At 38.3% G+C, this 108,411-nt stretch overlaps 1 protein-coding gene across 1 annotated transcript; it reads right to left on the bottom strand.

The window, feature by feature from the left end:
- Nucleotides 1-1,443: 1,443 nt before the first annotated feature.
- LOC309819843 (uncharacterized protein) lies at nucleotides 1,444-98,817 on the bottom strand (the record flags this gene model as incomplete). Its single annotated transcript, XM_082650311.1, has 12 exons — nucleotides 1,444-1,543; nucleotides 3,484-3,619; nucleotides 11,567-11,753; nucleotides 13,509-13,551; nucleotides 15,311-15,468; nucleotides 53,338-53,516; nucleotides 62,877-62,987; nucleotides 73,176-73,277; nucleotides 81,461-81,628; nucleotides 91,052-91,243; nucleotides 94,832-97,174; nucleotides 98,760-98,817. 12 exons carry the CDS (start codon nucleotides 98,815-98,817, stop codon nucleotides 1,444-1,446), a joined length of 3,777 nt encoding a protein of 1,258 aa, XP_082506437.1.
- Between the last annotated feature and the right edge of the window lie 9,594 nt (nucleotides 98,818-108,411).

The following is a 108,411-nucleotide window of genomic DNA, read 5'->3' on the forward strand; positions in this document are numbered from 1 at the left end:
CTAAGTTGCACATGCTTACACACTCACAAGCCTCCTTTATCTGAGTTGTGGTGAAGGACAGCTGCAAAGTGTAACCTTCTAGTTAAAGAGTTCAGTCTTTTGGGTGGGGGACGGAGGTGAAGAGTGTAGGAAAAATGGCATGAATTTTTCTATCTTTTTTATAGTTAAGATTCTCTGGAAAAGGCTGATTTGAATTAACATGAAGGCCTTCCATGAGACTGTAGAAATATAAACATGATTTATTGCTGGAATCAATGTTTTTCAGTTCTCAGCGAAAGACTAGAAGTATTCAACAAGTTTGGGGAGTGAGTAGCTGCATTAGCGCTATTAAACCCCACCACATCCTTGGGCACAATGAGGGGCTGTAGGATGAGTGGAAACAATGCTGGATAGAGGGATGAAGATCTGAATTCAGCTCCAGCCTTCAGCTCCACTTCAACCTTTGTGATCTTCAAGAGGCAATTACCTCTCTGAGTCTCAGCCACAAAGAAGAGAGGTTAAGCTGTAAGGTCCTTGTGAGTTCCGAAATATTTTGACAAATTTTCAAGTTTTTATTATTGTCATAAGTTAATCCAGAGCACTTGAATCTGTGCTCTGAAAGCTGTGTTCCATGTTCCATTAGTGACGGCATGGGACTTCTGAGTGCATCACAACGTCTTGGATACACATTGGGATTGTTCCACTGAGAAGTGAAGTCAGTGCTTGGAATTCACTTTTGAATTTCTCTGAATTTTACTTTCAGGATTAAGAACAGAACATTCTTGATTTATTTTGTTTTCCCTTTTCAGTGTGATAGATATTCAGACAATAATTCAGGTAATAATAAGACCCATGCCTCTGAGTTTTCTCCCCTAAATTCAGTCTAATTATTTCCTTATTTTATTTTTATAACAGTAATTGTTATTATTTTCTTTCATCTGGGAAGTTTTATGAGGCACTTGGGCCAGTTGATTTTAAGATGACCTTTGTTTAGCTGAATTATTTACTCATCGTTTAAGCCACTTAATTTCCATGATCTTAAATTTCCCAAATATCAGCTTCCCACATCATGACCTAGAGACATTCTAGGAAACCTACAGCCAAAGAACAGAGTGAAACATTTAGCAAAGAATATAAAAGAAAGAATAAAATAAATTAACTTTTCTTGTATTATATCCTTTCAAAAAGCCAGGGATATGGGGCATACTATATTTTGATGCTAACATGCACAGCCCATGGGGGAAAAAATATAGAGGTCTTAATGATGTTGATATAAGTTATTTGAGTGTCACATGAGATTTTGGTGTTTTGGTTCAGAATCAAAATTATAATCTTATCACAAAATTTTAATATATTGGAGGAACATTCATTTGAAAAGCTATATAGTGATAAATGTTTTTGTTTCTTCCCACAACTAGCTGGTGGTGATTTTGTGGATCCTTTCTCTTAAGATTAGGATTTCAGTCACATTCTGGTCTCTTCTAGAGGTCGATTCATGAAGTCTTGAATAGCCTGATGCAAAGGAAGCCATTTTTTGATAGACATTTTCAGAGCTGTAATCCAGCTGCAGAGATAACAGCACAGGACAGGTCATTAAAAAATTGTTGGACTCTAGGGAGGTGAAATGTTACAAAATCTTTTAATTTATCTTGTAAATGTTTCTCTTTGTTATTTAGTTCAAAATTAATATAGTAAACCATGATCCTTAGGTTTTGGATTGAACAAAAAGGTAAAACACCAAAAGAGAAATATGCAGTGGTAGCTATGATTTAAATCCATGTTAATGTAAATAATAGGGCCAGGAGAGGGTACAATGTTAGTAAATAGTGATTAACGCAGTTATAGGATTTAAAAATTATTACTAGTATTTTCTGTTTCTATTTAAAGTTTAGTTGATCAAATGTATAGTAATCAAATATTGCCATTAGGACCAAATACTTCTTTGTCATGTTCTTGAAACCACAGCAAACACTCCAGTTAACTCTCCTCTCTCTTCCTCTCTGTTCCTTTCATTTTCTTGGATGATGTTTTATAAAAAGTGCCCATATGATGTTTATTCTAAGGGTGGTTAATAGGTGTTATTTTTTTAAAGTAGTTTAGGTCAGATAAGCTTAGGTAGTGGGAGTTAAGGGGAGTTAACCAGGATTCCTTCCAGCAATGTGTCTCAGAAACATTGAGTTAATATACTTTGTGATTCTCTGAGAGGGGAATACGATTTGTATCATTTCCTAAACTTATTTCACTACTTTTGGGGAGTGGGATATCTTGTGGAACCAGAGTTCCATAAACCACAATTTGTGAAACTCTTGCTCTTTTAAATATTTCTCTAATGACTTAATATTGTTTCCTCTTGATAGTATCCACTCATGGATTTGGCAGTGAGATCCAAGTATTCAACTTCCTTTCTTAGAGAAGCCAGTAAATTTTATCTGATAGGAGTTAACTCTCTTTCAGTGATCCCTTTTCTACAATAATAGAAGGCTGGAGCCTCACCTTCAAGGGACCATCTTTATCTGCCACCAGATTATACAGCACAGTCTGAGGAAGAAGATCCTGGCAAGTATCTAGCAATTCTATATTCATTATCCTCCCACTCTAGCCCATGCTTAGGAGTGAGTGGAGCAAGGAAGGTTACATAACGAGGGAAGGCCTAGGAAATCCTTTTCCCTTCTCCAAATGGTCACTTGCTGGAGATTACTGAAATTCTACTTTTGGAGTTTTATTTCTTTGGGTTGAAACAGTGAATTTGATTCATGCAAATGGCCCTGGAAGCTTTACCATGTCCTTTGTTTTAATAAATCACTGTAAATTTCTTTATTAGATCCTTTTTATCCAGATAGTTGGAAGAAAGTGTCTGGATGGTCACCAAGCAGTTGAGGGTAGGAATGGGAGATGTAGGACATTGGATGTCCTGGGGATTGGAGTTAGGTCAGAGAGACTTGAGAGATGAAGGAGGATACTCTAGGTACTTCCTCTGTTTCATGGTTTTGTCTCTGTTAACTTTACTGCTGGGTTTTTCTCAGAATCTTTACGAAACCAATACCCATTTGTACATGCCAAGTTGGATACTAAACATACAATTTAGATGGATGAGTCCTGTGCCCTTCGATGGCTTATAACAAAACCAAACAACTGACCAGATGGACATATCAATAAGAGTTATGTGGAAGGTGGTGAAACAACAAACCTGTGAATTAATAAATTACAATATTTACAGGTTACACTGTTAGTGGATTTTTTATGTTGAAACCTGAGTCAGCCACTACCTTGGGAAGAACTATGGACTCCATTTTCATTTGAAAAAAAATACTTCTAGAAGAGTCATCTTCTATGCATTGAAAGAAAAAAAAATCCTGGGGAATATTAACTACAGGGACTATGCAAAGAAAGGGAGATATTTAATTGAAGATGTGGAGTTGAAGTTGGAAAATAAGGATAAGGGTTTGCTTAGAAGGCTCCTGTCAGGACTGATAAAGAAGAAGAAATACGTAGACCTTGACTTACCGTTGGTTTTCTGTCTTATTTTCTGCACAGAAATAGAAAGTCTTGAATTCTTCAGATGGAGGTTTGAGTTCAATTACTGATTGCTTGAAGCTAAGGGTCTGCTCATTCACCGTATATCCTTGTAGATAAAGGCCACCTACAGAGGGTGAAAGGAAAAAAGCAAGTGAGGAGAATAGGGAAAGAGTAAGATGGAGAAAAAGTCTGAAAAGGTGTCAAGAAAATTTTGTATCTGAAGGAACCTCTAGTCCAGGTGTCTTGTTTTACAGATGAAGAAGTGAGGCTCCAGAAGAATATATATTGATAACTTAGGTCATCCACTAATAATTAATGGCAAGACTGGTAACAAAGTTTGGATTTCCTGTTTTTCATTTCTACAGTGTTCTCATGACATGTTCAATATTTAGCTTTTTGTTACTATGGGCCTAAAGCAGTTTCTTTAGGTTACTTCTTTTCGTGTGTTCCTGGAGGACACATTTTGAAATACATTTTTCAGTATCAAATATTGACACCTACAATATTACATTAGAGGAAAAATTAAATAGTATTTGTTTGGGCAGAACCATTAAGACATCCTGAGGAGTTATGAAGATGGCCAGAGGTTTCTACAACCAACATAGATTCTCACCTTCTTTGTGCATATGCAAAGCACATTTAAAATATGAACCCACAGGGTGATGTGAGGGCACCAACTTGAATTAAAATGAGAATAAATGACTGGTTTTAAAAAATGACATGGTCCTTTGAACCTATGTTAATGGTTATATATTGCTTGGCCAGAATTCTGTTTACATTGTTTAGGGGTTGGAGTGTGGGGAGAAGTCATCAGTCTAGGAGAAGGTGCCGAAAAATCAACACTTGTGTGTTCCTTATGGTAACCTGAGGTAACCTGAATCTCATGCAGATACTCTAGGTAACGTCATTAATAGTGATGATTAGATTTTTAGATCTCTTTCTTGTGCTTGCTAACTCGTATTATTCTCGCTCCCCAACCTCCCACTGTCCCCACCCCAGTAGCCACTTTACTGCACTATACTAGCAAAGAAAATGCCAAAATACGACTGGGATTTTTGCTACTCTATGGGATAAGTATTCTATACTGGTATGGTAGTAAGGGACTGTGAAAGGAAAATTTGGCTCATTTTTGTTTTTCTTTGGCTACACTTGATAACAATATACACTGTCAGGAAGTCATAAATTTTTCTTTTTAGACAGAATGAGTGGCTTTTGGACTTTAAAAATTCTTTATAGAGGGGGTTTAGTTGCACTATTAAATTCTTTAAAATTTTTCATTTAAAAAGAGTCCATTTTAGGGGCTTCCCTGGTGGCGCAGTGGTTGAGAGTCCGCCTGCCGATGCAGGGGACGCGGGTTCATGCCCCGGTCCGGGAAGATCCCACATGCCGCGGAGCGGCTGGGCCCATGAGCCGTGGCCGCTGGGCCTGCGCGTCCGGAGCCTGTGCTCCGCAACGGGAGAGGCCACAACAGTGAGACCGCGTACCGAAAAAAAAAAAAAGAGTCCAGTTTAGAACTAACTTCTAGGAAAGCATTCATTTTAGAAATGGTTAGAATTTTTCCTTTTAGTAGGCTCCAGTAAAATGGTGTTTACCAAAATCAGAGAGTGACTTCTTTCTTTGAGCTAGACAAATATAAAACAACTTTTTTCAGATAATATTTACACAGCATAATATTCATCCATTTAAAGTGTACAATCACTGATTCTTAGTTTGTTTATAAAGTTGTGCAACCACCACCATAATCTACCTTTGGAACATTTCATCATCTCAGAAAGAAACTCCATACCCATTAGCAGTCACTCCCCATCTGCTTCCCCATCCTAAGCCTAGGCAATCCTAACGAACTTTCTGTCTCTATAGATTTTTCCTGGGACACTTAATATAAGTGGAATTATACGATATGTGATCTTTTGTGACTGACTTATTTCACTTAGCATAAAGTTTTCAGGGTTCATTGATGTTGTATCATGTACTAGTACTTCATTTATTTTTATTGCTGAAATTTCATTGTATGGATATAGCATATTTGATTTATCCATTTGTTAGTTTGGACATTTGAGTTTTCTTCAATTTTTTGGCTATTGTGAATAACATTGCGATGTTCGCGCGCAAGTTTTTGCATAGGTGTATGTTTTGGGGGTATATACTAGATGTAGAATAAGCAACGCGTTAGATGTTTCAAGACTATAGGATACCTAAGAACTTATCTGAGGGTTATTTTGCTGTCTTAATTCTCTGCTCCAAACAACAGTATACACCATTTATATTATGTACTGGTTTTTGACTTCTTCCTGCTTGTGAATTTCCTTTTCTCATATGTCTGAACAGATAAGAATACCTTCCTCCATTCCTACCCATTTTGAGAATGGACAGAAAGTTATGCCCAAAAGGTGTCTGCTACAAACAGGAAAGTTTCTGACACCTCTCCTAACTAATTATAGGGTAGAAATGATTAGCAGTAAAGTCATCCAATTATAACCCCATTACCTCATTTCAAGTGACCTCATTGGGCTGGTCTCTGTCTGTCATTAGGTGGCAGCAATAAATAGCAAGCTGGCACAGTGTTTGGACAGAGATTTCTCACAAGAACTATCCATTTGTTGCAATAATGTAAAATATATCTGAGCAGCACATACAGAACTTGATGTGATTTGTTTAAGAATAATAGTTAACAATCATGATTTGTTACTTCCAGCTCTTGCTGGAGAGAGATAAAAGGAAAAAAATTATCAAGTATACTGTGAATGACAAGGGGCTTCAGGCCTATGAAGAGGCACTTTGACTAACAGGCTTCTGGAATAATCACAGTGGCTTTTTAATATTAGCAGGCATAGGCCAGCCAGTAATACATATTGTTAAAGTACTAGCACCTTCCGTAACGGTGAGAAAAGACTTCAGGGACCTAACTGACTGGGGCTATTTCTCCGACTCCCAAAATATATATTTGAGGCATATTTAGCTGAAAGTAAAATGTGGGACTAGCATCTCATAGGGTTTTTACAGGAAATCAGGGCTGTGTTGCTTCTCATGGCTTTTGCTCTTTCCCCTCCTCTCACTGTTATCTTTCCCTGCCTCCTCTTCGCTGCCCTCGCTATTCTCTCAGCATCACAGGTGACTGTCACAAGAGCTAAGTCATGCCCCAAATACTACAGATACCTTCAGAAATAAGAAATATCATATGATGTGTCCCAGGTCTCTAATAAAGAACATAAATCAATGTAGTAAAATGAATAATAAAATAAAATAAATGAAAATAGAACAGTAAAGTAACCGAGATGCTGCAGCCAGGGGACCATGTCTCTGAAGTGGTGAATGTAGAAGGCTGAGTCTTAATAACAAAGCAGAAAATATGACAGGCATATTACAAAGATAATAGAAAGGAAACAACCTTCTTTAAATATTCTGTTTCTAATATTCTGAAAGAAAACTGACTGTGTGAACCAGGATATATGCAGAGATGGGGTTTTTGTACTTTAGTATTTTTCCACCTTTTTTGGCTGTGGTATAAAGATGTAATAAATACAGACCTCTACATGTTTTAATACAATTAAACCAAAAGTTTTGTGAAACATTGTGATGTATCATGATGCTTTTTATTCAATTAAATCCTATGCTATTGTTTTTTAAATACTGGTCACAATTTACTACATTGATTGTATGACACAGTAACAGGGTCAAAACCTGCAGTTTGATAAATACTGCTATAAATGGTAATCAAGGCCTGCTTCAAGGTTATGACCTTCACAGGGGAGAACTAGGAACCAAACCAGGGTGGGATGTGCAAGAGCCAAGCAGAGCTTGAACAATGTAAGTAAAGAACGAACTATAGATCAGACCAGCGCAAAGGTCATTTACTTAGTGTCAACTAGAAGAAAATGAGCATTAGAACCCTGTATAATCTTTATTAATATAATAATGATTCATATTCCATGCATATAAAATGATTAAGTTAAACTAAACATATTCGTGTGTGTAGTGTTCATGGTGCAGCATGGTTTCAGCCATTCAACTCAATTTCTTTGCTGTCCTCACAACTCCTTTGGTTGTTGGACTGAGTGGACCCTGGCTATTGCAGTCAGTGTGCTGATGTCCAGAGCACAGAGACCAGACACACAACATTACTGACCGAGTACTGCTTTTAGAAGACTAATTTCTGTCAGGGAGTGCTACACAGAGCATGGTGGCTAAGAGTTTGGGCATAGGATTTTGATAGCATTTGTTCAGAGTTTGTCTCTGTCACTTAATAGCTGGTTGACCAGTGGTGTGCTAGTTAACTTCTCCAAGCTTTAGTTTCTTACTTGAAATAGGACAATAACTGTGGATGTTTTGCAAATATTAGTTTTAGATAACGAACATGAAGTGCCTATCCAAGTCCTGGACGCATAGGAAGCATTCAATAGCACATGCTAACTTTCCCATTCCAATACACTTGAGCAGTATGATCCAGTCCTCTGGAAAAAAAAATGTGGTTCACCAGGGCAGTGACTTTCTGTGGACAGTGGAGAGGGGCATATTTATTTGGGGAATTTTCCACAGGAAATTTGGATTTGCCTCGATCCTATCTTAAGTTTCATTATGCAGGACCACTGGCTGTGAGCCTCAGGTCGTGATCTGAGTTAAGATGTATAAGAAGATTGAAAAGGACTCTTAGAAAAAGGATGTAAACCTCAATTTAAAATTCAAGTCTAGGGAAGGGTAAAGAACTTCAGAAGAATTCCTGCACAGCCACCTTAATGCTGAAGAAGGATTAGCAGTGGATTAACCCTGGGAGAGCTTCCAGCTGGACCCAACAGCTGTCAGGGTGGCAGTGGGGAGGCGGTGGCAATAAAGTACACCTTCTGGAACAAGGTGCATGCTCAGGCATCTTTTATTCAAGGAAGAGTAGAGTCATGTAAAAACAGAAATCACAGGCCTCTATTTTAGAACCTGGCCTAGATATAAAAATTCTGTTGGAATTTCAGTAAGGAACATGTTCTTTTCATTCATATTGAAATAATTTGGGCTAGAAATTAAGGACCTATGAAGATAGGATATTCAAGAAGTAAGTCTGGGGGCTTCCCTGGTGGTGCAGTGGTTAAGAATCCGCAATGCAGGGGACATGGGTTCGAGCCCTGGTCTGGGAAGATCCCACATGCCGCAGAGCAATCCTGTGCACCACAACTGCTGAGCCTGCGCTCTAGAGCCCGTGAGCCACAACTACTGAGCCTGTGTGCCAAAACTACTGAAGCCTGCGCTCCTAGAGCCCATGCTCTGCAAAAAGAGAAGCCACTGCAATGAGAAGCCTCCGCACCGCAACGAAGAGTAGCCCCCGCTCACCGCAACTAGAGAAAGCCTGTGCACAGCAACAAAGACCCAATGCAGCCAAAAATAAATAAATAAATAAATTAAAAAAAAAAAAAGAAAAGAAGTAAGGGTGGGAAAGAATGAATGGCTTTGAATTTATTTTTATTAGCCACAAAATAATGTATTTTCAGGAGAAAAATTTTAAAATAGATAGAAATTAGATAACTTCTTACAGCTGGAAAGAGTGTAATATGGCCAAAAGCCCAGGTATCTGGTGGCCTGAGTTCTGGTTTTGCCTTTGAATTGGCTTTGTAATCTTCTAATCCTTCTCCATTGTTAAATGAGGATATGACAAACTACAGTACCCACACTTCATGGGAATAGTGGCCAACTGAGTCAATTTGGTTGTTTACTCATTCATTTATTAAACATACAAAATATAGAGTCATCTCTGAGTACATAATCCCTTAGAAGAGAGAAATGGCCAACTAGAGATAAAATACAAAGTAGAGGGTGATAAGTGTCGCAAGATGGGTGAGTGTGGAAGTTCAGAAAAGTGAGATGCTTTGTTTACCTAGGACCATCTGGGATTCCTTTCCAACAGAGATGGCCAACATTTGAATAAGCACTTGAAGGACAGCTAGAATCTGGACAACTTGTGTTGGGGAATCAGTAGGTAGAGAATGTTTCAGGGGAAGGAATTAACATAAGCAAAGACATGGGGTCAGAGAAAAGTCCAAGAGGTGGGCTGTGCTAAGCAAATAGAATGTGACCATGTGTGCATGTGGAGTACAGGGTGCTTTAACACAGGAGTGGAAGAGAAAGCCAGAAAGAAGGGTTTGGGGACAAAGTAGAAGGCCCTAGAGTGCTCTGGATGCAACAAAGGACCATGGAAGTTTCTGGAAAGATGTGTGAAATAATAAGGATGAATATAAAGAAAGCTTTCACATTTTCCCCCTTGTCTATTTTTCCTTTTGGCTAGTGTAACTTAGGCTGCCTAGGTTCAAATTCTATCTTCACCATTTACTAGCTAAGGGAACTTGGGCAAATGAGTTAACCTTGCTAAGCATCAGGTTCCAAACTCGTAGGTGGGCTAATAACCTATTTATAGGATTGTTGTAGAAATTAAACGAAATAATAAGTAAAAACACTTACTAGAGTGACCAGTACAAAATCTTTACCCACTAAAAGATAACTCTGTTATCTGCTTTTACTGTTATTATTTTTAGGCCATTTATTAGTAGCTGTTTCCCAGCTCTCCAACCAGGACTTTTCTAAATAGGGCCTCCTCGGACCTTTCAGAATAAGGGAGGCCACTTAGTGGCTGTCATTACCATTTTAAACTCTTGGAATCAGTAGCGGTCCCTGGGCCCCAGGAGTTTGGAAGCACTTGGTTAATATTTAAGTTTGGAGTAATCTGAGCATTCAATCCTAAACATTCACTTTCTACCTATGGAAACATTCTCTTGAAAATGAACTTCATTGATTTGTTAGTTATAATGGTTCAGACTTTCGCAGTGATATTTTATAATAAAAGCCCCAGTCAATGACTACTTTAGACGTTTGTTTTGTCTATCTTCATTCTCATCCTGGAGTCAGGTGCTTAAAGCTGTGGATTTGGATTGCATAGGAACAGTCTGTTCTGAAAGTGCTTAGAGATGCTGGCTATTTCCTAATAGTTGAATAATATTCTGGGTCATGTTTTAATACTCTCAAAGTGGAAGGGTGAGTAAGTAAAAGAGAGTTATTGTATTGCTCATCCTGAGTGATGAGAAAAGGACCATAGTGTGATGCTCAGTTTGTACCTCTTTCATACCCTTCCATAAAGGTCAAAATGGTCACCAGATACCTCCTTCCCATTTGGCATGGCGATCTAGCTTAATTAAAGAAAGGCATTTATGCTAAAAAAAGGAAATTAAATGACTAAGATTCCAGGATCTTCATTACTGAAAATTATTTAAGGATTATTTGTTTGGGAAAAAGTTCAACTGCAAATAAAACATCTGTAATCTATTTTGTCAAAAATGACAAGAAGGCAAATAATCGTTCTTGTAGAAATCGTGCACAATTATTTTATTACTATATTATATTGTTTACATACTTATTTTTTATATATAGCTTTTAGCATATTAAAATATATATTATGTATAATATTTATATATAATTTAATAAATATATATACATTTTATAGAGAGAAAGCTTTTTGTGTCGAGTACTTTGTATGTAGAACTTAAGAGACTCTAAATGGCAATCACTTCATTCAATCTTCACAATAGTCCTGTGAAATAGATAGCTGTTTCCATTTTATAAATGACGAAACTAAGTTTTAGGAAGTTAAGTAACTTGCCTAAGGAAAATTGACAATTAATGTTCTTTTCATTACTCACTTGTCCAAGATTAGGGATACTACCAGAAAAGGGTAGAGCCACTAGCCAAGAAAACTACTGGCATTGACTCTGAATGTCATCAGTGATAAAAAGATGAAGGGGTTTAGTTTTTGTTTTCCCAGGCAGTAAAATCGCGGGGTTAGGGGTGCAGGCTCTGGAGTTAGGTTGGCTGCATTTAGATCTCGGCTTCATTGCTTACTACACGAGATATTGTCAAGTTGTGTAGACTTTCCAGTCAGTTTTCCTATCTGTAAAATGTGAATAATAATAGTATCCCTTCTCCAGACAATAACTGAACTAATTTACACAGCATAAAGTTTGGTAAAGTCTCTGTAAAGCTAAGATGTCATTACTATTATGACGGCAATTACTATTATTTCAGGTGAAAGTTAAGTCCATACCTGAGGCCTGGGTGGAGCGAATGCTAGCGTAGAAGTACAAGCAGCCATCCTTCAGAATGCAGTAGTGCTGGATCCACATGTCTGTGCTTCTGTCAAGTTGGTGCAGAAGGCCCAGGCACTCTGGGTTCTTGATAGCCAGGGGCGGGAGGCTCCTGTTGTGCAGAGTAACGTCTTCCCAGACATGCTTCTGCAGGTGTGACACAAAGGGATCAGCTGAGTGGCCATCCTGTGCCAATGGTCATTGACTCCCAGAGCCAATGACATCAGCACCAAGACTGACTTCAGAGAAGCTTCTGTCCTAAGTGATTCTATTGCTAAGGCAATCTGAATACTTGAGCAACAAGCCAGACAATCTGAATTTATCCATTGGCCATAGAGAATTTCTCCCTTTTCATGTCCATAGATATCCCTTCTCTTTGGCTTCTTTTCTATTGTGAGGAAGTCAAAAGAATTATCAGTGATGTATAGAAAGGAAATGGAAATGGGCAGCTCAGCAAAGGCTGTTGTTTAAAGGCCCTGTCTATAAGTGCTGGCCCCACTGTGTTATTTTACTCACCATTGGGATTGTCCTTCTAGCCCTGTTCCTGGTATGTCCACTGTGACTAACTGCAGCCCCTGGTTCATGCTTTACTTTATCTAGCACTCCCATTTGTACAAAGGAACGAGTTAAATGCCCCAGGCCAGATCAGGCCTTAGGCTCATATGGTCTGTGTAGTGGAAGGCCCATGATAAATCAAGATCCTCTACCCTGGAGGTCAGCCCTCGATCCATAGTCCTGAGGGAGTGGCAGGCTTTTCCTGGGAACTTGACCTGAGGCAGGGGACATGGTGCTTCATCCCTTTATCAGAATACCTTGCTGGGCACTGGCCAGTTTCTCTTCTTTATTGGTTTCATTTTTGCTCTTTAGTTTTAACACAGCAGTGCAAAAGATTTCAGAATGCAGAGCTGGCTGAATTCTTTGCTGTGTAGTGGGAGCCTGCTGGGAGTTTGGGTATTCATTTTTCACTCTGCTGCAGACACCCTGCGTGCATGAGCAGAATAGATCCCTCTTAAAAATATCGAGGCTCATGACGATGATGCACTGGAGAGACGGATGAGTGTGTTGAGCATTGTGTTCCAGGTAAAGTGAAACACAAGTCCTGCTGTTTATCATATGATAATGCCGGTGATTATTCTGAAAGTACAGTTACAGGGCATGGGGGTAGTACATTTAAGCTCAAGCAACCCAAATTTTCCTGAATGTACAAGAGCCAAAATATGTAGAGAAGATTATTGACAGTAAATACCTTTTTCTTGTAAGCCATTTTGTGAGGAAATGAGCATATTTAAAGGAACTCTATAACCTTATTAGAAATCATATCTATAGCATAAACATGAAACAATTGAATACTGAAGAAGTTTCTTCCCTCTTGACCAGGTCATAGCTCAGAAAGAAGGGTATCAAATGACTTAGGGGCTGAAGCGATGACTCACCTGTTGATCTTACAAAGTTATCTCTCAGTTTATAGGTCAAATCTAAATTAAAAACGATATTACTTCAGGGCTAGGAATCATTTTCTAATAAGCTGCTTGGCCAACAGCACTATCCCAAGATATCCCTGAGCCCTTGTTCTTAGGGAGTGTGAAAAAAACAGTAGCAGTGGTTTAACCTCATGGGGAACCACTGGGCTGTTCTGTGTCAAGGAGAAATTCCACCCCAGTTGGAACTACCCATTGAGCTCACGGAGAGGAATGTCATACAAACCGCTGAAAACAAAAAGAACAGCAGGAATGCAAGCACCTCCATAAAATCTGAGGGGAAAATCCTGTTGACTGCGAATCCCAGCTTTTATCGCAGATATGAGAAGTCCCAGGGTGGACTGCATGACATCTAACTTGATCCTTTCCCCCTCGGAGAAGAAAAGCAGAATGAAGGCACAGATAAACATCAAGGACACCTTACCTGGTGGACAGGATGGGCCGCTCTGTCCATTGCTTCAAGCCACCTGAAAGACAGAAAGATGAGAGGTGCTTTCTTTGGGGAGCTTGATAAGTGTCATTCAGAGGGCCTTGTTTTTCTCCCTGAAACCCATTGTTCAGACAGAAGAGTCCTGAGCCTCAGGTATATCTCATGGCTCTAAATTCATGGTTGAAGAGCAACACATTCTTATAAAATTGGTGTTACTAGGTGGCAAAATCCCACACCCACCAGGGGTATTTAAAATAAATTTATTTTTATTCTTCTCCTTTACTATAGTTTAATTAGTGCCTAAGGGAAAATGTATTCAGCAGGGCTGTATCAGCAGGGCTGATAACTGTAAGGCCCTGGCTATTAATATATGGAAAGACTGGTAAGTAGCCACTGTTCTAAGCCACCTCCCCAAGTGTTCCTTGGACAAGGTGGCCACCTTTAGTGCACTGTTAGTGTACCTACTTGAGGACTGAAATTTGTTAGTCTTGTCTCCTTAGCCAGGTGCCAGCCTATCTACCCCACCCCATCCTGCCAATCTTTCCCAAGTTTCTTTTAAACCCCATAACTTCCAATCAAACCATCCTGCATGCTTTTCTCCCCAAAGCTTGATTTAATCCCTCTGCACTTCTGTGTTCCATTTCTTCTTTTGTATGCATATCTGATGCTATACCACACCCTTCATAAACTCCTCCCTCACCCATACGTCCAGAGACCTTTTCTCCCCACCCTCAATTCCTACGCCACATTGTCTTTTCCTATAGCACGGCTCGATTTCTATTTTGCATTAAAAATCCTACCTTCTTGGTTCAGAGCTGTTTTGAAGGCAAGGATTGGTGCCTAATCACACTAATAGTCCTCAGAGATTTTAAAACAGTGTCTTGGACATATTAGCTATCCAGTAAATATTTTGTCCGTGAATTGAAATACAATTAAGTTGCTATCAGCATGTTTCCTTGTTTGTCCTATAAAGAAACATGCATTTGAATACACAATGTTCCACAAATAGAGACAGTATATTGTTTGCCTAAGAGGTTTCAGACCTAGGGCTCTCTTTAAAATTGGAGTCCAAATTCTCTTAAAGAGATACGGCATTCTTCTAAACGCTGTTGACCCATTTTTTTGTCATTGTCTCCCTCTCCCCCATTCTATCCCACCCATCACCCTAAAGTAGCAGTACTTACACAGCAGTTCTGAGTTGACTCACTGGACTGACCAATGATCTCCATTCCCTCAGGGTGACACACTGAATAATGATCATAAGTTGCTGGATGCTTAGAGTTTGTAGGCTACCCTCTTAGAATGCCTTCACACTTTTACCCTCAGACTGGGTTGTACGCTTACAGACTGTCAACTGCATTAATTCCCCACAAAGCTATATTATTATTATTAATTTTGCTCATTTCACTGTAGTGTGTTAAATTGTAACCCAACTACATTAGTTTTATTCCTCTGACTATCCATCCAATTAGTTTAAAATATATGAATCTGGCAACTTTTGGGGAAGCTAGATGTGAACTGTGGCAGTAGTGAGCTTTTTTAGAAAATATAGAGATCTAAGGTAAATGAGTTAGAAGAAGATGCTTCTGTTCTTTGGAAATTCTGTTAGGAAAAAACTTGGCAGAAACATGAAAATCCAAACTTCTCATACATAAGAAAAAGACAGTTTATTGACTCATGCTGTGAATTTGCTGTTCCCTTCCCTACTTCCAGTCCCAAGAATCTGTCAGATTGCTATTGAAGAAGCATTCCCCCACCCAATGTGAAACTAGTAAGATAAAAGAATAATCGATTACCTTTTCATTTCTTGGTTTGAGGTTGTGCAGAGGTAGAAAGTTCTATTTCCAGACTGAGGCACACAGTTAAACACAAATGGTTTTCCCAAGCTGCTATCAATGCCAATTTCTGCACCTTCTAATTTTATTACGTCTAGAGGTGGGCATTTTCCTTCATCCTGTAATTGATAAGAAGAGGTTCAGGATGGGCACTGCAACTAAGCAGATAAGGAAGAAAATGAGGGAGGAAAGGAGGACTAAAGTTATTTTTCTGAATTGATTGTTTGTTTTGTTCCGAAATGAAACTAAAACCAAAATGAGTTTTTATAGATTATGCTCTCTGTGATATATTACATCAAACTCCAAATTTTCTACATCCCTTTTGAATAGCCTCTATTAATATGCATTTATTTATGTCAACTTGGGAGAGTATCATTAATCATTCATGCCCATTTTTCCCATCAGAGGAAAGAACATCAAAAGAAATTGATGTTACAAAATATATGTTTTTGGTAGTGGCATGAGAGCTCTAGTTAGTGGCTATAATTAACATGATTCCATACTTATTGTGTGTCAGGCCCTCTTCTAATTTCTTTAAATCTATTAATTGATTTATCTTCACAAATGCTTATGAGGTAGTTACTTTTATTATCTTTTTTTTTTTTTTTACAAGTCAGGAAACTGCAGCATAGAGAGAATAAAGAACACTTTTCCATAAATGACAGTAGTTTGAAACATGTATGCAAAACTAAAATCAGTCTGTAGGTAAATTTTTGCTATTTGTAGTTATTTTACAATTATATGTCAAAATATCCTGTCCGTTATTCATGTCTTTTCTAAAAACAGCTGTACTGGGATAAAATTTACATACCGTAAAGTCACTTATTGTACGTGTACAACTTAGTGACCTTTAGTGCATTTACGGAGCTGTGAAACCATTGCTACAATCTAGTTTTAGAACTCTTCCATCAACCTCCAAATTTCCTTTTGAGTCTGTGTGCAATCAGTTGCCACCCTTGCCCCTCCAGTTACAGGCAATCACAGATCTATTTTCTGTCCCTATAAAGTTGCCATTTCTAGACATTTTGTATAAGTAGAATCATACACTATAGGGTCTTCTTTCACTTAGTGTAATGTTCTCAAGTTTCCTCCATGTGGTAGTTCTTATTAGTATGTCATTCCTTTTTATTGCTGAGCTATATTCTACTATATGCATATGCCTCATTTAGTTTATCCATTCACAAGTTGATGGAGAGTTTTCTTTCCAGTTTTGGGCTCTTTCAAATAATGCTGCTATGAAAGTTTGTGCACAGGTCTTTGTGTGGACATATGCTTTCATTCTCTTTGGTAGATTACTAAGAGTGAAATTGCTGGGCCGTATGGTAAGTGTAACTTTGTAAGAAACTGCCAAACTGTTTTCCAAAGTGGCTGTACCATGTTACATTTCCACCAGCAGTGTATAAATGTTCCAGATTTTCCACACCCTCACCAATACTCTGTATTGCTTGCCTTTTTGGTAATAGCCATCCTACTGGGTGTACAGTGGTATCTCCTAGTGTTTTTTTTTTTTTTTGTCGTACGTGGGCCTCTCACCGTTGTGACCTCTCCCATTGCGGAACACAGGCTCCGGACACGCAGGCTCAGCGGCCATGGCTCACGGGCCCAGCCGCTCCGCAGCATGTGGGATCCTCCCGGACCGGGGCACGAACCCGTGTCCCCTGCACTGGCAGGCGGACTGTCAACCACTGCGCCACCAGGGAAGCCCTCTCCTAGTGGTTTTAAGTTGCATATTTCTAATGAGTGTTGATGCGGAACACCAACTAGCCCAGAGGTTCTTAATAAATTTTAGGTGATGACTTCCTTTGAGATGCTGATGAAAACTATGGACATCCCCCCACCAAAATACATAAATGTGTATGTGTGAATTTATACACATATACAAAAAATTTCTTGCAACCCACAGGTGGATATATACAAATACATGCTCCACTAAAAGTAAGATCTCATCGTTGTATGACACTTCAGTTCATAAAACATTTTCGTGGACCCTGTCTTTTTTACTCTTCACAACTACTCTATAAAGCAGGAAGCTAATGTTCTCCCCGTTTTCTAGAGGAAGAAACTGAGTTTCAGTAAGATGCCCCAAGGTTACATAGACAGAAACAGAACTTAAGCACTGGTTTTCTAGCTCTGTCTTCCACACTACATCTCTCACATGCCTGGTTTCTTGGGCAGTTGAAAGCTGTAGTATTTACGTTTTAGGAGACAGAATATTTCCTGAAGCCATGAGCTTTCCTGGAATATAGACAGAGATCTAAAATTTTGCTCTGTTTTAGTAAATATAAAGAAGGCAGCACATCTTATAATAATTGTCTATGGCCAATAATAATGACATTAGAAACCAGAAGAATATATTTTCATTTGCTTTAATAGGGATAAAGAGTTTGCATGCCTATAAGGAGTAACCTATCTTTCAGGAGCATCTTAAACTGCAAAAAGAAATGGGGAAACATAAAGCCTGGAGATTTTATTCTATTAATAAGTGACAGATGTGCTCATTTGCTAAGAGCAAATACTCAGTGGGTCTGCTATCCTTTGGACCCATTAGGCAGATAAGATGCTATAATATGGTTGTCTCTCTGTATCAGCACTATTAGGTAATTCTGAAACTACCAGTATTCTCCTTCATCCTTTCCTGTGGGACAGTGCAAAGAATACACTCCTATGACATATGACACACAACCAAGAATAGTATCTGAAGTCACTTATGAGTCTCTTTGCCTCTGCTCAAGTTTCATCTGTGTGAGGAGAATGAATGGCGAATGGAGTAGATTAAAAATGAGGGCTACTATTTCTTACATGGTCTCCATCATGGCCCATATTCCATTTTTACTAATCTAAGCTGCTGCCTCATTGCCCGTGATTACGAGCCCACTGTGGCCCTGGGAGCAGCTGCAATAAAACCATGGACACAGAGCCTGTGTAGCAGGTGCAGGTGCTCTAGCAGCTGTGCTTACTCATCTTACTCTTTTTCTCTTGGTTTCACCAGCCCAAGCACCTTTAAGCTCCACCGTCATGGAGGTACAACGGTTGGAAAAGGTTCTCCATTCCATCTAATCCTAATGCTGCTTGGACTGTCGTTCTATATTCCCCAATCAAATGTTTTCTAGAGATAAAGGAAAACAAATCTCTTTTCTATCTTATTGCCATGCCCTGGGGTCTTTAACTCATCCCTTAAGCAAAACTCAATCCTTCAGTTTGGCAATAATTCTTAAATAGGTTCTGTCTGATTCCTTCCCTCTAGCTCTGCCAAAAGTCTCACTCAAGCCAGAACTAGAAACAATGAAAATTCCTTTAAGACTTTGGCTTCCCCGCAACTTTATATTCTTCTTTCCAAGGCATAAGAAGGCTCTAGCTCCATTTTTCTATTCCTGAGACAAATCATGAAGCAGAGATCCAGCTGCTTCATGTGTGCAGGATTGATTAAAATAGCAGGGATGCTGAAGGGATTTACCAAGGAATTGTTTAGTGAGGTCCAGAAGCTTTTGACTGAGAATAAAAGAACTTGGGCTGTTTATGCCATATGGCCTTAGATGATGTTGACATTGTCAATCATGGAAATAAGATTTCTACAGCAATAATCCCAAAGGTCAGAGTGCTCAGAAGAGGGAAATAGTAAATAATAATAATGACAAAAACCCAACCCAGAGTGAATTCACTTCTAAATTCAATTATTTCTATAAAGAAAAATACAGACAAGGGCATTTGTGTCTGTCTGCAACTTGGGCTCTCTGGTAGAATAAAATTACCTACAGATATCTCTGGGTTATTTGTGTTGGTCAGAATTTTGGTTTGAACATGTTAGAAATTTTTTATTGTTGTTGCTAGGCCTGTTTGTCTAAGGGAAGAGAAAAGATTGGGACATTATACCAACATGGTTCATTTTATCTGAAGGCACAGCCATGAAAATCCACAAACTAAGGAGGAGGAAAAAGGCATCTTTAGCCATGAAAAAGAGCTGATTCTTGGTCGGGAAAACAGAGCCAAGATAAATTTAGAGGGAAAGAAAGCATGTCCTAAAGCAATGCACCACATGAAAGGGTGCATGAAATACACATCTCAAGTGCTGTATTTAAAGCTAGCAGATTGAAGCAAAATTGAAGATGGAGAGTCTCTCGGAGTCTTATTAATGATTCTGAGAACCCTTTATCTCTAGGCAGCAGTTTGGAGGCATGCCCTGCCCACTGGTAACTGAAAACCATCACTCCTTGGTAGCTATGAGATGACGGCCTCTGTTCACGTGCTACCTGATAGCAGCAAACCCTGCAAAGGCAAGAAGGAAAGATGTAAGAGTGCTTTCACTGTAGCGATCTTTGCTATCTTTGTCCTGGGATTAAATAGAAGTCTTGACTCTATTTAAAGGCTCAAGCCCCTCACTACACAACTCAAGATTATTATATACATACATATATGCATGTGTGTATTTGTTTATTTATTTATGCTTTCCTTTTTCCCTCCGGGCAGGCAAGGAAGGATGGATGAAGAACAGAGCGGAAAGTAAAGCAAGCATGTAGGTCAGGCCCTTGTTTGTAAGTGGTACTGGGTACCTTGTCAAAGCTTTGTGAATTTACTATTTCTCTTTTTGCTTTTATCAAGAACTTGAGATGATGACAATTTCATTGCACCCCACAGTCACAGCAACTCGCTAGTCTGAATAAAAGTATGGTTACTGTTCTTTCCCTGCTTTTATAATGCTGCCTAGCTTATTTGTGACAGAGGTAACTGGCTCCAAACTCAGAATTTTGTGCTTTTCTTTTCAGTTTGCCTGGAGTGGTGAACCATGTTTTCGGAGTGATAAATACATGCTGGCAACACCGTGTTGTTTCCTGGCACTAGGGAGACTGGGCTCCAGGAAACATGGGCGGCTTTGGGGGGCTGAGGGAGTTCATCTCCACCAACACATTATGCTGCACCCAGGCTTCCTGCTGGAAAGCTAGCCAAGTGGAGGGATGCTAATGATGTTGGGGTCCTGGCTACCTGGGCTTGACAGATTTGAATACGCTTCTGGCCTCAATCACATGTCTCATTTGTCAACATTTTACTTGGCTCCTAAACTGTCCCTTAGAATATAACAACTACAGCTCCATAGTTTTATTACAACAGAAAAACTATGAAGTAGTGAATCTAAGTAGTCATGACCCTGTTCAAAATTGTCAAGAAGTTACCAGGTTAACTGTAAAATCAAGACCTTCTACATCTTACGCTCTGCAATTGATTGATTGTCCTACGAGGTTTCTCTCTGAACTCAGTGTGCTGTTTTGTGGATGGATTCTAGAGCCAGACCAGCTGGGTTTGACTCCTCACTGTACCACTTATTAGGTCACTTATGTGACCTTGGTCAAGTTACTTAACCTCTCTGTGCCTCAGTTTCCTCATCTGTAAAATAGGGTTGTTATAAGGATTGTGTTAATATATATGTAGTGTTCAGAACACTGCCAGGCACTTTGTAAGTGAGCTGTACATGTTAGCTTTCATTATTATGTAGAATTTGATGAAAGTGAAGAGTAAGAACCTAAAAAATTAGTCAACCAAGAAGCTTTAAAACGGATGACAGGGGAACTTTATTTAAAGTAAGTTCCTATATATGTCTTTTCTTTCCTCCAAGAATGACATACTGCATGAACAAGGGGAAAGACTTAGTCTCTCAGAATCTGTGAGAATCTGTGTCCTCGTCTGTAAAATGGGGGTAGGAGTACCTTTCTCTGTGAGGTGCATAACAGCTGTTCAGTGAAGGTTCATTCTTTCCCACATCTGGGATCCACTTTCAGTTCAAGTACAAATGAAGCATCACTGTTATATCCCTAGGACTCAAAAGCCTAGGGATAAAGGAAAAGCCCCCGCTCCAGAACCACCGGTGGTATTACTGGGAGGAGGGAGCGGAGAGGGAGAGAGCCTGGGCGGCTTCACTGTCATATCTTGGAAGAGAGTTGTGATGATCTGAGTGGTTGGCTCCTGTGCCTGGATTCTTGTCATTTAGGTGACAAAGTTCATTAAATGTTCTCAGGGATTTGGAGGACTCAGTCCCTGCTTCTGGTTACACTTGGACTGGGGATCTCCCATAGCCCACAGGTAGAGGCTGAGTGCTGCCAAGAGCCAGGCCCTTACTCCTGGCCCTTCCTCCCCCTGGGATCACATCCTGAGAGGCTGCTCTGGGGACCTTTGCCAAACCCTGCCCCTCCTGGATTAAGATTCTACCTTTTAAAGGATTTCTCTCTCTTTACCACCCACGCTCCCTCCCTCCCTTCCACCAATGTTTACTGAGTGTGTCTGTACCTTCTGCCGGACGTTGTGCTAGGCACTAAGGACCTACATGGGCTTTAACCTTAGGTGGATTTCCTAGTCTTCAGCCTCTCTCATTCTTGACAATTCCTTAGCCCCTTTCTGGCCATGTTCTTAGACTCTGGAATTTTCCAAACCCAGCTTGTCCATTATTACTCATGATCCTTTGCCTTCAAAGAATCTTACCCAACCCCTCTATTTCCTTCCTGCTGACATCACTCTGGTCCACGGCCTTGGTATCTCATGCCTGTGTCACTACAGCAGCCTCCTGGCTGAGCTTCTCGGTCGCCAGTACAATCTTGACAGTGTAATCCAAACTGCCTGAAATCACCCCCGAAGGTCTGCTTCCATTGCGCTGCCCATGGTGACAGTTGCCAATTTATTGCCTCTTAGCTCCTAACGTATCCTTCACTGCCTGACTCCTGAAAACGGATCTTGAACCTTTAAATATCTTCCTGTGCCAGCTGGCATGAAGTTCAACTCCGCCGGTACAGAGCACTGGAGAGATACCACAGGAAGAAGGGCTCTTCTTCCTGGTTCCTGTGGATACTTCCAAAGGAACTAGACAGTGCTTTCTTTTTCTCCATTACTCAGCCCTCGAGGTTTCTGCCGGTGCTAAGAGCTTGCAGGATGCAACTTCCCCAGGGGTCCTCCGTGCCCAGTTTGGACAGTAGTGGCATAGTGGGGAGCCCCAGACAATGAAACCTGTGCTTTAGCCCAAGTTTCTGCCTGCACACCTTCTCCTCAGCCCTATGGGGCTGGACATGTAGGGAACTCTGGACCCCTTGGCCTGAGGTACCCAAAAGTACCTTAGGTTCTTACACAGGAAGGCCTCTCCAGACCCCAGTTCCAGCAGCACACACGGTAGCACCCCAGCACTATCTGTGTACCCAGGTCCCTCTGTGTGCCCAGGCGTCAGCTTCCGCTCACCAACAGTATGGACATTTGTTTCTGTGGATATTCCAGTGCAGACACCAGGGAGCAGTACCCTGACTCTGTGATTTCTATCTCCTGAATGGACCCAGATTGATAGACTCATGAACACATCAAAATATCCAATCAGGGTTCTCCTGCTGATTCCCGATCCCCTCTATAAACAGGCCCCACCAATTCTATCTAATTTTGTTAGTAGTCCTGTGTCCCAGGAACATACCACTCATTCTTTCTCTGTCTGCACTCAACTTTCCCTCACCATTCATGCCCTCCCATCTCTTTTCCTCTCATTCATATTCTAGCCGTCCTTCAAGGTCTAGCTCAAATTCCTCTTCCTTTGTGAAGTCATGTTTTTCTTCTTATAGCCATCACCATTCTTTCTCTTCTTACAAAGCATGCCTGTGCCATATAATTGAGTGAGGAATTATATAGTGCCTCTTGTGGTTCTTTTGTTTTGGGCAAATATTTATTGAGATTGAGTTTTTATCACACACCAGGAACTGTGCTGTGCACTTTTAGTCATTTGATCATCTCATCTTGAAGATTCTCCATCAGATACTCCATGTATGGGCCGATGTGCTCCCCTAAGAGTCACGATATAATTTAAAATTTTTCTTCTTTCTCTGGGGAACCAAGTGAAATTAGCAAATTAGGACTATGGTCTATTGTTCTTAAGTAAGATGTCATAAGGTCAGAATAAGGTCCCCCTTTTCAGAAGATAAACAACAAGTTTATAAACAGGGGGAGAGAACATGTAACATGTGCCACATTCCTGTGAGAATTCTCTCTATGCGTCTGGAAATTATGGTGGCCTGCTGGTTTAGTATATCTAGTAAATAATAGACAGGAGCCTTCCCATTGAACCTACCTCCAGTGAGATAACCTATCCTATGATCCACTGTGAAACCCCAGGGAGGTAATAAAAAGGGTCAGAATACCACCTGCTCTTTTCAGTAGTTGCTTTGTTATATCCACAGAGTTGACTGAGAGTTTCTAGCAAACCCTTTTCTGTTCAACCTCAAGAAATCTTCTAGATGGCTTAGACCTTTGAGAAAGGGAAAAGAAATTTCGAGCATATTGCTGAAAAAATAGTGTACGTGATTTCTGAATGCCATTGGGTCTTGCCTGGAGTGAAAATTAAATGGTGGCAAACTGACCCTGACTCTTCACATCTAGAAAGATTTGTCTTAACACTCTTTGTTGAGTTGGGCAAGGTTGTAAAACCATCCCACTATGATGGCTATATTATCTGCATTCTACAAACAAGGAAATGGGGGCAAGTGAGGTTAAGTAATTTGACCAAGGAAATGCAGCTAATAGGTGGTAAAGCCAGGATGTGAACCATGGTTTACATAACCACAACATGGGACTGTCTCCATGAAACAAGATGTATTTCGTAAAGGCCAGATTTCCTACCTGCCGTGTTCACGTTCACCTTGGGAGAACGGGGATGTTATTATCCCCATTTTATAGTTCAGGACTAAGGCTTGGAAAAGCTCGCCGAATTGCCCAGTTCCACTCAGGCAGAAAGTTAGCAGCATTGAGGCCTGAATCCAAAGCTGGTGCTCTTCATCTGTCGTGAGATGAACTGTTTCACTTGGGTGTTATGGACCAAGGTAGATACCAGCTCCATGTGAGCAGACAGTGTGTGTTTTTCACAGATAGTAGGTAAGACAGTGCTGCAGCAAGAGGAAGTTCTCAACTAAATACCAAATGATCCGGTGGACAACTGTTAAGGAGCCCGTGGTCCTGGTATCCAGCACTATCTATAGTTTCTTCTGCAATAAGTTTCTGGTGTTCTGTTGTTTCTTCACCGCTATGACATAACCTCTCCAGAGACAAGTCTTCCTACTTCTGTTTTCAGAAAAATTTCCCTCTCCCTGGAATGTGTGCACTTGTCAGGCAGCTTTGGCCTTCTTTCAGCTCTTGAGGCCCCACCACAGTATAAGCCTGGCTCTGGAGGACATGCTATTCAGGACAGATGACGATGATGACAATGGCCAGATCCACAGGAAAGCTTGTCTTTAGACTGTATGAAGACGGTGCTGGGTGCTCTGAACCCTGGTGCCCTGGTCCTGCTCTGTTGCTTAAACGTCCTTCTTTCATGAGCTATTACCCAGGAGTGGAAGAACATGATAGGCTACTTATGTCCGTTCAGGGAATGATCATGCAGAGTGCCTCTACAGTGTTTGCTTTTAATTCAGAAATCTCACTGATTACTAGTCCTTCCCCCATGATGTGAGCAAAGAAAAATAACATAAGAGAAGAGGTATTCTAATCACTGACTAGAACAAAGCTTTGGAATGGTGTGCAGTTTTAATTTGTTGCTCTGTTCCACATTTGCACAGAAGCAGTAGAATTGACTGGGTATTAATTTTCCCTTCATTGGAAAAACAATTAGAACTTCAATGCTAAATGGTATTTTCGTAGAAACTCTATGAGCTCTACTTTTATTCTGTTCACACTGATTTTTTTTTTTTTTTTTTTTAGAAAAATGGAACTCTCCCAGCTTTGTAGTTTGGAGATCCTTTTCTTTGGGATCAAAGACTGTGATCTATTGGAAATATTACTGAATATAATAGCAATAAGAGTGCCTACCTTTAATTTTCTGCCTGTTTTGTTCCAAGGATTATGCTAGATGGGTTGTATGTGTTAGTTTATTTACTTCCAGCAATATCCCTTTAAAATCTGTGTAGATCTTTTTATGCCAATCTGAACTGTGCAAATTTGGAATAGTATTATGTAAACATCAGGCACAAAGTCAGAAATAAGGTGAATACTCTCAAATTATATAAAAAATAGAGACTTTCAACACACATGGGCCAAGAAAACTCTGTTCACTCTATTGCCATGAGGTAGTACTGCTTTAGCTGGCAACTAGAAGTTCTTTGTCAAGATTAGTCTTGGATTCCATCAACTCTTGGGAATGCATTCCTTGCATAAAATGCACTTGTAATCTCAGAGAGCATAGGGCAGTGCAGTGCATTCCTTGTATCTAGGGAGCAATCAGAAAATGATCATTTAGTGGATTTGAACAGGGGAGTGTGGTCAGAAACAAGCAGATCTGTCCTTCACCTTTGGAATGTGAGCCTGACCACGCTCCTTTTCCATTTCCAGCTGAGGTTGCAAGATAACTTGTGAGGTCCAGCTGAATACCACTAAGTGACTTTAATTTCATCCTCCCAATCTTGCTCTTGGTTTCCTTCCCGGCACCCTCCACCCCTTCCTTTCTTCAGAAAAGTAGCATATGCGTGAGGGTTTTTGGTATATAACCTTTTATTCTCAAATAATTGTAGATTCATAGGAAGTTGAAAAAAATAATAAAGATAGGCCCTATGTACCCTTCCCTCAGTTCCCCCCAATGGTAACGTCTTATAAAACAGTAGTAGCACATGTGGTTTTTTGTTGTTGTTGTTTTTTTTTTTTTTTTTTTGCGGTACGCGGGCCTCTCACTGTTGTGGCCTCTTCCGTTGCGGAGCACAGGCTCTGGACGCGCAGGCTCAGCGGCCATGGCTCACGGGCCCAGCCGCTCCGCGGCATGTGGGATCTTCCCAGACTGGGACATGAACCCATGTCCCCTGCCTCAGCAGGCGGACTCTCAACCACTGCGCCACCAGGGAAGCCCGCACATGTGGTTTTGAAGGACAGTAGCTCAGTGAGTTTAAGTTCCGAGGAAAAACTCTATATTGAGGCCTTCTTCTCAGGTCTCAGCCAGAGCAGGTTTCATGGGTGTCCCACCTGTGCCTTTTGCACAAAGCCCCAAGGCAGAAGGATGCAATCAGCATCTTGACATCCTTAATGATTTTATCTTTGAATTTATGTTTTTTAAGTGAAGTTGAAGAAACAACGGAGCATGCACCAGGGGCTTGGAGCCTTGGCTCATGTGTGAGTCCACCTCCCTGTCTCTGTGGGATGGGGTTTTGGCCTCCTCCTCTCTTGCTCCCACCCAGAGACCACTGCTGCCTTCCCCACTGCGGGGTGCTGGGCGTGGGTGCCGGGGTGTTGGCTCGGGGGAAGACATCTGGTACCTGTGAGGGTCTGTACTTGTCTGGCAAGTATCCTTGTGCTTTAGGAGTTATTTTGTACTAAATAACAAATACAAAGCACCATGACAAGTCACGACAGAGACAGCTGGAGAAAGGAAAAAGCTTTTAAAATTCATTTTGAACAAAGGGCCTGACATTTTCATTTTGCACAGGGCCCCACAAATTATATTGCAAGCCCTACTTAAAACTATTTTATAGCCCAGCCTCTTACAAAAAACCAAGGCATGCATATGTATCAGGAAATAGGAAGCTTTGACTAAAGCACAGAGGACTATTTGCTTGTCAAAGGCAAAAATGGTTTCTGCTAATGCCAGAGAAATCTTCCTAAAGCACATTCTTATCAAGTCAGAGACTGCTCTAAAACCTGCAGTGCTCCATGCTCATAGGATACAATCCACAGCCATAGCCCGGTCCTGGGCTCTCCGTCAATAATCTACCTCATCTTATCTTTTGAATTTCAGGTTTTACTAGACCTTGACTCAAATTCATGCTTGCTTCCAACTCAATGCAGTTCATGCTTTCCCAGTTCAGTGCCTTTTCTTATGCCATTTTATTTTTCAGAAATGTCATTTTCCTCAGTCTTTGAAGTTGAACTATCACACTGTCTCCTAAAGCTCCCATCCTGTGTCTACCTCACAGCCTTTGCACTTGTTTCCTCTGCCCGTATTGTTCTTTTTCTAGGTCTTGTACAGTTACAGCCATCTCATCATTCAGAGAAGTCACCTCTCTAGAGGGGTCTACCTGAATACCTGCTCTAAGTTAACCTTCGCCCCATCCTATTCCTGTTCTGTTAATTGCATTGACCACTTTTAAATTTAACTTTGTATATTTAATTTTTTACTAGTGTAATGATCATCTCTCCCCACAAGAGTGGGTACCTCTTTTGCCTTTTTCACTCTGTATCTTCATGCCTTAAACCTTGCTTAGCATATATTTGTTGAATAAAGGAAGGGTTCTTCTCCCTCTTCCAAGCACTGCAACATACTGTACATTGTACTTTGCTTACATGTTTTCTCTCCTCTTCTATGCTGTTAGCTTCTTGAGGGTAGGGAATGATCCATTCTTATCCCTCACAATGCCTAGGAGAGACCTAGGCTTCAGTAAGTCTTCATTGAATGCATATATAAAAATAAATGGTGCAGAGGCAGAGTGTTTCCTTTCTCTTACGGAACCACTGGACACAGCATTAAGCCAGAGTGATCAAAACTAATTGCTGGAACGAGGAGTACATGCCATTTAGCATTCACTGCATATGTACCAAGGACAGCCTTGGGAAAGTGTGTAATCAACTAACAGCACACAGTATCCAGAGTCACCTCTATGTTCATCATAGTGCTATTCTCTTCAGGCAATTGGTTGCCTCTGTGGCCTTTGGGATGAAAAGCTTCCCAAAATAGAGACCAGGGGTGAGGTCTAGCTGTGATGGGAGGGACTCAGAGCTAGAGGGCACCTTCTTTACCAGCATCCGGACTCTGTGCTATTCTTTTAGCAAAGGACTTTGTTTTCCATTGTCAATAAAAATGGAGGTGCTCACCCACAAATTATTTGGGGGATCTAGGGGGTGTGAAGAAGGTAAGATGCAGCATTAATCTAGAGAGTGACAGGTTTGGGGCAGAAATGGGACCATTAAGTCAAAATGGTGTACATAAAAAAGCAGAAGAGTGATCTGTTCTGATTGTTCTGGGCAAGGAGAACATGAGGCCTGCTGACCAGCTCAGCTAGGTTGAGATGAGGCTTCTTAAGCTCTGTGAGAAAAGTCTGGAGCTGCAGAAGACCACCGGGCACTGGAGAACAGAGCAATTATGCACAAGGCCAAGGGATGTGGAGGCCAGGCAGGAAGAGAGGATGTGCAATGTTCTAAAACTCATTTATACAACTTCCTCTTCCCTTACCCCTCAGAAGAGATTCTCGCTGGTAAATGCTGAGCCTCAGAGCTCCGCATGGGCACTCCCACTGCTAATGGTAAAAGTGAGGATGGCCTCCCTCAACTGTGCAGAACCCCTGTGATGCGGAGCCTCTGTGATGAGAGGACATGTGGTTTCATTCCTGGGGAGAATTAGGAATTCACAGAGGGTTTCTTAGAGGGGAGGGGTAGTGTGTGGCACACAAAGAAAAACATAACTGTGCAAACTGTGGGATAAATGGGAATCATGCTGTAGCCCCAAGACCTGTGTGCTGGGGTCAGATCCCTCCTGAGGAAGCTGAGATTGGCTCTTGGTACTGAGGGAGAAAGGTGTAACTATGTGGGGTGGTGGAGCTGGGGTTGGGGAGGTGATTTTAGGGAAATCCTGCAGGCAAGGTCCTGGAGGGCTTGGTGGAGCGAAGGCTTATTTTAGTCTTCTCCCTGGGAAGGAAATACCTTCTTGTGTGACAGGGCAGCATTGTTGGTCTCCTGTGGGATTTTCCCCTTCTCTGGGTCTTCAGTCCCCAAGTTGGCATTTTAGACAACTCTGCAGTGAGAGGGCTGTGGGCAGAGGCCACAGCCTGAAGTCTTGTCTACTGCATAGGAATGCCTCACTGTAACCAGCCAAGTGGGACCCTGGCCTGCAGGCTGTATGAAGGAGTGGAGGACGGTACTCAGACAGGTCTGACAAATGGTGCTGGGGTGAAAAAGCTATTTCTTTCCTTCTCTTTTCCACTATGGAGAAAATCATTCTTCTTACTTCTTGGAAGGAGGAAATTCTGTGGATCCTGAAATTAGACCACAGGTACACTCATCCCCTCGAAGGCATCCACTTTGGTGCCTGCTCCTATCTTTGACCTTGCTTTTCCATTCTTTATGACAGTATAGAACCAGAGTGTGCTTTTTGACTTGTTCAGTCTGGGCTCTGAGTTGTTTCTGCTTCCATTGGCTAGATGTTTCTGGTTAGTAAGTACATTATTTATTTGTCAAATCAGTCACCCAGGAAAGCAGCACTTGCTTTCTAAGACTGATGACTCTAGTGTGCCAGTAGTACCCAGGGGTTCCAGCTCCTGCCAAAACAAAGAATGGTTTAGGAGCTAAGGGCATTTGGCAAGTCCTATCAGCCCTACCTTCAAAATTTACCTCTAGTATGTTTCCTTATCTCAGGTCTATGCAGCCTCCATTACTTTTGTACAGATCTACTTTGTCTGAATTGCTGTAGTAGCACCTCAACTGGCCTCCCAGTCCTACGCTTGATCCCCTCCAAACCATTTTCCATGCAGAAGCTGTATAGGCATTGCATTAGTATCTCATATCATTGTTATAAGAGTAAATGAAATAAGGTATGCCAAGTATCTAGCACCAATACCTATAAAGAAAGTAAATGCTTAACACATGGGAGATCTAAAATAGTATTATTAGAAATCTTCGACTCTAAATTCTTCTTAGAAGCAGTTTTTCTTCTTTGTTTCCCTCTAGTTTAAAAGAAGCTTGAGTAAGAAACCTGGAAGAAATGCTCCTGGTCAATAGCTATATTTTCATCATCACTTCTTCCTCTCATAAACGTCCTCAAGCGCAAATTCACCGAAACAGGTTTCCCCATCAATAATGAATAGTTTGTAACTCACTCAAAATCTTCAGGAAAGAGTAAAAATTTATCAGTGGTGAAATGCTGTTCTTTGGGGCAATAGCTCATTTAGGACATTGGAAGCTGAAGAATGAAACAATCTTCCAAGTGGGTTAGAGAAAATGTCCTGAGACCCAGCAGCTTTCCTTCCTCCTAAGATTGCCTCCCTAGTGGAATATTTTTGGAAAGCTACACTTTTCCTATCCCACCAGGAGGGTTAATAAAGTATATAACTTAAGCTCTCCTGCTAATAATTTCTTTTCCAGGTAGTGCTTCATGTTGCCATGTTTAAAAGACAAATCTGTTTTAAAAAAATGTTAACATGAGTATGTCATATCCTTGCTTAAAGCCTCCAATGAGTCCTTTCGGAATGAAGCCCAAACATCTTTCACTGTTCAATAAGTCTCTGTACCATCTCATCCCAACCTACCTTTGAAAGCTCCATTTCTTGGCACTATTCCCCATTCCATTTACTACTGCCTCAATACACCCTCCACTTCATGGAGAAGGTGCTGTTAGTCACCCTTCACTCTCATACTGGGAGTTAAGTGCAAGGACATAGGCCCGTTTTTGTTCATAAGAGCACCATAAATGAAATCTGCATACTTTACAGATCAGAAGATAGTTCCTAACGTGGTTTAGATCTCATCAGCCCAAGATTTAGATTTACCACATCTATGGGTAGTAAATATCTTTACAGGCAGCTAGGATTGTGTAGAGAGTGCCAGCAAAAACAAAGAGCTTCAAAACCTGTATTTTAAGTGTCAAGTTACTGATTGATTACCAAATAGCTAGTCTGTCTCCATTTTTCAACAAGAGTCAGCAATGATATCTCAGCTTTCCTGTTTAGAAGATGTCCTAAGAGATATGTCTAAGTCCCAGATATTTATGACTCTTTCCTTTCATTTCAGTTAACTAACATTTGTAGGGCACCTACAATGTGTAGGCAGTTTCTTAAAGACAAGGACATATAGGAGTATATGGAGATGGAATAAATTAATTATGACCTGGAGATACTGAGAGGGTCTTATGAAGGAAGCTATATTTTGACATCTGTAGACACTGGAGGGTAAGAGAGGCAAGCAGAAGAAATGGTGTGAGAAGTGGTCTAGGAGTTGGAGGGAAAGGGTGTTCTGGGGTAGCAGCAAGTGGAAGGGGCTGAATAGTGCCGAGTAAGCATTGAGGAATACTATGGTCTATGGGGGGTAAGTCTGGAAGTTGGATTCCTATTGTAGAGACTCTTAATACCAGGCTGAGGAGTGTGACCTTGCTCTATGGATAATAAGGAATTGTTGAAACTTTTTGAACAGAGAAGTGACAAAATCTCCCATTACTTATAATAAAATATAAAGAAGAGTTAGCTGCATGTTGAAGCTGCAACAAGTGTTTATATACCATCTGTGTTCCTGGAAGAACACATTTCCTAATTTCTTTTTGAGAAATTACTGTAAACTCAAAAGAGTGTGTTCCTGCACAAATATAAGAAAAAAGGACTGTGTTATCTGAAGGGCTACATGATGTTCTTTTATATTCCAGAGTTTATAAGAATGTCAACAGAATATTTGTGCATGGTTAAGATTAATAATTTAGATGAAAAGTTTACAAGAACCTGAACAAAGGAAAAACTGTTTGAAAAATGCAGCTGAGTTCTGGCCAAAAAAGTGACATTATGGTAAATTTATCAATCTATTTCAAAATTAGTGACTAGGATTAAATTTAGGAAGGTCATATTTCATGGAGTTGCAGGAGCGCTCTGATCTTTTGAGTGTACACTGAGTTCTAGCTCAGCCAATTAGCAGCTGAATGAGCTTGGAAAATATGATTTCTCTTCTAAACCTCAGTTTTCTCATCTTTATATGGGCATAATAATATAAACCACCTCAGTGGGTTATTGAAATTAAAACCCTGCTAAGTGCTTAACAAAATCCCATTTTGTTCAAAATAAATTCTTAATAAATATCTGCCATTTTTACTGGAATACTTTCTTCCCATTTTTAATAAAACTTGTCAACAAAAAAAGAATCATCTTTCACTTTCCTATTCTTTTAATTTAGTATTTTAAGTTTTACAAGCAATAGCTGATTCTCATTGTTCATAAATTCTATATGTGAAAATTCACCTACTTACTAAAATTGATTCATTAAGACCCAAATCAATACTCATAGCACTTTCACAATCATTCATGGATGTGCTCAAAGTTGCAAAAAATTTGAGTTGTCTAGGCCATGTCCCCTGCTGAGGCTGAACAAAGCAATGCTCTATCTTCTTGTTTCAGCTCTTATTCTGTAAACAAGTATCCTTTTCATGGTCTATTTAGTGTCATGTTTTTACATTTTTATGGGGTTTCTTTGTTGGTGATTTTGTTCTTTAAATGGCCTCCAATGGCAGTGTTGAATTTCTGGCTAGTGTTCTTAAATGCAGGAAGGCATTCAAGATGTGCCCCATGGAGGTGATGGGGGTGATGTGCCCCATGGAGAAAATATTTGCATATCTCATTTTATTGCATTTCACTTTATTGTGTCTTGCAGATACTGCATTTCTTACAAGTTGAAAGTTTGTGGCAACCCTGCATTGAGTTGCCAAGTCTATCAGCGCCATTTTCCAACAGCATTTCTCACTTCCTGTCTCTGTGTCACATTTTGTTAATTCTCATGATATTTCAAACTTTTTCATTATTACTATGTTTGTTGTGGTGATCTGTGATCAGGGATCTTTGCTATTACTACTGTAATTATTTTGGGACTCCGTGAACTGTGTCCATATAAGACGGCAAACTTACTGGATAAATATTGTGTGTGTTCTGACTGCTTCACCATCAGCTGTTCTCCCCATTCCGCCATCTCTCTCCCTCTCCTTGGGTCTCCCTATTCCTTGAGACACAATAATATTGAAATTAGGTCAATTAACAATCCTACAATGGCTTCTAAGTGCTCAAGTGAAAGGAAGAGTCACACATCTCCCGCTTTAAATCAAAAGCTAGAAATGATTAAGCTTAATGAGGAAGGCATGTTGAAAGCCAAGACAGGCCAAAAGCTAGGCCTCTTGTGCCAAAAAGTTAGCCAAGTTGTGAATGCAAAGGAAAAGTTCTTGAAGGAAAGTGCTACTGCAGTGAATACATGAATGAAAAGAAAGTGAAACAGCCTTATGCTGATAGGGAGAAAGTTTTAGTGGTCTGAATAGAAGATCAAACCAGACACAATATTCCCTTAAGCCAAAGCCTAATCCAGAGCAGGGCCCTACCTTTCTTTAATTCTGTGAAGGCTGAGAGAAGTGAAGAAGCTACAGAAGAAAAGTCTGGAGCTAGCAGAGGTCAGTTCATGAGGTTGGGCTCATGAGGTTGAAGGAAAGAAACCATCTCTATAACATAGAAGTGCAAGGTGAAGTAGCAAGTGCTGTTGTAGAAGGTGCAACAAGTTATCCAGAAGATCTACCTAATATCATTAATGATGGTGGCTACATTAAACAATAGATTTTCAATATAGATGAAACAGCCAGCTTTTGGAAGAAGATGTCATCTAGGGCTTTCATAGCTAGAGAGGAGAACTCAATGTCTGGCTTCCAGCTTCAAAGGACAAGCTGACTCTCTTGTTGGGGGCTAGTAAAGCTGGTGACTTGAAGTCAGTGCTCATTTACCATTGTGAAAATTCTAGGGCCCTTAAGAATTATGCTAAATCTACTCAGCCTGTGCTCTATAAATGGAATAACAAGGCCTGGATGACAGCATATCTGTTGACAACATGGTTTACTGAATATTTTAAGCCCACTGTTGAGACCTACTGCTCAGAAAGAAAGATTCCTTTAAAAATATTTACTGTTCATTGACAATGCACCTGGTTACCCAGGAGTGCTGATGCAGGTGTACAATGAGGCTGATGTTGTTTTCATGCCTGCTAACACAACATCCATTCTGCAACCCATGAATCAAAGAGTAATTTAGACTTTCAAGTCTTATTATTTAAGAAATACATTTCATAAGGCTATAACTAGCATAGATAGTAATTTCTCTGATGGATCTGGGCAAAGTACATTGAAAACCTTCTGGAAAGGATTCTCCATTCTAAATACCATTAAGAACTTTTGTGATTCATGGGAAAAGGTCAAAATATCAACATTAACAGGAGTTTGGAAAAAAGTTGATTCCAGCCCTCACAGATGACCTGAGGGGTTCAAGACTTTAGTAGAGGAAGTAACTGCAGATGTGGTGGAAACAGCAAGAACACTAGAATTAGAAGTGGAGCTTGAAGATGTGACTGAATTGCTGCAATATCACGATAAAACTTACACTGATGAGGAGTTGCTTCTTATGAATGAGCTAAGAAAGTGGTTTCTTGAAGTGGAATCTACTCCTGGTGAAGATGCTGTGAAGATTGTTAACATAACAAAGGATGTAGAATATTACATGAACTTAGTCGATAAAGTAGTGGTGGAGTTTGAGATGACTGATTCCAATTTTGAAAGAAGTTCTACTGTGGGTAGAATGCTATCAAACAGCACTGCAGGCTAGAGAAATCATTCATTAAAGAAGCAGTCAATTGATGGAGCAAACTTCACTGTTGTCTTATTTTAGGAAACTGCCACAGCCACTCAACCTCAGCAACCACCACCCTGATCAGTCAGCAGCCGTCAACATATAGGCAAAACCCTTCAGCGGCAAACAGATTATGACTCACTAAAGGCTCAGATGATGTTTAGCAATTTTTAGCAGTAAAGTATTTTTTAATTAAAGTATGTACATATTTTTAGACATAATGCTATTGCGCACTTAATAGACTACAGGGTAGTGTAAACATAACTTTTATAGGCCCTGGGAAACCAAAAAATTCATGTGACTCTCTTTATTGGGATATTCACTTTATTGCAGTAGTTTGGAACTGAATCCGCGGTATCTGTGAGGCATGCCTGTATCTGTGTCAGTTAAGTTTCTTTCAAGCATAAGTTATAGGGCTGTAGGCCATGAAGTCAATGTTAATGAATCACCTATATATATGGTAAATGAGGTATATTTAAACAGAAACCCACATAAAACAAGGTTATGTATTGAACGACTGATGAAAATGTTGTGACCAGAGACCTGCAGGAACCTAGCCCTGTGTTTCCCTAGGAGCAATGGTTCAGTATTCTCTAATTCAATGTTTGCAGTGAATTCATAGAACATAACTAATGAGACTAATAAGAATTGACTGTATTTTTGAAATTTGTCCTTATAACAATGAATATAATAGGTGATGTGTTAGTTGTTTAATCAGTAAGCACAAACTATAAGAATATGTATCCTTGCAAACATATAAAAATTGTTTAAAATTTCTGGCAACTTGTTATTTCTTGATAGTTTCATACGGCCCAATTGTAGTAATTTCATTTGCTTTTGCTTTTATAGCCCTTTGTTATAGTCTTCTAATTTTATATAACAATTTTGTGAAAAATCAACTAAAACAAAATGTCAAAAACTAGTGTTTTCAGTATTTTATTTCTTAGATGCTCATTTCAGACTATTTATAAGTCTCAGTAGTCTTCAATTACATTTTTGTTTGTATTTAATTTCAATTGGTTGAGCTTTTTGAGTAATGATCACAAGACAACATGATCATTGTGGTATTAATAGAAATCAAATGCATCTTTTAATTGCAGGGAGAATGACATTCTTAGTGAACCAGGAAAGGCTGTGCCTAGGTTCTTCTTGTGAAAACTCAGACATGAAAGTCCAAGGGCTGTGTGTTCATAGATCAGCAGGAAGTCTGGCTCCAATACCATGTTGTAATACAGATTGCCTTTCATCTCAGGTAGTTTAATATTTTAGAAAAGATCTGTAGAGAAAAGTTTTTTTTGTTTTCAGAATTTGTTTTTATTTTAACAATGTTCACTGAAAATAAATTTTTTATTTTAATTTATCCTTAGTTATTTCCTAGGCTTTATGTTCTTTTACTTTTAATTGTTCTTGGAAAATTTAAAGAATTTGTGGACACCACGCTCTATATAATAGCCCACTATGTTCATAAAGACAATTGAAATGTTAAGTAATAAACTTTGCCATTTAAACTATTGGCCGTTCACAGTCAATTAGAAAAATAAAAAACACATTATTCAAATCAATTAAGACCTTAGTATCCATGGTATGTACAGCTCAGAGACTGAGATGCAAGAAGAAAGTACTAGAACTTCTATTTTTAGACTTTTAGCTAAAAATATAATAAATTAAGCTTTATGAATATTGAATACATAGCTTGTCCCTGGCATCGTCATATAGACTGTATTTCAGGTGGTTACAGATTAGGAACCTCTACCCAAGGCTCTACCTCCCCAGGGCAAGAGTGTGAGTTCCACACTCAGAGGAACTGGCTGCACACCGCAGCTGTGTGTTCACTTTCAGGATGCTGCAGTGTTAAGTTAGTATGTGAGTAAGGGGATTCAGAAATTATATTACCTTCTATTTTAAAAGTTCTTACAATACTTTCTAATGATGTGGAGCAGTGAACTTGAAAATCTTTTGCATAACACAGGTTTGCTGGTTATGTTACAGAAAGTTAACATGTCAAATTTAAGATTAATTATACATTGTTTTCTTTATTAAAAGAAAAAACCCCAAAACCCCTCACTTGCCAGGTTTGCTGACCTTTTTTTGTGATGACAAGTAGCTACCAGTAGTGTGTTATCTAGCAGATATTTGAAAAAATAAGCAAACTTGATTTGCTCCTTCAAGGTAAAGGTCACTTTTTAATAATGGATGAGAAAGGAAATGCTTTGGAAAGAAACTCATGTTATGAAAAAAGCATTTCGGGAATGTTTCTCTCATTAATGATTTAGTTGTCATAAACAGTGTGTTTCACCTATAAAAACTCATATCTCCACATTTAAGGAACTTGGAATTTTTAAATGTTCCAAATAAGATCTTCTGAGTCCACTTGTTAAAAATAGTAAACAGCAACACTACCCAGTTAGTTTGCATGGATGAGTCACTGATATCAGGGAAGATGGAAATTTACTGGCCAAATTTAAAGGAAAAATTTTTGCATAATTGGTGGGTGGGATTGAAAAATGAGCCCCATGATTTAGGAAGTATAGCCAATAAGGCACTTCTTCCATTTAGATCTCTTCTATCTTTGTAAAGTGTACATTTAAGTTATGACAGTCACTAAAACTATGAATGAAAATAAACAGAATTCTGAGCTAGGCCTTCGAATTCCTGTCTCACAAAATGTTAAACCAAGATTTTAAAACAATGAGGTATATGAAATAAGGTGGTCTCAATAATATATTTAAGATGAGAGAAGACATAATGGGTCATTTGAATCTTTAACAAGTAAAATAAATGTTAATGTTTATTTTTCATCTCATCCTTTTAAATTTATATTTTGTGTAAGTTTAATAATATCAATATATTATCAGAGCAGCGTAGGAATGTGATTTATAAAATAATCCCATACACTAAGGATGTGTGTTAAAATTTTTCTGAAAGATTTATGTAATAAACAAGTTCAGGATCACTAGTCTGAACTAACTATTCAAAGAGTAGAAAATGAAAATAAATTAGAGAGATTGGATATACTTTTCACCTCTTTTTAAAAAAATTTTTCCCAAAGAGGAGTGTTTAAGAAAAATCTAACATCTATTATTTGTATTAAAAAAAAAGACAATTTGATACTAGAAAATTAGGAGGTATGTATTTGCAGAAGAAAAGATAAACCATTAAATTGGAAAAAAATTTACTTATGAACAACTTAATACATTGTCCTTTAAGGGAGTTCCCTGGTGGCCTAGTGGTTAGGATTCCAGGCTCTCACTGCCATGGCCTGGGTTCAATCCTGGCTGGGGAACTGAGATCTCACAAGTGGCCTGATGCAACCAAAAAAAAATTTTTTTTTTTTTTTTTTTTCCTGTGGGCTCTGAATACCACCATGGAGCAGTACTGGTCTGCACACCCAAACACACTAATTCTCACAATTTTCTTTTTTCCAAATGTAATACGTCATGTCCCTTGTACTTTTTCTAAATTCTTTTTTTTTTCATACTCTATGAATTTTGACCTTTCCTGGGACAGTTATCCTCCTTCTTCATGTCTTCCTGTCACCCCTTGGGCTGTCCTTACTAAAACAGTGACTTCACAGTGGCCAGGGAATGAGCATTTTTGCATTTTCCATTCTAGTTTTGATTTCTGGATGATTATAGCCCACTCTAACCCTGTGACATTTTTAGTGTCACAGAAACATACATTTGGCCCTTCTTCCCTCAGTATATATTTGTCCCTACCCACTAATTACTTCTTCAAATTATAAAAGTCATTTGAATTCTAAGCTTACGTTTTGTGATACTAGACATCCTTGTATCTGTGGCTCCAATTTTATTGATCAAACTTTCTATTCCTGTTTTCTTGATTTTTATTGCAAATGTCAAGTTACAGATTTTCAGAAACAACCCCCGAAACCTCATTATTTACTTCCAATACTGGGAGAAAATATTAAATGAAAATTCTGTGTATAATTTTCCAACTAATTATTTTTTCATTAGTCATTTGATGTGTATGTTAAAAGAAAAAAAGACCCAACAAAACAAAATCGTACTAAGATATCCACAAAGTTCTACAAAACGCATAGTATCTTCTATCACCAGTGCCATCTCTTAATCATAGGAAATGAGGTAAATTGAAAGTTTCATGAAAACAAAATCTGTTAAAATTATTCTAGATTAGTCACAATGTCAACAAAGAAAATATTTATCATGCTTTCATTTTTAGTGTGTGGCCTAAGCGTGTGCCCTTTGAGATGTTACATAACAGAGGTTATCAACTTACTCACATGTGCCAAGACTCTCAACACACAAGGTCATTCAGTGGGAGCAGTCAGGGTCAACCCTGGATGAAATTCATGTTTGGTGCACTCCCTGTCCCTTAAAAATACCCTCTCTCCATTCGTTAGTCAACAGTTTCCTTCCTGTCCTCTCTCCCCACATCACTGTATGGTCCACAGGCTTGTTGAGGTGCCTCACACACAGCATTAATTTCCCAGCAGGAAATTCGTCTCTCACCTCCTGCTCTCTCTTATAAGGAAGTGAATCAATGGAGACTTGGCATTCACCTTTAAAAGTTGTTCGCTTCTGGTATGCAGCAACAACAAACTGACTAGATCCAGCAGAGAACAGCATTTTTATTTAGTATAGAAAGAATTCTCCAGGAAAAAAAGGACAAAATGGAGATTGAAATTACGCTTGGTTACAAAAGCACTGGCATTCTGAAGGTGTACAAAGAAGGCTCATAAAATAGAAGAAAAAGTGAAAACAAAATGGGGGGGAAGAGGTGAAACCAGCAATGAGGTGACAAGTGAGGGAACATCTTTCCTTCCCTCGTCTGTAGGTGATGAGCAGAGACAAGGCTGCCTTTTAAAAGACTGAGAGATGGAATATTTCCTCTGAAGGGTATAGAGCTAGACCTTGGAGATGGTCAGAAAATTATGTCAGGCCACGACCTCAAATGATGACCCAGATCTCTACAAAGCTTCTTGATGTTTGGCAGTCCAGAGAAGCTTGTGTATCTTTTTTTAGAATAACATTTTTGCATGCATAAATCAAAATACTTAGGATTACAAAGAAAACCAAGTATACTGAAATACCATTATCAAAATATTAAAGAAAAATGTGTGATATGGTAGCACCTGCTTTTTAAATAACATGTTAAACAATGGAATCTGGTAATGGGACTAATTGCTACCTTAATTTTGAAATAGTGATGAATACAAACTATATTTTAATATATGAACAATAACTATGACACAAAATACCTGTAACTTCTATCATTAAAAACATTGACAGAACAGTCAATTTTATGGTGGTTTGTTCCCTATTTTATAATTGAGGAAAATTTTAAGTTTCAGTTAGAGGTTAGTGAAAATAAAGATGTAACTATTTTCCCATCCAAGTCCAAGAACCTTTTAATATTATATCCTTGGGAGTCCTTGAACTCCATGTTAAGAACTTCCATAGCTAGGGGCTGGAGAGGCTGGTCAAAGAACAGTAAAGGAGGGTATATAGTGGGATAGAGGGTATAAGACTGGTGAAAACAGTGTAGGGTAACAGGAAAAATTTGGAATAGCAGTCGAATATCTAAGATATTTTTGAAATCCATTTTCTTTCCCTGATTCTTAGTGCCATCAGCCAAATTCAGCCTCCTATCTCTTGCCTTAATTAATGCAAGGCTTCCTAGCTCACCCCACAACCCAACTTCCCAGCACCTCCCCACAGTCCTAAGGAATAGCTTCATTTATCTTTCAGTTATGCTTCTGGGGTTCAGAATCACTCAGTGGTTCTTCATTGCCACCCGCATAGGGGACAGCTCTTTACTGTGAATTTAAGGTTTGTTAGTATATGGCTTTGGTCTATCTTTACAGTCTCAGTCTACACTAGTCTTGTCCATATAACCCATGATGCAATCAAATTGATCCACTATGGTTCCTTGGTTGGATCTCAACATATTCCTATACAGCTTTTCCTGAGGCTGTTGCTTCCACCTCGAATTTTCTTTCCCACATTATATGTGCAGAAATATTACCCATGCTAAAAGCTTAAGTTCAATCACCAACCATTATAAGAGTAGGAACTTTGTCTTATTCAACTTGGTTTCTAGACTAATGATTAGCTATATCCCTTGCATACAAAAAGATGATTAATAAGAGCATTTAAAATTAAAGGACAGGAGACTAAACATGGGATATTGGGGAAGTCCAAGATTATAGATTTTAAAATTTCAGATGGGATTCGAGGTAGAGTGATTCAGGAGCCGGTCTAAAAGAGTGGGAGAAAAAATTCTAATATCTGAGTGTAAGAAATAGGGAATTGATCAGTTATCAATTGAAGGTTTTATCTCACGTTATTTGGATTTATCTGTTTTCATTTTATTGGGCTTTAGTACTTCATCTTGTTTCTGTTATCATCATCTCCCCACCAGTGAAAAAGAGGAAAGGATGGTGCTATGAGATGAGGTCCTGCTTACTGACTGGCAACTATGGTAGAATGAATATCAGCATTGGGGTGGGAAGTCTAGACAGTATCCTTTACAGGCTATTTTTTTAAAGGTTCCTTCTTACATAGTTTTGACCGCAGCTTTCCATTTCTTAAATTTCGCCTGCCTTTAACCTGTATGAGATTCTGGATAGGAATTCTCATGCTAACCAACTCCAGCTTTCCAGCTCCCCTAGCACCCATTACAGAACAAGGCAGTCTCATGGCTGCTGATATCAGATCTGATGAATTCTCTGTTCCCTATAAATTATTCAAAAGCAATTTCAGCTTACCAGAAATGAATTTCCCATTCTATAAAAAAGGCAAGTTTTGGTCATTTTCACCTTAAAATAACATAATGATACTCAAAACTAAATAGATGGATACAGAATATTTCTCAAGTAATTTGTCCTTTGAAGGCTAAACTGACCTAAATTCATATCTCTTTACCAGATTCAAATGCAACTTGATATCTGTTAGATGAAAGAGCTGGGAGAGTATTAATATTAAACTGACCTCGAGTTCTCTCAATTTCTGATGAAAAGTTTCAAGTTGCAAATGTTCCTTCTGTGCTTTCAGAACACATTTTTCATAGCTAGAGCAGGCACTCACATGTAAGCTTTTTATTTTAGAATTCCTTGGGTAGAATTCTACGCAACTGATTCACTGTTACAATTCCTTGCAATGTAACAAATACTTCTGACCACCACTCAAAATGGCAGTGAGTACAAAGAGATTTGGGGACCATAGTCTAGTTTGCTTTGTCATCGTGTTTGGCCCAAGGAAACAGGAGATGGCAGGTCTGTGCCACTATGCAATATTTAGGACAAGCATGATGCAGTTTAAATGGAAACCTTACCTTAGTTTTGAGGTGAAAGGGCAGATCTGTAAGCAAATACCTTCCATGTACATGATGATGACAAATGTATCCCAAAGGGAAAAATACAAATGGCATATGTACTTCATGAATAATTTGTCTTAATTTTCTATTCTTATACCCCCAAAATTCCTTGTGAAGAACAAAAACACCAAATTTGACTGATTCTCCTTTTGCCAATTTAGCACATTTTACTGGAATAAGGAGATTAAGTGTATGTCAAGGAAAAATAATGTATTATGGAGCCATCAAATAATTTCCACCCTGATGAAGCCTCTGACATTTTGGTTAAAACATTTGAAGAGTGTGAATAGTGGTTGAACTGTCTTTAAGCAAGGGTTGTTGTTCCCAAAGGCCCCGCTGCTACAACTACTGCTGCTGCTGCTACTGTTAGGCATTATGGCCTGCTAGAAAAATCTGTGGAAGAGAGAAGTCATGTGCTTTCTCTTCAAATTTTTGATGATGAAAAATAAAAAAGAAATCAAGCATTAAATGTATTGGGCTGAATCAGGCAACCAGATAATCTTGCTTTTTGCTGGTTTATTGGGGTTAGGTCAGTGGAAGGATTAGTAAAAACAAACAAATGAACAAACAAACAAAAAACCTCAATACCTAATGGCAGATGGGAGGTGAGTGGGTAAGAAGTCCAGATTTACTCTTGCTTTTTTGGCCATAGTTTTGTAAATTGAATACAAAGATACCAGTGGACATGAGGAACATATCCATTTCTTCACCATTCCAAATGCACTTGCTGTGTCCTCATTGTTGTGTGCTGCAGGAGTTGAAATCACATCCTTCCAGCCCACAGTTTGACTAAAGGAACTTTCTTCCCACTGTGTCCCTGAGAACAGGATGAGGTGAGAGTTCAATGCTCTTGAGGTTTACAGAGAGCACATTATTGCCCACAAAATTACACCATCCACAGGAAAACTAATACTAAACCCTTGAAGAAAGCTTTTGTTTACTCAAATCCATAAAGAAAAGTGCTCCTTTGTATATTATAGATTTAAAAAATCACGAATTATCAAAGACCTATGTCTTGTTAATAAACGGAACTATTAAAGATCTCTTTAAAACTCCCTAATGTTTCACAGGGTTCTGGGCCATGCATTAATCTTCCCTTTTTGTCTCAGAGGTGTTTTAGTCTCTTCCTACTTTGAAGAACTGAGCCTGTGCTAGGAGAAAGTTGAAGGCCATACTATTTGAAGAGCTGGGAAAATGCAAATTCTCTAGAGCATCAGTTCTCAACTTTAGTGTATGTAACATTTACTCTGTGTGTGTGTGTGTGTGTGTGTGTGTGTGTGTGTGTGTGTGTGTGTGTGTGTGTGTGTGTGTGTGTGTGTGTGTGTGTGTGTGTGTGTGTACTTATTATAAGCCATATTCCTGAGCCCTATCTCATAAATTCAGATTTGGAAGACCAGGTATGATGCCCAGGGGTATCTGATAAATGTGTGAGTGATTCTAACTTGTGGTTCCCAGACCACATTTCGGGAAACACTGAGGTGGAGATAAGCAGGCTATTTTAAAATCTCTTTTAAGTACTTGCAGTTTGGATTTGGTGCCCTCCGTTTATCCCTTTAGTGAGTCTCTTCTCCTTGTGATGCCCGCCTCCTGTCCTGGCACTTCCCCACAGAGCAGGGCCACACTGCTGGACTCAGCTGTCCCCACGACCTCCACACTAGGGAAAGGAGACACGCCTGACATGTTCCAGGATGATCCCTCTCCTTTCCCTCATTTAAACCTCAGTGCCTTCAGTATTTTTCTTTATACCGGGTAGCAAGCACTTAAGAACCCACGGGATAAACTACCTAATGCTTATTGAGATTATAATGATTGAAAACAGCTTGATGCTCCCCCCTCAGGTCCTTTGTAACTAGCTGTTTCCTCTACTGAAATCATTCCCCCAGAACTTTGTTTTATCTTAAATGTCATCTTCCCAGACAAGCATCCTTGATGATTACTTAAAAATAGCCTCCCAACCCTACCCCTCCTCCCAGCCACTCTCAAATCCAGATACTTATTAGTTCCTGAAATTATCTTGTTTATTTTCTGTCTCTTCACACAGTAAAGCAAAACTCCGTGAGAGCTGTTGGCCTGGTTTATTAGTTTTACAACTCTGTCTCTGACATACAGTAAGTTTTCAATAACTATTTTGCCAATAACAGAATGGATATGAACTTCCCCCAGGAATATCTTTTAGAAGTGGACATGGCATGATGGCCTTGTCTGTGTCCCTGGGAATTCCAGATACTCGGGCAGCCTGGGAAGGAAGCTGCTTTGGGAAGCTGGCTTTCTTCTAATTTATAATCTGAACATATACCTGGCAAGTGGGATTTTGCTGTAGGAGAAAGAGCAGAAGGTGGTAGGAGAAGATCAGGAAGGTGAAAGGGAAGGGGTGGATTTCTTCCCATTTTAAATGTCCTTTCGTATTGAGATTTCTTAATACTGGATAAATAGGCCCAACGGGTTATCATCCTAAGACTGTGGTCATATGGCTTACTGCCATTGCATGGCCTTCCTAGGGGACATTACCCAAAGGTTGAGACTGGTAACTAGTATAAATAGGATTCCAGGTAAATATCAACGACCTGGTTTAAATGCTGGGTCTTCTCTTATAAATTATATAATCTTTAATCCTCGTTTTCATATTTTGGAAAAGGAGGAAGTTGGTCTAAATTATTTGTCTCTTCCTGCATTAACAAGAATTTTATGATTCAAATTGCTCTCCCAGGTGGGCTCTGAGAAACCATTTGTGAGTAAGCTACGCCACCTACTGGGAATCACTTAAATTACAAAGTAAGGTTCCAATGAGGTATTGAAATTTGGAGCTGAACTTACTCAAGATTTTATAGGAAACTTGGAAACCCTCTGTTATATTGACCACATATATTGACTCATTCCCTGCTTTCTGAATGCCACAAGCATTCTTCCATTGATGAGGTATTTATTTGTTCCATTCCTGTGAAATCAGAACGACGCTCACGAATCTTAATAGTTCTTATGTTCACCTCTCTTTTAGATTAGCTGGATGAGGTTTGAGGTGTGAACCTGGGAAATGCATCAGGGACTGTGGTTTCCAGGGGGCAGGTAGTTTGCAGTTAGGCACAAAACTGGGGACTGAAGCACTGGGAAGGAAGTTTGGAGTAGTGGAAAGAGAGAAATATGCTTTTTAGCCAAGAAGACACGAGTTTGAATCTGTACTCACGTATGAGCTACATGACCACAGGCAAATTACTTAGATTAAGGTAAAATGGGTCGAGGGGATGGAATCTAGTAGTTGAAACTATGTGCCAGGCCCTGTAATTATTGATTTATATATGATACTTAATTTAATCCACATAAGAGCTTTATCAGGTAGACATTATCATGTCCCATTAAATGTTGGCCCACTGCTTTTCTCATCCTATACTCTCTTCCTGGATAATCTAGATATGATCATAATTTCAATGTCCACATGTATAGCAGAAACAGACACCTGATGGAAGTGAGTTAGGAAAGAAAATGAAGGAAGGTAGGGTTAGATAACTCTTCCCAAGAATTTGCCTTAGAAAAGGTGATGAGAGAAAGTTAGTCACAATAAATGTGTCTTCAGGAAGGTTTTCTCTCCCCTCCCTCAGGATGTAATAGACAAATATGCCTTTAGATTGGGAAAAAGTGAATTCAAAGATAGAGGCAAGGCCAGGCCAGAGAAGGCCACTCTCCCACTTAGAGGCTTGTATCTGGCAGGCAGTTGCTTCACAGCAGCATTTAACTCCACTGACTGCGCCTACCCTTTTGAAACACATTCATGTCTGGGCTCTGGAAACGTGAAACTCCTTTTGGTTTTCTTTTTGCCTTGTTGGCTGTTCCTATTCAGCCTCTAATGCTGGATCATCCTCCCCATGCCAGACTTCTGACTGGCTCTGTCCTCATCCCAATGTCTTTGACCTCAGCTCTCTTCTCTTGTAATCTACATTCTTCCTATGCGACCTCATGACATATAGTGCCAACTCCATATGCAAATGATTTTATAACATAGCCGAATCTCTTGACAGATCTCTCCTCAGAGCTCCACCATTCCGTCTCTTCCATAAGGTCTCCTGGATAGCTGCAGGCAAAGAACCATTTTGGTAATAAGCAAGACCATAAGGTGCCATCAGGAATCAACTGTATTGTTTCCTTCTACTGTCTGTTCGAGCCCATTCTGTGGGCCTGGTTTTCCTCTGCTTCTTAGGTCAATTCTAGGGCAAATCCCTTTTCCGATAACTCTTACTTTACGAAAAGTCATAGTATAAAATTATTCTGAGATTGTGGGCTGTAGAGCCAGACTGACCTTCAAGGCCCGTACTCTGTTTTACTTCACCCCGCCTCTAGCTTTAGAGCTTAACCGCCTTTAAAAGTGCATTGTTAACATCGTGGCAATTTTGGAAGGGAATATCATTCACTCTCCTTTCGTAAAAGGAAATCAAAGATTAACAGGTCTCATTTACAAAAGAAATTCAAGACACATGACACAAATATTTAATCTTATTTCATGCCCCAAATTTTACTCTTTGTTCAAAATGAAGTCTCTCACGCTATTGTGTGCTACTCAGTCCCTTGGACTCCTCCTCCAACATAGCAAAGTAAATACGCTGTGACAATCACAATTCCTGAAATAGAGACAAGTATTTAAAGCATAACACTGCTTTCTTCTTTGAGATCTGTAGAGCCCAGTGTGTGAAGTGTCTCTCAGTCCTTTTCCCCCCACATACACCCACGTTTGGGTTCTTGCATACATAGATCCCCAGAACAGAACAAAAACTGGCTTGTTCTGCTACAATGTACAGAGAATGCTTCCTTTTTCTGAAAAACCTGGTTGAACATTCAGTCTTATCCTTCATAAAGTTCAGTTTCTCTGTTGGTACCTATAAGCTAGATATACCCAATTTTAGCGTAGGTGGATTGTAAGGTAAGTGATTCCACCAGTAATTCCTCTTTTTCTGTATCTTCAGCTTTTTTCTCCTTTTTTCTCCTGACTCTACTCTCAGCAGCATTCACACTTAAACTGGTATCTTACACCTTAAAAGTAATAACAAAAACAACTCTGCCCTCATATATCCTTCCTTTTCAGCTGTCAAGGAAGCTTGACAGCTTGGAATTGTCCTTTTGGTAATGGCAGACTGGTCATTAGTATCAACGCTATTACTGAGAAAACTAGAAGAGCTGAAGTATATATAAATGCCTCTTTGAATACATCAGAGAGCCTATAAGACAGTGAAGAATAATGGGGCTGAAATCCAGCAGAAGATGAGCCCAACATTGGGGTCACTTCCACCTGAAGGGGCTAAGAAGTTGAGCAGAGATTTCAACATACTCATGGAGTTCAGACCCCATCAAGGAGGAGGTCCTTATAAATCATGCTCTGAATTAGAATCTTGAAGAATAACCTTGGGAATTAGAATGAATGACAAAAAGACCAACCTTCTCAATGCCTGAAGGTTGTCTTACAATTATTTTAGTACTGAATAGATTAAGATGACCTAGGATTAGTGCCCTTACCTTTCTAACACAAACAAAATTGCAGAAATGGCAGATGAAAGAAACAGGCACCTACAGAGGATCCTGATAAAGGATGGACTTTAGCATGACTATGATTAATATGATCAAAAAATAAAAGACAAGTTCAAGCATTTCAGCATAAACAGGAGAATATAAACAAATAATCCAATGGACTCTGGAACTGAAAATATAATTGCTGAAATTAAGAACTTAATTTATTTATTTGCTATTAAACTAGACAGAAGAATTTCAGAAGAATATATGCAGAATAAAGCACAAAGAAACAACTTATACTGAGAAGTTATCTAATAGTCTTATTGTTACAGTGAAAGCCAAAAGAAAGTGAAAAGACATATTCAATGATCTGAAAGAAAACAACTACCCAATCTAGAATTCTATATCCAGTAAAAGTATTCTTAAAGTATTAAGGGGGGAATAAAGATATTTGCCCAAGGTAGCCGAAAAATTCACCCCCAGCAGACCTCCAAGTAAATACCATTCTTTTGGAAGATGGAAAATGTTGCAGGTTAACTGTTTAAAGATGCAGGAACAGATGAATACCAATGCAAAAGGTAGATATGGGTAAATACAAAAGAATATTGATTGTATAAAATAATAATATCTCAGAGGATTTGCAATCTGTATAGAATTTAAATATATGACAACACAAACATATTACTTAAGGCATGACTAAATTAGATGCTGTGATGTCCATAAAATAGTATAAGTACTAATTTATGTTTGACTCTAGTAATCTAAATGCATGGTGTAATATTTTTGGTAATCAGTGAAAGAACATTAAAAGACCTAATAACTACAAGTTAAATGGGATCATAAAACTATTAACTTAATTGAAAGGAAGCAAGAAAGGTGAGGAATAGAAACAGAATAGAGAGACAAATTGAAAGCAAAAATAACTATAGAAGATGTAAACCCAATTATATCAGTAATTAAATTAACTGTAAATGGACTAAATACTCTTCAGTTCTCACACTATTTCTCTAGTCTCTTTCATAGGCAAGATTTTCAAAAGACTGCTCTGCAAATGCTGTTTATACTTTTCCAATTCATATAATAAATTGTTTCTTTCTCAACTCACTCTATATAACCCAGACTTTTCTTGCCAAAGTTTCCAAGGACTTTGCATAATGCCAAACCCAGCAGATGCTTCCTAATACTCTTCACAGTATGACCCTTCAGCAATGCCAGGAAACACTATCACCTTCCTTCTTGAAACTTTTTTTTTTTTAATCTTGGCTCCATGACACATGTTTTCCTGGGTTTTGTTTCTATCTCTCTGGCCACCCCTCTCAATCACCCTTCCTATTTCCTCCTACTTTGTCCACTCTCAGGGTTTGAGAGTTCTCTTTTCATCTCACTTTATATTCTCTCCCTTAGCAATCTCATCAATTTCCATGGCTTTAAATACTATATATATATATATATATATATATATATATATATATATTTGCTATACTATAACTATACAGTATATATAATACTTTAAATGTAATTCAAATTGAACTATTGATCTCACCTTACCCTATACCCTAGTAACCTGCTCCTTTTTCAGTAAAAGATATCTTATCCAACCAGTTACTTTGATCAGAAACTTCAGAGTCATCCTTGGCTGTCCTTTATTTCCCCTTTCTCTACTACATTTAATCTATCACCAAATCCTTTTGATTTCGGCTTTTATATATTTCTAGAGATCTGTCCACTTAGCTTCCTTATTCCCACTCTGGTCAAGACTACTTACCTAGGCTCTCCTCTTGCCTAGACTACGGTACTAGCATTCTAACTGTTATTTCCATTCCACTCTTATCCCCCTCCAATTTATTCTCCACATAACAGTCAAAATGATCTTTTGAAATTGCCTTGCCCAAGAGAATTTTGGTGGCTTTCTATTGTAGTTAGAAGAACATTCAGAAATCCTTGTCATTGACTCAGGACCCTGAGTTGACAGCCTCCTGCCTAACCCTTTAGCTGGACCTCCTGCCTTCCCTGTCCTCTTCCTTGCACGCTGGTGTAGCCGCACTGGGATTTCTCAGAATTCCTCAAACTTGCCAAGCTTTTTTTCCAGCTCAGGGACATCATACATGTTGTTTTTCCTGCCTAGAGAACCCTCATCCCAACCATCTGTCCGGCTAGCTTTATTGCAGTCCTCAGGCCTAAGCTAAAATATTACATCCTCAAGAAGGAATTTGTTACATACTCCCATGTCTTCTAATCTATACTAAACCCTCCATTTCACTGTTGTGCCAGTTACAAACTTATTGCTTCTCAGCTCCAAATTCACTCCTCAATCTATGCTCTGCAATAATGGATGGAATTCCTTTCCATAGTTTTTTTTTTTTTTAACAGTAAGCGCATTGTCTTCTCAGTAGAGGGCGCTAGAGGAACATTGCAAGAGGAAGGGGCCCTCCGGCTCTTTCAGCGGCTTAGGGTGGGTATGCAATGTGAGTGTGTGGACATCTGGGGGTGCTCTATCTTAGCTATTCACCCAGAACACACTGTCCCTGGAAACCTTGCAGCCCTAGTGTGACCTGATGATAACCTTCCTGTGACCCTCTCCATATGGACATCTCCTGCCTACCCTGGTGCCCTGATTCCCTCTGCTCACTTCCCCTCTCCTATAGGTTTGTCTCCTGCAGTTCTCCCTGCACTATCTCGCTCCAGACATTCATTGCAACAGGGATATCTCATGCTTCAGGCTTCCTGCCACAGTGGCATCCCCAACTCCTCTCATGCTCCCATGCACCAGCTACCAGCTTCAGTTTACCTGCCCCATCTGTGCTCCAAAGGGTTGCTTCTTGTTTGCCCTCTGACTGCCGAATAACTACCTCTGTCTCAGCGAACTAGTGAGCGGCTCTGATATCCAGTGGATTCAACTACATTTCCCAAGGAGATCTGAATCCCCAGCCTTGGAGAGGGGTACCCTTTCTAAGTTTGTCCTTCCTTGGGTACTTTCCCTTGGTAGCATATAGATTTTTCTTATAGCCTATAGTGATTCTTTTATCATAGTTTAATAATTATTTATATTGAACTTGTTTAAATCACTGTGTGATTGTATCTCTTGTTTGGATTCAGACTGCTACAATTCTCTTCTCCCATCCCATAATTTTTCTTATTGTACCAATCACAATTGCATATTTATTCGTAAGTCTATTTCTTAATATCAGTCTCTTCTATGGAACTATAAGTACAAACAGGGCAGGCACCATGTCTGGTTTTTTTTGTTGTTTGTTTTGTGTTTTTGTTTTGTTTTTTTTTGTTTTCCCAGTGCTTAGCATAATGCCTGGCTCTTAAATATTTGTTGCATGAATGAATACTGTATAGCTGAGTTCACTTTCTGCTAATTTAATCTTTTGTGTTCTTATTATGCCCCCTTAACTCTTCTCAGTCATTGCTGTCTACTCTAAAGATTAGACATAATGTATTCTGGAATTTGTAGCATTACAAGGGATCTGATTTTGGCTCTTTATAAACAAAATAAAGCTGTATTTTTATATTCTACCATCTCCATGTTAGACCTGTTGTGGTGGTGATGCTCACAACAGCAGTTACTCAAGATGTTTTTTTTCTTAGCTGTGTCCAAACTTACTATAAGATGTACATGTCTTTTCCAAAGAGGACTAGAAGCAGTTTTTTTAAAAAATCTATTTTAATTCTAACCTCTCTACCACCACACTTTTAATTTTTCACATAAATTCTACCTCAGGACTCATACACTCAAATCCCTGCAGGGCCTAGTTAGTAATTTAAATGACTGGGCTCAGTGTAAGGAAATGAGGAGTAGTAGGGATTATGGCATATTGGATAGTACCTGCTTCACCTGAATGCATTTCATTAAAAAATTTATGAAAACTTTGTGCAAGCCAAATATAACATCTGCAGGCACCACTAGCCCCATGATTGCCCCCTGGCAAGCCCAGACACTGCTCCAGGAATCATTCTTAATCTCAAGAACCAGGAATCTTAAACTATGGGATGCTCGACATAGGGTTGCTTTATGTGTTTGTTTTGCTGAAGAAGCCATTAAAGAAAAGCTAGCATCTACTGTTGTCACCGTTTCACAAGAGGAAACAAAAATTATCATCACCGAGAGGTAGAAAGAACACAATCTCAGGATAAAGAACCATCTATTCCATGAAAGAAAAATTGGCAAGCTTGCATTATTGTTTTATTTTTGTCTTCTGACTGTAGATGGGAATAAACTTTGCTGTGGGACTTATCCAGGCTACAACTCAGTTCCTTCAGAATGGCCTTGAAAGCTTACAAAAGAATATACAGTTTCCAGGGCCCCACTCAGGAGGGAAGGGGGAAGGAGATAGTTTGCATGTGTACTCTGGAAAACTCTTCAGGGGCTTCTGAAGCATACCCAGGTTGGAACCTTCTGGTCTGTTCCACTTTAATACTCAGAATACAGAAAACAAGTCTAGACCATCATTTCTCATCCTGCTTACAGAGAATCCTATTTTCCTGCACTGGAGGGAGACAAAGTTTTTGCAAAGTAGCTGTACGGCTCGCATTGCCACGAAAGGCAGACACCTCCTGGTCTATGTCACAAATAAATGATTCACAGTCTAGGAATGAGGAGTCTTCACAATGATTCAATATGAAAAGTTGCTACTCATTTTTTTAAATGTACTGATTTCTTTATAGATAGATAGATACATAGATAGATAGACAGATAGATAGACAGACAAATAGATACTCCTTGTTCCAGAAGGGAATTAAGGTCATTTAAAAAATATATAAAATACAAAAAAAGCTTAAAATCAAGAAACTAGGGCAATATAAAATAAAGACAGAAAAAATAAAATTGTGTCATGGATAAGGTAAATAACCCAAGCTCCTGTTTTTCACGCTTATTAGCAGCAGGTCACACAGGTGGTTCAGAGTGAAGCCAGCCGGGCAGAGGACATAGGAAGCAGTGGGCCCTCTATTGAACTGGGCAGCTCTCACCCTCCCTAGAGGAGGAAGTCACTACACAGTTCCCACCAACTGTGACTAGAGAATTTTTCAAGAGAAATTGGAAATTGGAATTTCTGTGTGAAATCTCTAAAATTTATGATGCTTGCTTTTGATTAAAAAAATTAAACATCGTATTGCATAGGGCAAAGAGAACAATTCTGCTGATAAGACCTGACCTGCTGGTTGGTTGTTTGAACGGCAGGCCAGCATCACCTGAGGTGCTTTCCCCACACCCACAAGCCCAGGCCTCATCCCAGACTTGCTGAATGAGAAACAACTGGGTTGAGGACTGGATCTCATATTTTGAGAACATTCCCTAGAAGATTTCAACCCTCACCTATGGTTAGAAATCACTGCTCTAAGGAAATCTGGGAAATGAAACAAAGTATTTCAGGTGGCTTAGTAGGTGCTGTGCTTCAGAAGCCTTACTGACATCAGTCCCTGTAACCTAAGGAACAGTGCCCAGGCACAGCGGTCTAGTAAGATGTTAGCTGTGCTTTGCCTTAGCCCACTTTGATTTCTCTAGGGTACTAGGTATATAGTTTGGTTCTTATTTTATTGGCTTTGATAAGAAAGTTTTCACAGAGGATCTGAAAGTAGGAATAAATCAGATAGAAATGTATGCCAGCCTTGACTTATGCAGCAGCAGAGAAAAGAAATTACAGTTCTCTGAACTTCCGGAGAAGGAAAAGTTCTTTAAAAGTCACTGGAGAGAACACTGTTTCTAGAATCCTACCACATACATGGTACCTTACAAGACAATACTTTGGTAATGGACTTCCTGTACTTCCCAGGGTTTCTTGTTCTTACCCACTCCAACCCTTTCCCTTCCCCTTAGTTTACCTTCTTATGTCTGTAGTAGTGGATGCAGCCATCATGCTTCAGCACGAACCACCGTTTCCTCCAACCGTTCATGAACCCGGACTGAGTCCTCTTATATAGGTAGCCGCGGCAGGTGGGCCAAGGCGTATTGGGACAGCAGCTGATGTCCGATCCCACCACCAGAGTCAAGATGTCTGGACCTAGAGGGATGAATTTGAGATAGTTCAGTGGCTGAAACTCTTACGATCAACTGGAAGGATTGTTGCTTTTCAGAAGGAATGGATGAAAAAGAGGTTTAGTTACCACAAATGGAATCAGTGAAATAGAATTCTACAACTGGAATGAATCAGAGAGTTCTTTAGTAATTCAGCCCCTCGTGTTGAAGAGGAAAATGAAAACTGGGGAGGTAAAGGGACTTCTTTGAGGACCCATAGCTCATAAGGGGTTGAATCAAATGTGAGACCCAGGTTTCCTGATTCTAAGACAGAACTCTTTCTATTCAACCACATGGCCTAGTTGGGTCTGATTATGGAGGACTCAGGTCTGCTCATTCTGTCTATAGTAACAGCAAGCTAAATATTTAACATATTTTGATTTACATCCAAAGAAGGAAGATAGGTGATGTTTGGCTTTTCTATCTCACTTTTATTCAAGATAATTAGTTTCCTTGACCTGTGTTAGCTAAAGGGAGGATCTAAACCACTGCTAGTATATGTTGCCAATATTGTCTCTGATCAAAATCAATTACTAGCCTTTGAACTTGAAGTAGACAGAAATTTTAGGAGACTTTAGGTACAAATGTTTTTTATCTTTTTTTTTTTTTGCCTACCCAACTCATTGCTGAGGATTTGACCCTGAGCTTCCAAGTGCCTATCTTCTCCTTCTGGAGTGCCTGGACTTCAGTGGTACCCCCTTTCCTGTAGAATCAGTGTGGTGAAGAGCTTGAGAAAAATTGTCCCTGTCCCTGATAATATGAGGTCACTGTTTACCAATTGTGCTTTGATGCTGCCAGCATGAACGTAGACTTTCATCATATACCTACCTCTTGATGCCTCAAGAAAATTCTCTGAATGTCGTTCAGACAGACAGCAACCCTGACATGCGTTGAAAACTGCAAATGGGCTGTGACTACATTTACAATTCCTCTGAGATGGAGGCCACATCCCTGAAGGGGGACATTTGGCCTTGGCAGCACTGACTTCATCATGATGTCTGACATTGAGATTACCAATCTGTTTAGAGCTGTCCATGGAAACGGGGGTCAGTGAGGAGACTCCTCTTATATAAGTGACAAGTTCCAACCCAGGGGATCATTTCTGGCTGAGCCACATGGCCCTGAAAATAAAGATTTGTCCCAGAAAGGCTGACACAGTCTTAACTTTAGCAGCACGCAAAGCACCTTGGTAATTAAATGACTCTGCGTGTTGAGATGATGCTTCATTGCCATGTAAATACATTTTAATTTATTGAACTGCCCTTAAGCTCCTGTCAAAAACACATCCAGAATAATTAGAAGAAATGCTCCAGATTGACCGGCAACCCACAAATGTCTTTGTCTTTGGACTTCAGTCCCCAAAGAACTGCACTCCTGGACTAATATGCATAGTTGACACATCTGCCAACTTATTTATGTACTGCTGCAGTGGGCTGCCCCTGGAGGTCATTTTTCTCTCGCTTACAAAGACTGCATATGGGTTTCTCTGATACTGATCAAGCTAAACTTGAGTTTCAGCCGGCCGTAAACATAACTTGGTACACCAAAAAATTCTCTCTGGGACAAGGATACAGACGGTCCTATATTCATATTGAAAGGAAAGTTGGTGCATTCATATTGAAAGGAAAGTTCTTCATGGTCACAGTTAGGACATGATCCTGATGCATGAGGAGTTGCTGAGTTCCAAACAGCTGTTGGGTGGTGGTGGTTTTATATTCTTTGCAGGTCCTATCCGGGGCCAGGAGGACCTGGGCCTGACATTTACAGAGACTTTAGACTTTGGATGTTATCTCCACATTAGATTATTTATATACTCATTGTAGTGTGTGTGTGTGTGTGTGTGTGTGTGTGTGTGTGTGTGTGTTTTAAAAGAACTAAATGTTAAGTACAAACAATTAAACCCTCTGGTTCTGTTATTATTTATCTGTTAATTTACTGGGAGCCTAAAAATATGCCAATGTCCTAGCTCAGTGCTTCTCAAACTAAATGTAGATGCAAATCACCTAGTGGGTTTGTTAAATGCAAATCCTCATTCCGTAGGTCTGGGATGAGGCCTGAGATTCCTTATTTGTAAGGAGCTTTCAGGTGATGTTGGACCACAGTTTAAGTGGCAAGTCCCCAGGCAACTGTCATTTGCTGAGAGGCTCTGCTCATGAGCACGGTCTTTGTCACCAACCACCATGCTGCTTTCTTTCCTTGGCTCTGATTTAGTCTCCCCTGTATGCTTTCATTTTCATCCCCAATATTTTGCAACAACAAAATCATTAGTTCCACGACCTATCCCAGTGCCACCATTACTTCTTTCTCTAGATATCTCCCCACCCTGGAGAAATGGGACACATAATCATTGCCTTCCTCTACTGGACACCCCAGAAATCTTTCCTGCTTTTTGGGTGTGAGTGGGAGGAAGGATGCGGTAGGATGCATGGCCTGATGTGAAAGAGTTAAGAGAACTGTTTGTTTCATGAGATGAAAGAGTTTGAAAATCCATGTCTTTAGCAAATACAGCTCTTTGGTGACGACGTCCTTAAAAAGAAAAGCTCTCCGGCAAACTCTTCTTCCCTAGCGCTTTGGCCTATAGTTTTGGAAGTAAGGAGTTGTGGGTGAGGTTATTTACAGCTACAGGAGAGAGAAAAATGATTTCTTTTTCTAATTCACACTTTCTCCTTGGATCACTGTCTTTTATTATGCCACCAATCTTAAACTGTGTCAGAGTCGCACCTCTGCTGTCAGACAAACTCCACCACCCTCGCAGGCGTGGATGAGCAACGTGCAAGATGAGTGCGGTCCCCGAGGGCTGGCGCAGTGGGCTGGTACTGCGTACAGCTGCGAGGTCCTAGGCTCCAGAGGCACCTCTGTGCTTGTTTTTAGTACAGCCTGCTGTTAGGGAAACAAAGGAGCCCTAATGAATCCAAAGGACTTCCAGGTTGATTAAGCTTCATTGTTTCCCTTTCCTCTCTTTCTTTTCAGCACTTTTCCTTAATGATTAAATCTTCTATTTGACTCTGCAAGTAACCAAGCCCTATAATAGCTCAAACCAGAAAGTATGAGGGACCTAATTAAATAAAAATTCACATGGAGCTATTGTCATTCCCAGTGTGATACTGAACGCTTTCTTAAATCTGTTTTGGTATTTCCATCAGCAAAATTGAGGTAATTTGTCTAGGTGTGTGTGATTAGTATTTTTGAACAGAATTGTTATTTGATTATGTTTTATTTTATATTATTTCCTATTATATAATATATAACATATACTAACATGTTATTCTATTATTATTGAATGGAATTATTATTTCAATAATAATTCCCCTTTCTAATGCTGGTCTAGGAAGATATGATAACACCTGCACTGGAAGCTAACAAAATTGAGTTTTAATCTTATGCCTGTAAGCTTTTGGCCATGCCTCCGAGATGCTGGTCTGTGTACTGATGCTAGGCAGGCTGTGAAAGAACCACCAGGGAGACTTGATTAAAATTACAAATGTGCAGGCCACCACCCACCATGAATTCTGTATTTAAGAGTTTCTCAGGTGATTCTGGCATACAGTTAGATTTAAGATTTAATGTTTTGAGAAAAGTTACTTGATGTTTGTATATCTAAATCAGCAGCGTAGCAATCAGTAATATAATAGGATTTTACCAAAGTTTCACATGCATGGGAGTGAAATTGTGCAGACATATATAGCAGTCAATCAGATGGACTTTTAAGAAGTTTATGCAAACAGACCCAAGAGTCAGGTGGAAACATTCAGATTTTTAAACACGCTCTTAATAGGTACCTGGTAAATATATATTTCAAGACCTCTATGTTTCATATGAATTTAACAAAAAAGCTCTATCCTTTGTTTCACAATTTTTACTTTCTTCAGACAAGTTGGTGACTTCCTCTCCCAAAGAGAACCTCCAAAATCTTGTTTCAGATTCTATATACTCCAGAAATACCTTGACCAATGTATAGGCTTGCTAACAAAATCGAACATGTAAAGCATTCCATAAAAATCAAATTATTCCTATTATTTCTTCCCTTTTCTCCTCTTCTTTTTTTAGTTCCACGGTCATGTATATTCTTCTCATAGACCCACTGCCTCTCAGTAGTGCTGTGCTTTTTGTTTGTTTGTTTGTTTTACCTTCCTTCACGACTACCACCTATACATTTTAGAACTTGGGTGGAGCTAAAATTGTGTATGGGTGGGTCCCCATTCAGGAGGCATTTGTCTGTTACTCTTGAACTCAACTATAGACAACTGAGCCCATCATAACACTGAGGTCATTGCACGCAATTGTGTTTAGAGTACAGCCCCCTTTTGTTTTTTGTTTTACTTTATTTTTTCCTGCCATTCCTGATGCTCCTCAAACATTCTACTCCCCACAATAGGCACTCACAAAACATGTTTGATATAGGACTGTGAATACACTCTTTTGTGCATGTCTTTTTATTTTACACAAATGGTATTTTGCTAACATCTCATTCTATCTTTTTCTTAACTCAAAACCATGTTTTTAAGGATCTGTCCATGGTGCTGGCTAAATGTGCATTTCGTATATTATTTCAAAGAAGGCATAGAAGTCCAGAGTATGCATCCATTATTGGTCTGCTTATCCATTCCTCTAGTGACAGTCACCCAGAGTGCCTCTAACTACTCCCCACCACACAGAACACTGCAATGAACGTCCTTGTATTTGTCTTCTCAGCAGCTTCTTTGGGCTTAAATGCCCAGAAGTGCAATTGGTAGGACAAAGGATCTATAGGTACTTCACTAGATATTGCCAGTGCTCTCTGAGATGCCTAGAGCCCAGCAAGACTGCATGAAGATTCTCACTTCCTCATATCCTTACCAAAGCTGGCTATAATCTAATTTCCACTTTTCCCCCCTAACCTGGTGGATCTAAAATGTCACCTTATTAATTTGCATTTCTCTGATCACTAACAAAGTTATTCTACTATAATTTCTTTTATTAACATTATGCTGTTAACTTAAAAATTGAGGTCATTAATACATCTGAGGTCAACCTTGGTATATGGTATAAAGAATAAGGCATAATACATGAAGGTATGAATCCATCCAAATTATAATTCTCCATAAAAATAATGTACTAAAATGTTTGTCCTTTTCCCATTGTTTTGTGGGGCGTTTATCGTATGTCAAGCTTTAATAATTTTTTAAGTCCATTTATGAACTTTCTAACCCATTCCATTCCACTGGTCTATTTCTGTGACAGTACTACATTTTTAATTTATTATTATTATGGTTTCATAATATATATTAATATCTGATATGAAAAGATCCTCTGCCATTGTTTGCCCTATTCATAAATGATGTAGCTATTTGTGGATATTTATTCTTTACATATATTTGAGGATAAGTTTGACAAACTACTCAAAATAAAATACAATTTTATTGAAAATTTATTGAATTTTTAGATTAATTTTGGGAGAATTAAGATCTTTACAAAGCTTTTCCACCCATAAGGATTCTGTGTATCTCCAATTATATTTAGGTATCCTTTTATGTACTTTGGTCAAGTTGTAAACATTTTTTCATGAAGTCCTTGTACATTCTTTGTTAGATTAATTCTTTTCTACCTTGTAGTTTTGTTTCTATTGTTAATCATATATTAGTTTCCTTTTATTCTCTTTTTGGTTATTCCAGGTGTAGGAGAACACTCCTGATTTTTATAAGGAGATCTTAATTTGGTCAATCTTTCTCTAACTACTTCTAAGCATCAGTCTATTGATTTTGTAATAATCATATAATCTAGAAATAATAATGGTTTTGTCTCTTTTCTTACAGACCATATACCTTTATTTGTCTTTCTTGTGTATTGGACAAGTCAGGACCTTTGATGTTATATAAACAGAGGTTGTTAAAATTGGCATTATTCTTCTCAATCTCAAAAGAATGCGTCCAAAAGTTTCTCTATTAAATGTTTTATTGTTGTTGTGTATACACTTTTATTTTTCTCTTTTCATGGTTAGAATTTTGGTAGATAGACTTTATCAAGTTATGAAAAGAAACTTCTATTCCTACTATTTAGAGAATTATATGTATATATATTATACATATGTGTATATATATATATATATATATAACTTGATACATGATTTTTTCTTCTTTATATAGTCATGTGATATTTTTTCTTTAATTCATTAATGTGATGAATTGTGTTACAATATTTTCTTATAAGCTGTCTTTATTTAGGAATAAACTCTACTTGATTATGATGTATTTTTTCTTAGGATTTGTGCATCTATACACTTATAAGTAAAATTAACATATGATTTAGTTTTTCATACTATACTAACCTGGTTCTGAAATCAAAGTTACAGTAGATTTATAAAATGAGCTGAGAAGTATTCACTCTTTGTTATTTTCTGAAAAAACTCTGTGGAATAGGGATTATTTGTTCTATGAAAGTTGGATGCGTTTTATCTATAAAAGTGACTGTATCCTGGGCTTTTGAGTGAGGAATGGGGGGGGGGGATGGAAATGGAGGAGAGGCAAGGTGGTCTCTTTGTTTATTCTATAAATATTTTATTATAGTCTATACAAATTTTCTAACTATTCTTGCACTAATTTTGGCTCTTTAAATGCTTGTGGAAAATGTTCTTATTTATCTAATTTTTTTTTTTTTGTGTGGTACGCGGGCCACTCACTGTTGTGGCCTCTCCCGTTGCGGAGCACAGGGCTACGGACACGCAGGCTCAGCGGCCATGGCTCATGGGTCCAGCCGCTTTGCGGCATGTGGGATCCTCCCGGACCGGGGTACGAACCCGTGTCCCCTGCATCGGCAGGCGGACTCTCAACCACTGCGCCACCAGGGAAGCCCCCTTATTTATCTAATTTTCAAATTTATTGTTATGCAGTGTTCAAATAATGTTTTATTATTTTTAAAACTTTGTTTTTCCTTTTTTATTATTTCCTTTTTTTACTCTCCATTTTATTTGCATCTTTTAAATTTTTATTATTTCTCAGTTAAAAGCTGGTAGCCTTAGAAATGTGCAGAAGATTAAGCCTGAGGAAGGAATGATCAACTCCCTAATCCAGCTGTGTTTCAAGGGCTACTCTGATGTTTCTCGCTGACTGTCCATAACAGGTGGTGCCATCTGTCCGGCTTTCAGTGGAGTGTGGTGGGGAATTGGCCCCCAGGGCTATAAGGGGGAGAAAAACACTAAGAAACAGTCCCTCAGGGCCTTCCCTGGTGGCTCAGTGGTTGAGAATCTGCCTACCGATGCAGGGGACACGGGTTCGAGCCCTGGTCTGGGAAGATCCCACAGGCCGCGGAGCGACTAAGCCCATGAGTCACAACTACTGAGCCTGTGCGTCTGGAGCCTGTGCTCCGCAACGGGAGAGGCCGTGACAGTGAGAGGCCCACGCACCACGATGAAGAGTGGCCCCCGCTCTCTGCAACTGGAGAGAGCCCTCGCACAGAAACGAAGACCCAACACAGCCAAAAATAAATAAATAATTTATAAAAATAAAAAAAAAAGAAAGAAACAGCCCCTCAGCCATTCCGTATATGAGATGTTCAGCTCTCTTTAGCTATTGGCTGTAGTTCCCACCCCTCCAAACATACACAGGTACCAAATGGCCTTGTTTCCCTAAAAGTCTCTTACTGTCCTTACTTTAACATCTCAGATCTATAATTCACCTTTCTGTTTCTGAGGCATCTCTACTGTTGGGTTTGAGAAGGATTGAGAAAGACATGGGGAGGTTCCCTGAGGGTCAGGGTCTTGGGATAGGAAGTCCACGCTGGCAAACAAGGAGTGGCGGAACTCAGATAATAACAGCATATAAAACCATCCTACAGATAACTGCCAGGGACAGCACAAGCTAGGGTGCGGAATTTAGCTCCTTTCCCAGTATCAGTGTTAGTTCATCATCTTTTAGAAATCCAAAAACCCTCCATTCAAGTTTTAGAGCTGTTTTCTATCTTCCATTAACTGAGGCTGAATGCTTCAATGCTATAAAGAACATTAAGCTTCTTGGGGAAAAATAAAAGAAGTACTAAGTGGAAATATTACTAAAATTAGATTTTATTTAACTCAAAAATTGGAAAATTAATTTGTGAGAAAGAACCTAGGAACAGCTAGATCCAGTAGCAAGGGGTAGTATTCCCTCATTGAATGGGATACTACCAATTCATTAGTATAATCATTACCATATTATCTCGATTTTTAATCTGTACTGCATAAGGATAAATATTTATGTAGGACTTATAAGTAGTTGCTGCACCTGCTGACAGTGTCCTTGGATTCCTGGTGCACCAAGTACATGACAAGCAGCCAAATACTAAGCTAAATTCTACCTCAAAAGCTCCAGAACGCTTATCAGGACACAACATTTGTTAGTGATTTTCTTGTGCTGGTCTGCACTCGAGAAGTCTCTTTCTATTGCTAACCCACAAGCATGACGGCATCCTGAGAAATAGCGAGCGATACATACTGTTCAGCAGGTTATACTTATGGCACATGTGGCCTATCCCAAATGCACACATTTTAATCCCTCATTGCCTGATAATATATTTCAGGGCCGCAGAGGTATGCATGCAGCCTTTGGGAAGCCAGGAATAGGACACCTCACCAAATAATTCCATGATGGAACACAGCAATTACCAGCTGTTTATTTTTAGGTCTTTGGGGAGATGAGGATTTGTAACATGATGCCAAAGAAAGTAACTTTGTTTTGCAGGGAGGACTGTGGTATTAACCTTTCCAATATTTTAATGTGAGTGGATACAAGGGTACAGGGCATGTGTTATCCTTGTTCTCTTGGTGGTCCCACCTGTGTCAATTGCTAGAAGGGCAGGCCTCAAGGGGCCCTAGGAGAAGCTGTAGAAGATTTAGGTTTGTGATTTCTTTTTGTCCTTCTCTCTCTTTTATAACATTAAAACCCTGAGGCTGTTAATTCTAAAAACTGATGGGAAGATAGAAAAGAATAAAGGAAGGAAGAAAGGAAGGGAGGAAGGAAGGAGGATGCAAGAATGAGAGGGAGAGGCAAAGGAAGGGAGGAAGGGGAAAAGAGACATACTAAATGGATTCTTGTAATGCTACTTTCATGGCAAGGAGTTTAAGGAAATATATTGGTAATAAATAGAGCACATTTTGCTTACTGCCACTTTCTGGTTTCACTTTTGCGGCTGGCCATCAATACAGAAGGAACAAGGGGCAGAAATGTGATTTAATTCCTCTGAGAAATCATGTTGATGACAAGGCAGTAATGGTAGCCTCAGGAGAGAAGTGAAGTTATACCCATTCTGTGGTTGCCTCCTCCTCATGTTCGCATTCCCTACTGTATTTCAGCTCTCTGCTTCTTCAGATCAACCCTGGACCCTGTAGACCACCTACCTTTCCTTGCAAGGTGCACAGCTTCTGCATGCTTCACACTGGTGACCTCAGTGCCATTGACAGCCAGCACCACATCTCCAATCTGGAGCCCAGCTTCCTCAGCAGCACTGTCTGTAAGTAGACAGACAACAAGGGTCTCATTGAGGAGGGGTCCCAAATTGATTGCCCTGCTGTTTGTCCCCTTTTTAAAAGCCTCTTTCTGTAAAGGGCCTTTCTTTCAAACTTCAGACAATTGCCGATGTCATTAATAAGAAGGAAAATACTGTCCTTGCAGCCTCCTTTCATTTCCAGGACATGGTTTCTTTGCACATTCATCCAGGCATCTGCATGGCCTCTTTGCAATATAATAGCAAGGCTGCTCAGAAACTCAATCTATTCATCTACCAGAAGGTTGAACTGGTAGTTCTCGTTCCTTCCTTGCTGCTAGGTCTCTTTGTAACCCTGAGAAAATCACTTAACCTCAATATCTTCATCTATAAAAAGGGAGGTGGGGGGCAGAGCTTCTCAGCAGTATTGTTGAGGGAACAAGTAATTGAAATACTTAAGAAGTTTTGGCAAAAACAGATCTTGGAGTAGTCAGAGAAAAAAGAAATAAAGAGCTGCTTTCACTTTTCATTGTATAGGCTCCCTTCTAAGCCATCTCAGAAAGGAAACCAAAAATAGCCTTAGGCCTTAAGATTTAAGTTCTGGAAGGTGGGGAGGACCTCTCCAGAGGCTATTTATTTTATCCCTCGGTTTTGGGGCATCTGCATTTACTGTAACATACCTAATATTCTCTAGGGGTGAAAAAGGATATAATAAATCATTTCAGGGTTAATTCATTTTAAATAAGGTGTCCCATCTATTTGAACAAGATTCTTTCTGCAACAGTTTAAATCTATTTTTTCTTTTTCACTTCAGTTTAAACCCATTTCCTCTTTCTTAGATCTTAGTGCTGGGTGAGTGTTTATGGGCTTGCAGAGTAATTACGCAGCAATATTAGGCTGTCATTATCTAGAATGTCATAAACCTCCTCAAATACTTGTAATCTGAAAGCATGACTCATTTGGTGAGGTAACATGACTTTGAATATTTTTAGTAACGACTGTAGTTTGTCTAAGTCTGTTTATAATAGTAGGGAAGAACTCTGCTTGGATAGGAAATGGTCAATCAATGTAGGAAGGTTAAGTGAAGAGTAATATGTGATATATCCATTCATTTGCATAATATCATCCTTGTGGTGAATTAAAGTCTCATGGTATGGCTGATCATTTGAAAACATTTCCTCCATTGCTTTAAAGACCTTGATTGTGGCAATGCTTTCTGAATCAAATTCCAAAATGATGATATAGATCCAGAAACAACTTATCAATTTTTGTATTCCATATGCTACTAAATATTATATCTTTATACAGTAGTCTTCCAATGAATACATGTTGAACGAATGAATGACCTAAAAATTATACCTTCAAGGAGATTAGAATTCTATTGGAGAAGAAAAGACATGCATAATCAGAAAAAAATAGTGCAATACTCTGAGCAGCAAGTGTAAAAATACAAAGATAATAGGTGTTGTGAAACTTCAGAAAAGGGAATTCTCACTCCCATTTGGAGTGGCTAAGAAAGGCTTTCCAGAGAAGTGGAATTTGGTTTGACCTTGATGAATAAGTGGATTCTCCATAGTGGGGAGTAATGAGGAAGGCAGGGTGAGAAGGACTGCTGGGTGTTCACAAACCAAAGTTCTCCTCTCTCTGGGCTCACATTTGGACAGCTTTTCTCCGACTCTCTTGCAGTTTGGCAACATGATTGAGTTCTAGCCGTTGGAATGGGATAGAAGTGATGTATACCACATTCAGGCCTGGCGCATAAAAACATCCCATGGACCACTCTTCCTATTCTTTACCCATCTGCCTGCCAGATGCAGATGACTTCAAGATCCTATGCCATGACACACTAAAGAAAAAATAAACCTGGATCTCAAACAATTATGTGGGAAGCAGCCATCTTCCGACCAAGAACATCCACATGGGACTATCAGCATGAGTGACTAATGAGCTTTTATTGTCTTAAACCATTAATGTATATTTTGTTACCAAAGTTAGCATAACCTCAAACAATCAGCAAGCAAGCCAAGAAAAAAAATCTTTTGAGCAAAGGTGCACAAGCAGAATGTTTTAAAGACATGCCAAAAGCTAGTGACTCAGATCAATTGGAGCAGAGGTTGTGGTTGGATACAGTGAGCCTGGAGGATAAGGTTTGAAAGACAGCCAGTGTGTAAAGGGTCTTGGATGTGAAGATGATGAATTTGTACTTGATCCTTCAGTAATAGAGAGCCATTAAAAGTTTGTGAGCAGGGCTTCCCTGGTGGCGCAGTGGTTGAGAGTCCGCCTGCCGATGCAGGGGACACGGGTTCATGCCCCGGTCCGGGAAGATCCCACATGCCGCGGAGCAGCTGGGCCCGTGAGCCATGGCCGCTGAGCCTGTGCATCCGGAGCCTTTGCTCCGCAACGGGAGAGGCCACAACAGTGAGAGGCCCGCGTACCGCAAAAAAAAAAAAAAGTTTGTGAGCAGAAAATAGATATACAGTGGTTTTCAGAAGATTAATTTAGAATAGGGAGAGATTAAGTTAAGCATCTCAGCAAAAGATATTATTATCAGAATCAATACAGGCCTGCAATACAGGCTCTGGAAACAGGAACTAGAAATGAATAGAAGGTATAAAATGGTGTCATAGGACCTAAAATACCTCATTGCACTCATTTGCATGAGTAGGGGCAGATGCCTTTCTACTCCTAATAGACTATAAGCATCTCATGAGCAAGTAAAATTTCTTATTTATTTATTTAGGTATTTCCCGTGGCTAGTATAATCTCTGGCACATGGTAGGGGTATTAAAAAGGTTGGCTAAATATACTGAGGTAACCATGGAAGAGAAAAACTGAAAATGTTCATTGGGCCAGGTATAAAAATATCTTTGAAACCTAGGATATGAAGTTGGCCTGAGAAGTGGGTTCAGAATTTATAACCAAAGGGACAAACATAAGGAGAGAAGTACAGAGCACTGAGGACAAAATCTTGAAGAATAATCATAATTCCTTTAAGGACAGAGAGGAAATGGATAGCCAAAGAGGAACATAAAGGAGCAGATAGATCCTAGAGAGCATGGAAGCAAAAGTATAAGATCAGTGAAGGCAAAGGAAGAATTTCAAGATGGAGAAAATGGTCAACAGCTCTACAGTGATACCACAGAAGTAACCATAATAATGGTATTCTAAATCCTTTTCTATTCACAAAGTCAAGAAGAACAAAGATGGAGGGAAAGTGATTAAATCTGGAGTAAGAAAAGTAAATGATAACTAAAGAATTTTAAGGAGTACGACGGAAGTGAAAGACAAACTTCTGAGCTATTTGTGCTGATCTGTATATGCTAAATGATTGAATAGATGAAGTCATAAACTACTATATAATCAAAGGTACGAGTGTTTGATAACAGATCTCCTCTCCCAAGTAAACTTTGCTTTAAACAACAATTTATGACTTAAAGGATCCAGCAATATGGAAATAATTTGTTTTTTAACACCTTTATTGAGTCAAAGCTAACATACCATATAATTTCACCCATTTAAAATGTATAATTAAATGTTTTTTAGTATATTCACAGAGTTCTGCAACCATCATCACAATATAATTTTAGAACATTTTTGTTACCCCAGAAAAAAACTAAGTAACCAAGAGTAGTCACTCTCTCTTTCCCCCAACCTCTCAGCTCTAGGCAACCACTAATCTATTTTATGTCTCTATGGACTTGCCTATTGTGGACATTTTGTATAAGTGAAATAATATAATATGTGGTCTTTTGTGTTCAGTGTCATTCACTCAGCAAAATATTTTCGAGTCATCCACATTGTAGTATGCACTGCATTCTTTTCAATTGCTGAATTAATATTTTATTGTAAAGATATAGCACATTTTGTTTATCCATTCATCAGTGGATGATAATTTGTATTGTTTTCCTTTTTTTTGATGAATAATACTGCTATGAAAATTTGTGTACAAATTTTCTTGTGGACTTATGTTTTCATTTGTCCTAGGTATATACCTAGGAGTGAAATTGTCAGGTCAAATGGTAACTCTATGTTTATTTAACGTTTTGAGGAATGGTCAGACTGTTTTCCAAAGTGGCTATACCGTTTTACATTCTCATCACCATTGTATAAGTGTTCTGAATTTCTCCACTTTCTTGCCAATATTTGTTATTTTTGACTTTTTGATTATAGCCATCCTAGTGGGTATGGAGTGGTTTTCGTTTGCTTTCCTTGATGACTACTGATGTGGAATCATTTTTTATGTGCTTATTGGCTATTTGTTTATCTTCTTTGGAGAAACGTCTATTCACATCCTTTGCTCACTTAAAAACTGTGTTATTTATCTTTGTATTATTGAGTTATGAGTGAAAATTATTCTTGTTTGTCGAGGAATTACTTCTGTGGTGTAATGCTTCTTGATAGTTTATTTGATTGCCTTTAGCTTTAATTATAGAGGGTATTGACTGTGTTCCTCTAATCTGAATGCAACTTACAAATTTTCCCTTTATCTACTAATTATGGTGACAGTTTGTGGCATTAGGATTTCTTAGGGGAGGGAGGTATTTCAAGGTGACTGTAATATACCACATAGACAGTTGCCCTACTTGAGGCTGCTCTTGGGAGCAGATGGAAGTATACATCCTACATTGCAAAGGAATGATCAAGGTGGTAAGAAAACAAAACCATGCTTTTCTAAGTTTGTTTCCCCAGTAGGATACCTGACTACATATTTCTGTATTTATTATAAAGAGTTAAATGCTGAGCTACTTCATCCTTTCATGCATATTTACATATAGTGCAGAATCTGAAAACCTTAAAATTAAAAAGCAGGCTTGTCCTTTTCATTTAAAAAAATTTTACTATAACAGTAGCATTTTAAGTTCTAGAGCTTCCAGAAAGATGGCCCTGTCCATAATTTCCTCTATGGTCTGCCCATCCCTAAATGTATAGTTTTCTTTTCAAGTTTGCTTTGTATCAAAGTTGGAACATCTGTTTCTTTTGTTTATGCCAGATCTCACAAGCATTTAGGCTTTCATAGAAAATGTTCATGCAAATGACAGCTGGGTGTGGACAATTAGTTATGTAAGCTACGAGCAAGCTCCCTCTCTGTATACTTAAGGATAATAATTCTATCGCACCTACAGGTCTTCCTGCTTTATCTTTTGATCGTCAGTGTGTAATTAAGCCTCTCTGGTGCATCCAGAACAATGTTTTGTGGTGTGAATGAGATTCTAAGAAATGCTAAAATACATGTCATTTTAAAGTCCCTCAACCCTTCATTTAGTAGATTTGACTAGACAGTGGATTTCAGGGGTTGCTTTTCAGCATTGAGGAATACGTTTTAAAAAAAGAGAAGTAGACTCAGCATACATGAATCCCTGCCAAGGCAGCACTTTCTGATGTTGAATAAAACCCTAGGTTAACTGTGTATTGTACCTTTTTTGCTACAGTAGAGATGCTTCAGCTTTTCCTATTACAAAACCTCAGGGCCTCCTAAATACAACATCATTTACAATGCATATATTTTGATTTGTTTCACATCTGAATGAATGAGATACAGTTAACTGTCTCAGATGGACTGTATCAGACATTAAAGAAATCATAACATTTTATTAAACTGCATTTAGTTATTTTGTCTAGAAGGCAGGCATGAAAAGTATGTCAAGGTTTTTGATATTTTGCAAAAATTTGCTAAACTTATGTTTGAATTTGAAAGGGTAGTCATTTTTATTTTTCTTATGAATTATTTTATTTCTTTGTTTAAGGCTAATCTTGCAAAGTCAGAGGTATAAAGAGGAGAGTAGGGAGAAGGGAAAGAGGACAGAAGAGAGAGAAAATGGAGCGAGGAGGAAGGGGGAGAGGAGTTAAGTGGAGTGGAAAGCTGAGGAACATCGTGAACACATTCCCCATGAATGAACATTTATTTTCTTAAAGCCAGATGTCCTTTAAAACATTGTAAGAAATCAGAAACCACCTGATGATAAAAAGTTGACTGTTTTTGTCTAATAGAAATAATTAAAGCCGTAATTGGTTTTTGTTCTTGTTATTTTGAAGGGCACTAAGAGACAGAGTAAGGTTGACCCTGGACAAAATTTGTAATATTTATGTTTTTTCGCCTGAGTTCTATTGCCATGTTCCTCTTCTACTCTTTCCTCATTCGTCTGGGGTTCACCCTTACCACCCCGAAGTCCCACCAACATTAGGGTAAACCCCCCCTTCCCCAATCATTAAGAGAATTATCTGCTTAATAGTCACATATATATTTGATTAGCTGATTAAACTTTAATTGAAATTCATTCACATCAGAGTTAATAACTTGGCCCTTTGCTTTTCTATAAATATTTTAGAATCTAATTGAATATTTTTTACCAAGAAAAACAAAAGCGAAAACAAAAACAGCCACTCTACTAGAATTTTAATTGGGATTATATCTATAGGTCAATTTAAGGAAGAAGTGACGTCTTTAAACATTAAGATTTACAAACCATACACACTTTTCCTGCCGTTAATTTAAGTGTTTTTTAATTTCTTTCTGTATTTTTTTTCAAAGTAGTATTTGGCACACCTTTATGGGAATTATTTCTTTCAATTTGCCTTTTTTTTTTTTCCTTCCTGAGGCTTTATATCCCATACTCTACATAGAGTTCTTAGGTCTACACTGCCTAGATATACCTTCAAGAGAAACTACTGTGAGGATTATGATTGAGTGAAAGCCTTCAACTGCTATACTTTCTGGTCATCCTGCCTCACACGAAGGCTACATTCCTCCCACTAAGTCACTACTTCCAGCCAGTGACTGAATTTGGAGGGGGTACTGGAGCAAGGCCGTTTCTGGCCAATGTGGGACTTGTCTAATGAGCACTTTTTACTCTGGAGCTGTCTCAGAATTTCTCAGAGCTACAGTGCAGTTTGAGGTTCTTCCTACACAATCCTGCTTCCTTCTCCCTCTCCTTTCACAGGGGCCAGACCTGCATTGTTGTCTACAGGCTCTTCTGCCTACTTATGCTCTCTTTTGTCTGTCATAGTGATTTCCTCCAATCTTTTGCACATCTGCTTTTGCATTGATGTCTATTTCTCAGACTACAGAAATGGAGAAAAAAGGAATTTCTTTTATTACCTTAAAGAAATTTACATCTGTTCCTAATTTACTAGTATTTTTATAAGTCACGAGAAGATAGAAGTATTGGCTTTCAATTGGAGAAGGAGGAAAGGAGAAAAACGTAAAAATTCAGGTGCATTATAAGGTATAGAGGTGGGATTTCTAATGAACAGAAAATAGAGGCGAGAACTAGGAAAGAAGATAATCCATTCTTGCAAGCCTGAGGCTCAAGCTGGGAGAGGAAACTCAAGATTAGAAAAGAATTCAGAAATTTTGATTATTACATTAGACTTACCTGTAGTTCTTTGATTATTAGACTACACTGAACTTTTAATTACAAAACAATTATGTTCTTATTGTCTGAGACTACAAGAAATTAGAATCCATCCCAGAACTCACCCAGAGCAGGAAAGAATAGGTCTGCAAGGTAAGCTTAATGGAGAGTATTAAGAAAAAGTTATTTTATGTAGTGCACTGACTGAATCCTGCTCATAAATGGTCAGATATTTGGGGCAATGTCAGTTCAACTGTATAGCTAAGAAGAGTTAGTGTGATTTTTAATGTATTGAATATTTTTCTTAACAGCTGAGAATAAAGTAGGTTAACTCAAGTCATGAAAAATTCAAAGGCAATTCTTTGATAAGAATAATAGGATTTTTAAAAAACGGGATAAGATGGAAGTAATATTACATCAGGAAGAGACAAAACACCACCTTTGTGTACACTAGGTGATGTTTCCTTTGTTTGTGTGACTGTTGTTTATCACTCATTGGGTGCACAGTGTCAGTCACTGTGTCAGTATGATTTGAGGCTGAGAGGTGGTAGAGTTCCTTGAGGTCTTCTCATATCTTCTCCATCTATTTTCCATTATTACTGGTACTTTGGGGAATGTGAAGAAGCATTGTTCCACCTGTAGATCCAGGGTGGACCCTGGTTTGCTAGAAACTCAACCAGGACAACGACATTCCCCTTGCATTTGGCTTAAGTGAAACAGCTCACAGTGGTCCCCAGGGACATGGAAATAAGAGAACATTTGAGGATTGAAGCCAGTCCCCTCTCTCTCTATCTCTTTTTTTTTTAATTGGGGTATAGTTGCTTTACAATGTTGTGTTAGTTTCTGTTGTACAATGAAATGAATCAGCTATATGTATACATATATCTCCTCCCCTTGGACCTCGCTTACCCCCTCCATCTCATCCATCTAGGTCACCACAGAGCACCAAGCTGAGTCCCCTCTCTCTTTATGACTCTGATGTGCGATGGGAAAACTAGAACTGCTAAGATTGTTTTGAATCCAGATGAGAGGCTTGTAACACTAAGGAAGTCTGGATCAAGGGGCTGAAAGAAGTGATGCCTTTGATTAAATAACTGAGCCATGAAACAACTCTAACACCTGTGCTATCTCAGAACCTTCAAGTTTTTTGAGTCAATCAATCCCCTTCTATTTTGAGTCAAATTTCTTACTAGTTGAGACAGAGAGTCCTAACTGATATAAGTCATAGGGCAAAAACTCTGGTTCTAAGGGTAGAAATTCTGAGGTATGAATCCTGGAGTGGCCATGATAAAGTTATATAACCTGAGGTGAGTTGTTCAACCAGTTTGAGTCTTAATACGTTCATCTGTTAAATGGAAGTAATAATACCAAGTTTCAAGTTCTGTTGTATAGATTATATGGAAGTACATATATAAAATGCCCTGCTCATACTAGGTGTCCAGTGAATGTGAGTGTCTTTCCTCTCTGCAACATCACATGGCTTTTATATTTAAAGTAAATTTAATTTTTACTTTGATATTATAAATAAGTAAGTAAATTTCTTTCCTTACAAACATCAGTGAGTGTGACAGATATCTAGGTTGCTAAGTACTTAGGTATTCCCCCTATGCTTCATTTAAAGGAGACTAAGCCTCTACATTATACAGAATCTGTGCCATTGATCACCTGGCATAAGTGATAACCTGTGAGAAGTTGTTTCCTTAAGATGGGTCCTAAAACTGTAAAACTTGACTTCCATACTGCACCAAGAATATCTCACATTCTATCTAGATACTCCATTCATATGAAAAATAGGTGGTTGTCTGTGCACACTGTTTCCTACCCACGGATGTCACCTATGACTGTGAAAGGCTGGGCTTGAAGGCAACAGTTTCATCTGCTGCAGCTGTCACCCCTCTGGCCTTTCCCAGAGTTGAGTAGTCATCTACTTCTTTACAGATAGGAGAACATATTCTCAAAGGAATCACAGAGAGTACACAGAGGAAACATCTGAATGCTGATAAGCAAAGAAAAACAAAATGTGACCCTGGGTGATAATGGCACCTGGGTACCAGGGCAAGCCAGAGTGTTGTAATCTTCCTGGACAGTATGCCTCCCTTCCCCTCTATCCACACTGCCCCAGCCTTCAGGTACCTAGGGCTCTCGTAGTCACTCCACAAGCATTTTGGGGGGCATCTGCTTTGTTGCCTTTGGGACACTGCACAAAGTATTGAGGATTAAAATGATGGATAGGATACAGTTTCTGACCTCGGAAAACTCACAGTCCAGATGGGGACTGTGAAACCCCTAGTGGCCTTGGGCATCCCTCTGTGATAACCTTGTTAGGCCTCCCCTAATGCACCATGCTGGGTATGGGTATATTTATCTTATCTTTATATGTAACAGATCAGGGAGCAAAGGATCTATCTTTCATTAGGCATCTACTAATTCCTAATTTGCTTGTTAGGAAATAAATCTGAGAAGCCAGAAAGGAAATAATTTAGGGGGAATGGAACTGCTCCTGGAAACTATTAAATACTAGTAAATAGGCAGCTGCCTACTCATAAGACCCTTCTATCTCCAGAGCTTGAGCCCTGTTTCCGTAGGTACAGGTAGGGCTCTTCTTTAGTGGGGTGGCCTTGTGTACACCAGAGGTGTCTGTTCCGTCAGGAAAACATGGTCTTTTAAAAAATAATTGATCATGATGTGGGCACTTGCCAATCATCATGAGTTTTTATAGACTGAGGGTTAGAAATTGCTTCTATTGCATATATGTGTTTTACAAAACTATAATATTGGAGGCTATTTAGTATAGTATATTGCGCGAGGCTTGACATAGTTGTTCCTGTCCGAATTAAAGTTGCTGTAGTGAGATAACTTACTAGCATCCACTTCAGTTACCACAATTGGTTTGGAGAATTGAATTCGGAATCCCCAGGGATAATCGCCAGTTCCTTTGACCAGTTTCACGGTTCGCTCACGAACTAAAGAGGAAACAAAAAGGGCATTCTTCTGAGTTATTCTTTAGATACTACAGATATGATTATAAATGCAGCTAGTATTTATTGCTTACTTATTACATGCCAGGGGTAATAAAAACATTCTAAGTACTTTACAAGTATCGTCTAATTTAATCTTAACATCGGCCTGTAATTAATATTCCTTTTTTGGAGAGAAGGAAACTGAGGCACAAAATGGTTAACAGCTCATCTGAGTCGCATAATGAGTAAGGGGCAGTGCTTACTACTTGGAGGCAGCACAACTCCCAAAAGGCAGCTGAGCCTTACAGGTCTGAGGCACTCAGATCCATAAACAGTGGAACATTTATTACAAGGTTATAATACACATGGAAACAAGAAAACAGAATACTCAGCCATACGTTTAGCTCTTACAGGATCCCAGGAAATCCTGAACAACTGAGCTTCTCAGAAACAATGGGAACAGCTGGGCCTTGCCGAAATTGTAGCTGTAAGGTTATGCTGCATTGAAAGTGGAGAGTTCCAGAGACTTCACAGTAAAAATTCAAGAATTTTTACGTTAGTCTAATAATCTTTAATTAATGTGGCCCAGCTGTTTCTCAGTCTGCTTTTCCATGTGTCTTCTCCCTTTTCCTTCTGCTACCTTTATGCCGTCTTTTCTGTACGTGTATGGGTGTGTGGTGTGTGTGTATATATGTGTGTGTGTGTGTGTGTATGTGTATTTCTTCCTCAAAGCTTCTGCTTGCTGACAAGTTCATAACTTCGACTAACTCCTGGGCCCTCTTGACTTTTCTCTACCTCAAGACTTTCCAAGAGCATTTTCCCAGGCTGAATTCCTGGAAGAGAGAATCTCACAGGATGAAACTCATAACTCTTTGAGCTGTTGCTCTTCAGAGATGAGGAAAGAGCAGGGTTCCAAGGCAGAAAACATGTCTCTGCAAGACTGTTCCTTTTGTGCAAGGGCAATTTCCATAAAGGGAGATGTGGCCATGGTAGGTGTTTTGTCTTTTACAGTATATTTACACCTTGTTTTTTATTTAGAAAAAAAAAATCATACCTGAATCATGCTAGAGTACAAAACTGAAATAAAACATTTGAAGGGCTTATGTGATCTCAGAAGAATCCTATTTTAAATGCTGACAATGTTATCCAATGAAGAATTACAACAAAAGTCTTCAAAATATTGAGTATTTGGTTGTATTTAAGGAAAACTTCATCAGAGAGAAGTATTAATGCAATACTGGGAGAATTAATCTGCCCCCAACGATTAGATGGGCATATTTTATTAGTCAAGTTTTTCCTATTTGTTAATGAATATCTTAAAATGATAAAGAATAAATCATAATAAAGTATAATGATAAACTTCCTGAGCTGCAGAAGTGAATTATTAGTAATAGGCCTCTGGGAAAAAGGTATTATTAGGTCTCTGGGAAAAAGGTAATTAATTATAAAATAAGAATGCTCATCTATTAATAAGGGCAAGACAAATTCACACCTTAAAATTGTAATTTAATACAATTCCCTTCCATTAATAAATGGCAATACAGGGCTCCCCTGGTGGCGCAGTGGTTGAGAGTCCGTCTGCCGATGCAGGGGACACGGGTTTGTGCTCTGGTCCAGGAGGATCCCACATGCCGCAGAGCGGCTGGGCCTGTGAGCCATGGCCACTGAGCCTGCGCGTCCAGAGCCTGTGCTCCGCAATGGAAGAGGCCACAACAGTGAGAGGCCTGCGTACCGCAAAAAAAAAAAAAAAAGGGAATACATTAAAATTTATGGGTAATATATTTTGTAGCTTCTTTTCAACCATTCTTTTGTATTTTTATACTTCCGTATTTCACTTCTCATTTCTCAGAAATATTTAGATATTCCTCCAGTTTGGAGATCAAGGACATTTCTTCTTTGAAGGGTTGCATCCTCTAGATTCATATTCAAAGGTTCATACTAAAAAAAATGTCTAGTGCAGGCAAAATTTGGATAAAATTAGAAACAATCAAGCGTTCAAAGGAACTCTTAACAACTGCATTTTGAGTGGGAAAGGACCTTAGTCCACTTCCCCTTTGATGAGGAATCTCTTTCTTTGCCATCGCGGACAGATGGTCTGGGTGGCTGAGTCCCTGATCTTTGGAGAGATATTATTATTATAAATGTACCTTATATTTTGCAGAGTTTGTAAAAAGATTTGCCATTATTTTATTAAATTTCCTTCCAGATATTCTGAGGTAAATCTATTTTAAAAAATTAAGTTTCTTATTAAAAAGTGACAAAGATAGTAAAAGGTTAGGTAATCTCCCCAAATGTTCTTGGATGTGATCATCTCCTTGGTCAGCTAGGGAACAAAGAGATCTGATAAAAACAAGGAAACAAGCATCTTTGTCTCTAATAATCCACTGTAGCCTAATATCAGAAGTAATTCATTCACAAACATTTACTAAGTATCTACTTTGTGCCCAGTTGTTTTCCTATGTATTAGGACTGTAGTGGTGAATACAGAGAAGAGACTTTTTCTCACGGAGTTTACATCCTAGACACTGGCTACCAAAATTGGCAAACGTTCAAAGAGAGAAAGAATAAATTCTCTTCATATGGATTCCCGAAGGAAGGGTTGTTATTACAAAATGTCTGAACAAAATACACTGTTTTTCTACTGGAAAAGGAAACCAAAGCTGCTGTGCAGGTATTAGTGTATTCCAGCCCTAAAATGCTGTGCTCTGCTTTATTCTATGCTCCTGGGAAGATCTCTTATCATTTGTTAATATGAATCCCTTTTGGCAATTATTTTACATGACTGTTTGGCCTGCCACTTACTGGATCTCAGCATAATTTAAGGGACAGAACTGGGAAATTCAAGGACACAGAAATGAATATTTTAGCAGTCTGCAACAAGCTGGTAGCTAATCAAGGCAAAAAGAAAATCAGAAATCCTATTTCTGACCTCGGTAGAAATCATTTCTAACTACCCTACTTGTCAAAACTTCTTGCTCCCTATAGGTTACCGTCTTGATACTATCTTCTGCTTTTGACAGATTGATTACCCAATAGATATTTGTTTAATGGAGTATTTTTACTGTGTTGATTCAAATCAAATCATGTTTTCTTGTTTGTTTTCGTATTCCATGAGACTGTAAGATAGCTATTGCTTTCAAGGCTGTAGTGGTGGTGGTGGTTTTGTTCAGTCAGGCAAATCGAATGTCAACAATGTGTGACAGTATAAACAATTCAATAAAGTCTTTAAATGGTAAGCTCAATTGTAGTGCTCTCCTGTGGGAGAAGATACAATCAAGATGTTTTGCAACATGTTCCCTTCCCATTCTGAAGACAATTCTCTCATATTTTAAGATTTATAGTCCTGGATTCCCTTGCTACTCTCTGGTGAATAGTCTATGAGTGCACAGCTGCTGAAAAGCCACAGATGAATGTCATTGTCTTTTCAGAGACTGTGTGGGCACATCGTCAAGTAATTTATCCCCCCAAATAACACTTCCTTGGAATCATCTTGTTAGATGTAAAAGTTCAAATGAAGGGTACATATTTCCATAAATAAGACTCATATATTGAAAATACCCTAAATTTTCTTTTAGCTCCAGCAATATACTTTTGTAATGATGCAAACCTTTGTTTATCTATTTCTCCAAATTATAGAAGGACACTTTCTAGAAGATTCAGGATTGAATTTTTTTAAGTGTAAAATTTATTTTCACAAAATACATACTGGTATATATAAATTAGTATTACAATATTTTAAAAATGCCATTAGGCTAATAAAGATATCTTTCAGTCTTAAAGCTATTCATTTGCCTCCAACTCACGTTTCCTCCCAATCTCCATCTTCTTCTATTGATGTCTCAAAATCACATGGTTAAAAACATGTATCTGGTATATGTCTTAGTAACAGTAAGAAAGCAAAACTAGCACATTCTTGAACTGAGGTTCAGTCCAATAAATAGTATAAAACTCACCACATTTAAACATTTTCTTTAGTTGTGTGTATGTGTGTGTGTGTGTATACACACACACACACACATGAATTTTTTGGCAAAATTAAACAAATTTTCTTTTCTTTTTTAGCTAAAGCAAATAACGGTGAATCAACCAAATGCTTGTTCATTGATGACCACAAACATTTGTAGAAATGGTGATAATTGTACTTTCTTACATCAGGTGTTGGCCAAGATACTGTGAGGGAGGAATTGTATTTTACCCAACTTAGTGTTTCAGCTCCCTGCCACAAACAGTCAATACATATTGATCAATTTAGTTAGTATATTATGAAATAGCAATTGTTTACAATTTATATAAAATATATATAAATATACACAGATGTGAATATGTATTTAATATTTAGTTAAAACTCTCATAAAAATTAAGAAAAATAAGGATAGCAGATAGAAATAGTCAAGACAGATAAAAATAGTGCATTATAGGGCTTCCCTGGTGGCGCAGTGGTTGAGAGTCCGCCTGCTGATGCAGGAGACACGGGTTCGTGCCCCGGTTCGGGAAGATCTCACATGCCGCCGAGCGGCTGGGCCCGTGAGCCGTGGCCGCTGAGCCTGCGCATCCGGAGCCTGTGCTCCGCAACGGGAGAGGCCACAACGGTGAGAGGCCCGCGTACCGCCAAAAAAAAAAAAAAAGTGCATTATAATTTTCACATATATAGTCTCACTTTATACTCACTTTATATTTTTATAACACTATGGTAGGCAGAGAGATAATAACAGTAAATAAGTGACTTTTCTAAGGTCACATAGCTGGTAAATTACTTTTTATTCATTCATTCAACAAATATAAATTGGCTTCCTATAATAAAGCAGACACAGTCCTTGGTGCTTAGAATACATCAATGAACAAATAGAGATCCTAACCCTGAAAATCCTATTTTCAGCCTGGTGTTTTTTTCCTATGCCATCCAATACTCAAATAAAAGTTAACTATAGAAAATTTTATTTCTTTTTTAAAAAGTTTATTCCTGATTCTCAGCATCTATTTTTTTTATAGTTGATTTACAGTGTTGTGTTAGTTTCTAGCATACAGCAAAGTGATTCAGTTACACACACACACACCACACACACACACATATATATATACACACATATATATAAATACATACCTATATATACAATATATATTCTTTTTCAGATTCTTTTCCATTATAGTTCATTACAAGATATTGAATATAATTCCCGGTAGGATTTTGTTGTTCATCTATTTTATATATAGTAATTTGTGTCTGATAATCCCAAACTCCTAATTTATCTCTCCCACCACTTCCCCTTTGTTAACCATAAGTTTGTTTTCTATGTCTGTGAGTCTGTTTCTGGTTTGTAAATAAGTTCATTTGTATTATTTTTTTAGACTCCACATATAAGCAATATCACATGATACTTGTCTTTCTCTGGCTAACTTCACTTAGTATGATAATCTCTAGGTCCATCCATGTTGCTGCAAATGGCATTATTTGATTCTTTTTTATGGCTGAGTAATAGTCCATTGTATTCATGTACCACATCTCCTTTATCCATTCATCTGTCAATGGACATTTACGTTGCGTCCATGTCTTGGCTATTGTAAACAGTGCTGCAATGAACATTGGGGTGCATGTATTTTTTCAAATTAGAGTTTTCTCTGGGTATATGCCTAGGAGTGGGATTGCTGGATCATATGACAAGTCTATTTTTAGTTCTTTAAGGAACCTCCATACTGTTCTCCATAGTGGCTGCACCAATTTACATTCCCACCAACAGTTGGGAGGGTTCCCTTTTCTCCATACCCTCTGCAGCATTCATTATTTGTAGTCTTTTTGATGATGGCCATTCTGACTGGTATGATATAATGCCTCATTGTAGTTTTGATTTGCATATCTCTAATAATTAGTGATGTTGAGCATCTTTTCATGTGGCTGTTGGCCATCTGCAGGTCTTCTTTGGAGAAATGTCTATTTAGGTCTTCTGCCTATATTTTGATTGGCTTTTGTTGTTGTTTTTATTGAGCTGTATAAGCTGTTTGTATATTTTGGAAATTAATCCTTTGCCAGTTGCATCAGTCGCAAATATTGTCTCCAAGTCTATAAGTTGTCTTTTCATTTAATTTATGGTTTCCTTTGTTGTGCAAAAGCTTATAAGTTTGATTAGGTCCCATTTATTTTGTTTTTGCTTTTATTTCTTTTGCCTTTGGAGACTGACTGACCTAAGAAAACATGGCTACAATTTATGTCAGAGAATGTTTTGTCGATGTTCTCTTCTAGGAGTTTTATGGTGTCATGTCTTATAGTCAAGTCTTTAGCCATTTTGAGTTTATTTTTGTGTATGATATGAGGAAGTGTTCTAACTTCATTGATTTGCATGCAGTTCATCAGCTTCTAATTTAATTTTCAAAAATTCCACTCTAAATTCCTTAAGTTTTAGAATCAAAGTCTCATGCTTGCTTTTCAATGAATGGTTAATCTCAATTAATTCATATTATGAAATGAGTATAAATAAATATTCTAAATGTGCAATATACAAATCTTGCATTGTCTTATGCATGTGCACAGGAACTCAGATTTACAACTTTTCCTCATTAAAATTCTCCAATGCTGAATTTCATATTTATAAGAAAAAATTAAGAAAGGCTTTATTTTACTCTACACTTAAAACAAATGATGATCTTATATGTAACAACAATTAATCTTGTCTCCATAAATGGGATTAAGATAAAACTAAGCACATTTTGATGCCTGTACTGAAAATCTAAGTACCTCTTTATGCAATGGAAGCTATCATACTTATACCTGTCACTTCTGTGTATCTTTAGCAACTTCCCCCAGTGCCTGGACCATAGTAGGCATGGTATTTGTTGAATGCCAATGATTGTGTAATTAATTTAAAACATTATTTTTAATCTGAATCTTTGCTTCCTTGAGTTAAATTGTTTACTATTTATCAAAGTCATTTATTTATACCAATAAAACAGAAGTTTATAAAAGCTCTACAGCTTAAATTTTGCAGCAAAGATTGGACTGAAGTAATAATTTCACATGCTGAAAGTTGTTATTCAGGTATAAGTTTTTAAAAAAATCATTATGCTGTTATTGCATTAGGGAAATATCAATAGTTTTAGTAAACTAAATTTTAATCTCTTAAAAAACATCATGAAGCTATTAGAATATAATGACATCTGCAAAAACACATGAAAATATGTTATTAAATGAAGGTATAATTATTATATAATTATATTATTAAAATATAAATCAGGCTATATAATTTAATTTAATAATTTAATAATTGTAGGGTCCTTACCAGCTACTGGTAGGGGTTTTTTCTTATATATCAAACTATATACATGATAATATGAAATGCATATTTCATATGAATTTAAAAACAGGACTAGACCTATGTATAATAAAAAGAATGCAGAAACAATAAAATGGTCATATTCCAGTGCTGGAACAATAAATGGTTTGTTACTTGTTTATACTTTCCAGTACATTTTTTAAAAATAGTAAGCATTTTTTTAATGGTTCTGAAGAACCTAGGGACAGGACAGGAATAAAGACACAGATGTAGAGAATGGACTTGAGGACACGGTGAGGAGGAAGGGTAAGCTGAGACAAAGTGAGAGAGTGGCATGGACATATAGACACTACCAAACGTAAAATAGATAGCTAGTGGGAAGCAGCTGCATAGCACAGGGAGATCAGCTCGGTGGTTTGTGACCACCTAGAGGGGTGGGATAGGGAGAGTTGGAGGGAGATACAAGAGGGAGGGAATATGAGGATATATGTCTATGTATAGCTGATTCCCTTTTATGCAGCAGAAACTAACACACCATTGTAAAGCAATTATACTCCAATAAAGATGTTAAAAAAATAAATCTTAAATCATGGTTAAAAAAAATAAAAAGTAAGCATTTTTTACTCATAGAATGAAAAAGACTCTTGACTCTTCTTACATTAATCTTTAACTCCAACTTTGGAATTATTATTCTATTTTTGAGTGAGTGCTTCAGACAGTTTGTATTTTAACAGCTTCAGATTCTTTCACAATATTAAGAAGTTCTATATATATACACACACACACATACGCATATACATACACACATACCCATACTTCTCTCCAAATGCTCCACCCAGTGTGCAAGTTTGCCGACTTTAGAGACTTGCCTGGTTACAGGTTCTCTAGGACATATTCATTTTAGCATAATTGTAAGGTCCTTACCAGCTACTGGTCGAGGTTTTTTACTAAGACATCTGGGGCTGTCATCAGGATTCCCATCATCCCCTCGGAAAACCCATGCTGCTGAGTGGAAATTCTCTGTGTAGAATCCTTTTGCTTCAATACCAACTCGAAAGCCAAGATCCACAGAACAGCCATCTTCTGAGGTGACTGAGGAGCAGAAAAGGTGATAACATGAATTATGGTCTGGGAAGGAAGGTGTGCACATGCTGATGGCCAAGGTAAGAAAGCTCCCGAATGTGTGCAGGGGCGAAGTCTGTACTAAAGGCAGTGTCATCCTGGAAAACAAGTAGCTCAGGTTTTTAGACAATTCTCTTGGGAAGAACTTGTATAGTCCTAAAATATCATAAATAAAGTAGGCATTGCTTGAGGGCCTATTCTTTGGGAGTCAGTGTACTAAAGACAGCACTACAAATCCTTTTGCTGAGAAGTACGTTTTTGAGACTTATGTATTAGTATCTAGGGGTCAAGAGGAAGCCACATAAGACTGAGAATTAGCTTTAGAATCCTTTTCAAAATTCCAGGCACAGGGGAAAAAAAAATCACTATTGCTTCTCTGTGCTTCAAAGAAGGTGCTGCAAAAACATACATTCCTAGAAAACTCTTTGTGCTCTTACATGTAGAATGAAGCATATACGGAGGCAAGTAAAGTTTCATCTGACAGTTTCAGTCATAGCAGTTTACAGTTTTCTGTGTATTTGGGAGTTTCTTGGATTGTATAGAAGGCTATGCCAGTTAAGGAAATGAGAGTGCATTTCTATTTTATCTTCCAAGTATTTCTTTGTGGTCCTGTTTGAAACCCGAATAAAGTCATGCCCCAAGCCTTTCAGTCTTTCAAGGATACAAAATTGAGAAGCACTATTTTATAACCAAAACATACTTTCAAGAAAAACACAGGTCCTTTACTTACATTTCTTAATGATCATGAAGGGAGTAGGGTTTGAAGATCACAGAATGATTCAGCAACAACAAAACACTTCTCTTTTAATGTCTTCTCACATACTATAGTTGCTCCCATGTGTTTATCTTAAAAATTATAGGTAAAACCTTTTACTTACTCCCCTCACCATGTCCAGCAGTAATCAGCTGGACTTTTGCTGAAGGTCAGTTATATAAACCCCAGAAAGAAAGGTTCTTTTGCTGTCACTGATTTTCTCTGGAGACTCATTCCTAATGGTTCTTGCCCTTGGCCCTACATGTCCACCTCTGCTCTCCTAGTACTGGACTGAAGGGTGTAAATGTTAGTTGTCCTGATACATAGATAAATGCAACAATAAGTTTCTAGCTCAAATATTTGTTTAACTTGTGTAGAAATGGTCCGGGGTGGCATACTGACAAAGCATGCTACAGCATGGTCTCTTGCAGACAGTCAAGAGCAAACCCCAGGACTTCCCTGGTGGCGCAGTGGTTAAGGATCCACCTGCCAATGCAGGGGACATGGGTTCGATCCCTGGCCTGGGAAGATCCCACATGCCGCGGAGCAACTAAGCCCGTGAGCCACAACTACTGAGCCTACGCTCTAGAGACCACGAGCCACAACTACTGAAGCCCGTGCTCCTAGAGCCTGTGCTCCTGAACAAGAGAAGCCACCGTAATGAGAAGCCTGCGCACCGCAGTGAAGAGTAGCCCCACTCGCCGCAACTAGAGAAAACCCGCGTGCAGCAACAAAGACCCAACACAGCCAAAAATAAATAAATAAATAAAATTAAAAAACAAAAAACAAAAAAACCAAATGTTTTTAATGCTTGTTCTTTTTTTTTTTTTGCGGTACGCGGGCCTCTCACCGTTGTGGCCCCTCCCGTTGCGAACGGAGCACAGGCTCCAGACACGCAGGCTCAGCGGCAATGGCTCACGAGCCCAGGCGCTCCGCGGCACGTGGGATCCTCCCGGACCGAGGCACGAACCCGCGTCTCCTGCATCGGCAGGCGGACTCTCAACCACTGCGCCACCAGGGAAGCCCAATGCTTTTTCTTATAGTTTTTATTTTATATACCAAATACAAGTTCATTAATCACTTAAATGGTTTTAGATATATTTATTCATTTATTACTCACGTATTGAGTTGAGTTAATTTAAAATAATTGTTCCTCTGTCATGAGCAAGGTACAATTTTAGGCATAATGGGGATAGAAAGATGAGTAAGATATAGGACTCAAGAGTTCAGAGTAAGGAGAGTAATTGTGGCTGTAGGGAAGGGAAGGATTAAAGGAAGGAGGAGTGGGCAAAATTTCTACAGGATGATGGGGTTATGGATTGGTAGATAAACAGGATATGGACAGGTGACCCACAGTAGGGAAGTAGGTAGTGGAAAGGTAGACCATGTTGATTGAATAAATATAATTTTGGTGTGTGAAAATAAAGGGGATGTTATATAGTAATATTATGTAACGATAAAGTTGAAATGTAAATGATATGAGAATGTTATGGGACATCTTGTTTATTGAAATAAAAGTGATAACTTTCTAATAGAATACTTTAACTCAGGATATAGAACACCTTCCACATATCATATTTCAAAATTCCTTAAGTATGTTTGCACTCATTTTTTGAATAAATCTGAGTGTGACATTTGACTTTAAATGGTAGGAAGAGTAAACCAAAAAATTATAATAATTCGATGACCTATCTTTCTGAGCTTTAAGCCTAAATCAAAGCTGCTTCCTACATACTTGCTAAAGTTACAGAAGCCCTAAAGGCTTTTAAAGTGTCATCCATTATTTGATTTATTTCCTGTATCCTTGGCCTTAAATATTCAGTTATATTTTAATATTTATGAATATAACATATGTCGGTTCCTGGGCAAGGATTTATCTTTATTTTTTTTTTTCTGAGTAGGAGCTGTCCATGTTGGACAGGTAATCATCCCCCTATCATGTAAAGTTCTGAGGTGGGCCTTTAAATTATAATCATCTTTGTTTTTGTCAGCCTGCGTGAGACTGTTAAAACATCTCACTTACTTATAAACAGATTTGATTATATGGATGAGCAGTTCTCTGTTCATTCAGTTACCGGGACAGAGCTAATCAACATATTCTTACATAAACTGAAACATAAAATTTGTGTTAAAATCCAGTGAAGCAGCACACCACACACCTGCTGCAGCTTTGAGCTGCTAGATTTCTCAACTGCCCTTTTGGAACTTTGAGCCAAAGAGAAAACAAGTCCAAATGTTTCTGTCACCAAGATTTGGTCATCTAAATTTGGCTTGCTAGATGAGCCTTTTAATAAATGAAACTTTAAAACAGAATGAGCTCTTTTTTAAAATTAAAAAAAAAATTTTACAGTAGGTCCTTGTTGGTTATTTCTTTTAAATATAGCAGTGTGTACATGACATGTACACAGAATGAGCTCTTAAAGAGGCTCAGTATGACAGAAATTGCATGTGCACTTCTTTGCTCTTGAAAACTTTAAATACTTCCTTTTTGGGACTTGAGAATCAAAAAGATAAAATACTCAGCTCACTTTCAGGTGTCTTTAGACATTCTCATATCTCTTTCATTCTACTGTATTACTTGACGGTAAGAAAAAAGTGGTATCTAATGAAGTGAGACCCTGTTTGGACATTTCCAGAGAGAGACCACGTCAGATATGAATGATCCAACCAGAGGCAGTGAGTTGTATTGTTCAAGAGGGTGGATTCCTGATCAGAAGGTCTGGTTTGAAACCCAGCTCCACCACTATTTATAGCAAAGTGACATTGGGCAAGTCACTTATTCTCTCCATGATGCAGATTCCCCACTTGGTAAAGTCAGGATGAAAGTACAGCACTTAACTAATTTATATTGTAAAGACTGACATAGCAAGCACAATGTAATTGTTAGCTCTTATTATTAGAAATGGAAGTTCTTTTATTGTGTAAATACAGTTCCATAAAAATTCTTATTGCTGAATGAAATAAGGGAAATGCTATCAAGTATCCTCACACAATTAGACCCAAATTCTTGCCACATCTGTTTGTCATACAGGAACCATTCAAGATTATAAATATCAGAGCTCCATTTTGTGGACCCTTCTGACTTCCGTTTACAGCCTTCAAGTTATTTACCTGGTGTGCCTTAGTCAGCATTCCCCACAGCCTAGATGGATTGATCAACTGTGTCCACAGACATAAATATGTCATTCCTAACGTCTTTTCCAGTTATTATGTAGGAAGTCAGGGTTGAGTGAGATTAACAGACTGAGAAACACCAGCTGTAATGATGCTCGATAAAGCTGTCAGATTTGAATTCATGGATTAGTAGCATATCCTGACTCTATAAATGAGATAAAATTTAAACCATACATTAAACAATACTAGTTCCAGCAGCTCTTAGTGAATTGCAGTCTCTACTGAAAAGTTTCTGAGGAAATACAATATGCCTTCTGAGTGTCTTTGCCTTGGATAAACTGAAAAATAAAATGGCAGTTCAATTCCCTCATGTCTAATCTGAAACAAATTGTTAGTATAAGTTTTCATTCAAAACAGAATTCACCCCAAAGGAAACAATCATTGTTTTAATTAAAATGACTATGTTATTTTGGCTTGAATTTGAATTTGTATAAGTTATACAGCTGATTCCTATGTTGTTTCAAGTGGGTACCGGTAAATGTTTAACAAGTGACTCTCCAAAAGAGATAAAAAACAAGCCCTGATTTGTAGTGTTTGCCAGTTTCCATTGAACAGATACTCCCATCATGGCCAATTTCAAGCTACCAAACTGATGTTACTGAATTGCAGTGTTAAGGGAAAAAAAGTGCACAGTTGGCTATCGTGAACCACTGTGAGTTGATTCCAACACACCTGTAGTTGTTCCTTTTTCTGCAGAGCAGACATGAACATGAAAGAGCATTGGTAGTAGAGAATTTGTCCATAAAACAAAGGATTTCAAGTTGTTTGCTGTGGAGTATGAAATAGAAGCTCTTTTATGTAAGGGACTTGAGCATCCAGGACTTTGTTATCCACAGGGGTGGGGTCCTGGAAACAATCCCTTGTGGATTCAGAGGGCCAATTATATTGCTTTTGTGTGGGTATATTCTTTGGGGGACCTGGAAGAGTAGGGCCAATGGCAATTGTATCTGATTTACATGCATAACACAAGATTTATATTCTTAGGTGAAAAGGAAGAAAATTTTCAAAGACTGCAAGTTAATCAAACAAAAGGCCAAGGAAAACATGAATGACAGTTCAAGAATATTGCTGTCTAGGAAACCCAGTTTGGGGGAATCCACCTTAGTGAAATTTTGTCTGTGTATTTACCTTAAGACTAGGGAAGATTCGAGTACACTGAGAACCAAACCTCTATTTTTTTTTTTTTGCGTTACGTGGGCCTCTCACTGTTGTGGCCTCTCCCATTGCGGAGCACAGGCCCCGGACGCGCAGGCTCAGCGGCCATGGCTCACGGGCCCAGCCGCTCCGTGGCATGTGGGATCTTCCCAGACCGGGGCACGAACCCATGTCCCCTGCATCGGCAGGCGGACTCTCAACCACTGCGCCACCAGGGAAACCCCAAAACCTCTATTCTTTATTACAGCTTGGACACTGAGGACCAAAACCACCTACTCCCACACATCTTACTGTCTAAATTACATGACCTTATTTCACATTATCAACACATTTTACACTCCAGAAGACTCTTGACCAGGCAAATACCTTTATCGTTCGTTACAGGAACTTCTGTCCGCACCATCAAGTCTTCAACAGAATGCACCAATAGACAGTTTATTACCTTAGTCTCTTTGGAACACTCAAAATCCTCACCTTGCCATTTCCCTAAGTCCTAATCTTTTAAATCACGATCCTTACCCGTTTCCAATCAAGCTCTCACATTGAAAGACCTGCCTTAAATCAAATTTCTAATTCTCTGTAAAATCGGACTTTGCCTTTCCCCCTCTGAGGGTATATCCTCCCTTATCTCTGTAAGCAATGGACAGCTCTCTCTTATCAATATGTAATGTAGGTGATATTTGATCATTGCTATAATGTGAGAATAGAGCACTGGTATGTCATAAGATTGTGGCATGAAATAGGTGACACACTCAAATGAGTAATTTGAGGAAAGTTTAATAAAAACACTATCTACAAACTGTGGACAGAACTTAAGGAAATCAGGTGTGATAGACCAGTCCATCTAAGACTAAAACAGTAAGGGGGGAAGCAGGTACCAGTTACCAGACCCCAGAGCCACAGAAGGCAGTGTGGAGAGGACTGCTTTATAGGAGTGTGACTTTAAGGACACAAGCAGCCTTTGGTACACCACAGGGAGAGATCTGGGGCAATAATACCAGAATCTCACTCTCCCTCCAGGCTTCTGCTGATCTTCCCTACTGGCCAAACCCATAGGAAGCCAGGGGGCAAATACACTCCTTGATATAGTCCATAGTGGTGAGACTCCTGGGGCAGACAGTAAGGTAGAGAAGGGTGCCAAAGGAAGCTAGAGGGGCAAATGGAAGCTATTCGCAAACATGGATTCAAGATAGTGGAGTAAGCACAGACCCTGTATCCCATTTTGATAGGAATGCTAGAAAACATGTTTTTGGATAGGTCCTAATTCCCACAAGGTCTTTTATTTTATGAACACTATGATAAATTCAATTGCACTTATGTAGAAACAGGGGTTGCAGCTGAAGTTTTCTGCATAATGGAGAGAGGTATTTCAAAGTCCACAGGAAAATTAGGAAGGAAATAGAGAATGTGTGTGTGCCTATAGTATAGTAACTGTTTTAAGATCTATAGATATGTTTGGAAGAAAGAAGAGAATTCTCAGTACTAGCTAATAACTGGGAAAAAACTGAAATCCAGAATCAAACTATAAGCCATGGAATGAAATCACAGCAGAGGATATATGTGAGAGGTGTTGTTTTTGTGGGTTTTTTTGTTTTCCTGTTGAAATATATTTGACATATAACACTGTGTAAATTTCAGGTGTACACATATTAATTTGATACATTTATACATTACGATTGCCATTGTAGTGACAATTAGCACCTCTAGCACATTAACATAATGATCCTTTCTTTTTAGTGGTTGGAATAATTAAGTTCTAGTCTCCGAGCAAATTTGATGATTATAATGCAATATTATTATCTATATTCACTATACTGTGCATTTTACCTCTAAGATTTATTTACTACTCTTTGCAAGTTGGTACACTTAAACAACATCTATCCTACCAACTAGAGGGATTAGACACTGATCAAGAGACAAGAACAAAACTCTCAGGACAAAATGGAACATTTACATTGTATTCTTCACTGTTCACATGAATGTAAGAACACCGTGGTGGGATAATGCAGTAGTGTTTAATTATTTAAATTACTTATAATCTTGCCACACATTTATAGCTACATTCAATCTCTAAGCTGTGCCAGCTGTCTAACTCACTCTGGGTAAGTTATACCACTGTCTTCCTGAACTGTACTTGGGTCATTCCGGGAGCTTGTCCATAGGACATAACCTAGGACACTCACACGCTCACTATTGTCTCTATCATAGAGACACCGTTCTCTGCGTCACAACTCTTTTGGGTTCCTGGACCTAATTCCAACATATGTGTGTGCGTGGGGGGGCGGTGGTTTCCCCACATCAACAAGAAGCAATTCTTAGAAACCGCATGGGTGTACTACAGTTCAACTCAATTCTGACACTACCTACCAAATACAGAGGTTAAGCGTTCAGTCTTAAAAGACTACCTCCCCCACCCCTCCACCCCCCACTTTAGCTGCCAATCTCAAATCCAGCTTGTTACCTGTACTTCTGACCCACCAGCTGGGTTCCAACGACTCCATGTTAATTAATATTTTAGAGCAGCTCACATAACTCCGAGAAGCATTTTACTTACTAGATCACCAGTTTATTATTAAAGGATACTCAACTCAGGAAGAGCCAGATGGATGACATGCATAGGGCAAAGTATGGTATGGAAAGGAAATGGTATGGAGTTCCATGCCCTCTCCAGTTGTGCCACTCCCCCAAATCTCCACATGTTTACCAACCCAGGAGCTCTCTGAACCCCATCCTTTCAAGATTTTTGCAGAGGCTTCATTACATAGGCATGATTGATTAAATCTTTAGCCGTTGGCAATTGTTTCAACGTCCAGGCCTTCTCGCTCTCCAGATTGGGGCTGGGAAGATGGAGGTGAGGCTAAAAATTCCAACCCTCTAATCATGTGGTTGGTTCCCTTGGCAACCAGCCCCACCCTGGGTTACCTAGAGGCTGGATCCCTGGTTGGGGAACTAAGATCCCACATGCCATGCAGTGTGGCCAAAATAAATTAAAAAGAAAAATGTTTTAATGTGGTATTCATTAGTGGCCCCCCTCCAATTTTTAAACCCGTATTTCCTTCAGTTAAATATCCTCATTGATGACTTATTTACTTTCCTTTCTTAGTTTGCCATTGATTGTGGGACTGAGATGTAGGGATTCAGAAGAGGCCTCCCCAAGATGCGCCAATTCGGCATGTGGATTTCTTTCAGCTAAAGGCAGTGGAACCCTCTGAGCTCAAGAGAATACTGCCCCTCCCTTAACTACCTAGAAGAAATTAAACTGGGGATTTTTCCCAGAGAAAAAGCTATTGCCAGAGATAAGTTTTATCTAAGTGGCCCCCTCTTTATGGCAGGGCAAACATCTAATTACCAAACCTCTGCTCTTCTTATCATCCCATGAATGACCCTCCTGTCCTTGAAAGCCCCAGGCACCTATCCCATTTCTTAGCTCAGGATGGCATATATACCTCATTTTATATTTCCACCTTTTTTTTTAAAGTTTTTTGGCCGCACTGAGAGGCATGCGGTTCTTAGTTCCCTGACCAGGGATCAAACCCACACCCCCTACATTGGAAGGGTGGAGTCTTAACCACTGGACCACCAGGGAAGTCCCTTACATTTCTGTCTTTGAATCTCTCAAAGAGATTCAAAGACATCTCTGACCCCCAAGTATGTGTGGTCTCTGACCCTCTCATGTGTGTGGGGTTCCCACACCTATGAAATTAAGTTTGATTTTCTCCTGTTAATTTGTCTCATGTCAATTTAATTCTTACGCCAGCCAAAAGAACATAGAAGGGTTGAGGAAGGTCTTTTTCCTCCTTGACAGAAGTATGATGCTGATTTAATAACATCTTTTCAATAGCAAGAGAAAAAGCGCTATCTCACTAAAGTACACATCTACTTAAAGGCACTTTCTCATTTCAGAAATGTTAAAACAAGAAAAAAAATTGTTTCTTATCAAACATATTAATCTTTTTGCACTACAGGTATTTTTGTAAGCCAACTCAAATTCTTTGAAATAGGACACACATTTCATTCAGTAAAGAACCCTATATTTAGTTATTTCAGTTTCTGAAGAGAACAGTAGACTTAGTAGGCAGTTGTGTGTTTTGAAGGAGGTAATTTACCAAGTTTGGATTCCTTAGTGTGTAATAAAGAGTTGATTATTCTAAAAATATCTTTCATATGAAAGCACATAATTACCACATTGCCATGGTCAAGCAACAGGGTTTATATTCTGAAGATAAGATAAGAGGGAGGGGATCTGGTTAAGCTTCAGTAGGTTGTTGCCTTTGCTCTGGTTTTGGAAAAGAAGGCATTCGTCTACTCACTGGATCCTTCAGTGATGTTGCTGGCAAACGAACTTCTTCCAGCTGAGCTGCATCTTTTACCATCTCTGAATTGCTCCCTCCTTCTGGCCCACTGGTCTACTGCTTCTTCCTGTGAACCATCACTGGCCCTTGTACCTTTTGGTGCCATTTCCTGGGATAACTTTTGGTGGCTGTTTATTTCCAAATTCCAATCTAGATTAAACCACATTAAGTAAGAAAGTGAGACAACATTTCAAGATAGAACTTCAAATATTCCAGTCTTTGAAACAGAATCACAGAACACTAGAACTAGAATGATTTCATTCAACTCCCTCATGATTCACTTTCTAAATTTGTATTACTCACAAAGAAGAAGAAAAGAAGGAGAAGAAGAAGAAGGAGAAGGAGAAGGAGGAGGAGGAGGGGGAGGGGGAGGGGGAGAATAAGAAGAAAGAGCTGTATAGATTGAAAATAGACATATAGGAAAGGGGGGAATCACCATGCATTTCCTCAGTTGGATTCAATTCAGTAGCTATTCCTTGGGCACCAGAAGTATGCCTGATACATTGTATTAGTCTATTAGTTGTTTTGGAGGATCACAGTGCAGATAAATTGTTAGTTATGTCCACTGAAAGTTCAATAAGACAAGATATGATTACCTGAATTAGTTAAATTACAGTCTTTGAGAACAAGTTTACTATTGAACTCAAGTCCTTTATGGTTTGACCTCTAATCATCACAAGACTACAAATTTCATGATACTTTTCTTGCTGCATGTGTTGGCTCAAAATGAAGAAGAGGAAAAAAAAAAAAGCCAAATTACATGAAGGCTTTGATAATTTTATATTTGAATAAATAACAACTTGAAATACTTTATATACTTCCAAACTGCTGGTTTCTGTCATCACAAGCTATGAGGCTGTATATTTGAAGTAAGAAAATTTCAGATAAACTAATTGCAATACAAGCGAACTTTAAGAAAATAATTGTCAAGGTGAAAAAAATAAAACCTCAAATAGCAGAGTACGTAATACCTAGAAAATAATTTAATAGGCTAGAATTGGTTAGGAGTTTTCTTGCTTTCACTTTTTGATACTATACAAAATGGAAGCAACATCAATTAAAAAGAAACCAGATTTTAACCTTTATTTTTATTCTATTCCCAAGAGCAAATGAATTTTTAAAATTTGGTCTTTGTAAATTAAAAACGAATTTATCAGTGTCAAAATTTGTTCTCAGAACTATTTAAATAATAAATGGGATATATCCATGAATAAATTATCTTCTTTATTTTTATAGATAGTTATTACTAATCCATTTACCTAACAATTTAAACTTCACTTGGCAGGGCCAAAGACATGGGAAGGGAGGAATCATTATTCAATTCCTCTTATTTTCCATAATTTTGATGTTGACTCCTACCTCCTCTCTAGGGCTTAAGAGGGTGACAGAAAAATGACATTCATTCTATAATATTTACTGTTACTTTCTATACTAATATGTAGGTATGTATGTGTGTGTGTGTGTGTGTGTGTGTGTATATATATATGTATATGTATATATAAACTAATTTCTACTGTGCTGGTTACTAGGACTACAGCTATGAACAAGATCACTTTTTTGCCCTCTGGAATTTTACAGAGTGGTGAAACTTTTAAAAATGCTACAGAGCTGGCCTCTAACCATTTTCTTCAATCTTACTCTAGTTCCACTATTTGTTGAGATTGGGAGTCCAGGCTGACTCTGAAGGCACCCATGAGAAGGAGAATTTTCTAATGTCAAATTTTTACATTTAAAGCAATTCTTTTCTGAAATTGCTGGGGAAAAAAAGAAGTCTTATGAATCTAGGAAAGTGTGTGTAATGGAAATATGATTCTGTGACATTGTGAGAAAAGTTTTCCTTTAGAATATTAAATACTGAAATGAGGAGAATATGTGCCCTACAGTATGTTTTAAAGTGTGATTTGAGAACAACTGTAATGTGCACTGAGAGCAAAGCATCACTCCCATTGTCCTGCTTGGTATTTGTATGTGTACAAGTAATTCATGGAAAAGGAATATAGTATGCCTAGGCTGGAATGGACAGAGCTCAGTTTGCAATTTTAAATTGAGTGGCCTGAGAAGGCCTCACTGAAATGGTACCACGTGAGCAAAAATCTGAAGGCGGAGTGTGAACCATGTGGACATTTGTGGGAAGAGCAGTCCAGGTAGTGGGAGTAGCCCAAGCAAAGGACTGATGTGGGCTCTTGCTTGGCAGGTTCCAGCAACTCAAGGAAGTCAATGTGGTAGGAACAGAGTGATCTGGGGGAAGAGGACTAAAGGGGCAAGGGAGAGAGTTGTAGGAACAGCCATTTGATGAAACACAGTAACAGGGAATCGGTCACTGGAATTGTTCACCAAATGGGACAGTTTCAAAGTCTAATGAAGTATAATATCAGTTTTGGGAAGATTCTGACTTGAATTATTGATTTTCTTAAGGAAATATGCCTTGCTGGGAGAGGCAGTCCAGGGGGGAGCATGTCCACGGGGGAAGAGTCAGCCTGGGAGGGATATTCATCCAGGTGAGAACACACCTGCTCTGGAAAACACAGTGCTCTTATTGCAGGTCTGCCTCTTGCAGACTTAAATAATTATGGACTGAAGCAAATGTAAGGATTACTGCCATTGATCCTGGTATCTAGGGGTATGTTGGAACTGGGAAGAAGTCACTATGACTGATGGATCTTTGCCTTAGGGTGTTCATATTAAGCAGGTGACTGCATAGGTTTTGTGTTGTTTTAGGGCATTTAATTCTCTATGAAGTAAATTTCATATTTCATGCCAATACTTCTGTGCTTCTGTGTTTTATTTCTACTTCTAAATTTTATTCTATTAAAAAATTAGGGATAGAATAACAACAAAGAAAAGGTAGCTTCTTGACTAAATTTCATCATTCCAGATATCATCTGTGGACCCATTAGGAATGTTACTGGCAGTTTGGAAGGAAGTTTTTACTTGTTCAAGGTGTATTTTAATATACAATGTAGAATAATGCTAACCTTAAATATAAAATATTTGGGGCTTATTGAAGAAAAACAAGAAGGGCCTTCTACGAAATGCCCCAAATGATATAATGTGGATTGTAGATTGAAAGCAGACAGGCAGTATTATGTACTTAGGAAGGAGCTTCTATCCTACCCCTCTCCAGGTCTGGAGAGCTTCTGGGTTCTATCAATGATTTGAGAAGGGCCAACAAATCCACAAGGGAGGTCAGAGGTCTGCTTGAGGTCAGAGTCCCCATGGACGGATCAATCAGGATTAGCCATGGCTGTTTCTGTTTTTTGTCCTTTGCTTTAATTACTATTCCACATGGCCTCCTGAAACGTGTATGCCATGCTTCTGCAACAACACAGCAAGGTTTAAAAACACACTTTTTCACAGACATATTCTTCCTATTCTTCTGAACATGCTTAGCTTGCAAGAAGGAAAGAAATGGCAGATTATTTAAGAGTGGCAAAAGGCTAACGTTTCCTACAAAATTGATTTGGCAATACATCAACCTTTTAAAGAGAAATTGATTTTTTTTTTTTTTACTTTATATTACACTGCAGCCTTGGTGATTTTGTTATGCACTATTTATGGGTGGGGTAGGTGATAATGGAAAGAAGCAGGCTGATATATGCTTGCCCGTATTCATCTAACTCTAAAATACTCAATATATCTTCAGCAATAAAGAAAAAAACCCAAGCAATAAAAAAGACTTCCCAAAGCTCAAACATGTAAAAATAATGAAAGTTAAAGATTCTGTATAGTCCATTGTACCTTTCAAAGCTTTCTGCTTCTGAGGGGAGAACAACATGTCTACTTGGTGATAGTAAGTTTCCTTTGGGTCATTTTTATTTTCTTCAGAATTTGTCTTTGTCGATGCAATCCTTTGGCACTCTGCTGGCTCCTGTCTAAAACTGGTTAGTCCAAGGCTTTTTTCATCTTGATTACCATATTGGTCTGCATCACTGGTCAGTTTTTTCTCAGTAAGAAACAGATTATCTGTAGCACACACTGCACAGTTGAACTCAGCACTGTCTGGAAAATTCTTTTGAAAACAAACTTCATCATGAGTCTTGTTTGATAGGTCTTCAGAATCTCTGTAGCATGCATTCTTTACCACAGGCATAATTATCTGGAATTTGTCTTTTTCAACGTTTCCCAGAGAGCTGGGTGACTCTTTAGGCTTTTTCATTCCCATGGGATAATTAGAATAAACCACGCCTTCTTTATCACTTTGAATAATTAATCTCTGGTCTAACTCATCAGTTATTAAGGTCATAAGTGGTGCTTTTGTTTTGCAGAGGACTTCTGTGTCTGGATGACTTGCCTGGGACTCTGTCTGACCCCATTCTGCGGTGCTGTGGCTACTACTGTTGAGTGGGCTGCCCGCAGAGAGGCTGCCAGAGAATGCAGGGCTGAGAGTTGCACACTGTGTACTCTTCATTTCCAGTAGTTGCTGTACTTTCGTAGGAGAGTCACTATGTAAAGTGGTTTTGTTAAAGTCTCTGTCAGTTATATCAGTAAGCCCTTCCTCATAGTCTTTCAAAAATTCAGCACAGTGATTAAAGGAAAATGTATCCCCAGGGGTTTCTTTAGGTTCTGAGTATCTGGTGGCCCAGTGTGATGGCCTGAAAGAAGTGGAAGACTTCAGAGCATTTTGAATAGAAGGGAAAGATAAAGAATTTGGGTTCTCATAGCAATCTGCAGGTGGAATTTTGCTGCCTTTGCAATAAATGTTGGATGCCTTTTCTCCTACAAGCTGCACACTCAGAGAAGATGAAGAACAAAATTCAGAGTCTTTGCCATCTTGAACTGGAAAGATGTCAGTAATGGTACCTGGCAAATAATTTATTCCTTCTGTACTGCGCTGTATATATGAGTCTGATGTGATATTTTCTGGTTTATCAAAGATGATTTTTCTCTCTCTATTCACGTCTTTGGGGTCCTCAAAAGGCATTTTACTTAAGCCTGTATTACTTAAACTTGTGGTCTTTAGGGTATCACGTGAAGTAGGAAGACAGTTTTTGAGAAGCGTCTCAGCCTCGGAAAAATGTTTCTTTTTGGGGGTATTCTTACTAATTATAAAGTTCTTCTGCTGAAAGATGGCAGATTCTACCTCACAGTCATCTAAGACTGAAGGTGGTGTGTCAGGCTTATTCTTCTTCTTCTCAGGACTTGAGCACAGAGAAACCACAATTGTACCAAAATTCTCCTCTTTCTGGACAGCACACACAACAGGAGGAGAGACATGAAAACAATCTGAACTCTGATGCTTGTTTTCAAGCTGCCACTTTTCAGGGTGCCTAATATTGGACTGTGCAGGAGACTTGGAACATTCTTTAGTTTTGTGATTGGAGGAAATGTTTCTGTATTTAGCTATTTTTCTACTTCTTTTAGGATGAGTTATATTTATTAATATATTCTGTTTCTTACTCATGTATTTAACTTTAATTCCTTTTCCTACAATGCTTACTTTCAGTGAGGGGCTCTCAGTTCTGACAATTTTTCCTTCAGATTTAGATGGTGCCTCAGGTTTTAGTTCTATTGATGTATTCTTGAATTTAGAACGGCAGCTTCTAGAAGTGTAGCATCTCTGAAAGTATCTGACAGAATAATGCTGGTGACATTTCGAACATCTCTTTTTTGTTGGAAACCGTATTCCTGTTTTACAGAAAAATCTATTCTTGATTTCTACTTGTACATTGATAGCCCCACATTTCACTTCTGTAATAATTTTGCCTTTTGCTGGTTTAAAGGCTACTAATGTGTTTGGGAAATTCTGCAGTGTAATTTTTCCTGATAATGATTCTTCACAGTCATTAAACATGACCACTGGTAAGACTTTCTCTAGTTGATAAGAAATGGATGAAGGAGGATCATCATTTTCCTTCTCTCTAATTATTCTGCTGTCAGATGGAGGTTGTTTCTTATCTTTAGGGAGAAAAGGGGACTTCTGCTTTCTATTCATAGAAACGGATATATGCACATCTCCATTTTCCTTAGATTTCCCTAATGTCCCAGTCTGATGAAGCAAAGCTTCCGAGGTGTCTCCTTTGACTTCTTTTTCAAGACCTTTTATATTTTTTTGGCATGCTTGATTAGCAGGCTGAGGTTCACCTAAAGAAGAAGTAAAAAAAAAAGTTTTCTGTGTCCATTTAGAAAGCAGATGTTCCAAATTCTAGGATGAAATTCAATGCATATCCTTTGTACGTTTTTTGAGTAACATTTTTCATTTATTTCTAGTATGTCAAGATATTTTCTACAAAAATTCATTTCTAATATCTCATTTTAAATCAATAATCTTAGAATGCAGAATATCACCTAATTGTTTTAGGAAGTAAGAATCTAATTAAGTTTTACTCTAAAACAGAGACTTCTAAGACAGGTGAAATAAAAATTTCAGAGCAAATTTATGCAAATAAATTTTAAGAGACTTCTTGGTAAAGAGCAAGTTGCCATGGTCAGGTATTTGGCCCAAGAACTGCCACCTTGTGACTCTTACTCCTCGGCTTTATAATGTTAGAATATTTTGCTTGAGAAATTTGTGAACCTGAGCATGAGGTACTAGATCTTGTGTAAAAAACAGTAGACAAAATACGAAGATCTCAAATTATGTTTTAAACATCTGAAAGAGAGAATTTCAAAAGGAAAAGAAAGAAGAATGAGCAACAAATAAATAATGATGTCATGGAAATCTATCAACCAAGGGTCCACAAGGATACTTTTAATAAGTTGATTAAGCTAAAAATTGGAAAAGTATTACTTACAATTATTTTAAATATCCTTAACTTAAATATGATTTTTATATAGCATATTTTTAATAAAAATACTTATATAAATACTTATATAAAGAGTAAATAAATAAATTCTCTTCAATCAGAAAAAGGAAAACATCCTATCAAAATTTAGCTAGAAGTGGCATGGAAGTAAGGGGTGCAGAAAAGTAACTGCTGTTTCAGAACCAAATAAAGATTCATACATTTAGGAATTATTACTTTCCAACTTGAGGAGAGAGATACAGACTTCTGATTTGACCTATAGGCTCTCAAGCATACTGAAGTGCCTTGGAGAGTCTAACCATTCCCATTTGTCTCTCTTCTAGTCTGAGGAAATGGCTTCTCTTACAACAAGTCCTGAAACGGTTTCCAGTGGGCCTGGTTACAGTCTGAGAACTGTCATGTGGAAGTTGTGGGAGAAGAGATGTGGAGACATGGCTCTCTAAAGCCCATTTACAGTGGTTGATAGACTGACAGCCTGCCTTCCAGAATTGTAGATTACAATTTATTCTTAAGATAACACCCTTCTGCCAAGAACAGTTCAGTTTACAGCCACTTTCAGTTTTATAATTTTACAGCTTATAGCCTCCTTCAATGGACTATACTACAATTTCTACAAGTAGGAAGATAGATTTGAGACAGTTACATAATAATACACTGATAACAGAGTCTAAGAATAGGGGTTTTAATAGCCTTTGTTTGAATATGTAAATATTTATATTTAAGTTTTTATCACTCGTAATTCATATAACTGTTAATGCAGAAGTATATACATAATGACAATTGACCAGATTTCTAAATCATTTTATAATATCTATATGCATTTATCTTCCTACTTTTATAGATATTCCTGTGACAAAGAACAAAATACATAAGCTAGGTAGTTCATTTTATATGTACTTATAAAACCAATGAATTGGACTTACATACTGTGGGATTCAAGATTTTCCATTTTTTATAGGCTTTTCTTCTTTTCTTCCTCATGTTGGGGAGCTGGGGATCTTCAGCTTTCACTGTCCTTTGAAAGCATCAGATTTGAAATTATTTTCCACTCAGAATATAGGTTTAGTAAAATTACTAACAACTCATTTGCCAACTTGATAACATAATATCATTCTTTGAATCATTTTATTATCATAATTATATTCTCCTTTCCTGTTTAATTCCACCCCAACTATTTAGTGCATTATTAATATACTATGTGAACACTCTAACATATATTCTTTTCATATGTGTAGACATTTAGGATGCAAGTTATAAAGTCATATTCTGTTTAATTGATCATTTTTATATTCCAATTTTCTTAGCCTAATAGAAATATCTAATTTTTTTTTGTGAAGTTGGCCTTAATTAAATATCACCAAATTTCTAGCCCTAAATTAAGTGGGGTAGAGAGGTGGTTTGCCTTCATTACATGATCATCATATACACTATATGTAAATATTATAAGGTTTAGTATATACTATATATTCTTTGTAGAAGGATCAACTGTTTGTAGAAGATCAAATTAATTCTTTATCTTTATTGTGAAATAAAAGATTATTTTCCCTGCTGATGTCTTAAATAATAGAAAGTATTGGGGAGATATCTAGGGGAAGGCAGCCTGCTAACTAACCAGGTGAGTACCTGCCTGTGCTTGGAGCTAAACCCATTTCAATTGCTTTACTTTTAGAGGATTAAACTGTCTGCAAAGATGCAAAGAGAAATAGCTATTTCTCACTGAAGCAGTTTGTTATGAGTGTATCTGGGCGGGCTGTGCCTTTGGACATCTCAGCTGAGAAGCTTATCTTTTATTTGTTTTACCTGTAACTCAAATTAAATGGGGCTGTTTTGTGGCCAGTTTTGGCAAAAATTTATTTAAATTCTTCTTAACGAATTTCTCTCCTCAAAATCCCTTACATCATAGTATGTGTTGATTTCAAATCCTTTTTCTTCCATAAAATCTCAAAGTTTCATAACTATATGAAAATTCTTTTTCCTTAGGCTGCCTTTCTTATATAGAGCAATGAACACTCATTTGGTGTCTTCCAATTATCCTTTCTATTCTCTCCCCAATAGACACAATTAAGTTCCTATTGCTGACTAAGCAAGCAATAATCCTTTCTTCTTAGAAGGCCAATATGGGGTGGGGTTGGGGAGAGGATTACAAACACATAATTAAAATCTTTTTTTAACCCCTGTCTTACACATATTGGATTTTCTAATTTAAAAAAATGCTTCAAAAGCATTGACTAGGTTATTGATTATTTCTCTAGGATCCCATTAGTTTGAACAGCAAAGTGTAGTCTGCTGCATTTTGTTTAGTAGAAGATCTGGGCTGTGGTCTGACTCTGCTTCTTACTCAGCAGGTCATATAATCTCTGTGAGGCCAAGTTTCCTTCACCCCTAAATTGAAAATGATAACAAATTTCACCTTGCAGAGTTGTTTTGAAGAAACACAACTGAAAATATGTTATAAATGTTTCCAGTAAATGGCATTTATTATTCTTAACCTTGTATTAGAATATAAATACACGACTATTAGAATACACACATAATTAGAGTTGAACAGTGCCTGACATTGGGAGAAGATCCATCACACCAGAGCTGTAAATGAGTGCTTAGACAAAGCTGACCAAACCATAAACTCTTTTAGAACTGGAAGATCTAGAAGTTTTCAAGATTATCTTACTAAGTTCTACTTTTATAGGAGAAAACATACCCAGAGAGTCCTTGCTTCCTGCATTGCAATAATAGTGGCAAATTCAGGACTAGAACCCAGGCTGTTAGGAATTTGGCAACTCTTTGAGCAACACACAGTATAGATGCCCTGAAATTATTTCTGGTCTATAGAGCATATTTTATTTATTTTTTAAAAACATATTTATTGGACGGGGTGGGATAGGGAGGGTGGGAGGGAGGGAGACGCAAGAGGGAAGAGATATGGGAACATATGTATATGTATAACTGATTCACTTTGTTATAAAGCAGAAACTAACACACCATTGTAAAGCAATTATACCCCAATAAAGATGTTAAAAAAAAACATATTTATTGGAGTATAATTGCTTTACAATGGTATGTTAGTTTCTGCTTTGTAACAAAGTGAATCAGCTATACATATACATATGTTCCCATATCTCCTCCCTCTTGCATCTCCCTCCCACCCTCCCTATCCCACCCCTCTAGGTGGACACAAAGCACCGAGCTGATCTCCCTGTGCTATGCAGCTGCTTACCACTAGCTATCTATTTTACATTTGGTAGTACATATGAGTCCATGCCACTCTCACTTCGTCCCAGCTTACCCTTCCCTTTCCCTGTGTCCTCAAGTCCATTCTCTACGTCTGCATCTTTATTCCTGTCCTACCCCTAGGTTCTTCAGAACCTTTTTTTTTTAGATTCCATATATATATGTGTTAGCATACAATATTTGTTTTTCTCTTTCTGAATTACTTCACTCTGTATGACAGACTCTAGGTCCATCCACCTCACTACAAATAACTCAATTTCATTTCTTTTTATGGCTGAGTAATATTCCATTGTATATATATGTAGAGCACATTTTATAATCAGTTTGCATTTTAGCTCCGAAATAATACAACTTTGTTTAAGGAAAGTGAAAAAACTGTTGGATATGTGCCTATTATCTAGCACAGTGCCTGACACATAATGGGTACCTAATAAATATGCAAGAAGAAATGAATTAGATGGAATCCCCAGTCTGTACCTAATTATGTTTTTAATAATGTGCCCTCCTTTATTTCTAAATGTATTCTTTCCTTTTACTCTGTATTAATTTGTTGATAGTTAATAAGGTTTCTATTATCTATATATTCTATTCTATATATATATATGTGTGTATATATATATATATATATAGTCCAGATTTAAAGTGTATATAATATATATTATGAGTATATATAAAATATATATTTTAAAAATCTGGACAACTGCAATAACTTTCTAATTGATTTTCTTACTTCTGTATTTATGTTCTTTGAATTTACATAGTAGCCAGATTTTAAAATATATGAATTAAATCATGTCATCTCCCCTGTTTAATACACTCTAATGGCCTCTTATTGGACTTTGAAAAAATTCTAAGCACTTTAGTTTTTTTTACACATATGCATGAAATATAATTTTATCCACAAGTAAAATATATCACCACGAGACCTTGATATTTACTTTAAGGTATCCACTCCACTACAGATTTCCTGGATTTATATTTTTCATAAATGTTTATTTCTTCCGTGCAAAATTGGCAATAAACCTCAGGAAAGTTACCATGATTGCTTTTATATATCAGCCAAACGGTATCATATTTGAGACCTTTATATTGGGTTTTATAGATTTTTTTTAAACTGGGCTTTGACTCATTCCTATAATTCACAGAAGAATGAGGAAAAATGTAAACAGGAAATAAAAACAATATCTTTCTACTGCAGAATTACAAAGTAACACCATTATTCTCAGAATATTGCTAGATGGTAAAGTTTTTTTTAAAGGTATTGTTAGAAAATTTTACTGGTGCCACTTTTTTGACAAATTACTTAAAAATTCTCTATTGTGTTGCTAAAGCTGAAATGTTTTCTTTGTAACATTCAAAAGGAATGTTCTATTGCCAATAGTAAGAGAACGATTCATAAAAAGGTATATAATGATAGCTATTAAAATTCTAGAAGGAGACTATGAAATAAATTCAGAAGGTTAAATGCTTAACTTCCAGTGTAGCATATTATCAAGTACTCTTTTTAATGCCCATTGGCTCCCGTTTCCTGTAGAATTTGAAAGAAATCTTAGTGTATTTCTTATAACTTCATTTTCTTGATTTTAACACAAAGCCTATGTTCTCTGTACTAAATGTTTAAAGGAAATTTATATATGTAAAACAAATTATGAAAAGTTCAAGTTAAAATATTTAAAGAAAAAAGTTTTAAAACTTCAATTTACGTTTGAAAGTATGTTGAAAGTACACAAACTTGTCTTCTACTGTCATTTCTGATTTTGAATAGCCTGAATTTTAAACTATATTCTTTTGTCCTTAAATTTTTAAAAATTATGTATGAGCATAAGAAGAGTTATACTGGAAAGCAGCTGTTTCAGTAATGTCCATATATCAATTCAGACTTGCACTCAACTTCTATGGGTCTGTAAGAATGAAACTTTACAAACTTGGTTGCTGGGCAGTTATTCTTAATAAATAATGTAAGTTTCCTGGTATCCTGCAACTAAACAGCTTTAGTTAAAATCATTTAAGGGTGTGTCTCAGTGCTATTACTGAGTAATAGTTGCTCTTCACACCTTTACTTCCTTCTCACTGCCAAAAGCATTGATGAGTAAATGTATTTATATCTATATTTATATATATTAATATGGATAAAATATTAGAACCTATTAGGATAAATTTTTAAAATAGAAACATCCAAATCTCACATCCAATGAAACTGACTTTTTCTTTCCCCAAACACCATACATTGAGTAGGTTGTTGAAGCTCTATCTGCAAAAGAGACTCTTGGTGATCATTGGAGCATAAATCTGTTAAGGTCTTGAGTTCAGAAGAATAGGTATTAAAAAAACTTCAATATTAAAATAATTATCTTTAAACATAAGTTTGTTGGAATGCCATCACCCTATTTGACCCGTAATAGATCAAACATAACTTAGTGGATGAGGGTAATCCTTGGAGAATGAGAAGCTCACTCTATACAAGTTAAATCAGAATCTCTGAAGAAATGAATGCATATAGAAAAGAGCATTCATTGTCAAGTGTGTAATTTATTATTGTTATTATTAATGTTTTAAAAACTGGGTAAAGAAAAATTTATATTAGTGAACCAAAGGAAATTGAGCTCAGTATTTAATAAAGCTTGCTACATTAAGTAATGCCAGTAAAGGAAGGGAAGGATGAACTAAAAATGAAAATCCCCTACACTTTCAAAAGTGTCTGCCCTTTGACTGAGGTTAAATAGGTGTGAGATCATCTACTCAACTTCCTCGTTTCTCCCTAGAGGAAATGGAGAGATGCAGTGAATTGCCCAAGGAAACATAGTGTTGAGATGCTGCTTCTCTTCTTTTTCACCAGGGCAAGACTTTGAAAGTGAAGACTTTTTTTACTTGAGATTTTTGAAAGATTTTTATTGCTGTACTGTGTTAAATGCAGAGGCTCTTCTTGACATGCTTCAGGAACTCTCTCCTCCCTCTCTCACTTCCATACAGAATGATTCTGGCAAAAGGAGATGGATTACAAGTGGGAAAACTTAGTGTACTTGCCACAGAGGTAGACTGAAGAATTTGGCACTCTGTGCTATGGGCTCAAGGTTCTGAGCTGGACTTAATGTAAAAATGTAAATATAATGTAAACTTCAAGGAGTTTATAGTTTAGCACAAGAATCCTCAAACTTAACAGTGCTTAAGAATTGCTGAGCAACTTGCTAAAAATGTTGATTTGGGGCCTCTTTAGAGATTTGGATTCTGAGGTGGGACCTAGGAATATGCATTTTTAATAAGCACCCACCAAACCTCCTACCCCCTTACAAACACACCAAGTGATTCTGATTCAGAAACCCCATTGAAGCAGATACAATTGGATAGGTAGAATGGAACCTAATTCAGAAAATCTTTAACAACCTTAAGATTTTAAACTAGGGCAGTCCTGAGGAAGCTTGCAATGAATTCAGTTTCATTTCATTTCACCTCATTTTCCTCCTTTCCCAATTGGTACCCACTAAGACTTAATTTTTAATTTTTTTTGTTTTGGTTTAAGCACAGATTCTTTTTCTTTCTTTCTATATCAGCAAGCTTCTAGGAAGAAAACTCCTTGAGAGATCACTTTTTAATTTTTCTCAGACCAGTGTAAAGTGTCTCTGCCCAGACTGTGCCCTAGATCAATCCTAGGTGTTGTTAACTCCCCAATATCCTTCTTTCATCTTGTGCTAACCATGACTTGTGATAGAAATCTAGCAAGTCAGCTTAGCAGGCCAGGGCTACCAGTGTAAGAAGATGCCATGTTGTGCTTTTAATTACTTGTCTCCCCTGTGTTCACATTTGGTTTCTCAGAGTCAAAGGTTTCCATATTTTGGGTTTGACTTTGCTTGTAAGAACTGAAGTGGTTGGCAAGTACATGAGGGATTATGGTAAAGTGGAAGTATTCAGAAGGAGGGTACTTGGCAGGGTGAAGGAGGCACCTAGACCTTGATCTTCCTATTTATGAGGGTGCACCCAGAAGTTCATCTTCCTCAGAGCTCAGTATTTGTAGGGCATGGTTCTTCATGAAGCACCACTAGTGAGAATATCTTCCTAGGAGTGAACCAGACCCCTGGCTGCGCCATATTTAACCTGACTTGAACCAACAGAGCTTCAGAGGAAATTTACTTTTGTGCCCAGCAAAGGTAGATAAAACACCCCAGTGTAGACAGCCTTAGATTACCCCAGTCTCCTGAGGAATCACTAGAGATGTGGGCCAAAATGTAGGCTCTACAAGAGCAGTGATCTTATCCATCTTATACTTTAATGTGCTCCTATTCCACATGTATGGACAAACATCATAGCTAGTCAATCTTGTTGGATGAATGAATGAGTACAACTTGCTCTACTGTTTCCCAACTTCAGTAATTTGTGTATTACCTTTATGATTTTTACTACTGCCATGAAATATGTGCTGTTATTTGCTTAATAATTTTTGATTCACTAAATTTTTAATTTTAGCTTCATGTAAGACAACAATATATGTAAAATTCTGCGTTGTAACTAATACACATTAAAACAAAAACAAATAACTAATAAAAAGAAAATATTTTCATCTTGTACCACCTGAAGCCATTTTGCATATCAGCAATGGTATGTGTCTCTCACTTTAGAAGGTGTAGTCATACTCTGTGTGCTGTTATCATGACAATATTAAACTAGAAATCCCTGGAAGTTATTTTGCTTTGCTTCATTTCCTCTTTGGCTTTGGAATGACTATTAGGGTGCAAGTTTAGCTAATCCCACATGCAGAATGATGCATGAATTAAATACCACTGCACAAAGAGGAATCATCCTATTCAACTACAATTAGAACCCTACCTACTCTAAATTTTTTTTCAAGTGCTAGATCTGGGAAATCTGTAATTATGGTTTTCCCCTACTCTGACCTTGACCAGCAAAGGGACTTTTCAGAATCTATCTTAAGAATCTATCCATTTCCATGTACTCAGTCCTATGTGACACTTCACATTATTCCTTTTTGGCTAATTATACTGTCTGCAACTAGACCAGAGGTGACAATTTCATTTCAACACTTACATATTTCAAACAATAAAAAGTTTACTAAATAGGTGTGTTTCCATTAAGATGAAGAAAAAGGAAAAATAAAGCACATATGTGCACTTAAATATGTCATTAGATACTTGATAATAGTCAGCAAATGAATAGACACCAAAAGCTAATTGAATAAGTCTCAGGGACTACATTTTTTCTGCTGAAGACTTTCCCGTACCTATTAATTTAATGAAGAATGCCTCTGAGTTTTCTAAAGAGGAATGCTGTCTCCTTTTTCACTTATTGAAGTGGAGCCACACTACTTCAATAACTATGTTCCAGAAGAGCTATGCTTCTCTGAAGACTTAATAATTGCTGAATTACCAACTCTTGATGGGTTTAAGTGACACCCTCTTAATTTTGAAGCATTCATCCTTAAAACGCTGTTTGAAGTAGCGTTTGAATATACTGTGTCTTGATCTCCATACAGAAGCCTCAGTATGTAATTCCTCCCAAACATGAAATCCCTGTGATTCTTTCAATGAGGGTTGTGTCTTACTCCTCGGGGCAAATCTCATCAAGTCTGTGACACTGGAGTTTTTGATTGCTCATGGTAGAAAATGTGTAACATCTTCATTCCTTTCCAGCCTAGAACCAAGGAAAACCCATGTATAACCACACTGTTAAATTCTAAAGAGTAAGAATAATTTCAAGTAAATATTTAAATTAAAAATGGCTGCAGGTTAATTCTACTTCAAGACACTCAGAAGAAAGTAATGAACAATGTTCTTCAAATGTTTCATTGGAAATGTTATTATCAGCTACTTATGAAGAGCCAACTTTTTATTTTTAGCAATATTTAGGGTACTTTGGGCAATGTTAAACCTCATTACTGGTTTAGAATTTATAATTCAAGATAACTTGAATTACCTTGGAATTACTTGTGTTACCTCTAAAAGAATAATTTGATAAGAATATCACTCTAAATAAGATATAAGGACTTCAAAGAGGTTTTATTCAAAATATATAGAGGATATACCTTCTCCAATAATTTTAGAATCAACAGTTAAAAATATTTTCTATGCTCACTTTATTTATTCACTAAAGTAAGTACATTTCTGTAGCTTAATCCAAACTAATGCAAGTTTTTGAAAGCAGTAAAAAGGCTTTTATTTTATTTTATTTATTTATTTTTAAAAATTTTATTTACTTATTTTGGCTGCATTGGGTCTTTGTTGCCGTGCGCAGGCTTTCTCTAGTTGTGGCGAGTGGGGGCTACTCTTCATTGGGGTGCGCGGGCTTCTCATTGCGGTGGCTTCTCTTGTTGCGGAGCACAGGCTCTAGGCGCGCGGGCTTCAGTAGTTGTGGCACGCAGGCTCCGTAGTTGTGGCTCGCGGGCTCTAGAGCAAAGGCTCAGTAGTTGTGGTGCCTGGGCCTTGCTGCTCCGTGGCATGTGGGATCTTCCCTGACCAGGGCTTGAACCCGTGTCCCCTGCATTGGCAGGCGGATTCTTAATCACTGCGCCACCAGGGAAGTCCCTATTTTTTAAAATTAATTAATTTATTTTTGGCTGCGTTGGATCTTCGTTGCTGTGTGCGGACTTTCTCTAGTTGTGGCGAGCAGGGGCTACTCTTTGTTGCGGTGTGCGGGCTTCTCATTGCGGTGGCTTCTTTTGTCGCAGAGCACAGGCTCTGGTCCCGTGAGCTTCATAATTGTGGCTCGTGGCCTCTAGAGTGCAGGCTCCGTAGTTGTGGTGCACGGGCTTAGTTGCTCCTTCCCAGACCAGGGCTCAAACCTGTGTCCCCTGTATTGGCAGGCGGATTCTCAACCACTGCGCCACCAGGGAAGTCCCAAGGCATTTATTTAAAAATGTTCTATGCTTGATATTTTTTTGCTGACCTTCCTTTTACATAGTTTGATCTACTGACTAAGCTGTAGTTTTGTCCACTGTCATTAAAAAGTGTGTAAATTGCAGTCTGGCCAATGATGAAGGAATGAGAAATTATGTTTAGAATTAATCTGCCAAGTTAATTTAATCACTTTATGATTGGGTTTATATTGGGCAGATAATCAGTGCTAACATTCCATCCCATCTCTCAAATTCACTGAGGTCTGGGCAGTCTCATGAGGTAAGAGTAACATATCAGTGCATTTTGTGTAGTAAGTTTTTATCTTCACAAGTCCGATCACATTCAGAATTTTTATTCTGCTTTTTGCAAAAATAATCAGGAACAGTCTATGAAAGAGGCATCATAGGTGATAAGACAGTTGAGAATTTGACCCATCACAGTTAAAATTCCTGGTGTGTCATTTTAATGACTTACTTGAAAACTTTGTTATTGGATGATTTTCCCC

This window comes from Grampus griseus (genome assembly GCF_964374135.1).
Source record: "Grampus griseus genome assembly, chromosome: 3".
In the NCBI taxonomy this organism is placed as follows: Eukaryota; Metazoa; Chordata; class Mammalia; order Artiodactyla; family Delphinidae; genus Grampus; species Grampus griseus.